This window comes from Gobio gobio (genome assembly GCF_949357685.1).
Source record: "Gobio gobio genome assembly, chromosome: 23".
Lineage (NCBI taxonomy): Eukaryota > Metazoa > Chordata > Actinopteri > Cypriniformes > Gobionidae > Gobio > Gobio gobio.
Window position 1 is genome coordinate 25,944,153 of NC_137119.1, and position 111,387 is coordinate 26,055,539.

The following is a 111,387-nucleotide window of genomic DNA, read 5'->3' on the forward strand; positions in this document are numbered from 1 at the left end:
AAGCATTTGTGTAAGAAAAAATATACATATTTAAAACTTTACAAACTGTAATCTCTAACTTCCGCTAACTGTCATACGCGCATTCACGAGAGACTGGCATTCCAGCGTATGATGTAGGACGCAGGCGTAGCATAAGATTTTCGGTGATGAACGTGGAAGCGCAGAGAATATAGCAAAACAAAACTTGGTTCTCACGAGAACTAGCATAGGGCTACTCACCAGAACGTCATACGCTGGAACGCCAGTCTCTCATGATCGTGCATACGAGTTATAAAGCTTGGATTCCCTGGATATTTTTTAATTAAAACTCAGATTTTATTCATCTGAAAGAAGAATGTCATATTGCCTACACCTAGGATGACTTGAGGGTGAGTAAATCATGGGCTAAATTTCCTTTTTGGGTGAACTACCCCTTTAACTCAGTCTGTGCATATCGTTCAACAGTGTTCGGCAGCAGCCGACTACTAATAACAAACTGTAAGAACAGCTCCTTTATTACCTCGCTAATGAGAAATGTCTTGTAGCTTTTAAGTTGCTCAACTGTTTTACAGATAAAACCGTCAGAGCAGCACTGACCATGTTTCTGTGCGAGGGTGTGTGTGTGTGTGTGTGTGTGTGTGTGTGTGTGTGTATAATCTATGCGTTCAAGCATTCAACAGCCTGTAGTATAATGGAAATTAAACTAAATAATCAAACTTTGTTTACCTAAAACAAAACTTGTTGTTATTTACATCTACATAAACTGTTTTACATAATGATTGATTTCTTGTTTTTTAAAAGTTTCCCTCCAGGATCATTAGAATTCGGAGTAAGTGTGAAGCACACACATTCATTTATCTTCCATGGAGCTGAGTGTCAAGATTATATCAGCTTGAAAACAAGCTCAGCTTGTTGACCTTAGAATAAAGTAAATTAGTGAGGAAGGCGGTGCATGCAGCCACCATCCTTATGCTGCGTTCCAGGCAGGTTTTTGAGCCCGTAAGTTACAACTTCAAATCACGACTCACGACTTTGTAGCGTTCCAGGCAAAGTCACGCCAAACTGCCTGAGCGCAAGGAATTGTGTGGTAGCTAGATGTAAACAAAGCATGGCGGACCGTATGGGGCTTATCCTCATTCACAATCATTTATATCGCCAAAGGTGCTTACTTGCTTATTTGAGGGGAAATGGAGGAGAAAAAAATGGTGCCTATGGCAAGAGAAGCTGTTATACCTTTTATTTAACGTTATTTGTATATTTGTTTCATAAAGACTGCATCCTTATGGGGCTGTCATTGTTGTTTTGCGGGCTATATGACGTCAGAGCTCGTAACTGGGAGTACATCAATCTAGTACGAGTTCACGGGTGGGAAGTCACGAGTTTGACTGCCGTTCCAGTGCACTTTCACGGGTAGAAGGATGGAAAAATACGGGTTACGGGTTGCTTGGAACGCGGCATTAAATACAGCTTACCAACACTGTTAAAAACAAAGGTTCTTCATTGGCATGGTTACATGAAGAACTTTTAACATTTCCATTGCACAAAAAGATATTTAACCTCCTAAGACCCAGGGGCAAAAAAGTTTTTTGAATTTAGGATTTTTTTTTAATGGGGGTTGGGGGGGGGGGTTATACTTTATTATATGTTATGCTATGTCCTCATAAGTGGCCCACAGGATTTAATTACATGAAATGACAAAAACAATGGGATTTTTTTTCATTCAACCAATTTTTAGGTTTCAAGATTTTTTTTAACCAAACTTTGTTTAAAGATGATTCTCAACTATTATGAAAGATATAACGGAATTAATTGATATACCATACATATGGGTTTTCCCATTCAATGCAATGTATCTATACACTGTATCTAATTTGCATATTAATGTCTTCTTTGAGCAACATATAATGAAAAAAGAAGTGTAATAATGTGAGTAATAGTTGGCAACATTTGTCATAATAATATCTAATATTTTATAGGAATATTGAAATGTAATTTCTTTCCCTATTCACTTGTTGTGACGCCTAAAATTCCTCATAAACATGCTACAGAGGACAATGCCCTGTTTTGTAACAGAAAGTCATATTTTGATTAGAAACCCCATAACATTTTCCTGAGATGTTGATTTATAACAACCAATTTGAAAATTAGTTAGATTTAAATAATTACAAAATATTATCATTTTCCATAAGAGTGCTAAATTTGACCATTCAGTCGTTTGTAAAGACGAAGGAGAAGTTGTTGTCCTGGTGAAACCTCAAAACAAATGGTATCTCTGAAAAGCCCTGAATTTGCTCTTTACAGGACATCCAGACTTAAAAGCTTGACATGTATGGTCTCAGAAAAATTCACTACAATATAATGTCCTCGTACGTGGACAGTGGCACCCAGGAGGTTAAAGTGGGAAAAGGATCTTTAAATTATTCAAATGTTTTTCACAGTTAGAGAAAAAAAAGATTCTTTTAAAGTTCCTCTATAACATTTTTTTTTTATATTCTCTTTCATGCAGTGTGTGCTATAACTGTTTGTGAATATAAACGTTCTGCAAAGTTGTAAAGTCAAAAGTGCAGGATAAATAAAGTTATTGTCTCCCAAAAGAAAGAATCGACTCTGAACCGCCTATACGAGTCAGACTCGTTTGTAAATCGCATCTCACTGCGTGACAGTTCTACGTCACTAGAAAAAACATTTGTGTAATACCCCGCCTGTACTATGCTGTACAATGTCCGAAAAACTTGAAACATGCCCTGAAAGATGGGTCAGTACCAGTTTATTCTTGCTCCTAAGAATCACTGTGAGTATGAATAACTATTGATGTATATATTTTCTATTGAGTGTTCAAAAAATGTAGTTTTGTGTTTTATATTGTGTACGTTTTTGGCTAACTCACGTTATTTGAAAATACTGAAATGCTTCTGCTAAGCAGCTGTGGGTCACTATTACCTAAAACTGTCTATTAAAGCAGATCGTCTGTCGTTCTCACCTGGAGTAATATTTGTTCTACAAACGTTTATGTTACATCAGTCATTCACGTTAGTGCTCTGCTATGTGCTGATATTGATACATTTAATACAGTTCCCGCAGGTTTACTGCAATAAATTAGAAATATACACATCAGTTTGTTGATGGGACATAAACTTGTTAATGCTGATGGTGAGGAATTACAGTTGAAACATCTCATAATGTACCTCAAAATGAGTAGCGTATCACTGAGAAACATCCTGCTCGAGTCATCCTTGCGATGAAGGTTCGGGTTGAATAACTAGTTCTTCCAATGTTTCATCATCGGACTCGCACTCGGATTGATATGGTAAAATCGACGCCATCTTTACAGTGTGTACAATCGCTGAGCTTTCGGAAGTGGTGCTGAAATTTATGGTAATAGCGTTTTGTTTGCGACATGCGCTGTAAGCGGTAGACCAATCACAACAGACTTGGCCGTCTGGCCAATCAGAGCAGAGTAGCTTGTGGAAAGGAGGGATTTATGCTGCCTTCACGTGCTATCGGAAATTGGATAATTCGAAAGTGAGCCAAGATCGCTACGATCACTAAAATGCTGTTGCTGTTATCCAATCGGAAATTGGATAATTCCGACTTCTGAAGTCGTGATTACGAGCTCATTGCAGGCCCGGTTCTACCGGGGTGCTAAGCACCCTCAAACGCAAAGTTGATACTGTAATAATATTGGCGAAACAGATTTGCACATTTGTGTCTGAGCTCTGGAGAGCGTCACATGCATGAGTAATGTAGCCAATCACAGATAGTGGTTGATCTCTCGAACGCGATGAACTGACAAAGCAACAGCATTTTAGTGATCGTAGCGATCTTGGCTCACTTTCGAGGCTACAGTCATTCATTGAATAAAACTATTGTTGCTAAGAGGACCGACATTGCACGCAGCAAAGATTCGGAAGTGACATCTAAAAATAAATGCCACTCTGCACACGACAGAAATATCCTCCTGAGACCCAGAATAGAGGTTTTGCCTCTGTAGGGGACATTATATTTAGCAAATTTCTCTGACAACATACACAGTTTTAAGTCTGGATATTCTTATGAAATATGAGAAATTCTTATGAAAATATTATTACCCATGAATAAAGTATTATTACCTAAAAATCCCATTGTTTGTCTATTCATGTCTTTTAATTTTCTCAATAAATGGGTTCTGGTGTCCTCTACAGAGCAGAGGATATAGCATTTAACATAGGAATTTTAAAAAATACAAGTATTTAAATTAGTTTTTTATACTCTCCAAACAATGTAATGACCTGGGAAATTTTTTTCTGGTTCTCAGGAAGATGCAATGTAAAGGCAGACTAATAGATGAATAGACAATTTGTAGCAAAATATTTTTGAAATTCCAATTATTGGTAAATAATGATACATTTCTCACTGTACACTGCTATGGCGGATATGCACTTTACTAGAGCACCCTCAGTAATTTCAGAAGCACCCTCAGTGATTTGATTCTGGAACCGGGCCTGGCTCATTGCATTCAAGTTTCAGAATGTTAGGTTGTTCATGTGCAATTTTTACCTCGGAAACTTGTATTTACAATAATTCCGATAGCACGTGAAGGCAGCATTAGAGAGACTGATTCATCCAACGAGTCATTTGAAAATCATTGAAAAATGTGGTGATGTGCAATGTATATTATGAGAAAATGAAAGTGTTTTATGACCTTTGATGTATGTAAACCTGCAGGAGACATCCAAAACTAAATTAGAAACCTTTAAAATAAAATAATAGGGACACTTTAAGAACTGTCCACTGAAAGGTTCTTTGGGGAATCAAAAATGGTTCTTCTAAGGCATTGCTGTGAAAATAATCTTTTAGAACCTTCATTTTTAGAAGTGAAGATTCATTTCAAATTTGAAAGATGTTACATCGTTTGGAAAACAGTTGATAAGAGCAGGAAGCTGAGGTGATGCCAACTATATATCCAAGATAAAACAAAAAGCAAGCAACAAATCTATCACAGTCCTCCAAGGTTATGTTTAAACTCAGACCAGAATATCCACCGTTTCTTATATCATACAGCTCAATTACATGCTGATAATGTGACTCAAGTGGCACGGATACATTTAAAACAACAATTAACAACTAACACATATTTTCCATTGCATCCAGCTGCTTTCCATCAAGTGTGAAATATCCTCCAACATGCATGTCAGCCTGAAATCCCATTTTTGCTCAAATAAATAGCAGCAGGGATGTCTTCTAAAGGATGCTTTTAGCTGATGTTTGGTACATTTAATTGGAGAATCAGTACCAAAATGTCTTTTCATTCAACTTTGTGACATGGTGAGAGTGGCAGACCAGCAGGCTTTATCAGTGATTCAAGAGGGTGCTAAAAGTGCAGGTAAGAGGCTTTTGTGAACACTGAAGTATATGATTTACACTGTCGGTGAATGCTTCGGTTACGATTGCCATGTGTATCATAGCTGAACCAGAACGGTACAACATTTTGGTTTTCCAAAGTGGCTCATTTTTCCCTTAATATGGAAATGTGCTAATCTCATGACTTCACAGTATAGATAGATAGATAGATAGATAGATAGATAGATAGATAGATAGATAGATAGATAGATAGATAGATAGATAGATAGATAGATAGATAGATAGATAGATAGATAGATAGATAGATAGATATTTCTAGAATCACAGTAGCCTAGCTACTTTACTACAATACTAACTACAACAATAATAATTAAATTAACATCATAAAAGCTATTTGAACAAAGAAATAAATACTAATTAAGATTCACAGCAAAAAAGTTCCTGTGGGAACCCATTTGAGTGCATTAAATAGCCTATTCACTGATAGTGCGGGGGATTGGTGCAAGTGAATGCGTAAAAATCAATAAAACAGACGAGTATAGGTGAGAAACTAAAATCATGACCTCGCGTGGATCAAGATTGTGAAATATTAAAGCCTAAATGATTTTCAAATTTAATCAAATTCAAGTCATTTTCTACTTGAAGAGGACTAAGTTACTGCCCATCTGTACAGGTGCGCTCACCCCTCAGGGAGGTTAAGTGGTAGACTATGCTAGGCTATTTTAAGATGCATTATCTTTAAACAATAAATAAATAAAAGGCACGTGTATCTGCCATGCTATAGACATTACAAATTATTTGCTTAAGTCAACATTATCATGCCTTTATCAAGTAAAAGATGCTACACGGCTCCTTCACTCGTCCCAAGCGCTCACTGCTGCATTTGGTGTCTTGAATCATCATCCAACTTCTCGGTGGTTTTCTAGTCAGATTTATGTTTTTGTTTGGTTTTTACTAAATATGCGAGGACAATAACGTTATATCCCTTTACAAATGATAACGGTCATTGTTTTAAAAGCATTTAAAATAGCCTATGTAAACATGCCAACGGTAGGCTAACGTTACCTCATTCTGACTGTAATGAAGCAACAACCAACTGTATGCTATCAAATAGCCCACAAAAACACAGAAACAAATACTTACCGGAGAAAACAAGCAGCTCAACGTTAAAACCAATAAAACCAATTTTGAGGCGTCCATCGCAGATGCTTTTTCTTCCGTCAATGTTCGATTACCATTAAAAAAAAAACTTTAGGCTACGATCCGTTAAAGTTTGTCCTGCTTTCTTACAAGCGTGTAAAATAAAGTCAATCAAACGTTAGCTGTCTCATCGGACACGGTGTTGGCAGATGAGTAAAACATAAGTTCAGAAGAGGGGACATCATAAGAGCCGTGAGTGAGCAGTCCTCCGGGTGAGTGGCTCATTTCGCCGCTCGAGCTGCTGACAGTTCAGCGACCAATGAGCGAATCACAGTCAGAGGACGAGAGGAGCTTCACTACTTGCGAGATATTGACAACACACTCAAGACTGCATCACTCTTGCTCGTCATCAGCTTACGAATGTCTTTGTTGCGTTAGTGCGAAAGCAATAGATGAAATTTCAAGGTCTAGCCTAGCCTGCTTGAAATTGTGAACACTGGCTGCAGAAAATGATTCATGTGTGAGCTTTGGTCTCTGCTTTCAAATGAATGGCCAACATGTTATCACAAAGCAATCAGCAAATATTTTACCTGAAAATGATGCACATTGGATAGACACATGCTTTCTTTGTTATTAGCAGACACATCTCACCCAAAGTAACTTTATAAATAAAATGTATTTATTATTTGTATTCATTATTAATAGTATAATAATTGCTGAAGCAACCTGGTTCAGTGCCATTCTGGGAACTGGTTGAATGGGTATGTCGTCTGAGAAATATTTAGAGACAAAATAACTTAATTAAAACACTGATAGAATCCATTTTTCTAAATACATTATGTAAGTGCAGCGATTAATATATTGTTATATTCCATTTCACACAGTGATGATCACAGTGTGATGTAAATAGACTCTTTACTTCCAAATCAAAAATTACTGAAATTAATTCAAGTGAGCTTTTATAATTAACCAGAATGAATTCTGGATGAATTATGTCAATTACAAAAAAGTAACACAATCAAACTAAATTCGCACGAATCCTCATATATATATATATATATATATATATATATATATATATATATATATATATATATATATATATATATATATATATATATATATATATATATATATATATATATATATATCAAAGCTAATGTGTTAGAAGCAGGAAAAATGGGCAAGCATATGGATTTGAGTGAATTTGATATGGGCCTAATTGTGATGGCTAGATGACTGGGTCAGAGCATCTCTAAAACTGCAGCTCTTGTGGGGTGTTCCCGGTCTGCAGTGGTCAGTCAAAGGAAGTATCTGGTCCAAGGAGGGAACAATCGTGAACCGGCGACAGGGTCAGGGGTGGCCAAGGCATATTGATGGACGCGGGGAGCGAAGGCTGGCCCGTGGGGTCCGATCAAACCAATGAGTTACTGTAGTTCAAATTGCTCAAGAAGTTAATGCTGGTTCTGATAGAAAGGTGTCCGAATACACAGTGCATTCATTAACAACATGTATTCTTATTTCTGTGCCATAGTTATTATATTGATTAATAATAGATAGTTAGCTAATCTGTGTGCTTTGTATATGTGCAATTCTGAAATGCATAACATGTACAAATCAATTTAAATTGTAATGTAGATGCATTTTCTGTGAAGCTGCTTTGAAACGATATGTATCGTGAAAAGCGCTATACAAATAAATTTGAATTGAATCGCAGTTTGTTGTGTATGGGGCTGCATAGTCGCAGACCAGTTATACCCCTTTTCCACCAAGGCAGTGCTAGAGCTAATTCAGAGCCAGAGCTAGTCCCGGTTCATAGTTGGTTCGACTGAGGAGCCTTCTAAGAACCGGTTTGCTTTTCCACGGGCTGAGAGCCACAACAGAGCCATGTCTTACGTCACTGTATACGTCTCATCTCTCTCAGCAACGCTAGCGAGGCAGCGGCAATGTTGCCAAGTATGTGGTTTTGCCGCGGGCTGTTTTTTCATGTCCGCGGGATGAAGCGACCCCAATTATGTGATATTTAGCCCCGGGAATGCGAATTTTAGTGCCAAAAAACACATATTTTACCCCCAAATGTGATTTTACTGGGGAATCCCCCCCCTGGAACGCGATTGGGCTTGTTTTGAGTAGCAATTGGGCGGGTTTGTTGTGAAAACCTGGCCACCCTGGGCAGCGAGAAACACAAACACACCAGGCTTGTTCGAGATGCATCGTCACTGCGCAAACTGATCCACGTATGATATAAAAAAATCGCATGAGTGAATCAAAAGTATAAGGAGTCATGTGCTCTCGCTGGACTCGTTATCATACGGCGATTGGTCTCTGCACAGCACCGCTGCGAACAAGCCTTCCATCAACAATGCAAACGTTGCGTTACTATTGATTCACATGGCTTTACAATCCTACATCGGCATCAAAACACAACGAAAACACAGCAAATCCAACGCATTCATGTAGGTCGCCGTAATTTGTATAGACGGAGATTACAAACGAACAGCAGCTGTTAGCTCCATTAGCTGCCATTTCAAAAATGGTGGATCTAAAGTTTGTGTTCGTCTTGTTGACCCCGCCCCCAGCGCCTGACGTAATCGGTTCTTACTTCTAGCCCTATTCTAGCCCAGCAATGTTTTGGTGCTACTTAAGAACCACTTTTCCTGGCTCGGAGCCGGGGCTTTGTGTGTGGAAACACAAAGAACCGATTTGAAACTAGGCTCTGGCTCCGATCTAGCTCTGGCTCTGCTTTGGTGGAAAAGGGTAATTAGGGTACCCTGACCCCTGTCCACCGGAGAAAGCGTTGAGCATCAGAACTGGACCACAGAGCAATGCAAGAAGGTGGCCCGGTCTGATGAATCACGTTTTCTTTTACATCACATGGAAGGCCGGGTGCGTGTGCATCGCTTACCTGGGGAACAAATGGCACCAGGATGCACTATGCGAAGAAGGCAAGCCGGCGGAGGCAGTGTGATGCTTTGGGCAATGATCTGCTGGGAAACCTTGGGTCCTGCCATCCATGTGGATGTTACTTTGACATGTACCACCTAAGTATTGTTGCAGACCATGTACACTCTTTCATGGAAACCGTATTCCCTGATGGCTGTGGCCTCTTTCAGCAGGATATAATGTTATGCCTGTTCGGTGTTGTAAATATTTATTATTTACTGGCAGTGCTCAAGTGTTCCTCAATGAAATTAAGCTGAAATAAGAACGGTTTAGAGACAAGAATATCTTTCGTCTGTGTTCATGTGAGCCTGAATGCAGCATGTCTTGTGATAAATAAGCTAATTTCTGTGTCTCAGAGCAGATCTCATTCTAATAATTTTCCATTTAATCTAACTAAATCACATTTAGGGGAAAAATACTCTCTGTAATATCTGTGTTGACACTGCTGAGGTTCAGCCGCCCCTCTTTTGAATGGTCAGTGATTGATATGCTTTCTCTCCCATGCATGCAAATAATGAGAAACTGCCATTCTGTGCATGCAACGTTTACACTGAAGCTTATTATGCATGTGTGACATCTCATCAAACAGAATTTGTTGATCTATAGGGGTCGCGAACCACACTTGGCTCATTGACAAAAATCATGCGGATCACTATAGGTCTATTTACCAACAAATGATCGATAAAAAAAAGACATCACTAGAGATCAGCTTTCTGCAGAAAAAGCAGCCATCACAATTCCTTTGCTGTATTGAATTTAATGAAAAGTTATTATTGAGCTACTGTTGCACAATGCAATAATTTATAACTTTTCCCGAGCACTTTAATGGATAATATACAGACATGGCACATTTTAAAGTTTATATGCAAGATACATACTCACTCTAGGGTTTTAAGATGTTAAGGTCACTTAAAAAAAGAGAAGCAAATGAGAATCGTAATTACATAACCATTCAAGGGTTGGGTGGGTCATTGAGAGCAGGTGTATTCTTATGCAGATTTTTACCTTTGGATAACATTGTATTCATATCTGACGTCAAATAGAAAATTATTTTTAGAGCATAATCTTCTCTTTCTATTGAAAACCCTTGACATTCACTTTTTCAGTAAATGCAAATATTGGTCCTGGCACTGCTCTCATGGGTTTCATTTTTCTTGTTGTAAAGAAGGAATCGCTATTTACAAACAAACATGGCGACAACACTTCTGGGTGGCACACCATCAATACCAATAAAGACCCTTTGTTTTAAACAGTTTGGATGGATGGATGGATGGATGGATGGATGGTTGGTTGGTTGGTTCAAAATGGGCTGTGCCATAGAAAAAACATTTTCAGTTCTCCAAAGAACCTTTAAAGGTCCCGTTCTTCGTGTTTTTTTGAAGCTTTGATTGTGTTTACAGTGTGCAATATAACATGTGTTCATGTTTCGCGTGTAAAAAAACACAGTATTTTTCACACAATGTACTTATCTGTGTACCGCTGTTTCCACTGTCCTAAAAACGGCTGGTGATTTCCTCTTTCTATGAAGTCCCTCCTTCAGAAATACGTAATGAGTTCTGATTGTGCAAGCGCTTACCGTGTTGTAATTCGACCACAGCTTAGCGCACGTGAAAGCGGTTCCTGTGTTATGATTCGACAGCAGCTTAGCGCACGTTGGAAAGGTCACGCCTCTTAACGGAGAGATGTATGCGTTCAATAATCTCTACAGCGTCCCTGGGAAAGCCAAACAAAGGTGATTTGACTCCTGGATGAAAATAACAGCGTCTCGATGACATGGCGATAAACACACTCAACGCAACAGTTCCTTTTCTCCACGCGACACGTCCGCTTCTCCACGTGGGACAGCAACAAGACCGCACCCCCTTTTTCGCGTTTCTTTGTGGGCGGAGGTTAGTCTGTTCTACTGCTCTACTGACGTAATTAAAGAAGGAAGTACCAGGATGTAGTCCAAGCCAGCCGTTCGCTGTAGGCTTTGAAAGGGAACTTCTGTTAAATAAAATATCTCGCTTGGCATTGAACTTTGAGCTTTATAATTTTACAGGTATTATTTATGCTCTAACAGCAACATTACACACTAACTAAAGTTTGAACAATGGGATCATGCGGAATGGGACCTTTAAGTCAACAGTTCTTAAAATAACCTTTTTTTGTGTGAAGAACATTCTAAAAATCTAAAGAGCACTTTTCCACTTTTCCAGTTATAAAGAACCTTTTATTAAAGGTTCTTCATGGAACCATCAATGGCAATAAAGACCCTTTATTTTAAAGAGTGTGGATGGATGGATGGATGGATGGTTGGTTCCAAATGGGCAGTGCCATAGAAAAACATTTTCAGTTCTCCAAAGAACCTTTCAGTCAACAGTTCTTAAAATAACTTTTTTTTGTGTGTGAAGAACATTCTAAAAATCTAAAGAACACTTTTCCACTATAAAGAACCTTTTGTTAAAGGTTCTTCATGGAACCATCAATGGCAATAAAGACCCCATGTTTTAAAGAGTGTGGATGGATGGATGGATGGATGGATGGATGGATGAAAGGATGGAGGGGTGGATGGAAGGATGAATGGATGGATAGATGGGTGGATGATGGAAGGATGGACGGGTGGATGGATGGAAGGAAGGATGGATGGGTGGATGGGTGGATGGGTGGATGGATGGATGGAAGGATGGATAGATAGATAGATGGATGGACTCAAGTTAACTCCCGAGTTTGGTGGTTGTAGTGTTAAAGCTCTAGGAGGAGTTTGAGTTGAAAAATTAATCTTCTGTTTCGAATGATTGATTCAAAGTTTCTATCAAACTTATCAAGTCATATGATTTGAGTTTCAAACTTTGGTTGTTCCCCACAGATCATTAGAATTGCACCACTGCTCATATAACCACTAAAAATTGCTCGGACCCGGAAGCGTGATTTGCTGTTTTATGTCACAGTCATTTCATCTATTCCTATCGTTCAGGAGACGAACTAATGAAAGGGTGAGGTATGATAAAAGCACTCAGTCAAATTGGCATTTATCGATGAATTATAACTCACAGGGCTCACGCTAAAGATAGATTAGTCTGGCTTATATCCCCTTGCATCAGTTTCCCATGCAGAGCTCCTCAAACTTAATAGCCATGAATCCTAAAAAAAGATGTGTCAATCAGCATAGGGTCTTGAAAGTTCAAATACTGGAAAGGGAAGACTTCGCAGTTTATTTGACAAGCCCTTTCACAATTATGACAAAAATGTGGGTACAAGATTACTTCCTGCCAAGTTCCTGTTTGCCACATTCCACAACCAATCAATGAAACCGGTTCAGATAAAGCTCCTTTGAGGCTGAGGAAAGTGTGGGGATTTTGAGGTGCCAGACGTATTTTTCTGCATCACTGTTATTCACTGAAAATGAACGTCTGTTTCCTTGGAGAGCGAGTCTGTTTAAATCCTCATGGATATGTCATTAGTGAGCAGATTTCAAGGCTTCAGTTAAAAGCAGGAGGTTTGCTACTCAAGCTTTCACATGTTTCTATTGGGCGTAAGCTGTATGTGAGGAAGAAAAAGTGCCATTCCGTAATTAACAAAGTTTGTTGTGTGCTGGCAGAACCTCATTACTCATTGCTGTGTAAAATCACTCTTGTAAATGGCTTGTAATTATGTAGTAGGCTCCAACATGCTGCTTGGTTTTAACAATCACTTAATTGTTAAAGATTATTATGCGTCAACTCTACGATCCTGGCTGCGGTAATCAGTGATGAACAAAAACTCCTTCACTAGTGTTGTAAACTGACTGAAAGCAGAGAACTATTTTTCACATGGTCTTGTATAGTCTAAATTGTCATTTAGTCATGTATTTCTTTAGACAAAAGCATTGGATGGATTTTGTGGAAGAACTGTGTATGTTTCTGATTTCACAGTACATTATTATGCACAAAATAAAATTGGTAAACACAGATTAGGATTTGTGTGCAAATGATTAAGAAGAGTCCCTGAATGCGACAGCGTAATGTGTAATAAATAATTTGAATTAGATCTAACCCAAAAATCAATTGCAAAGTGTATAAAAATAACTTACTAAAATCAATTTCTATTACTGGAACACAGCAGTCTTGCTCCCTCGCATATTAGCTGACTAACATTAGACAAGTTAATAGGTATATGGTCGTATATGGCAACTGAAAATGACTGCGCCATTGACCAACAAAAACCTGGGCCCGTATTCATAAAGAATCTTAATGCAAAGAGTAGCTCCTAGTGACAAAATTCTAAGAAAATTCTTAGAAATGTGGGCGTTTACTCTTAAAATTAACTAAAAAATCCTAGTAAAGAAAAAAGTAATTCAGAAAGCTTCTTAACCCTTAAAAGAGGTCTTAAGGTCAAATTTGTTAGGAGCACGGACGAGGACTTTTAAGAGGCTTAAGAGTTTCTTTAGCAGCGGAGAAAATGGCAGAAAGACGAAGAGGGAGAAGAAATGTGTTGCAGACAATGGATGACAGTGACTTAATAAGACGCTATAGATTAGATCGTGCAGGGATCATGTTTGTTGCATTAAACCCAACTTTCAAACCACCAATTAAATAGACATGCCAGCAATCAGTGTAATTGGAAAGAGTGGAACAATGTTTATAATTCTAAGCCAATCAAATACCTTATAGGAAATTAACAGCATGGTAAATAATAAAAGGATTTATATACACTGAAAAAAATTATTTGTTGAATTTATTAAAAAATGTTATTGTAAGTGGTCGCAATCAATTTATTTTATCTCAATTTAAACAAAAACACATGCAATTCCCATAAAACTAATTCATTTTTTCAAATTAAAATCAAAAAACTACATTTAAATGATTTAAACGAGCACTAATTGATTATGCTTAATTTAATTTTTCAGTGTACATATATATAATGTGTGTGTGTGTGTGAGTGAGAGAGAACGGTAAAATAGGACAATTTGCGCTTGTAAATTCAAAGTGAAGGCTTAGAATAGACCCTATACTTAAAAGCGCTTATTTTTTCCCCTTTTTGGACAACCAACCAATCACAGTCTTCAAAAGACTGTGTCATACGTAGCAACGGGGTCAGCCCCGCCTCTTCACTAAGATAAAAGTTTTTGTATTTTCCTTGCTCAGAGTTGCTCTCAGATCGGTCCCGAATAGCTCTTGCTAAGACTTCTATGTAAAAGTTTTTAAGCTAAATTAGGAGTTTTCTGAGAGGACTCTTAGAATCTTTATGAATACGGGCCCTGGTCTTAAAGGGGCTATATGCAACTTTTTCCCCAAAATAAACGTAACAATAGCCTTTTTATTTTACCATTTATGACTCAAACATCTCCTGATGAGCATACTGACACCTTGTCCGCTCACAGTGGGTGCACCTATAAGCCTGTATCCTATTTTTCCTATTTTCTGGCGGGTCGTCTTTTCCCGCGCTGTCTGCGGATGTGACGTCACCACCGCTGCGAGAGCGAGCAGAAAATGAGAGCAGTTCTGTTTTTTGGCCACAGGTGTCAGTCGCGAGTTTAAATTTCAGAAAAACGCACATAGCCCCTTTCAGTCAATAGACCAGTATTTTTTGCGCTATTAAAGGGTGCTTTAGTAATATGCGCCTATAGGCGGGGGCACAATGCGCATACACTCTGCTTATGGTGTTTTCACACTTGGGTCCTCTTTAAAAGAACTGAACTCAGACTCCTTTAATACCCCTTTTCCACCAAAGCAGAGCTAGAGCTAGATCGGAGCCAGAGCCTAGTTTCAAATCGGTTCTTTGTGTTTCCACACCCAAAGCCCCAGCTCCGAGCCAGGAAAAGTGGTTCTTAAGTAGCACCAAAACACTGCTAGGCTAGAACAGGGCTAGAAGTAAGAACCGATTACGTCAGGCGCTGGGGGCGGGGTCAACAAGACCAACACAAACTTGAGATCCGCCATTTTTGAAATAGCAGCTAATGGAGCTAACAGCTGCTGCTTGTTTGTAATCTCTGTCTATACAAATTACGGCGAACTGCATGAATGCGTTGGATTCGCTGTGTTTTCGTTGTGTTTTGATGCCGATGTAGGATCGTAAAGCCATGTGAATCAACAGTAATGCAACGTTTGCTTTGTTGATGGAAGGCTTGTTCGCAGCGGTGCTGTGCAGAGACCGATCGCCGTATGATAACGAGTCCAGCGAGAGCATATGACTCCTTATGCTTTTGATTCACTCATGCGTTTTTTTTTTATATATATCATACGTGGATCGGTCTGCGCAGCGCCGATGTGTGTGTGTTTCCCGCTGCCCAGGGTTGCCAGGTTTTCACAACAAATCCCGCCCAATTGCTTCTCAAAACAAGCCCAATCGCGTTCCAGGGGGGGATTCAAAATTCGGACATGAAAAAACAGCCCGCGGCAAAACCACAGACTTGGCAACACTGCCGCTGCCTCGCTAGCGTTGCTGAGAAAGATGAGACGTATACAGTGACGTAAGACATGGCTCTGTTGTGGCTTCTCAGCATGTGGAAAAGCAAACGGTTCTTAGAAGGCTCCTTAGTCGAACCAACTATGAACTGGGACTAGCTTTGGCTCTGAATTAGCTCTAGCACTGCCTTGGTGGAAAAGGGGTATCAGTGGACCAAGAGGTGAACCAAGTGAAAAAGGACCCAGTTCTCTTCATGTTCACACGCTCCCTGTACCTGAAAGAGGACTCAGATCCTTTTTTTGGTCCACTTTAGTAGGAATGTGGGCTCAGACCCCTTTGTGTTCATAGTTTCGTTAGTTCATAGTTTTTTTTTTTAACAAAAGCAATGACCGAAACATTACAGTACTAAACTTACAACAGACTTAACTCTGCACTTCCATTGCATTACTTCTAATACACAGTTTAACGTATTTAGGCAATACTGTTCTAACTGTCACATAACTCACAGCATAACCATGGCAAGATACATTGCATGTACAAACTTTTCATTGCAACTCATATTCCTTCAACCACACTGGCGATCTACACTCTCTACTACTCCTCCTAGGATTGAATGTCATTTGTGCCAGCGAGTTCTCATTCTGAGTAGTAACAGGGCCCGTAAAGCGAGTTAGTTTGGAAGCATTCCATTTCTTCTTGTCACTTAGCACGAAGGTACTCTTCCCTATTTGCTGCTCAATGTTCAGGGGTGGTGAGAACTTTGAAACTCCCTTCTTCACATGCACAGATTGTTTCACTCTCACCAAGTCTCCTGGTTTGAAAATGTGGTTCCTGGCACCACGTCTTTTGTCAGTGTACATTTTGCTCTTGAGCTGTTTGGCACTCACAGTATCTTTTACCTGACCACATTTGTCACTTTTGGGGCCAACAGGAAAGATATTCAGCTTTGTACGCATTCTGCGATGGTGAAGAAGTTCAGAAGGGGAAACACCCGTAGTACTGTGTGGAGTAGCTCTGTAGCTTTGCAAGAACTCAGTCACTGCATGTTTCCATGGTTTCCCCATTTGTTCCGCTGAAAGGATGCATTCTTTCAAGACTCTATTCCAACGCTCCACAGCGACATTGCACTGTGGATAGTACACGCTACTACGTATGTGACGTATTCCCCTCTCCTTTAAGAAAGCTGCAAACATACTGGAGATGAATTGAGGCCCATTGCCAGTTACAATACACTGTGGATTTCCCTCTCTACTGCAAACCGATTGGAGGAATGATGTGACCACCTCAGCAGTAACATTTGGAGAAAACGCCACCTCAGGCCACTTACTGCGGTAATCCACCAGAGAGATGGCAAAATGGCAGTCAGAAGGTCCTCTCTCAAAAGGTCCAACTATATCGATCCCTAGTTTCTGCCATGGTTCGGAAAGCAGACTGACAGGCTGAAGAGGAGCAGGGCTGTTTTAGCTGATTTATCATTCAATTGGCATGTCAAGCAGGAGGAAACAGCAGACTGCACTTGAACATCCATTTGAGGCCACCAGAATAATTTGCGCAGCCTCTGTTTAGTTTGGACTATTCCTTGGTGTGTCTCATGTGCCAGATTTATCAGCTTACAGAGCAAAGTAGACGGAACGATAACACGATGTTCGCCTCTCATCACCTGCACACCATCAACACACAGTTCATCTCGAATGCGAAAGAAAGGCACCAGAACAGGATCCAGGTCACAGCCTTTTTTCGGCCAGCCCTGCCAGATTCGCAACCGCAGCCGGGTTAACTCAGGACAGGATGTAGGCAATCCAGTAACAAAAGCAACCATTTCTGGATCCACAGCACCATCATTTTCTGTCGGCAGTGGCAGTCTGGATAAGCAATCCGAAGCACAATTAAGACGTCCAGGGCGGTAGATCACATCATAAGTGTAGCAAAGCAAGCGTGCTGACCACCGGGCGACCCGCATACCAGCCCGGCCAATGCCTTTGGTTGCCAATAGTGTAGTGAGTGCACTATGATCAGTTCTAAGAGTAAAGTGTCGACCCCATAAATACGGCCGCCACTTTTCTACAGCCCAGACACAAGCTAACGCTTCCTTCTCGACGGTAGAATATTTCCTTTCGGCCGCTGTCAGGGTTCTAGAAGCGAACGCTACAGTTCTCTCAACCTTGTCTGGGTGTATTTGTGTCAAAACCGTCCAATCCATAGTCAGAGGCGTCAGTCGAAACTATGGTAGAAAGGGACGGGTCGAACAACGCAAGCCCTGTGTTTCCAGAAAGCAGTTCTATCAACTCTTTGAAGCTGCGATCAGCAGAAACAGTCCATTCAAACTTGGTATCTGACGCATCTCTCAAGAACGCACGCAATGGCTCAGCAACAGAAGCAAAATTAGGCAAGAATTTGCCGTACCACGAAATCAGTCCCAAGAACGAGCGTAAAGAAGCAACATCTTGCGGTGCAGGGGCCTCGATGATTGCAGACTTGTGCTCCTAATCTGGAAAAATTCCATGTTTGGAAACCACATGGCCAAGGAATTTTAGGGACAACTGGCTGAACGTACACTTCTCCCAGTTCAGTTGATGTCCTGCATCTGACAAGCGCTGCATGACTGAGCGTAGCGTCACATCATGACTTTCCTGAGTAGCGCCATACACAATAATATCGTCCAGGTAGTTCCTTACTCCTTGTATGCCTTTCAGGATGGTTTCCATCATCTTTTGAAATGCAGATGGCGCGAAAGCAAGGCCATATGGAACCCGGCAGTATCTGAAGAGGCCATCATGCGTAATAAAAGCTGTGATGTCCCGGCACTCCTCATGTAAGGTAAGCTGATGGTAAGCAGCCGCTAAATCAATTGTAGTGAACACTGATGCGCCTCGAAGTTCACTCAAAAGTTCATCTATATGCGGCAGAGGATGGCTGTCAACAATCAGGGCCTTATTAGGCTCACGCAGATCAACACAGAGCCGTATTTTACCTCATTTCTTCGCAGTGACAACAATAGGCGAAATTGATTTTCTCAATTATGCCTCTTTGCAATAATGAGTCCAGATCTGCAGAAACAGATTGTCGGACAGAGTATGGAAGTCGACGAAGCTTTTGCCGTATTGGGGTAGCATCAGGTTTGACTGTAGGCTTATGAATGAAGCCTTTCACACAGCCCACAGAAGCCTCTGGAGCACGAATGGTTTCACCAACAACTGCGTGTAGTTCGTCAGGTGCAGTAACAGTACCAAAGTGAAAAGAACAGTTCAATGCTCGAAATAAGTCCATACCCATCAAAGAAGAGCCCCCTTTCACAATGTAAAGACAAGCAGGGGTTACTTTATCATTCAGAGAGACATTTTGCATTTTAACATCCAAGAACTGGAATACTTTCTTTTTAAATACGTGACCAGTTTCACTTTAGGAGCAGTAAGTGAACAGTCCAAAAAATGTCTTTTGTACACAGCCTCAGGCATAATTGACACTGAAGAGCCAGTGTCCACGACTAATTCAGTCTCAACCGAAACACCGCTTGGCGTTGTAACATGAACACTGCATAAAAGTTTGTCCGCAGAAGTATTCACAGCATCAGTCAAAAGAACAACAACATCAGGGCCCACTTCCCTAACATCCTTGGAAGAACGGCAAACTTTAGAAAAATGTCCAATCTTACCACAAGTAAGGCATTTGGCCCGGGCGGCTGGGCAATCGGCAGCGTTAGCCAGATGAGTTTTAGCTCCGCATCGGTAACGCGCGATTCGCTCTCCGTGTAGTGTCAGCCACAGGTTTTGCCCCCTCAGAATGTGTCGCACGATTCTTCCTATGGCTAAAGGATTTAGAGGCTACAGCATGAACTGAACTTTGTGCATTGAGCATGTCCGAATTCGAGAGTGCTTGTTCTACTTGACACGCAATAGTAATAGCAGAGTCCAGAGTCAGCATTGGTTCCAGCAGGAGTCTGTCTCGCACTGCTGGGGCATATGATCGTTCGACCAGCTGATCTCGCAGCATTTCACTCTCCATATCAGCATAAGCACATGATGAAGCTAATTCCCGCAGAGCAGACAGGAACTGTGGAATAGTCTCGTCCGCACGCTGCGAACGCTGGCGAAAGTGGTGTCGAGCGACCACAACATTCACCTTCGGAGTAAAATGATCCTCCAGCGCTTTCATTGCCTGTTCAAATGTAGTTCCAGTATTAGGCAACGTGTAGAACAGCCGCTGGCCTTCAGTACCCAAGCTGTGTAATACAGCACGTTTCCTGGCATCAGGCCACGAGCCTCCTGTAGCATTAATAGCAAGCAAGTAATTCTCAAACATTTTCCGCCAGGTAACAAAAGGAATCGCAGGCTCTCCATTGCAGGGCAGAAAAGGCACAGGCGGAGGCATGGCACCCATCGTCGCCAATTTGTTGTGTTTGTATACTTTTTTTTAAATGAGATTGCTACAAATGCTGTTGAATTAAGTTGTTTATCTTTTTACACATCTATTTTTATTTTTTGCAGAAGGCAATAACATCAGCATACAAAAAAATAAAAAATACAATAAAATAATAAAAAAGATGCAAATTAAATGACTGCTTTAAAATTTCCAGGTAAAGTAGGTATGCCTAAAACAGCACTCAAGTAAAAAATTGAATCATCACATGAAAAAATAAAATTGCATAGCTATTCTTCACTGTACTCGGCTGATTCTTACATTAGGCTAGTAATGCAGATTTTTACATTCACTTAAGACAAAACCACCTGTTTATGAAACTTGTGTGTTTTTGACACTTTAAAATAAATGCAAAAAAAGACGCTAAAGATGCCATTTAGTACACGCGCTGTGACAGCTGGCTTCTGTGCACGCGCTTTAGGTGTGTGCGCTCATAACACCATTTTAAACTGTCAAGGCACGCAGCGCGCACAGTTCGGAAGCTGTTGAAATTGCAATAAACAAGTATAAATTGTGAACGAATAATTTGTAGAGATTTGCCAGAAGAAGCAGCCATGAGGAACAGCCGATTTGTACAGCAGCATCTGATGACCAAACTATTTGCAAACAGAAAAATCCAATCCAGCACCATCCAATAGTTGTATTTTCTGTTTTCTTTCATTCATCTCTTTTGTCACAGGAATTCAAGCAAAGAAATTAGTCAAACAATGGCCATAAAGCTCCCATCAAACACACCTCACACCTTTAAACAAAATTAGAACGCTTACACATGAGAAAAAAAATGCAGAGGCAACGAAATACAACAGAACTGCCACTATAGCAGAACTTTCAGCCTGTCTACTTATAGAAGAGGTTTTATTTGTAGTAAGCACACAATTAGAGCTTGGTGGGCAATCAAGTAACCATAATAATATGTGGTTGTTTATAGAATGGGGTTGAGGAATGAGGAGCCACACAGGAGACACTATAAACCATGCGAAACAGGGTGCTTTGAAAAACACGACAACCTCGCACTTCACAGCACGGTACTAAATATCCTTGACGGCGTAATGGACATTCAGGGGTGAATAGATATTTTTAGAACCCAAATGTGCACTAAACATTACTCGGCACAGTAAGTGTTGCATAGCAGGAATATTAAGACTGTGAATGTGAGACATTTCGTAATATATTAGGTCTACTCTTGGAGAAATATGCTCTTAATTCTACTAAAGCCACAGTCATTTGGTTCTCTTTAACCTTTTCTCAAATTTTAAATAAGTAGCAATAGCCTTTTCTTCCCTATAGGATGTTATATGGGACGTACACCGATCAGGCATAACATTGTGTTGTATAATATTGTATTGGGCCCCCTTTTGCTGCCAAAACAGCCCTGACCCATCAAGGCATGGACTCCACTAGACCCCTGAAGGTGTGCTGTGGTATCGGGCACCAAGATGTTAGCAGCAGATCCTTTAAATCCTGTAAGTTGCGAGGTAGGGCCTCCATGGACCTCAAAGCACCTCGTTGTTGTGCTCCTCAAACCATTCCTGAACCATTTTTGCTTTGTGGTAGGGCGCATTATCCTGCTGAAAGAGGCCACAGCCATCAGAGAATACTGTTCCCATGAAAGGGTGTACAGGGTGTGCAACAATGATTAGATAGGTGGTACGTCATCCACATGGATGGCAGAACCCAAGGTTTCCCATGCAGAACATTGCCCAAAGCATCACACTGCCTCTGCCGGCTTGCCTTCTTCCCATAGTGCATCCTGGTGCCATGTGTTCCCTAGGTAAGCGACTAACACGCACCCGGCCATCCACAAAAACATGATTCATCAGACCAGGCCACCTTCTTCCATTGCTCCGTCATCCAGTTCTGATGCTCACATGCCCACTATTGGCACTTTCAGCGGTGGACAGGGGTCAGCATGGGCTGACTGGACCTGACTGGTCTGCGGCTATGCAGCCCCATACGCAACAAACTGCGATGCACTGTGTATTCTGACACCTTTCTTCAGCATTTTCTTGAGCAATTTGTAGCTACAGTAGCTCGTCTGTTTGATCGGACCACACGGGCCAGCCTTCGCTCCCCATGCAGGGCTCCAGACTGCGACTAAAACGGTCGCATTTGCAACCAAAATTATTCATTTGCGAGTGATTTTTTGCTGAGATCGCCACTTTTGACCATATAAATGTACATGTTATGATTAAAAATTGTGCGCCTTTTTACCTTTTTTCTCGTTTTTAATTTTAGTTTAGTTTTTGATATCCTACTGATATGGATTCTTATTCTCAATCAGTGATGCCAGTAACGAATTACTTAGTAACACGTTACTCTAATCGGACTACTTTTTTTCAGTAACAAGTAATCTAACGCGTTACTATTTCCAAACCAGTAAAGAGATTAAAGTAACTTATCCAAGTCACTGTGCGTTACTATTTTTTTAATTTTCCTTAGTACCTCTTGCGTCTCGGGGAGAGTATTTATGTTAAGTGAAGTCAAGAAAGATCTTTATTAAATATTTTATTAAAACATGTTTTTTGAAATATTTTTTCATTTAAACTTAAAATGTCAGGCGATACATTGTTGACGTTACTGTTAAAAATGCACTTCCAATAAAGTGAGTGTTGGCAAAAACGGTTGTCATTTTTATGTTGAGGCGGCAGGGGTGTTAATATGTAACTAATAAAGTAACTTGTAATCTAACTTAGTTACTTTTAAAATCAAGTAATCTGTAAAGTAACTAAGTTACTTTTTAAAGGAGTAATCAGCAATCAGTAATCAGATTACTTTTTCAAAGTAACTGTGCAACACTGTTCTTAATATATTATAATCTTTGCAGCCATCCATAATCGCAGGAAAATTTTAAAGGGATAGTTCACCCAAAAATGAAAATTAGCCCATGATTTACTCACCCTCAAGTCATCTGAGGTGTATATGACATTCTTCTTTCAGACGAATCAAATCTGAGTTATATTAAAAATGTTCTGGCTAATCCAAGCATTATAATAGCAGTAATAGTTGCTCTGTTTTTGAAGTCTATAAAAAATGCATCTGTCCGTCAAATAACGTGCTCCACGCGGCTCCGGGGTTTTAATAAAGGCCTTCTGAAGCGAATCGATGCATTTGTGTAAAAAAATATCCATATTTAATTTTTTTCTAGGTCAAAATGCATGCAAAATTCCGGCGCGATCATAGATATATACATAGATTCCTCATTAGTGCCTGCGCGGATCGGTTGAATGAGGCATCTACGTATATATATATATTTGATCTCGCCAGTATTTTGACCTTATTCGCCGGAAGTTATGGTGCTGGAAATACTAGATGGCATTCATCTGATAAGAGGTAAAAAAAATAACATAAATACTGTTCGGTTTCTCGCAGAAACCGATCGTTTGGTGTCTCAAGACATCAATGTGTCGCCACAAGCCACATGGTTTAATAAGGATTCGTACGTCTATGTGTTTTTACTCTCATTGCTCTCATACTCTAAAATATCCCCATTGACATGCATTATACTACTATCACACTGCAACGGTTGGAGTTAAAAATCTTCATTTGTGTTCTACTGAAGAAACAATGACTCCTACATCTTGGATGTCCTGGGGGTAAGCAGATAAACATACACATTTCATTTTTGGGTGAACTATCCCTTTAAGCTGTCACCTTTAATATGTCACTTTTAACTTGTTTGTTAATTTTAGTTAACAATTAACAAACTTTTTGCCACTTTTTAATGTGGCCTGACGAATCGCTTAATCAGCATTTTGATCTTGGAAAGAGCTTGTATGAAACAGCTTTAGAACATGTCATGTAATGTCAAATATACATCAGAAAAGCCATTCAATGCTCATAAACTTGTTAGTCAGCTAGAAAAACAACTAGGCTATAGAGAAGGCCATTTTACATGTTGTACAAGAATGGAAGGAGCTAAAAATGAAATTCAACACCGCACATATAATTATATGTGAAAAATTAAAACGCGTTTATTCTTTTGTAGCACTTAAATAATTTGGCGCCTAACTTTTTTCCTTAGGAGCCAATGGCTCCTTAATTAATTTTTTTGTCTGGAGCCTTGCCACGTGCATCAATGAGCCTTGTTTGATGAGCCACCACTGTTCCTTCTTTGGACCACTTTTGATAGATACTGACCACTGCAGACCGGGAACACCCCACAAGAGCTGCAGTTTTGGAGATGCTCTGACCCAGTCGTCTAGCCATCACAATTTGGCCCATGTCAAACTCGCTCAAATCCTTACACTTGCCCATTCTTTCTGCTTCTAACATATCAACTTGCGCCGGGAGGGGAAGTTATTTTGATTAAAGATTATGGGGCACATACATTTTAAAAACATAATTATGTAAATGGATAAATCATTTATAATAAATCCTGCAATATTCCATAAAAAAATTTGATTTCATGGTGACTTTCAAGATTTTAGACTTTAAAGTCAACATGAAATGGCATTTGCAGCCCAATTTACTTCTGTAATCTACATTTCCATGTGAAACAGTATTTTCAATGAGATAAATATGTAGAGCAGAAAAGAAAAAGCTGCTGTCAGTTGAAAATAAAAATCGTTTCAGAGTCAAAGAAGCCATATACTTCTTATTTATGCAGACATTTCTTGCAAATGGTGATGTATTGTGGGAATATAGTGTGGGAAAAGTGGTTAAGGTTATTCTTACCTTGCATGAAACCTTTTGTTGATATGACAAACATGAATATTAACCAGGTGTGCAAACACACCTGTGAATTTTGTTATTTGATATCAATCCAAAGCAGATGTATGGGCTATCTCATGCAAGGATCGTGATTCAGAATAGATTTCGTCCTGGTTTGAGGTCATCTGGTGACACATCAGTCTAGGGATGTGACGGTGAGGAAATTTTCCCACCGGTTAATTGATGTGTGACAACACCGGTAATACCGGTATCACCGGCGGAGGCTTTTAAATCACTAATTCTATCTAACCGAAAGTAACATGCACACGACCGCTCTGAACTGAAAACGCGCCAGTGCGCACACACAGTGAATGACCGCTCGTCTGTAAATGCGCGCTCTGTGAGGCCATGGGCGCGTCTCAATCAGTTCCCTAGTTCAGTAGTCAGGGCACTGATCAAGCATTGATCAGTCTATGATTGAGATGCACGCCATGAATGCACACTGTTAGTTCGTCCGTAAAGCCTCGTTTATACTCGACGCGCCCGCACGAGCGCGAGGGTGCGCGCGGCAAAAATAAATCCGCGCAGCAGCGTAGCGCGGAGGCTCGCGCTGCGGAGCCAGGCGAAAGTAAACAATGCGCGCTCTGTGCGGCCGTGCACATTTTACTTTCGGTTTTTAATTAGCGCCAATTCGGCTGCGGGTTGCTTGAATTGTGGGTTCATTAGCCTATTATTTTTAATGAAAAACACAACAACAAAACAAATGACAAACTCCCTTAAATAGGCGCTTTTACGTTTCGCTTTGAAACCAAATCTTCCGCGATCATCTCTGTCAGCTCCTCACTCTTAAATCTGATGAATGACTCCTGCCGCTGCCGAGACTCACGGTCGGATCCTGCTTTATTAAGCAGACACGTTCAGTTTTTATTTGTATTGTCTGTTCTCTAACTGAAGTAAATTATTTTATTACTATAAAAAAAAAATCAAAAAGACGGTGGGCGGTGCCACGGTGGGCAAGTGATGTAACCGGTGTGGAGTCTGGACACCGGTAACACCGGCAACACCGACTATCGTAGCAAGCCTACATCAGTCCTTTTTTGAAGTGATGGATGAGGTCAGAAGTGAGAATGATTTTATTCCATGTTGAGACTGTGACACCAAGGGAAGGATAAGGCAGTGTTAACAATCTCCTGAACCTTTCCCAAGAAACGACTAGTGATCTCTGGAATTCAGATGCCTCTATTTGATTTCTATACAAAAAAAAAAAACATAAAAGATCTCTAGGCTATTATTTGACTTTGAAGTTTCTGTTAAATCATGCATTGTGGATTGCAGTCATTTATCATCCATCTATTCACTTCCCAGCATCACTTCGGAATAAAAGTGGCGTCTGCTTTTGACTTTTAAAAAAAAGCGACAGATCCTCCCAGAGGTCATTATCCTGCCTGCATGTGAGCAGGACCCCATAGTTGGCGTACTGCAGCTTATTGAGCTTTTCAAGGGTACAGGGACAGCACGGTCACAGACTACACTCTTAAACAGCCTATTTATATGAGGCTAATTAAACTACAAAGCCCTGAAGCAGACACAACCTTTATTTCTCTCCTCTGTGTGTAACAAGTATGTTAAGGGTTAGAGCGACTGTGTCAGGACCCACCCCCATTAATATTCTACCACCTGGTGTTGGGATCCCAGGGCACATGATACTGCTCCCTCTTCTTCATTTTTTCCATTTCTAAAGTGTAAATTTGGCAGGAAGCAAGTGCAATCAAGTACAAATTGTTTGCCAACATGCCCAAAGAAACTCAATTACAGTGTGTTATTAACTCACAAGCTTCCGTAATCTAAAAATACAAAGTGTAACCTCAGCACACAGAATGCTGTAAATCTAATAGGCCACTTTAATATATATATATTTATTTATTATTATTATTATTATTATTTTTTTTTTTTTTAAATAACTATACTGTTGTTGACCAGAAAGCCAGTGCCCTTGGAGCCACATTCATGACTCTTTGAACTGAGAAAGGGACAGTGTAAAGCTGCGATACTGGCAGCAAGACTTAAAAGATTTACTAAGACCCAATAAATCTTAAAAGCCTTCAATCCTGGAAGGCCTGCTATCGACTGAGTGACTACTCCAAGATGACAGGCAGTAGTTTTTGAGGAATTTTGATTTTGATAACATGTTGGGCTCTTAATGCTAAATGTCAGTGCTCTTTAAACAGCTTTACTGGCATGAGATCACACACTTGCGGTAGAACAATTTTTATATCCAGCTAAAATTCTGGAGGTTAGGCTGTGGATTAACCAGAAACTTCAGCCCACTCTGTAAAAAAATATTGTTGGTTTAAAGGGATAGTTCACCCAAAAATTTAAATTAGCCCATAATTTACTCACCCTCAAGTCATCCTATAGGTGTATATGACATTCTTCTTTCAGACGAATAAAATCGTAATTATATTACAAAAGTCCAAGCTAATCCAAGCATTAGAATTAGATTTATAGTTGCTCTGTTTTTGAAGTCCATAAAAAGGGAATCTGCCCGTGAAATAACATGCTCCACGTGGCTCTGGGGTGTTAATAAAGGCCTTCTGAAGCGAATCGATGCGTTTGTGTAAGAAAAATATCCATATTTAAAACTTTATAAAGTAAACTTTCGGCCGACCGCCTTCCCTGTTCAATATATGGAAAAATTGTTGAAAGGTCCTCTGCCGATCGAAAGACTAACGCGACCAGGTCCGCTCGTTATGACGTCATGTACGCATCTTGAGTTTCACTTTCAACATTCAACACTTTTCCACAGAAGGCGGTCGGCCGAAAGTTTACTTGATAAAGTTTTAAATATGGATATTTTTCTTACACAAACGCATCGATTAGCTTCAGAAGGCCTTTATTAACACCCCGGAGCCGCGTGGAGCACGTTATTTGACGGACAGATGCACTTTTTATGGACTTCAAAAACAGAGCAACTATAAATCCAATTCTAATGCTTGGATTAGCCTGGACTTTTGTAATATAATTTTATTCGTCTGAAAGAAGAATGTCATATACACCTAGGATGACTTGAGGGTGAGTAAATTATGGGCTAATTTTCATTTTTGGGTGAACTATCCATTTAATTAAAAAATTTAAGTAACCTGGTTGGTTGTTCATTGAAATTAAAATTTTGAGTTTATACAATCAAAGAATTTGGTTTAATCAACATAAACTCAAAACATTATGTTATCTGAATATCACAAATTATCTAAGTTGGTTTGAGAAAAGAGAAAATGTTGTGAAAAAATTTAATATTTTGTATGCTTTATTTTGGGATTTAAGGAAATTACTAAAAATACTAAAAGTTTTGTCAGAGGAACAAATGCGTTTCCTTTCTTTACTAAGAGATTATTTACTTTGTGTTGAATTTTTCAGTAAATTTGGTAACACTTTATTTTGATGGTCCCTTTTGAACATTCTGTTGACTATAAGTAACTTTGCAACTCCACGTCAACTAACTCTCATTAGAGTATTAGTACTGTCTAATATCTGCTAAACTTTATTTTGATGGTCACCCAGCAGACATTCTGACTATAAGTAACTTTGCAAGTAAGCTACATGTCGACTTATTCTAACCCTACCAGTCTACTAATACACTACTAACACTAATAATGAGAGTTAGTAGACATGTAGGTGCAACGTTCAACAGAATGTTCAAAAGGGACCATCAAAATAAAGTGAAACCGCAAGCCCTTCTTCATTCTAACAATGCGAGCCTGAAGCAAAATTTACAATTCCAATGAGAAGCATTTTGAACTGTTCAACGCTGCTATTGTTAATAGCTGCTGTTGAACATAAATGCATGCTTCCCTGTTCCTGATAACACCCAGACTCAAGTACAAAATAGATGCTAAAAAAATAAAAGCTCTAACCATGCATTGCAAAAAAGTCTACAATTTCACACTGGTATACCAAGAAACGCTGAAGAAGATATTCATTAATCTGAATTATCAAGAATGAGGTCAGACCCTCTCATCGAGCGACTCTCATTTGTCAATTCCTGTATTTGTAGGGAAATCGCTAGGAAAATATATAAAAGGGAGAAACAAATCTGATGAGAAAAACTAGAATCATTTCAGTGCTGATTAGGCCTGTGCCTCGGTATGTGAATATGACACATATCTTGTCTGAACACGACTGAGAGGGTTGACACGCTGTGAGATACATTGTGCATTTCCTGTTCTTTAAAGAAATTTCACGTAGACCTCACATTGAGTCAAAGTAAACTCAATTAGCCTTAGAACACACTGTTTCTCTAAAGAAAATGTTATTTTTCTGTTTTATTCAATAAGAGGATGTTTTCATAAAGGAGTGTGCAGAAAATTGATTAAGACAAGTAGATAAAAGAACAATGACATGATTCAGCTTGTTCAGTAAAACGAATCCCCACTAAAAGCCCCATTTGACTGAAGCATACAATGGCTTTATACCCATTCCAGCTCTGACTATGAACAGTTAGCCCCTCCAGGCTAAATAAAGTCATTTGAAGAGTCATTTGCTACACTAAAATGAAATCACTGCTGTCTAAGGGAACAAGAGACTTGACAAGAAGAAAGATTTCACATGCTTTTTGACATTAGGCCTTTGGCTCTGTAAACTCTATATGAGTACTATTCTCTAAGGAATACAAAATCATTCGGCTGTTGACTTTGATGATTATTTTTAACTTCCAAACAAATGCATATTTTTGAGTAAAAAGGCAGTCTTTGCATCATTTACTCACCGGCATGTCATTGCAAACCCGTACAACAAAAGAATTGTTTCTATACAATGAAAGTCAATGGGGTCTAATCAATGTTGTTTTGGACCCCATTGACTTTCATTGTATAGAAAAAAATTCTATAATAAAAGGCCTTCTGAAGTGAATCGATGGGTTTTTGTAAGAATAATATCCTTATTTAACACGTATTTAACAGGCTAAAGTAGGTCTTTTCTTAGTTTTTTACTATGCATTTGAACATATTTGGTAGTTTTTGAGGCTGTGTTTGACTTCATTGGGGTGAAGACAATGACAAAAATGTTTCGTGACAATCCCATCATGTGCTCCCTCGATTGATATTAAGGAATTCATTATCATTTCATATGCAATGACATTCAGTTTACTCAGTTTAGACATATGAGAAAAGACGCAGAATTTGGCATTATACCATTCATGAATAAAAACAGGCAACTTCCACAACTTATATAAATGTAAATAGAACAAAACGTAAAAGCTCAAAAAAAACTATCTATGTTTACGTTACACTATGGACAAAATACATACATTTAATTTCTCATTGCTCATAACCAATCAATCACTTTTTATCTCTCGCTGCAGACCTGGCGCGTTATTTAAATACAATTTCAATTTCACTCGGGACAGAAATCAGCATATAAATGAAAGACCAAAATGTCTGTGGGATCAAAAGGTTGAACATCAACATGCGTGCATTATAACTTCCACGGAACAGGCACCTGATTCTGTCATGTGTTCCCTTTGAGTTTGGAAGGATAAAAATATTTCTACTCTCTCATATTTGACCCCCCCGAGGTTTTGATGCTGCAGGAAAATTTACATTAAATCTGACTCATACTAATATCTTTCGCCAGGAGAAGCTTTTAAGGAGATTAGAGATTTGAAAGAAGAACGAATTCCATCAAGTTGTCAAAAGTTTCTCCACTTGTATTAAACCCTTTTATTAGGTCAAACAGACTCTGGATTTATAGATACAATCTGACACAATATGAACATGACAATCCAAATTAGCTTCTTGATATTTGCCAGGACACTTTAATCTTACTCTCAGGAATAAATAAAGCAGCATTGAAGTGTCCTTGTGTCTGTCTTTGCTCACTATTATCAGAGATTGTGCCAAGCTCTTACACTGCCAGCACGAAAGAGTCACTAACCCAGTACTGCTTTCTTTTGCAGCTTGACTCCACAGGGACCCCACGAGAGTCAATTATAGTATAGCCTCCGAAATTTACTAGTCACTTAGTATTCTTGCAAAGCCTGGAAAGGATGATTCATGCCAGGGTCAGTCATCTTTTGCACTAAAAGCAAACTCTCTATGGCTTTAAATATTAAACAAGATAGCTTAGTCCAACATGAAATTCTGTCATTATTGCAGAACACAAAAGTAGATATTTTGAAGTATGTTTATGAAACCATTTTAGGTTACACTTTAGTTTGATGGTCCCCTTTAGACATTCTGCTGACTATAATAAGCAACATTGTACCTACAGTGTACATGTCAACTAATTATAGTATTTCACGAGTTTGTGTGCCCATATAATCTTCGTGAAAGTGGTAAACAGATTTGGCTTGCTCTCTGCTATAGAAGGGCTCGGAGAGGATATTCTACCCGAGCTCCGATTGCCCCCCTATAACAGGCAAAATTGTACAAAAGGAGGAACAGGGGAGGAGGAGAGATGCTTGAGAAACTAAAAATGGGAAGAGGTAAGCTGGTTTTACACCTTGGTATTAATTGGAAGGTTAGATGGGCGTACTCCTCCCGAAATTACGTTTAATAACTTCACTAGTTGAGTATTAGCAAAGTCCCTTCAAGACAAGTCATTTCACTCGGCGGCCATCTTTGAAACGCCTCTTGGGCAGGCATGCAAGTGCAGCTCTTCTTTGAATCCAAAACTGTTCGCTGAGCTTATGTTTAATTTTCATTTTTGAAATTGTGATATTGAATGTACAATATGTTTATATTGTACATTTTCTTCAAATTCATTATAAAATTGTTAAATGTTATTTTTCTAATACTGCTAAATATTGATTAATTGGTTATTTGTGCTTTATGATAAAAAAGAGTTACGTGCAGTTACGAGTTACGTGCTTCATAGACCCTTTTCACATTTCCGGGTTTCTCAGAGCGGAAGTCATCATTGGGTTAAATATTATAGCTGTGAATGAGAGAATGCATTAAAATTTAGTTTGTGTGCCCATTTGCTCCAATAGCAAAAGAAAAACGCCACAATAGTAATTTCACAACTTTCAAAAAGAGGGAAAAAATAGAGTGAGATTGATAACAGCAGTGAAAAAAGAGAAATATGTAAATTTTTACCATCACTCCCATAGACGCTGTATTAGAAACACCCTCACAGCAGCAGTAACTTGTTTTTTGTAATTTGATGCAAAAGTAATAAAACACAAAGTATTAGTGTTATAAATGTACATATATATATTAAAAAAAAAACATTGCAGGATTTACGATATTGATGACTGTTAAAACGCATCATCACAGTCTGTGAAAAGGGTCTATTCATAGTAAATACACTGTCAAGGAAGTCATCGCAGCAGCGCTCTTCTTTCATTTATCTTTTACTTCTTTTCAGGTAACTTAACTGCAAAACACGCTTCACTTTTGAGTATAAACTATATTTAATGCGAAACCGATGTGTTGTATGTTTTGAAAGCAGTTTGTTTTACTGTATTAATGTGTGTCATGAGTTTAGCATGTCTGAGCACATGGTTAGCATGGGTGCCTCTCAATTAGCGCGATAGCCCGCTAGACATGATAAATGGTCATTATATATATATATATATAAGAGTTCATGATGTTGTTTCAGATTTATGTAATATCTTAAACTTACATTTGTTTAATTTAACCCCTTCATGTCTGTTAACTCTGAGTTGTGTTACGTTTGGCTGAGTGAATTCCTTATGGTATTAAATACATCAGATACGATGGATTAAACCATGTTTAGATATGAGCATGTAGTTAATATTCCAGCAGCATTGCTGTATCATCAATTTCATATTTCATTGTCAAGGGTAAATAGAATGTTGTATATCGTTTCAGTACTTATGTGTACATTTTGGAAATCGTATTCTTTGTGTAAAGAAAATGAGATTTGAGTGTCACTGGGACATTTGCAAATACCACACGTCTTTTTTGGGTCTATAGCATGTGAACTATAGAGAGTGTTTGTTAAATAGCCTGTATTTTCATATTTCTTCTTGTGTGGTGGAAAATGTTTGAAGTCACTTATGTTTACAGCCAGTCATTACTGTGAAAAAAGTGATACATGTGTTGATACTAGTACTGTGACGACCTTAACATTAGGCTTCTGTAAACCCTAGATCTTCTGTAAACCACATTAGATCTGTAAACCCTCGCTTCCAAAATGAATCTCCCACCATATTTAGTTCAAAATCTTAAATGGCATAGGTCTGTATATGTTTCTTTACAGTTAGTCTTTGTGTAATTTGCGGTGTATATGTTAATGATAATGCAACGGAGAGAGAGAGTTTGTGAATGAGACGTTAATGCTTGCTGTAATTATTTTTTTGGAGTGAAAAGGAAAGCAATAAACTTCATAAACCATCAGTAAAGTTTGGCCATCAATCGGAGGGGGTCCGCTACATTCAGTCAATTGTGCATACTAGCAAAGTTACTTATAGTCAGTAGAATGTCTGTTGGGGGAGCTTTAAAATAAAGCAGATATTAAGTAGACAGTCTATACTCTACTTTACAATTCTTCTTTACAGTCTTAACATTTAAAGTCAATAGGGTCCAAAACAACATTAGACCCCGTTGACTGTCATTCTATGGACATTTTTTCATCATATCTGTTTTTGGGTTCCACATAAGAAATTCATGAGGACATAAGCGAGAGTAAATGATGACAGAATATTAATTTTTTGGCTGATCTAGACCTTTAAATGTGGTGGAGGGTCTCAGAATCAGTTTTCAATGTGGGGGACATGGTTTATTATAGTATTTACAAATGGATTAATCTCCAGGAAATTGTGGATGTTCGACATTGTGTAAGCATGTTTTCCAGCATTTCTGCAGCTGTTCCTCAGACTATTTACGGTAGTATATCTCAGGTTATTGCAGGGACAGCACAGCCCCATAAACAGAGGTGGTCTTTATGTGCTCTCCTCAAGCTGTATAACATCCCCTGCAGGAAAGCACAAAAAAAAAAAAGATGTGATTTCCGCCGAATCACAAGAATGCATGCACATGAATCACCTGTTTGAAGGTCACATGTATCCAGCACTTGTGTTTATTAAATAGCACCATCTACGTTCCTTGGCCTCCATTTGATTCACGTGGTCCTTGGCAGAGAGAATGTCTGTTGTGCTCATCCACTATTGGCATCTAAGCGCTGATCAGTATTTCAAGGCAGTCCCTCCGAAATTAATTTATAGTGTCAAATAAATGATAAAACTAATGAATGACTTAGATCACACTATTAGTTGCCATCTTCATCAAAGGAAAAATAAGGGACACTCTAAGCTTCTTTATGACATATTCTATCTAAGAATCAAGTAAAGCAATTGTGGCAGGTGATCATTTACCACACTGTAAACAGAAATAAAATGCTACACAGTAAGCCTGCAGCTATGATGTGCTAAAATGCATTTTAAATCCCATCACTTTCTGATGTATGACTTCATTGCGCCTGTTGTAATGCCATACTTAAGTGTCACAGACTATTACACGCATGTCAATTTAGCTTCTGCTTAGGCAAATTATAACAAGGTGTACATAAATATTTCAGGAAGAAAAGAATCACAGTTTGAAATACCTAGGGCAAGATTTACTAACAGCTTGTGCCAACGCAAACCCTCTTTTGGCGTAAAAAAAAAAAAAAATTGCAGATAAAAAGCTGCTTTGAAACAATGTGTATTGTGAAAAGCGCTATACAAATAAATTTGAATTGAATTTGAATTTACTAAAGACACAGTGAAAAATTAGCGCTGAAAAGGCGTGGGCACTTTTTGCAGTTGACCTGATTGCATATGCATTTGTAGGAGTTTCCCTTTCAGACACAAAATTTATGGGAGGAGAGTATATAAATGAATTATGCAAGACAATTTACTAAGGTTTATGCTAGTTAATTTACTGGTATTTGTGCCATTATTTGGCGCCCAAAAAAGCATGTCTTAAACCAGACACTAATTTGCGCTGCTCTTGGTATTGCGTTGGTCATTATAGAAATTATCCGGTTGCGTCTGTGTTCTTTAATCACTTGCTCATCGCCAGTAGATAATGTGCAGACCATTACACTCCTTACATCTGCGCTTTTATGGGATTGCGCTTGCACTATGTATTTTACATATTTTAATTACTGTAATGCCAAGCCAGCAGAGGGAGCCATCAACAGAGTACTGACTGAGCGCTCCCTCTGCTGCTTCTACATTTACTTCCTGTTTGGGACTACTTAAGCTGTGACCATGTGCTTTCACATCGTGAAGTATTGCCAGTTAATCCTGCCTTACCAAGCGTTTTTCCTGATATTCTGATTGTCTGCATGTGTATGATTCTGCCTTGTTCTCTGACCATTGATTTTACGGATTTCCCTTTCTGGATTGTTTGCTTGTGTGGACTGATCTCAAGGTTTGACTTCTCTGTCTGGTTTCTCTCTAACGTCTCTTGGATTATCCCTTGGATTGTCGAAAGATCGGACTGCTTTGCTGTTATCAACCCTCTGCCTGTTTTCACGTGTCTGTTGTTTGATATTTGCAATAAACTTCCGCAGATGGATTCTAATGCCGCATCAGCGTCCTCATTACAGAATACTTCGCCTACCATGAATCCAGCGGAGATTTCCAACTTACAAGCTGCATTTGCTTACCAAAGCGAGGTTCTGAAGAATTATCAGGAACAACTTGCAAAGCTACAATCAATCAACGAACACCTGACGCACTACGTACGATCTCTTCCTCCTCCCACGCCTTCAACGGTAAGCTTTGCTCTTCCTAATAAGTTTGATGGCTCTGCTGAACAATGCAAGGGATTCATTCGACAAGTAAAGCTATATTTTTAGTTCCAACAAGATCGATTTGAATCAGAGGAGAGGAGATGTGCATTTCTCATGACTTTGCTTATGGGAAAAGCCCTCGATTGGGCTTCAGCGGTGTGGGATAGCGATACACAACTCAAGAAATCCACTGAGTATTTTTTGCATCAACTTCAAGAAGTTTTCGAATATCCCGCAGGGGGCAAGGACATTTCAACACAGCTTATTAATGCAAAACAAGGTAACCACACCGCAGCTGATTATGCTATTGAGTTTCGCACACTGGCAGCTCAGAGTGGATGGAATGATATCTCTCTTAAAGCTACCTTTTACAACAGTCTCAATGTTGGTCAGCAAACTGAACTCGCCTGTCGTAGAGAGGATTTATCATTTTCAGAACTTGTTAATCTCACCATCAAGATCGACAATCTCATGAGACAGACTCCCAAGCAACGTACTAACAGAACAGTTTATAATGATTCCCCTATCAGCCATCTCACAGTTGAAAAATCATCTGTTGAACCCATGCAACTTAACATTTCTCGATTGACGGAGGAGGAACGAGCAAGACGTCGACAAAATCATCTGTGCTTCTACTGCGGTGAACCAGGCCATCGCAGTATCGGTTGCCCACTCAAGGCCAAGTCTTCAACAGGGGTAAATATTCACAATTTCTCTGTCCTTAAAAATAAGTCGCTTACACTACCCGTCACCATAAGAACTGATACTCTGTCTCTCGATCTCACAGCGCTGATTGACTCTGGAGCAGCTCTGAATATCATCAACAAGGACATAATTCAGAGGTATAATATTCCTACCCAACCATGCATTCCATCCATTCAGATCAAAGCTATCGACGACACTCTCATCAATCAAGGTATCCAATGTCAAACAAAAACCTTGAAACTTCAAACCGGTTTGTTCCATCAAGAAAACATCACGTTGTATGTCGTTGATTCACCCAAATACGAAGTCATCTTAGGATTTCCTTGGCTCACCATCCACGATCCTTCCATTTCCTGGTTCCAAGGGGAGTTAACTCAATGGTCTCCATTCTGTTTGATGAACTGCCTTTCAATTCAGCCACAACCATGTCTCACCACAAGCATTGAGAGTCCCGAAACCCAGGTAAAAGTATCCATCCCCAGTCAATATCAAGATTTGTCTGAAGTTTTCAGCAAGACTAAGGCCACACAACTTCCTCCACATCGTCCATGGGATTGCGCCATTGATTTGCTTCCCAATGCCATGCCTCCCAAAAGCAGAGTTTACCCATTGTCCAGGATTGAGGATCAAGCTATGGAGGAATACATTGAGGAGGCTTTAGACTCTGGGTTCATTCGTCCATCCACATCCCCTGCAGCTGCCGGGTTCTTCTTCGTGAGTAAAAAGGATGGTGGTTTAAGACCCTGCATAGACTGCCGTGGACTAAACAATGTCACAGTAAAATTCCGCTATCCCTTGCCTTTGGTACCTCCGGCTCTGGAACAACTACGGGAGGGCACCATTTACACCAAACTAGACCTACGAAGCGCATACAATCTCATCAGGATCAAAGAAGGTGATGAATGGAAGACTGCATTTCTCAACACTAGGGGGCACTTCGAGTACCAGGTAATGCCCTATGGGTTAGCCAACGCCCCAGCTGTCTTTCAGTCCTTTATAAATGAAATTTTCAAGGACTTCATGAACAAATTTGTTATTGCCTACATCGACGACATTTTGGTTTATTCCAAGACAGAGACTGAACATGTTACTCATATGCGTGCAGTATTATCCCGTCTACTGGAGAACCAACTCTATGTCAAAACTGAGAAATGTGAGTTCCATGTCCATCAGACATCTTTTCTCGGCTATCAAGTCAGTCACCAGGGAGTGAGGATGGACTCAACCAAGGTTCAAGCAGTCACGGATTGGCCTCAACATTCTACCATTAAGGAGCTTCAGAGATTTCTAGGCTTTGCCAACTTCTACCGCCGTTTCATCAGAGATTATAGCACTATAGCCTCTCCACTCACCTCACTCTTGAAAGGCAAACCCAAAAAACTCGGTTGGAATGAAGAAGCAAGTCATGCTTTTGCCACCCTCAAGTCAAGTTTCACCTCAGCTCCAATCCTGAAACATCCTGATCCTGATCTGCCATTTGTCTTGGAAGTGGATGCATCAGACTGCGGAATAGGAGCCGTTCTCTCCCAACGTCATGGGCAACCAGGCAAGCTTCATCCATGTGCATTTTACTCCAGAAAACTCACAAGTGCAGAAAAGAACTACGATGTTGGTAATAAGGAATTATTATCCATGAAAGCAGCCATTGAAGATTGGAGACATTGGTTGGAGGGTGCTCGCTACCCATTCCAAGTCATCACCGACCACAAGAACCTTGAGTATATCAAGGGAGCAAAAAGACTTAATCCTCGCCAAGCTCGATGGGCCCTCTTCTTCACTCGTTTTGATTTCACCGTTACTTCTCGACCAGGCAGCAAGAACAGTAAGGCAGACGCACTCTCCCGTAAGCATGACTCTCCTATAGAGGATTTCAAACCCAAAACCATTCTACCACCCACTGTCATTCTGGCTCCAGTCTCATGGGACATCATGGAAGAAATTCAACGCAGACAAGAACAAGATCCGCCACCACCACAATGCCCACCAAACAAACAATATGTACCCCAAGACATGCGTCACCAAGTACTCCAATGGGTTCATGCATCCATCAGCTCAGGACATCCAGGTATATCACGCACCCTACATCTGTTAAACTCATTTTGGTGGCCTTCAATGACCAAAGATACAACCATCTTCATCAAATCCTGTCAGATCTGTGCTCAATCCAAGACCCCCAAGGAATTACCCTCAGGCCTACTTCAACCATTACCCATCCCACAACGACCATGGTCTCATCTCTCTATTGACTTCATCACTGACCTGCCACCATCCGACGGATTCACAACCATTCTAGTCATCATCGACAGATTCTCAAAGTCATGCCGGTTAATTCCATTAAAGGGATTACCTACAGCCATGGAAACGGCTTTAGCTCTCTTCAACCATGTATTCCGCATCTATGGCTTACCTGAGGACATTGTCAGTGACAGAGGAACACAATTCACTTCCCAAGTCTGGAAAACGTTCTGCAAACAATTGGATATTAACGTTAGCCTCACGTCTGGATACCATCCTCAGAGCAACGGCCAGGTGGAGAGACTCAACCAGGAGATTGGCCGTTATCTACGAACCTATTGTAGTAGGGAACAACATAGGTGGTCAGAGTTTCTTCCCTGGGCAGAATATGCCCAAAATTCACTCTCTCATGCATCTACAGGCCTCACCCCCTTTCAGTGTGTCCTGGGGTATCAGCCCCCTATGTTCCCGTGGTCGGGTGAACCTTCCTCGGTTCCGGCAGTTGACGACTGGATTAAATGTAGTGAGAGGGTGTGGGACAGTGCTCATGTGCATCTTCAACGGGCTGTAAGGAATCAGGAGATCCAGGCCAACAGACGCCGACGTCCACACCCTCCCTACGAACCTGGACAGCGGGTCTGGCTCTACGAGGGACATCAAGCTGCGGCTGCCCAGCAGGAAGCTCAGCCCAACGTAGTACGTAGGCCCTTTCAAAATTCTCAGACGAATTAATGAGGTAACGTACCAGCTGGAGCTTCCTGCTAACTACCGTATCTCTCCCTCTTTCCATGTGTCCCTTCTCAAACCGGTCCACCCGGAGGCTGACCCTGGCCAGATGACCCCAGAACCACCGCCACCCCTGGATGTAGGTGGTATGCCCGCCTACCAGGTAAAGGAGTTACTGGACTCTCGGCGTAGAGGGGGTCAGCTCCAATATCTGGTGGACTGGGAGGGCTATGGACCTGAGGAGAGGTCATGGGTGGCCGCCAACGACATACTGGATCCATCGCTTACGGAGGAGTTCCATCGAGCCAGACCTGACCGTCCAGCACCCCGACCGCGGGGACGTCCTCGCCGAGCTCCAGGAGTCGCTCCTAGAGGGAGGGGTTCTGTAATGCCAAGCCAGCAGAGGGAGCCATCACCCGAGTACTGACTGAGCGCTCCCTCTGCTGCTTCTACATTTACTTCCTGTTTGGGACTACTTAAGCTGTGACCATGTGCTTTCACATCGCGAAGTATTGCCAGTTAATCCTGCCTTACCAAGCGTTTTTCCTGATATTCTGATTGTCTGCATGTGTATGATTCTGCCTTGTTCTCTGACCATTGATTTTACGGATTTCCCTTTCTGGATTGTTTGCTTGTGTGGACTGATCTCAAGGTTTGACTTCTCTGTCTGGTTTCTCTCTAACGTCTCTTGGATTATCCCTTGGATTGTCGAAAGATCGGACTGCTTTGCTGTTATCGACCCTCTGCCTGTTTTCACGTGTCTGTTGTTTGATATTTGCAATAAACTTCCGCAGATGGATTCTAATGCCGCATCAGCGTCCTCATTACAATTACAAATTTGGTGAAAAATGCGAACCAATGAAATGCTCAAGCAAATGAATGTCTTTGTTATTTGACCATTTCCAAAAATACAAAACCAAAACAAAAGTGCAGCATCTGTGTAATAATGACAGCCAATGTTAGTGCCTGCAAATGGCTTAAAAGGTTGAGTTCCACATGCATTTTGCCACTTGTTTACAGTCTAATGTGTAATTTTTAACATTGTATGTGAAACTAATTCAAATGCAGTTGCCTCATCTAATTATGGGACAAATCCTAAATTGATTTAATACAGAATGCAATTCTGTTTACTTAGTTTTATTCTGTATTATTACAGGATGGTTCTGTATTATACAGGATGGCAACTCTGCTGTGTACAGAAGTGTGTCAACAGAAGAAGCAGGAAAATGTCACAAAAATGGCTCCAGTTATAGTGCATTCTCTGGAGAAGCATCAACCCATACACATTTCTAAGTTTAATAATTAATAATCAAGCATAAGGAGACCCCTCTCTCTGTATGTGTATACACACACACACACACATCCACACACACACACACACACAGACATATATATATGACAGCATCGCATATAGGCTACAAAAGTCTTTGAGCTAATAGGGGGAGGGTCATAGACCAAACAGCTATAAATGGCTGGAGGAAAAATAGGACTTACATGTTCCAAAGAGCACAGTCCCTGAGCCAAGCCCCAAATCAGAGCAATCACTCAAGTTAGCTGTCAAAGCGTCTAAAAGATTAAGAGAGATACAAACCTGTATCTGCCGTCCAGGCTGACAGCACCTGATAAGGAACATATGTGACATATGGACTAATATCAAACTGAATTGACCAATAAAGCACCACCATGTCCATAGCTCTCAAATCTTCCATTACATTTGCTTATATTCAAATAGAAGGTTTCAAGTCATGTCACAATAGGTTTGAAGACATACACGCCAAATCTTACTGTGTCTTGTAACTATATTCAATCAATTCAGCTGAATATTTATCAATTAACAAATGCATAATCTAAAATGTAATGTTTGCATAAGAATTGGAGGAATAATGAATTAAAATGGCTTCAAAAAATATGAATATGAGTCTGATATGGCACTTCATATAGTCTTTTTGACCTGTTTGATCTCGACAGCCCCTGGACACCATTCACTTTAATTGTGTGAAAAGAGTGTAAAGATTCTATCTAACATCTCATTTTAAGTTTGACATAAGAAAGAATGTCATACGTGTTGGAACGACATGAGCATGAATAAAATTGTGGGGTGAACTACTGTATTCCTAACTTTCTGAATAACATCTGTGTAAACCAATGTTTAAATCAACATATTGCATGCAAACAGATGAGAAGCTACATTCAATTTAAATTATTCGTATATCTTTGTCTCAAAAAAAAAAGAACACCCAAATGTTTTTGTTATTCTAAAACGGAGCTCTGTTCCTGATCAGGAAGATCTCATGCAGAGTAAACGTTTGGCAGGATTGGAGTGAAAAGATAAAATGAATATATCTGGGAAAACATTCTTTCATTTCCATGCAGCTTGTCTGCTATTTTTGCTTATCTCTCTTTTTGCCTCCTCTCCTTTGAAATCTCATGACATCACAGATGGCATTAGAGGCATGTCTTGATATCACAAACCCAGATGCCATGCAAGCCCCTTTCTGAAAAGGTGGTGTGTTGATATCACTGACTGTTTACTAGATAACATCTGCAGCAGCTAAAATTACTCTAGCCATCAAATGGTTCCCCTGTTGTATTTATAGATTTAGCCTCCTCCAGCTCCTTCTGATGAACAAATGTTCAAAAGTCTCCACGGTGATAAAATAGCAACTTGCACAATAAGCACTGTGGGTTATGAGGATGTGTACTTCATATTAATGTATCTCAGGTGCATTGTGAACTACCTGCGTCATGTGTGCCATATTGGGACCAGGTTTATCTCTTTGGCCTTATTAAGCCAAAATAAAGTCTGGAATCATCTATTTTTTTCCAGTTCAAAGCACTTTCCTTGTTACTGTAAATGTAAAAATGTTTAATATACAAGCGCACTTTCTTGTGTTGAACGCAATTGGTAGTGCGTAACGGTCACTTGTCACATTGTGCATGCACATACACATACACGCAACACCTCAGGCCACACAAAACGGCAGTAGTAAATGGCCATCTGAGGCCTGAAAGTCTTACGTGTTAGACAGTTACTTTTATCACTTTCAGAGATTCTGTTTTAAAGCCTCATGGCTCTTGTTCAACACTAAAACCGTCCCTGTGCCACACACTGGTTAAAAATGTCGCTGTGTTATTGATGATATCCCTGAAGCTTTTACATTAATTGGCTAGTTTACGACAGCAGTGAGAGGGGAACGGTGGCCGTTCTGTCCAGAAGTCTGGAAAGCTCCCAGATCGAACATTGCATTAAACCAGGGCACTCTGCCAAGAAGCCCAGTTAAGCATCTCTGACATGAATTCAACCGCTTTGCACTGAAAGTATCAAAACACTTTAGAATATAAACTAAATGTACTTAAAAAATAAATAACAAAATACTTAAAAAAAACACTTTGCTAATGAAGACTGCACAGTTGCCAATGTGGATAGGAGTTTCCATAAATCAAGAATATGAGTGTCTTGATTCCCAGCAGAGTACAACTTGTTCCTCACTAATACTATTAAATAATTTCATGAAACAACCTATGTAGCCTACTGAAGGTATCAACGTCGATAAAGCATTGATTGTCGGAGACTATAACATTCACAACATTCCCTTCGGGGTCAAGCAAAATGCCACTAGACCCATACATCGTTTTAATCATACACTAGATTTAAAGCCACAATGTGTACTTTTTCACAGAGGTCGCTTATTCATAACTAAGACGATGCTGTGAATGAGCGTGGGATCATGGGAGTTGTTGTCTTCAGCTCCACAGCCGATGGACTCGGGCAGAAGTCATGTTCATGGATGAGCTAACGTATTAAAGTTTTATTACAGGGTTTCCACGGGGTCTTAAAAAATCTAAATTTTCACAATCTAAATTTTAGACCTTAAAAAGTCTTACATTCGCTTATGTAATGAGTTCTAGGTCTTAAAGGGACAGTTCACCCAAAAATGAAAATTAGCCCATGATTTACACACCTTAAGTCATCCGAGGTGTATATGACATTTTTCTTTCAGACGAATAAAATCTGAGTTATATTAAAAATGTTCTGGCTAATCCAAGCATTATAATCGCAGAAATAGTTGCTCGGTTTTTGAAGTCCATAAAAAATGCATCTGTCTGTCAAATAACGTGCTCCACCCGGCTCCGGGGTGTTAATAAAGGCCTTCTGAAGCGAATCGATGGGTTTGTGTAAGAAAAATATCCATATTTAAAAATGTATTTTATTTTTTTCTATGGCTATGCATCAGCCATCCCCGCGCCATCACTTCCGGCGAATAAGGTCAAAATACATGCAAAATACCGCCGCGATCATAGATATACATAGGTTCCTCATTAGTGCCTGTGCGGATCTGTCGAATGAGGCATCTACGTATATATATATCTTTGATCGGGCTAGTATTTTGACCTTATTCGCCGGAAGTTATGGCGCTGGAAACATGACATTCGTCTGATAAGAGGTAAAAAATAAATAGGTAACATAAATACTGTTCGGTTTCTCGCAGAAACTGATCGTTTCGTGTCTTAAGACATCAATGTGTCGCCACGAGCCGCATGGTTTAATAAGGATTCGTATGTCTATGTGTTTTTACTCTCATTGCTCTCATACTCTAAAATATCCCCATTGACATGCATTATACGACTATCACACTGCAACGGTTGGAGTTAAAGGTCCCATGGCATGAAATTTTCATTTTATGAGGTATTTCAACATTAATATGAGTTCCCCTAGCCTGAATATTGTCCCCAAGTGGATAGAAATGTTGATCTGTGTAAAACCGAGTTCTGGTTGTCTTTCTCTGCCTTTGAGAAAATGACAGGCCAGACGAGCCAATCCTGAAGTCTCCTGGTTTGACGTCCAAGCAGGAACAGTTACCTCCCTTTCCTCCGCCCAGAGAATCTAGCACGCCCATGCAAACGCTATATTATTGTCCTCGGCTTGTGAACGAGTGAACGCTGGCAGTTTCTCAGTGTTTGGATGTACAAATGAAAACAGAAGTCTTTTTTCAGTTCCTTCTGATCTGTGATCAGTGATTTCTTATGTGTAGCTAATTATTTATTATTCGTGCACACACTGCGGCTTCTATCTCCCGACAGAACGGTGTTTTCGTGTTTTCTATCTTGTGAGTCAGTGTTTTTGTACGTCCTCGTCGCGTCTATCTGTTCTTAAATGTGCATACAGTCGGGAGTTTCTGCTCAAAATTGGCAGAGCCACATCTTTAGAGATAAACCTCACGCACGCCGAAGCTCAGCCTTCAACATCCCCGACCCCCAGTACTGCATCTGGCCCACAGCGGAGGCACCAAATGCAGCGTGAGATTAAGCAGAAGGGGGGTAAGCGTGAGGGTATCCGGCTAGGCTAGCCAGCTTTCCCCACAATAAACTGGATTACATTCGATTACTGCTGTTGTGTCTTTGTTTGCGCTGTGTAAGTTACTCAATGCGCGTCACTGACGCTTTTCATATGATTGGAACATATCTAGAAATAATGCTTTAATCAAACTTACTAACTCGTTCATCTCGCTGTAATGGTACATTGCATGTGTTACAAAGTTGGTAATAATGATGAAGACGGACTCGGTGTGACTGGGACTCGTGTTTATTCAGAACTCTCAGATACAAACACAATAAACTCGCACTGACAGACAGCGCTCTCACAACTCAGTAGTTACTATAAATAACTTTGTTAGCAATCGCTCCGTCTCCGTGATGTCCGGTTCGCGAACGAATCATTCTTTTGAATCGGTTCTTTTTAGTGAACCGAACCAGTTCACCAAATCGGACTGAATCGTTCTAAACGGTTCGCGTCTCGAGTCAGCGCTGATCCATAATTTACTAAAGTTACTAACTTTCTGACATGAGTGACAGCCCCTCCGACTAGAAATAAACTAATAACCTGAAGTATATTCTAGTAACTACAACAGTTCACCCTGAACTGAGACATGCTGAGAGAACTGATGAGAAGTGAACTCAGGTCCATCCGTCTCTCTGGCAGCAGCTCGTGCGTCATAGACCTCGTTAAACCACGCCCCCTCCGCTCATATCAAATGCAAAGATGTCAGCCAATCACAACAGTGGGCGTTTTTACTGAAGTCTCACAGCAGACACGCCTCTTGAAACAGGGCCTTCAGCCACAGGGCAAACAGCAGAATAGACAAAATGCCTTTTATTTCTAAATTATGACATTTTATGATGTAAAAATCATACTAACAATATAAGTACACCTCAGGAAACACTATAAAATAATAGAAAAATGCCATGCCATGGGACCTTTAAAAATCTTCATTTGTGTTCTACTGAAGAAACAAAGACACCTACATCTTGGATGCCCTGGGGGTAAGCAAATAAACATAAAAATTTCGTTTTTGGGTGAACTATCCCTTTAAATCATTTTAAACAGGTCTTAATTAGGGGAATGCACGAATATTCAAACTGTAATTAATATTTGAAAAATAAAAATACTATTCAAATTTTTTTGTGCAAATCTGTAATGGAAACGCAGCTACTGACAAGCAACGCATTGACGCGGCCCGTGTCCTGGTTCAAATTGCTGATTTCTCTGGATTTAAACATTACTGGAAACTTTTAAGATAATGTAAGTACACAAGTCAACAAAATATATTACATTGTTCAAGTGTTTTTTTTGTGTGTGGATATTTTGATCTAAAAATCTTACATATTGTGCCTTTAATCATATCACATGGAACCTGTCCTACTGATCCAGATATTCTACCGCAAAGTGATGTGAATGATCACTCCCTTTTAATGTGCATATTGTGTACTGCTGATATTTGCCATATTGCGCCGTATTGTCAACTAGGTAGAACAATTATCCCAACCACTATAGATAGATTCACAAATAACCTGCCTGATCCGTCTCAGCTGCTCAGTATATATAAAACACACAAAAGAACTTGTGGTAATGACAGGCAGTTTGGGCACCATTACATCTAGTACATTAAAAACTGTTGCACCGATCAGACAAAAAAAAGGTTTGAGGGAAAAGTAGAATCTGTTGGCTTTAGAATCGCATGGAAAGACAGCATGTCATAAATCATGTTATAAAAAGCAGCCAGGGCTGAGCATTTCTGCAAACTCAAATTAGCGAATTGTTAACGTAGTAAAATATGTGGCTTATGCAGATTTTAGTGGCAAGAAAACAGGCATGTAAACACTTTAATCACATTAAGTAGACCAAAGTGTGCATGTGCTTGTGACATTGCAAAAATTGTAAACATAGCAGTAAAGAAGGCATATCATTTTCGGGGTGCTGAAGAGTTCATGTTGACAACGTTGCGCAACATTAATTAATTGGAGTACACTGATGGTCGAAAACTTCAAAATGAAGACATTTTAGGTGCGTCACCCCAAAAAAACAATACATCCATTGGAAAGTTTTTTTATAGGTAGTGTAAGCAATGCATTCACACAATTTCAAAGAGGCTAGCAAAAGAGTGGTGCAGGTATGACATCACTTTGTAGGCCAGAACGCAGAAGCGAGATAGCATTTTAGCACTTCTGGTTTCATCGTCCCGAACTCAATGTTTTTTTTTATGGGATTTTAATGGGAATGGCTGAAATAAGATTTGAGGTAAACACAAGCAGAAAACACTATCATGTTTCATTCTACGACATAAAATACATTAGTATTAACCCACCTGTAATTTTTTTAAGCTGTTACGTGTCTTGTAAAAGGCGGTTGCTAACAAGTGGCTAAATGGGATGACAGGCTGTCGAGGAGATTAAACGTCATCACGCCGAACAGGTAAACTCAGCCCACCTTTACAGCCTCATTGTGCTAATAAACTAGTAAATAACTGGTGACGTTGAAGTTGAGCGACATGGTGTAGTCCGTTTTTAACCTACCTTCAGTGTTGGGGGTAATGCATTACAAGTAACTTGAGTTACGTAAAAATATTACTTTTTCCAAGTAACTAGTAAAGTAACGCATTACTTTTCAAATTTACAACAACATATCGGAGTTACTTTTCCAAAAAAGTAACGCAAGTTACTTTTCCACATTCATTTGACTGCCAGCTCTCCTGCCCCCATAAATAAGTGCAGAGGCGTTTGAAGGCGTTCAATGTCACATCAATAAACATGATGTTTATTGTAGTTCCAGACTAAATGTGAGTATTTATTTATCTCACTTGCACAATAAAGATTCCGTACTCCTCAAAATAAAATAAATAAAATAAATAAAATCAGTCAAATGTAAAATCAGATTACTATGCAAACCTGTTAAATAAAACAACTATTTTTATGCATAATCTACCTTTATATTTAATTTACCAATGTCTTGCTGCTGACCTTTGATGATGAAAATTACTAGATTTTTTGTTTTTAATGGTAAAAAATCCTGCATCCTATTCTACCATTATCCAGAATGGCAGCACAGCAGAGCTGCGCCCTCTACTGTTCATGCGTGAATTAGCATTTTTACCTCAGCCTGGGGCTTATTATTTCCATTTTGGTATGAAGAGGTCTTTACCGTTGCTCAAAAATATAACTTTTTTTGTTATAAACAAAAACAAAGACAAGCCCAGCCCAGGTGATAAAAAGTAGCGCAAAAGTAACGTAACGCATTACTTTTCTTAAAAAGTAACTAAGTAACTCAATTAGTTACTTTTTCAGGGAGTAACGCAATATTGTAACTTCAAAGTAACTTTCAAAGTAACTTTCCCCAACACTGCCTACCTTTAGCTTTTTACTTCTGGCGACTGCATTTAGGCTTTAAAATTAATCAAATCTGTGTTCATCTGTGATATTTATCTTGATAGACAAAACGTGTAAGTGTCATAAACTTTTGTTGATCGCAGAGCTTGTTTTTTTGCGATAATCCGAAAACCTAAGGGAAAATCCTATTGGGTTTTTACCGGTTAGCCAACAAATTGGCTCTACAAAGAGCCTACAAAATACCTGCACCACTCTATAGCAAGCTAACTTTGAAAGCATGAGGTCCCTCCCTTCCTTCAGAGCGTCTCCAAAGCCACACCTCCTTCATGAGACGTCATGAGACAAAAGACGGCGTCAAATTACCTCATGTTCTCAAGTACATATGTTCTGATTATAATTTTGACATATAAAGAGTTGTAACTGTTGCTCATTTTAAATGTTTGTTCATAGTGATGCCCACTTGTGTATTACCGCCCCTCTATTTTTTCCAAACTGAGGGACAAATCAATTATTTTCATTAAGTTGCACTCTGAATGAACAATACTTTAAGGGAAAGGCAAGCAAGGCCAGCAATACCTAAAGTCTGACTGCATGGTTTAAATATCATAAACCGTGTACATCAGTCAGTCTGTGACTTCCTTTTTCAAGCAATGTTCATTATAATATCCTTGGCTGAACTTTTCAGATGTCTTGGGCAACTTGTTAATTAAATGTAGGGCTGCAATAACCCATGATAGTGACACTCATGTCACCGCTACATGTCATTTATTTTCAAAGCACCTATAAATGGTGACTTTTTTTTACAAGGTTTTTTGTAAATGAGGTGCTATAATTATCAATGTGTGGGAACTGGTAATATCTCAGCACAAAGAGCAGTTTGCATTCGGATGAATCATGTGTCATAATTCCCTGTAGCAATATCGCACATAAGGGAAATGAAAGTCTGACTCGGAGATGTTCACTATTAATAATGCAAAAATCCTCCGTTAATTAATGCCTCAGACTGTCAACTTGCCATGTCGAGTCAAAAGCAGCCATGCAACCTCAGACGACTGAAGCCTTTCTCAGAACCTTCTAGCATCTGGAAATGAGCTGCTTGGGTGTTATGAAAATAACGCTAAACAGGTTGCAGTAAAATATTAAAAATCATTTCTGAAAATTACTGTTAAAGAGTTTTTTTATTGAAAAAATTATACTTTTATTCAGCAAGGATGCGTTAAAAATTACTTTTATAATGTTACAAAAAAATAACATTTCAAACAAATGCCTTTTATTCATCAAAGAATCCTGAAAAAACGTATCATGATTTCCACAAAAAATATTAAGCAACACAACATTGAGCAAATTAGCATATTAGAATGATTTCTGAAGAATATTGACTCTGGAGCTCCTGACAAACAGTTTTGGTGGAAATGTTTGGTGCGCATTTAATTCTGCAGTGAGTTGGGAGATGTTTTTTGGATACAATCTGGGTTTGTACCTGGACATCCCTTTCAGAGAACTTCCTCTCGCGGTCAACTACGTCCTACGTGGTGGTATGCCGACATTACCCTCTCGATACACCACAAAGACTTGCTGTCCTGGTCACATATGACCAAGATGTGCTCAATTAAATTACTGGATCACTGAAAATCACTGAGTTTAATTTTTGAGTTTAGTTTTTGGCCTGATCACAAACAGAGAAGCAGAATCGGGTTAAAGAGTTAGAATGAAAATTTCCTCCTATCAGGGTTACGAATACTTGTAGATGCTCAGTGTGATTGTGATAAACTCCAGATTTTAACATCATCTAACTGCATGACGAAAATTACGTTAATGACGCAGCTTCACGTACTTCTGTACTTTATTTGCATTAATTGCTTTAAATTATTTTAACACGTTAAGGACTTTAAATTAATCGCATGCGTTAACGCGTTAACGTTGACAGCATTTATATGTATATATATATATATTAGTGCTGTCTAATAGGTAGGAAATATACAGAAATTTAATAAAGTTATCAAACAGTCTGCAAATAATAAATTAGCTCAAATTTTCTCTGTTACCTTTGTTCTTTGATTTACATTAATGACAGACATCAAAGCAACTGTTTTATTAGGTTGCTGTGACTTTAAGATCTGCCGCCCATGACGCGGATCTGAAGCGCTGTATCTCATTGGATGCGTCCGAAAACCTAGGCAGCTGGCTCGTTGCCTCGCTGCCATATCAGACAATGGCTTGTAAGAGAGCGTTTGTGTATGAAGGCACCTCACAAAACAAATTTCGGACAGACTTCTTTGGCAGTGTAACCGTTTAATGATCTGCAGCAAAATAGAGAGAGCTTTGGTGAGAACTAACCAAATATTTAATTACTACATTAGTCATTTCTCGCTAGAAATGACATCAGAAGTAGAAAATGTTGGTAAAAAACGTACATTTACACACAAACTGACCAGCAAACGCAACTTTCGGACGCCATCTTTTTTTCCCAGCTCAACTGTTACAGAGTGGAAAGCACAGGATTCTGGGATATCAAAGGCAGCGAAGGATACAAATATGCTGCCTTCAAAACTCCATCAGATGAAGGTATCTCAGGAGACAGGAAGTGAAGTGAACATTAGATTCGGACATGCCTTGGTCCCTTCCTGCCTTGAAATGTGTCCTCCGAAGGCAGCATTTTCCAGGTTTCGGACGCAGCCATTTTTCTCACAACTCTTCAAAGTTAATTTAAGACATTTTTTAACTCATTTAAGTATGCTCTTATGAGAATACTCTACAAAACAGGTATTTTACGTAATTCTGTGTGTTATTATCCGTTCAAGCGCAAAAGAGAGCTCGATTCAGGTGTGTTTTCTGTCCGTTGTGTGTCAGGACATTCACAGACAGCGCATTCTCTTTTGTCTTGTCGCACTTAAATGGTTTAAAAGCATCTGCATGAATAAGAGTGTGATAATGTAACGCTAGCCCAAGGATGACAGAAAAAAGGGATGCCGCGTTAATTACACTAAATAATGCATTTAAACTGAAAAAATTAATCATGCTATAACGCTGACGGACTCATTTTGACAGCACTAATATATATCCTATAACCCGCCGGGTTTCTGTCTTTCTGCAAAATTTACCAGACATAAAAGGTCAGATTGCTGAAGCACAGAGAAAGACGTGATGGCATTTATGCATCTCTACGCTACTGCCACCTGCCCACAAAATTCCCATGCTGCCACGCAGAAGGGGATTAGCTATACCTGCTGACTAGGATTATGTATATGAAAACAAACACAGACCTAAACATAGCATAAACAGTTTTCAATATTAGCACCACGCTTATCAAAGAGTAAATCTAAGAATCAAACGCACACAAACAAAGGCAACATAGGCTGTTTAAGTCTCAACAGCCTCACCCCATATGTGGTGCGGGATCGCACCTTCTGTCATTCACCCTGTGGGTGGTTGTACATCAGTGCTGGTCACGTGCGTGACAGAGCCATTGAAGCAGGAAAGTGGCTGTCTGTCATCATTTTTCTCAGCATCTCAGCCTGAGGATTCAAAACCAGAGTAAGAGAATAGCATATTCCAACCCTCAATTGAAACCAAAGAGATATCACATATAAGAATTGAAATTCACTGTCAGTCAGAGAAGCTGTAAGCGTGATTATAGCAGTGACACAAGTGTATATCTAGGGCAGAAACAGCAGGCAGAAAATAATGCAAGTGAAGGGAGGATGTTAGCAACCGTTTGGCTTTTAACAAAGCATGTGTAACAAGGTAGGCTCTGAGGACAGAGAGGGTAAACAGCGCAGGCAAGGATGAGGGACAGCTGGGGTTCCTTATAGCAATAAGCTAACGAAACTGCTAATTGCTAAGTAGTATGCATTCTCTTTAAAAATGAGCCCAGACTTTTGAACGGTAGTGTATTTCATGCAAGATTTGTTTATTTAATAAAAAAATGTAGCTAATTATCGTGATATATTGTTCAAGCTATTTAAAAGAGATTTTCTTAAAGGGATAGTTCAGCCAAAAATGAAAAGTCGGTCAACATTAGCATATCCTAATGTCATTTCAAAATTGTACGACTGACTTTCATCTGCGGAATACAAAATAAGTTATTCATACTATGTGGGCTTTAATGTTGTTTTTGACTCCACTGACTTTCATTGACAGTTGAAACATTCAAAATATCTTCTTTTATGAAACCAGCAACATGCATTAAGAAACTAAATAGGCTTGATTTTCATGAATAGTTTCATGCTGAAATCAATTGATTGAGGAGTGGGCCACAGCTGGCTAGTGGATCTTTTTTTCTTCCTTAATTTCCTTCTCTTTTTTTTAAGGCCAGGTTTAGCTTCAGCCCAAGCAGTTTGGATAACCACCTCTGTTTGGTGAAGAGAGGATCATTATTGCAGCTTTTGTAATCTGCCCAGTTTGATGTCTGTATTATTGACTGTGAACACGTGATCATTTCTCATTCTCTGGGTGTCTAAGGAGTTGAATGATGCTGTGCACAATCATGATATGCAGTGAATTACACATGTGTGCATGTAGCTCAGTAATTGACTTTGTTTCCGATAAAAAGAGGGTAGGCTGTCTCTTGCCGGCTGGCCCAGGTTTTTAAATGAATTTTAAAAAAATTCTACAGAATCTACAGAGTCTACAGAATAAAAAACAAAAACATTCTGCTTACAACCTTGGAGGGACCTTTCAGCTCTAGGCTGAAATTGAGGGGTGTAGTTTGTGCATCACCATAGGGTGCAACAATTGTATCGACAAGGACAAGGCTCATGTCCACTTTGGTCCAACTGCAACTAACAGCAATAGAAAATCAATTGTCATCCTACAATACAAAGTTCAGCATCCATTCGTGAAGTATCCAGTGGCCTCAAATATAAAACAGAAACAATATGGAAAGCGGAAGTTTGTAATTAGATATATGAGCCGTTAAATTATCTCAATACCTTGGCTGACAAGAAAACATGACATTTATGGAGCAGTTTTCAAATGGGCTGGGCAATGAACTGGAAGTTTTTACCGCACCTCACGTGATATATTGTTAACAATGCAAAACTGGTCTCTTGGAGATAATGAGTATAACTGGGAAGCAAAAAAGACTTTCATAGTAAAGCTCTGAACTTTTGCTGATTCTTAGATAGGCCTACAGCTACATACCAAAGTCTGTCATAAATAACGTGAAGGGACTACCCAACAAAAATATGTTCTAAGAGCATTTTGTTATAATGTTCATTTTAAGTTATGAAAACATTATTTCTGAATGTTCTTTGAACGTTAAACACGTCCAGTTTTTTACGTTTTAAAAACGTTTTTCTTAATGCGACCGTTATGTTGTATCAGTTAGCAAATATTATGAGATAATTTTGAATGTTCTTTGGACATTCTGAAACAAGTAGGCTGGTAGCATTTTAAAAATGACAAGTCCAACTAAAATAAACTTCCATGAACAAATGTAGCCTATAAATCTTTTTATGCTAACGTTTTGAGAACATTATCAAAGACCAGATAACTTTGAACGAACCTTCCATAATCTTTGAGAGAACCTTACCAGAACGTTTTAGCTGGGTAAAGCCAGATTACAGTCGTGTCGCTAGGTTAAAGGACCGTTCACACCAAAAACTATAGGCATAACCACTGATCTATATAAATGACATGTCATAGTGGGCATAACTAAAGATAACAGCGGAGATATCGTTCTGTTTATTCTAAGCGTGTGCTGTCATGTAAAATGCTCAAGCTCTCCAATTGTGTGATATACAGCCAGAATTGTGTGTATAAAGTCAGAATTGTGTGTATAAAGTCAGAATTATGTGTACAAAGTCCAAAAAAAAAAAGAGAAAAAATGGAAAAGGGGAAAATGTTTTGCCTTTTTGACAATGACTTGTGTTTATAAATAGCCCCGTTCCTTTTTTTTTTTTTTTTTTTTTTTTTGTTCTGTTGTTTTCTGTTTAGTTATTCACTTTTGTATTTTGACTACATTTTGGTATGTGTATACTCTCTTTCCCCTACGAGAGTTTTGTATTTTGCTGTTTTTTGTCAAATAAAATACAAAAAAAAAAAAAAAATGCTCAAGCTCGTTAGAGCAGAATGAAGATATTTTGTTGTAGCCTATGTTATTCATTGATAATTAAAAAAAGTTAACGAAGAATAAAACATAATTATAAAAAAAAGTTTTGATGGTCCCTTTTGAACATTATGTTGACTATAAGTACCTTTGCAAATTTGTCCGCCCAAAAGACAACTGACTATAACTTTGTGAGTACATGTCTACTTAATCTAACCCTACCAGTCTACTAATACTCTAATGAGAGTTAGTAGACGTGTAGGTGCAATGTTACTTATAAGCTCTGTTTACACCTGGTATTAAATAAGATGCATTTTGGTTGATCGGATCACGAGTGGATATCATTAAATACAGGTGTAAACAGGGCCTAAAACGTTGTGTGCTTGTCCACTTTCGACCCCTTCCAGAGGTATTTCCAGAGGAACCACAAAAGACCGCTTGTTCTCCACCTACTGACCAAAGTGTGAAGCTTGTGGAAAGCGTACTAACCATGTGGGATTTCAACGTGGGCTGAAGACCCAAGTTTGTTTTTAAGATGAAAAACGTACCAACCTCAAAGTCCTCTCACCATGCCTGATTTCTAACACTCTCTCACAGCGTTCGCCGTGGTCTTAGCAGAAATGAAAGCTGATGCCGTCATCTCCGGGCGCGTTCATGTAATTCATGTGAGCTTATTTCGTCCATTATCGAAAGATCTGGAAAAAAAACACATACACTGGAAAAAAAAACACAATTTGAAAAAAGTTGAAAAGACTGATTTTGTTTGGTTGGTTCAGCAAAAATCCACACTGTAAAAATCTTGTACAACAAAAAAAAATCTTAGTACTAATTTCCCCTAGCTTTTTCTTGTTGACTCAACTTTTGTAAATAACAGTTATACAAACTGAAAATAAGTTGTCTGTGACACAAAGAAAATGTTTAGTTGAGTCAACTTGACATTATTTGTTTTCTGGAGAGATGCAACAATCTGTAACAAATCTTTTGTAGTTGAGCCAATTCAACATTTTGTGTCTATTGGAAACAGAAGTTCTTATTAAGAATGAACAGGTTCAGATGTAGATTTTTTTTATTGAAAATGTTTGGTCACTTTTGGTGATGAGCGTTTCCTTTAGTCGGGCAGTTAGACTCTTGCCATTTTATGTGAGCTTGTGGTTTTTGTAACGGTATTTAACAAAACACATACTTTGTTGCAAAGAAAACCGTTACCAATGATCAGGTGATCTAGATAACAGCATTATAAAGGGGAGTAGTTGACTACTATATTCGTGATTGAAAGTGATTATTTATGAATTATATATTATGTTTACCAACAAAAGTTTTATGCAGCAGATCAGTCATTCTGAATTTTGATTTTTAAAATACATTGTGGGAGCTTTCTTTAGAATCAGCATATGAATCTCAACAATGGTGACATGTTTCATGCCACAATGCATACTGGGAGCTAGCCTGGGAAAAACCCAGACAACTTCCGGCAAATTTAGATTTGCTCTGCAAGTTACTACTGAGAATGGTCTGGTTTTAACCAGGCTAGCTGGGAGCCATAAGTTTAATACTTTGTTGGCTCCCAGCATGCATTGCGGCATGAAGCATGTCACCATTGTCGAGATTCATATGCTGATTCTTGATGTCTGTGTGTGGCAAAACACTTTTTTCCCCCCTGTAATGTATTTTAAATTCAGAATGTCTGAGCTGCTGCAACAAAGTTTTGCTGGTAAATTATTGGACAGAAAAATAATATTTATTTATTAGAGTTTATGAGGCTGAAAACTTGATCATCTTGGTTTCTTTCTCAGCAACAAATTATGCGTTTTGCTGTTACAAAGGCCACAAACCCACACAAACAGTCAAACTGCACAACCAAAGGAAACAATTCTTCAGAACTTCTGTTTCCGAAGGACAACATTTCTTGAATTGGCTCAACTACAAAAGATTTGTTACAGAATAGTTGCATATCTCCAGAAAACGAATAATGTCAAGTTGACACAACTAAAAAAAAAAATTATGTCACAGACAACTTATTTTCAGTTCGTATAACTGTTATTTACAAAAGTTGAGTCCACAAAAAAAATAGGGCGAATTGGTACTAAGATTTTTTGTTGTTGTACAACCTTACATTTTTTTACTGTGTACATTTACCCGCCCATAGACACTTCCCTCGAAGAAATCAGGACAGAAGTGGTCAAGAGATGGATCAAAACACCAGGTTTAAACGGGAATGTGTCTCCCTCATCTACTTGTGATCCGATTGACCAAAACACAACTTAATACCAAGTGAAGAGGGCCATAGTCAACAGAATGTGTTAAAGGGACTATCAAAATAAAGTGAAACCAAAAAGTCCTATATTTTATTGTTCACAGAGATCAGTGTGATATGTGGGATCTTTCAACAATTGTATCATCCTCCTTTATTGGGTTTACACAGTCTATCATCCTTCAGAATAAAATCATAATAGCCCCATCAAAGTCTTAATTTGCTGTTATTTCAATATGACACTTTTTTTTACTTTTTTTTTGTGACAAGCCTTTGCGAATTGATTATGTGAAAGAATGTCACAAGCAGACCACAAGGTCATTTTCTGCAAATGCAGAACTTTTCAGACCGCTGACCATATTCGAAACATGAACACTGTTCTGTCACACAGGAAGAATGTGTCTAGTTTTGTCATATCTAAATGTTGCTGTGGTTTTGTGAAGTCTTAAGCTTCCTGGAAAAAGAGCAGAGAGATAAACTTGACATTGCTCTAAATACAGGTATGCAAACAAACACAAGCACGGTCTAAAACCACACTTCCTCTTGAATCTCATTCACCGTTTTTAATGCATTGCTCTGCAATTCAATGCAATTCAAAATTACAATTCAAATCAGCAAAATTACATTTTTGGTAAAAATTTTCCCCCTTAAAAAAAAAAAAAAAAAAATCAGCTGCAGCACAAAGAGCATAGATCAACATTCATCTGGGTAACAGATTCGTCTTGCTAAGTGTCTGACACTGGGAATGTCCTTGATTTGTTCAATGCTGCCAAGACTGCCGTCGAGTTCTAAGCGACCGCTTTAGTAAAAGAGACGCATTGTTTAGCTGATTTGATTTTAATGGGTTTAGTTAAAGCTAGCAGATGTTTGCAGCACCAAGTAAAGATTTGTTAACAATGGAAGGAAGTTACATTATACTCTGGATATCCTTTGATAACGTTTGGTGCCAGAATGTTGCTGTTCATAAAACCATCACACAACGATTAGGAGCTTCATAAATTCGTTAAAAAAAAAATAAAAATAAATAAAAAAACGTTCCCCAAAGAAACGTTAAAATTGTAGCTAACACAATAAAACTATGCAAAACGCTCATCTAATGACCCCTTTATTCATATTTGTCAGGATTTTAGCCAAAGTTCTACTTTTTTTGGAAATGTTCTTTGGGGAGCTGTGATTCGTCCTCCTCCACATTTATAATTCACCCCGAGTTTACGACTCGGTTGCCCCATGTCTGGTACCCTTTTAGAGCTTCTCTCTATCCTGAACCACATCCTTTATCTATCTGCACTCAGATTCACTTAGCACCACAAATGTGAGAGCACAGTAATCAATGTTACCAAGCGAGGAAAAGGGTTGCAGCGTTTCAGTGCATTAAGCTTAGAGTGCCTCCACAAGCTTATGAAACTACCGAAAACTCACCAGCTTTGAGTTGTTTTCCCCTTTCAGCCCATGGCTAGTTGTGTTTGATATGAATTTCAGAGTTCCTCGGGACCTTAATTAAATTTAGACTGTGAATACATGCGGTAAAGACCAACCCAAGAGGATCCTCAGGAAAACCCTCACTCCAGATTATAATTTTAATCAATATTTTGCACATTGAAGTACTGCACCTATTAATACATCATTCAGCTACCCTTGTGGGTCTCTATGCATGACCTTTACAATGACGCAGACATAACAGATGTACGCATCAACAGCTGGATACAAACGTGGCATTTTTCAGTTAGCCAGACACAACCTTGAATTAGAAATATGGAAAGTTATTCCATTTAACACTTCTAATCATTTAAGAAGGGCTTGGTTTGGCAGTTTTGCTCTCTTGACATCAATAAGCTCACTGATGGGGTTTTCCAGGCATATACTCATTAATCTGAGCAAAAATGATTCCCTTAAACCAGAATGACTGGATCCACACAGGTGGACTTGCACGATAAAGATAATGAATTACTGATGCTACTGTTATTTCAGCATAATTCTCAGTGAAAGACTGGATATTGAAGGATTCACTGTGGTTAAAGTGTAACACATCTGAATGGTTTAGTGGTTAACAGAAACTTTTCCAACCTTGGCTAAAGGTTTGATTGGATTAAGTAATCCTGAATTTACTGGAATTTGTGGTAAACAAACCATTTCTCTTTTTAGGCACACAATGAAAGAGACTTTTGTGTCCATTGGAGAAGGACGGAGGCATCTTAACTAGAACCATATGGCTGGTAAAAGCAAGAATAACGTATTATCTTTATAAACCAAAAGTCTTTGTGTTATCAGTATCGCATTTGTGTAAAATATTGCTAGTGGTGCGTCATGGCCAAGGGATACGCTTGTTTAAAGCATCATGATTTGTTATGAGAAGCTGTTCTAAGGCATTTCATCTCATATTTTTCTACTGCATGTCTGAGGTTAAAAACATGTTGCATAATTAAACGATAAAAAATCTCCAGGGCCCGTAGCTCAGTTACAAAATTCTAGGAAAATTCTTAGAAAGGTGGGCGTTTCCTCTTAAAATTAAAGAAAAAATCCTTGTAAAGAAAGTAATTCAGAAAGCATCTTAAGAGGTCTTAAGGTACAAAATTGTTAGGAGTAGGCCTACGGACGATGACTTTTAAGAGGGTTGAGAGTTTTTTAGCAGTGGAGAACATGGACGAAAACAGAAGAGGGAGAAGAAATGAGTGATTTCATAAGACACTACACATTAGATCGTGCAGGGATCATGTTTGTGACCAATCTTATTAGAGACACGCTAACATCTCCGACAGAGTACAGAATTGCAATAGCGCCAGAAATGGAAGTAATCACTACATTAACACATTTGGCAACTGGAAAAATCCAACTATGCAGCAGTGATTTGGGTCTTTCACAACCTTCTGTAAGCAAAGTGATCACATAAGCAATTTCAGAAGCTTATTGTGTCGCTGTCCATTTCCTATCAAATAGGCTACATTAAAGGGTTACTTCAGTGATTTAACATTAAGCTTTGTATCAGTAGAAACCCGGTAGTATATTAGAATTATGGTACTTTCCCCCCTCATGTCCCCATGAGACAAGAGAATTATGCATTTTATTTCTGGAAAAAAAATCCCCCGATGACGCAAATATTGTCATTTTGCGTCATCTGAGGATTTTTGGCCCGAGGCTAGACTACAGGAGCTAGTTCCGCATGTTTAGAACCCGCCCACAGGGGAGGGATCTCACTCACAGAATGTAAATGCGCACGCCAGCTGCCGCTCGGGCATTCATAACGGAGCGGTACGGAGCAAAGTGAGTGTTTCAACTTTTCAATGAATTCCTATGAAAGTTTAGCTTCCATATGCGATCTGAAAACTGCGTTTCTGCCGTGCCTTTCGTTCGGCTCACTAACACTTTATAGAAAACACACATTCAATTTTTAATTGTGGTGTCTATTCTCTAACTGAACGAAATTATTTTATACTATCAAAACGACAGTGGGGGCGGTGCTGCGGTGGGCAAGAGATGTATCCAGTAGGCGTGGCTTTGGGAGTAGCCTCCTTGGACAGCGAAGCAAATGCATTCTGGGAGTTGTTGTCTTTCATCCACATGATGAGACAAAATTACATTTTCTGTCTTTTATCAGTCTAGAAGGCACCAAATTCAAAAATAATTTCACATTTCTACAACATAAATGACAGTTTAAATACACATTCATCTTCCCAGCGCTGAAGTGCCCCTTTAAGTAGCTACCTACAACATTAACAGCATTCTTGGACAACCAACCAGTCTTCAAAAGACTGTCAAACAGAACAACGGGGTCACTCCCGTAACAATGGCACGACTCTTCACCAAGATAAAGGTTTTTGTATTTTCCTCGCTCAGAGTTGCTCTCAGATCGGTCCTGGATCACTCTTAAGCTAAGACTCCTACGTAGAAGTTTTTAAGGTAAATTATAGGAACTTTTTGAGAGGATTCTTAGAAGCTTTAAGAATACGGGCACAAGTCTTTACAAAAATGGTTTAGAGTGACCAGGTGGATAAATTGTCTTGTTAGAGACAAAAATGAGGATAAAGTCTTAAGAATATGTCTATAAACATAATTTTAATTAAAAAAAGGAAACGTCTGATAACTATTGGTATCTATTTTGCTTCTTTCAAATAAAATTTAGCTTTATAAAAAAAAAAAAACTTTTCGAGTGATGTGGCGGCATTTGCAGGTCATTGCTCTTTCAGAATTGATGGAACATGAACAGAATGATGAGCTTTCAAACAGCAACATTCAAACAAACATGTTTCTTACAGGTCTATACATAAATACATTCCCAAACTGGGGAGAGGAAGAGTTCATATCAATATTACAAGCACAAATGCAGTGAAATCACACATGAGATTACACTGATGGAAACTGTAAGTGAGGTGGTTATTAATAAATTGAAGGACAGATTTCACTTTTTCACATGTACATCAAATAAACAGCACTACTTCTGGGAATAAAAACGAGGCAAAGTTGGACATGCACAGCAATATAATATAGTAAAGGATCTGCTGACCCCTGCTGACCACCCAACAAATTTGTTCTCAAAAACTAGAATTGCATTCAGAGAGGAAACAACAAGAGAAGACCACGGTTTTGAAAAGCTTTTTACATCATAGCATCATAAAATCATCTCTAGGGTTGACATTTTCTTAAAGCTATTTACACAAAAAGTAACTAGCATTTATGAGCTTTGCCAGACAACTATAAGTGTATGACTTTTTGAAACAAAAGCATCTGCAATTTTATCTTTAAAAAAAATGATGCAGCTGAATATTTCAAAGAAATCATGTCAATCAGCTCGGCGTATCATTGGACTGTGTCCTGTGGTAAATCAGCACTGCAGGTTCCTGACACAGGTTGTGGATGCTATACGCTTGTCCTGTAACACAAAAATAAAATACAATTTAGGAAATCAAGAACACATTAATAATTAGTATTTATTAATACGCTTTCACTCACCAGAGGGTATCATAAACACTTCTCCAGAATTGTAGACTGACTTTACACCATCAATATCAACACGCACACAACTTGAGATGATGCTGTATACCTTATTAAAGAGAAACACAGTAAGGTTGAAATGTTATATAATGTAAATGTAATGTAAACATGAATAAATTACAGAGCGAGCTTGTGTAGAATGACAACATTTTCTAGAATTATTTATAAAACTGGGCAAAACAAGAAACTGTCATGTAATCTTCTCAACTTGTTTTTACAATTATAATTCAAACAGCTACAAGACACTGTTATGGTTATGCAATTAAAAAAGAGACTTTCTACTCACATAAACCATATCATCCACCTGTGAGGGTTTCTTCATGAACGACCCTAGCAGAATCTTTCCGTGCGAGAAAGAGCCGCTCTGGAGGTCAACCGTGTGACCCATTGCTCGGCCTCCATGGGAGTACCAGTGGAAGTCATCAGGACTAATAACTCGTCCGTCTAGAAGGGAAACAGCACATGAAGAAAAAAAATGTAATTGAAAAGAAGCAAAAATTCATGCTGCAAAATGTGTATGTCTTTGTATTTGATACAAACAACCGCCCCCAATATGATTCCCCAACCCCAATGTGTCCATCTCACATCCTGGGCTTTTATGTTTCATGTGATAAGCATTAAATGTGCTTTGCACCGAACCTCACAGCGAAGACCAATTATCTGTGTGGTGCACTGCATGACACATTTGAATCCTACTGAGAATTGTGTGGTTTAATGCACTGTGGAGGAAGTCAAACATCTCCAACAGCTGGACAGTGTTCACATATCAACACCCTTTTTATTGACAATTTATCATGGTTTTACTGTGATAACACCAACAGTAGTAATTCTTATTTTGTCATTTCATGTTAAATATCTATTGGTGAAAGATACTTCGGTAGTAGTTATAGTTTCTAAATGCGTTTATAAATACTAGAGCTGAATACGGTTGAAACCATACTTGCATCAATGGACTGATCTATGGTTATGCTCATGCCATTTCAAAAGTCAACATGAAATCAAAATTTGTTTTTGTATTGTAAAAAATCATAAGGAAAGTACACAAAAGTATTAGGGGCTTTAAAGTCTGGAGTCCCATGAATTATGGACCAAGCTATAATTTTTCCTCATCTGTTCTGTTTTAATGCTACATGTATGAAAAACCCCTGCTGACCACTAGATATTCCAAGAGAAGATTTAAATCATTAATAAGCTTGATAAAAGGAAAACAATGTTAAGTGGTAGGAAACAAATATTTTCATTGGAAGCACATTCCCAACTCAGTGAAGGGGTCCATGGGTATAAGATAAGTCCCATATAAACATTTCAAAAAGCTTCTGATGTTTTGATAATCAAAAATAACTCTCAAACAAAATGCAAGTATGTTAATTATTGATCGTAATTAGCGAACTTGCATGTGTGGATGAACGTCTACTAACACAAAGTTTACAGGTTCAGGCCCAAGTAAGGGGGAACTCATGTCCTGTCACTTTTGTGCTCATGAATACGTCATTCAACACAAGCTGTTCCTGTAACATGGCTACACCTGATATAAAGTATTGCTTGTTGTTTTATTTGTGATTGTACATGTAATTACTTTTCGAGGCTGGGGGCCACAAGTGAGAGAACCACGCATGTAGGTTGTCCCAGTCCTCATTTTCCAGGACAACAGGCTTCAATGGAGGCCCACAGAGATCACAGTGCGCCAACACCCGTGGAGCCTGTCGCACATGGGGTGTCAACCTAGACGACGGCAAAACTGAAAAAAGAAAAGGAGTTACAGTTACAAATTGTGTTAAAGCACTTCAATTTCCCTGATAAGTGTAAACACATAGTTCTGTGGAAATATTTAGAGGCACACAGAGTAACATTGACTCAACCGGTCGTGCGAGTTTGAACACTTGGAAGTGTTTGATAAACCTATTTTTGCAATTCCACTTAATGGCACAGGAATGACACTGCAGATATACAAATATATTGCTCATGAATTCTCACCGATGTCATCATCCTCTTCATCATGTTGCTGAAGCTCAAGCATTGATGACGGCCCACTTCTGAAAGCAACGTCACTACACAAAAAAGCAAAAACATTTTAAACAGTGACTATATCTGCAGATCTACATCTTTATTATTTACACTCAGGTGTAAATATAATTTGTGTAGGCTTTTATAAATCAACTTACACATCAGATAAAGTGTTGGGTCCACTGGATATTCGGACACTCATCTTCTTTCTGGTCCCTGGCGGGTCCACGGTAACACCACTGGTGAAGCCAAAGGAGGCGCGTCCGTTTCCCTGCAGCTGATCGTCACTTTGGGCCACAGTCTCACTTGAGTGATCTGACTGGTCCTCAAGAGAGTGAAGAAGGTTTCTGCGTCCCTGTTTTCTGCTCCTTTGTCCACTTTTGACCATATTTTCAGGTTTTTCAGTTGCAAAAATGGCATTCATTGAGGCTAAAGAGCGTTTAATTGACTTTGGCGTGTTGATTATGTTTCTTTTTATGTTCCTGGTGTGATTTTTAGTTTTTTGCAATTTCGTTGAATTTGCCTCCTTATTACATGCACCACGAAGAGGAGTGTTCGATAGTTTGGACTTTTGTGGAGGACTGTGAGGAGGTGGAAGCTCATCAGCTGGTTCCTGAGACTGCTGTGCCTCCCACCAATTGGAAGGAGCTTTTCTTTGTCTTTTCTGTGGAAAGTTGTCTGATGCAGAACTCTCTGGTCTTCTAAGAGAAGAGGAAGGTGGTTTCTGTGCAGAGCCAATGTCTCTTGAGTAAACCAAGTCAAACACTCTCTTCTCACCTGTTTTATTTATCGGAGGAAAAGGTAAGTACAAAAACTTCAATCATTCAAAGTAAAATCTGTTTGGGAATGAGTTTACCTGTTAGGACGTTGCGCTTTTTGTGAGGACTGCAGAATTCTGGACTGATCTCCACTGCATTCTCATTCGGACAAGCTCCCACTTCCTCTCCTGACACTTGAGCTGGTGATGCCACTTGAGGTAGAGTGGCTGCCGATTTTGGTTTCCTTCGACCACCAGTCTTCTTAGCCGTCTTCTGCTCAGCTCCAGTATCATGTCCATTGCCACCTGCGATCAACTTTTTGACATCATGCAACACATTGTGAGTCTTCGGTTTCTTCTGATTCCCCTGGGCAGGCCTGAGAGAATCAACAGCAGCTGCTTGCATCGTTGACGCTTTTGTCCTGGCTTTCAACTCTTGTGACGTATCAAACACCTCCTTTGGCTGAAGCTCTGTGGTACTTTCATTTGGGCTAGTGAGCCACCATGATCCTGGAGGTTTTCTTTTCCTCTTGATAAACAGAGGACTTTCTGACGAAAAGTCAGACACAATTGTTGGTGGATCCTTTGGTTTTGGTTCCTGCCTCTGTTTTTCTTTTCTCTTCTGTTTTTTGCCTGGATCCATGGTATCTTCCTTGGTGGAAGATTGTTTACTTACAGCTACAATGTAAAAATAAAACAGAAAAGATTGTAGGTTAAGCAACACAGGACTGGTGGTATGCCTAATTTGTGAGTCTCGAGTGTTAGACTCCCATCTTACCAAAATGCCAATTCTGCTTTGTAATTATCAATGCACAGCATATCTAAGCAAAAGCCAGAGGAACTTACCTTTTCTTTGTTCCTCCTCTTGCTCATTGAGGGCAGGTGGAGGTTCATGCTCTTGCTCATCACAGGAAGGATTTTTCTGTTCCAACTCTATTTGTTGTTTAGAAGTTCGTTTCTTTGTCTTAGAGACAGTTTCCTCCTTTTTGCTGTTCCTTCTATTTTTGTTGGATTTCACTGACTTTGTGGAGTGCAGAGCTGCTGCAGCAGTGATTTTATTGGATTCCTTCTTCGCATTTGACCCTGGCCTCTCCTGTTTAGATGATTTTGAGGATTTCTTAGTGGTTTTAGTGGGAACTGGGATTTCTTGGCTGCCACCTGCATCCGCTGCATCGGTTTCATCTTTGTCAGAAAGTTCAGCAGGCTCAGGTTCTTTGCTGTTTGCCCGTTTCTGTCCTGTAACCATCACACAAAGCAATATGACAGAGATGTAAACTTCTTTCAATATATCACAATCTTCCATAATTTCGTTTTAGTTCATTTTTGAGAGAAGTTTCTTGTTTTACCAGTTTTTATAATGTAGCGAGAAAGTGTTAATTTATATGATGAATAGCCTATAATAAATCAGGAAACTAGATAAGGTGAAATAAACCATGTGTACGGGTTTGCGTTTGTAGGTAAAAGTGCAATAATTCTGATGAAATGCAAAAATACATTTCTCAAATGACAACAATCGTTGTGATTATAATTTGAGCAAAATAATAATTATTATCAGTTTATACATTATGCAGCATGAAGAAAATATGACAAATTTCATTGACTTAAAGGAACACGCCAACTTTTTGGGACTTTAGCTTATTCAACGTATCCCCCAGAGTTATACAAGTCCATACACACCATTCTCATCTCCGTGCGTGCCATAACTCTGTCTGACGCACCCACCGCTAGCCTAGCTTAGCACAAAGACTGGAGGTAAACGGCTCCAGGTAGCCTACTGCTCAATAAGTGACTAAATGACGCCAACATTTTCCTATTTACATGTTGTGATGTGTATAGTTACATTGTGTACTAAGACAGATGGAAAATTAAAAGTTGTGATTTTCTGGACCGATATGGCTAGGAACTATTCTCTCATTCCTGCGTAATAATCAAGGAACTTTGTGCCATGAGTGCAGCGGCGCAATGATATTACACAGCGCCTGAAAATAGTCCCCAGCACGCTCTCTATGCAAGCAGGTTGTCAAGGTTATGTTGATGGAAGTTAGCCTATTTTCAGGCGCTGTGTAATATCATTGCGCCACCGCTGCACCCATGGTATGGCAAAGTTCCTTGATTATTACGCAGGAATAGTTCCTAGCCATATCGGTCTAGAAAATCTAAATTTTTCCATCTGTCTTAGTACACGATGTAACTATACACATCACAACATGTAAATAGGAAAATGTTGGCGTTATTTTGTCACTTATTGAGTAGTAGGCTAGCTGGAGCCGTTTACCTCCAGTCTTTGTGCTAAGCTAGGCTAGCGGTGGGTGCGTCAGACAGTTATGGCACGCACGGAGATGAGAATGGCATGTATGGACTTATCTAACTCTGGGGGATACGGTAAATAAGCTAAAGTCCCAAAAGGTTGGCGTGTTCCTTTAAACTAGACTAAAATGCCCAGAATTTTTGTCAACTAAAACCTGACTGAACAAAAACAGGACAAGGTAGAATGAATATTATAAAATCTATATTTGACAGAGCACTAAGACTAAATAAAAAAAAGTGTACAAAATGAACACTGCAATGATAAAGTATACTGCATTTTTATACATCATAAATCTAAGATTTGGTAAACGTGTGATTTACCTGCTTGTACTTCTTTGTGTGCCTGTACAGTTTGAGAAGAGGTCTGATCACAACCCCGGTCCTCCAGCGCTTCGGTTACAGGGTCTGCTCCATCCTCTACACCATCATGAGTCACAGAGTCTTTGCCACTCTTTTTTGAAGTTTTTCCACGTTTTCCTTTCGGTTTTTGCTTACTAGACTCAATTTGTGCTTTGCTTTTTTTTTCATCCGCCCCACGCTGATTAGTCGCCTCTGCTTCACTCGGCGAGAGCTGATCTGTGGAGTGCGGCTCTGTAAGAACATTCTCCTTTGCAGTGTCTGCTGGGACAGGTTTTTTGTTCCTGCTGGCCTCTGCCTTGCGAGGGATGATGAAAAGAACAGGGGCCTCATCGTCCAGGATCATGAAGTCCTCCTCTAAATCTACAGGTGGAGGAGCTGGAACTGCTGCTCGTTTCCTGGAACTTATCAATGGAAAATTGTTACAAAAAAGTCACAATGGCACATTTGGTTTAAGTTCAGAACATCACATTTAAACTCACCATGGGGATTTAGGCATCATGGCTTTTTTAAGCTTCTGCTGGAAAGACGATCCTTTACCTGGATCCTCCATCACTTGATTTCTGCATTGCTCTGCTTCCCGAAGTTTTGGTTCTTCCTTCATTTCTGGAGGTGAAGACTGGGTGGCTTGCTCTGACATTTTAGTGTTTTTTGCAAGCTTCATGCTAAAAAAATGTATTTTAGGTTAGATTTTCTATTATTATAATAAAAGATGCAGATGTACAACACTGTTGTTACACATTAACAACTGACCTTGAAGAGGAACCTGCATTTGATTTAGCAGCTTTTCTAAACTCAAGCCTTTCTGGTGGTGATGCCAGAGACCCGCTATCCCTTTCGGAGCAGTGAAAATAAGGGAAGAGTTAGATAGTGAAACAAAAACAAACAATACCAGCTATCAGCCTCTTTTTATTCTTACCCATAAAGAGATTCCTTCACTGCTTCTGACTGCTGAATGCAGGTCACCTTGCTTAAGTCTCCACCAATGGGCTCCTCATCCTCAACTCCAAAGAGAAGAGGATCCGCCACATGTCTGACTCCATCCACAGATTCATCCCTCTCTGTTGCCAAAGCAATAGGGCTGGATGTCTTTATGGGAGCAATTTCTTTAAAAGGACTCTCTTTGTTAGGAATGAAAGAAATATGACAGTTAATACAGGTGCCTAAAAGGTGATGAAATTCACAGAAAAAATTTACAAAAACAAGCTCTATTACAGGGATCAAAAGTAAAGATTTTTTCTGCTTGCCCGGCCAGGAATACATTTCATTTTATTATTTAATATATACATTCTAAATGGCCAAAAATAATGTTTCTTATTATAGCCACAATATGTAATTTTGTGCCGCTAGAGGTCGTTTATTCAAAACAAAGACGTAGCTTGTTGACGTCTTGATTTCGCAGAGCTTTTATTACGCTGCAGACAACCGATTCCGCTTTTTCCGGTCATGCGTATGTGGGGTAACGCACCGCTCTTTTATCATATTAGATACATTTCAGTGTGTTGAAAGTTATATTATAATGCTACTCTCCGAGTTGATTTGAAGGCTACTATGAGACACTTGCAAACTGCAGTAAGCTAGATCAATATTAGTCATGGTAAAACAGTACTCGCGGTAAAATCAAGAAAACATGATTTAAACAATGAGACTAACTGTGTTGAACTATATAACAATGATTAGTTTTCTGTGGATGAATGTATCCAAACAGTTGCTCACCTGTCCAATAAAACACAGAATATATTAAAGCGTCTTTAATGTTTCCATGGTTTCTACAAAATAAAACCGGAAATCGAGGGTAACATGGGTATGATGTCATTGATAGGTGATGCACAGACACGGTCCGTGTCCTGGTTAAAATTGAAATATCTGGATTTAAACATTCTTGGAAACATTTGGGATAATGTAAGTACGCAGGTCTAGTGGTTTTTGGATATTTTAATCAAAAAAATCTTACATATTGCGCCGTCAAACGTTTTTTACAAACAAAAATGTGTTTAATCTTTTTTTATCAAATTTTAAGCTTTTTTAAAGAAAATCTGCAATAATAGCCAGAAATTATACAGTCATGATAATACAATTGATAAGAGATTGTTGTGGATGTAGGGTTACCTCTATCAATTATTTCATCCTCTTGAATGCCATTTTCTTGGATCAAAAAATCCTTGTGTACCTGACAATCAGAGTGATCTGATTAACAAAAAACATCCCATAGTGGCAATGAGAACAAACTGATTTCTGATGATTCACTCTGTGTACCCGTTTAGATGATGCCTTCATCTCCTCTGGATCGCATGAGCTTTTCTTTTGACTATTTACACCAGTGCTTTTGGGCAAGGGCGAAAGCAGAGGCAAACCCGGCTCAGAGTCAGCATCTACCAATAACAACAACATGGAATATAGTTTCACACAATGAATGAATGGCATGAAACAATGACGATGAAATGGAGATTTTTAGCAATGTGGTGAATGTAAGAATATAAGTACCAACGTTATCGAAGAGAGTGTCAATGTCAGGCAGGGCAAAGACATCACTTTGTTTAGATTGGGCTCTGAAAATCAGCAGAAACATTAAATGAAATGTACATCTTACTTGAGCTAGTTAAGATATTAACTTCCGATACAGCTGTTTTGAAAGTGACGCATTACTTACATGTCCTGTTTTTGATAGTAATGCAGCTTCTTTTTGGCTCTGACCTGAAATAATGGATTCAAACTTAAATAAAAATACATAAATAAATAACATATAGAACACATACATTATAGAATTCACACATCTATATCTATCTATCTAATAATAATACCGTTCAAAAGAGTAGGGTTTTTGAAAGAAGCCTCTTATGCTCACCAAGGCATTGCATTTATTTGATTAAAAATATTTGTGATATTTGAATGCCAATAAATATTTGCCATATTTGTGCATTATTACAATTTAAAAAAGTTATTTATTCCTGTGATGGCAAAGCTGAATTAGGTGCTTAAGAAAATTTCTTATTATTGTCAATGTTGACAACAGTTGTTTAGGGGAAACCGTGAGTCCTCAAGAATAGCAAATATAAACTTTTGTAGCAATGTGAAGATGTTTACTGTCACTTTTGATCAATTTAATGCACCCTAGCTGAAAAAGGATTTTTTTAATCATACTGACCCTAGACTTTTGAACGGTAAGTTAATACAGTATATATATAAACAGATATTTATATCAGTCTGAACTGTCACTTCACATCTACTTTCGTTTCGTAGACATTGGCCTTGTCTCAATACTTAGTGTACTGCTTACTTAGAGAGAATTATGAGCGCCTATGATGCTCAAAGATGCTGTCTAGGTAGGGAGCTCACTGGCTTTTAAAACACAGGCACTGACACTGCGCCACAGACGGTTGCTGCTACAAACAACAGTGATTATGTTCTTTAAGTCCACCGGTAGCTACTGACCTGCGACATCGTGTTGAGGACCACCCCGGCTTGTGAAGCTCATAAACCCCCGCCAGTGAATCTCATAAACCCGCAGATAGTCCGGTTCTTCGTTTCACTATCAACATGACTGGTAGCTGACCGCCATTCGCCGATTACAGTTCTTCTTTGTTAACACAATTTGAAAGTTTCGATGGTAATGTATTCCTGTTACATTTACGATAGCTTTACGTTCAAAACAACAGAGAAGGGAATTAATAAAATGTTAATATCCGCATTAAGATCTTTCTGAGTCCGTCGCTGTATTTAGCCCACAACAACAACACAAATTGTCCCGCTCAATTTTCTTCCTGTGCGGGAGGAAGACACACAGTGAAATGCTGCCACCTAGTGCCATGGAGTATCTCACAGCTACGCTACAACGCAATGTCTGTACATTTTGTCAAAAAGATATTGAATCTCAGGAACATCTTTTTTATAATTGTACGATTGTTAAGTCATTTTGGAACAAATTGTATGAGTGGTTGGAGACAAAAAATATAATACCTGCCTTTGACTATCATATTGTTAAATTTGGTGTCTTTTTGGACAACAAAGACATTGAATTTTTGTGTAATAATATGATGATTGTAGCCAAATTTTACCTACACAAATGTAGATTTGCTAAAGTTTTTCCATGTTTTGAGGCATTTAAAAATTACTTTAAATTTTTATTTAAATCCTTAAAACAACTAAAAATGAGAAATGCCTTAAAGCTCTCTAAATTACTGTCAGTATATATGGATTACCCCCCCCCCCCCCCCCCCGAAATTTTTATTTATTCTGTTATAACTTGCTTTTCATGTTTGTTAGGTTTTTATTTATTTCATTTTATTTACTTATTTTTTATTATGTAATATGTTACTAGTATTTTGTTTACATTATGCTGCTTGGTTTTATTGTTGATGTATATCATTGATAATATGTTAATGCCTGTTTGTTTTTTGAAATGGATTCAATAAAAAAAAAAAATAAAAAAAAACTATGGCTACAACATGTCATCTAGGATAAGGGGGAACCAATAAACGATCAAGGGAAGAGGATGCCTTAATTATTTACAATAAATTAACAATTTTATTATTTTACAAAATAACAAATAAACGTATCCTTCCTTTTGCTTCCTAGACTTTTAATAATAATAATAATAACACAAAATTTAAAGGGGGCAAAACACACAGTTTCAGCCAATCTCATTTAAATCTTGAGTACCTATAGAGTAGTATTGCATCCTTCATATCTCCGAAGACTCTTTAGTTTTATCTTATACTATACAGGGGCCTTTGGATACTCGATTCTGATTGGCTGACGAACGTCCTAAACTGCGCAATTATTTTCAGGGTAATGCACGGCAAAAGTAGTTCCAATTATATATACAGACAGTATATTATTATTAGTCAGTTATTCCTTATATTTATAAAAGACAGATACGCTGTACCGATTCTTTCCCGAGAACAGCCGAACTCGTGGAGGTGTGCAGTGGGAGGAGCTAAAGAGACACGAGCACACACACACACACAATATGCCTACATCATGGCATTATTCCTGGATAACTTTCGATTCACTATACGCTTGTGTTGTTTACATAAGATGCACTTGCGCGCCGATTGCCAACAAAACCCAGACATTTGATGCAGTTTCACTCACCTGCCTGCGGTTTCGACTCGCGACCGGGAACAAACAAATACTTGCAGAACTTTGTTGCTGCTCCGGAAAAACAAACTGCATCCACTGTTTCCTTAAAGCTGCGTTATTTGGGAAGCTGAACGAGGTTATCTTTCCCTCACAATAAGAAACACACTTAGCGCTCATCCGGGAAAAGTGCCCATACAAGGAATTTAGCTCTTTATGATGTCATACAGTGCCATACTCGAAAAAAGCTTTCGGAAACTTATTTGAATCCTGAAGGAGTAGAGGAGAGAATATTCCTTCAATCAGGAATGAGCTAGAGTGATGATATTCATACTATAGATATGCTCATATAGCCCCTCTAACTTTCTGGAAGAAAGAAGCCACATGTGACCATTCCTTCTGCAAAAAAATATTTTTTTAAAGTAAAAAAGTAATTTTTTTCATGCTCAGAGTTTTTGTCATACTGTCTAAACTGTTTGCGTGAAGCATTATAATGTTATGGCATTTTAATCAGTGTTTTCTTAGCTTCTAAAAGACATAGCTACTGAAGCTAGCATAGCGAGTTTTATCATGGCTGTCAGTGTAGGGACATGACAACAATGAATGTAAGCTATATAACCAATATTGTTTAAGTTAATTGAACTTAGTGAAGACCCTACCCTGTCTGTGTACAAATAAAATAAAGAAATTGCAATATTATGTTAAAGGAATTATTTTTATTACATTTGAATGAATGTTGCAACCATGCCCTTTTATGGGGTCTGTTGCAACATTTGACTTTGTCTATTCAAGTATAAATTGTATGTATATTATCATATGTACGCAAGTTACAGCGGTGTAAGTGGGTAGCTGACAGATTTGGGTTTAAGGTATTACATTTTTGGCTTTCCTATAAAAACAGTCTCTGAGAAACTGAAGAAAATGCAAAAAGTGTTGCAACCGTCCCCACTCTCCTCTATATTTGGCACAGAAATACGCCGTCATACGTCCAACTCATTTTGTGAAATTTTGGCCATGTTTAGCATGAGAATCAAAATCTCTAACAGTGTAAATAAGTCAGACCCCCCCACATGGTAAATGTAATAAAGATAGAAGATCATACTTTTAAGACATGAAAAAATATCTGTTTTTTATATTATTTTTTTATTCATCAACAATATCGATATTTTTATACAGACATCACCTGTAAGCACTTGCGTTATTAGACAATACACTTGCAACTGTTCTCACATAGAACAATACTCAATTCATTCATTTGACATGTGATATAACAATATTGTGAAAACTCAGTCTTCAATCACCACACCAGCCTCTTGACTTCTCCTCTAAAACTTTACTGATTCTAGTGAGTTTTATGATTTTATTGCTGTAGAAAAATTGTACATAACAGTGCTCAGCTCATGGTCACAGTACAGATGTTCAGCTACACCCCCTGCCCTGATAAGAGCCATTCATTTTGTGTAACTCAGTTACACAAGCTTTGCAGTACATAAACAATGTACACATTTGAACAATTAAAAAAATAAATACCATTAATAAAAAAGCATATTGTAGGATGATTACAAATATAAAATAAAATTATATGAACAGTTCGATTTAACTGAAGAACTTCTTTTGCTTTTCAGCAATTTCCATCTGTGACACGTCCTCGTCTACATTCATCCCAGTGTAGATAGGATGTTTAATATGCCTCCATATAACCAGCAACACTTTGATGGCAAATAGTGTACAAGCCAACCCCAGTAGAACAGCTGTGGATTACAACACACAATATTGATGTCATGAAATACACTACAGATTAAGAACATAACAACAAAACCATTATGATGTCCAGTGTTTGTTATGGCTCACCTATATAAATGCCATTGCGACTTGGATCCGCAGAGTTAAAGTTCTTTGTCATGTTTCCGCTCAAAGCCACAATGACAACAGGGAAGACTGTCAGAATGTACCGCAGGTGCTTTTCAAACACAAAGTTCTCAACAATAAACCTGTAAAAATCATTACGCATTAATCTCAAGATTACCATCTTTCATTTATTTAACATAGTAGTTTCAAGGTCTTACCAAGAAATAGCTTCGCCCAAAAGAATTGAGAGAGAGATGGTTGCTGCATCTGATTGGGTCATTCCAGCATCATATCTCAGCACAACAGTGAAGTTGATCAAGGTGGCAATAGTCGTCCACGTTGTGTATAATGCAATGCCATTTTGAACCTGCAAGGTTGAAGATGCAACATTAAAAAATGCATCAAGGTTGTGATGCTGTTGAGTAATATTTCAATGATATCTCACCAATATCCGAATGCACCAGAGGTCTACTTTGTGATATTTGTTTAACCAGGCTCCATGTTGTTTGAGGGCATGACAGGTGAAGAAGATCATCACGTAGTTTGTAAAGGCAATCAAGGCAAGGAAAATGAATGAAGCAATCATCACCCTTTAAATAAATGCAAAGAATGTATTTACAAAAGAATTATAATGAGACAAAGATATGTAATTATGAATAAAATATAAATATTCTATACATAATATGATTAATCGCATCCAAAATAAAAGTTTGTTTACATAATACAGTATATGTGTGTGTACTGTGTACAATTATTATGTATATATATATAAATACACACATGCATATATATTTAAGAAATGTATTGTATATATACTTATATAATTTTTACATTAACATTCTTTTCTTAAATATATACATGCATGTGTGTGTGTATTTATATATATACCGGTATTCATAATAATGCACAGTATACACATATATATTATGTAAACACAAACTTTTATTTTGGATGCCATTAATCGTGCATCGATTTGACAGCACTATATATATATATATATATATATATATATAGTTTGGAAACATTACAATCATTTAATGTTTTTGAAATAAATCTATTGTGAAATATTACTATTTAAAATAACAGTTTTCTATTTTAATACATTTTAAAATGCAATGTATTTCTGTGAAATCTTTTTTTTATATATATTTTGTTTAATTTTATTTGTGAAAACGTAATGAAAATGCCAAATTGAGTTTTAAGTGTTGTGTTTTTCCATTATATTTAAAACCTTTTCCTCATATTTTCATAAAAAAACAATGATCATAAAAAAATCATTAAAAAAAATATATAGTTTGGAAATATTACAATTATTTAATGTTTTTGAAATAAATCTCTTGTCAAAAATTACTATTTAAAATAACTGTTTTCTATTTTAATACATTATAAAATGCTATTTATTCCTGTGAAATCTTTTTTTTTAATACACATTTTTTTTTTTTTTGTGAAAACGCAATGAAAATGCCAAATTGAGTTTTAACAGTGTTTTGTTTTTCCATTACATCTAAAACCTTTTCTTCATATTTTCATAAAGAACAATGATCATAAAAAAAATCATAAAAAACAAATATCCCCTCCGGGCATGACTGTTTAAATATATCAACATATCAGAATTTCCCTTACTCTCTGTCCCACAGAAGAAGCCAGCCTATATTCAGCAGCATGTTTATAATCCAGGTGATGAAGAATCCATACGGCAATATAGCAGGACTGCAGTACATTGGACCATAAACAGTCCTGTGATAACAATATACATAAATCTCATGAACGTCAGCATATTATTACATACCAATTTATTTTTTATCATTTGATTCTCAAAGTGCATACCTCCTGCAGGTAGTGGAGAGGATGTAAGCATGCATGAGGGACAGCCAGGTGTAGATGACACCCCAGATTGAGAAGGTCCATCCCGAGGGAGTGATTTCGGTATTGTACTTATTTGATATTGCACTAGTGGTGTTCCGATAAGGACCTGCGGATGAATAAAACAACATTGTAGCAATATATTAGGCCAAAATGTACTTTTGCACCTACACTGTAAACAAAAATATTGTTGGTTTAACTTAAGATAGCCCTCCAGTTAGGCCAAAAAGATTTGTCTGTAAGGGTACTGTTTAAACGCACAGTTACCTGACAAATATTTTTAAAGTAAACCCGACTCTCCATTTTCTTCCACTCCAGATAGCGGTTATACTATATATATGTTTTATTTTATTCACTTACGAATATTTTAATTCCATTTCTGTGTAAAGCACTTTGAATTGCCACTTTGTATGAAATGTGCTATACAAATAAACTTGCCTTGCCTTGCCTTGCCTTAAAAAAGTAAGTAACCTGTTTGCCTTAACATTTTGAATTCAGTGAGATTGGTTTAATAAATAGAAACTCGAAATATCAACCTATCTGAACCACATTAATTATTTAAGTTGATTTGAAAAAAGTTAAAAAGTGATAACCAATCATGAAAACCATTTTTTACAGTGTATAATTCGTTTAGAAACAGCATTCAGCTTATCTGCAGTACATACCTTTTCCTGGTCCAGCAAGTGCATTGAATATGATGCAGATTATGTATATGACAACAGAAAGCACTATGAGTGCTAAACGGGCAATGCTGTGATCTCCCATTGTGAGCTGAAATAAAAAGAATATTCAACTTGTTATCTGAAAATATTTAACAAAGCGCACTTAGAAGCACTACTAAACATTATTACTAACCTATTGACTATATAAACATAAATGCACTAAAATCATATCTTACCTAGCAGCTGAAAACAATCCCAGAGTCAGAAACCAAGCGTAAACGAGAGAAGGAAGTTAACATAACACCCAGAGGACTGAAGAACACAAATACTACACCCGTGGGAGTCGGACTGGTTTTATAAGAGTGCAGGTTGTGTAACAATATGAGTACACGTGCCCGTGTACGAGTATGACATAAAATACATGCGTACAATTGCTGTCAAGGCAACCATTTTTTTTTCATTGCATAAATTTCTGATGGTCACGATAAAGCCTTACACAACTAAGTGACCTTCACTTTGCACACTCTGAAGAAACAAAAATATCAGTAATAGATGGAAGAAGGTTTTTGTATTTCTCTAAGTTTTTTTTTCTTTTTTAGTTTCTGAAGTAAAAACAACTTTTAGTACTTGTAATACATGTTCTTTAGACATTTTGTATGGTTTAGTCATTAACCATGTGTTATAATGTCTTAGTAAAGGGAGCTGGGGGGATGAATGGACACATGGATGCACACATGATGATGAATAAATGATTGATAGGCAAAAACGGGCAAACTGCATAACAAATTCTCCAGACAAATTTGAAGGATATCTATTATGAAGATATGAGTTGAAGGAGTGATGTTGCCATTTCTATACATTTTAACAAGACCTGTTCACAATCATGCTCAAAATGTTTTGAAAGTCTTTTTTTTTCATATGTTTGGGTTCAGCTTGAACATTTGCTGATAACCTTAAAAACCTTGATTTACTGGTTTGTGTGTTTGGTTTCATTCAAATGTACTGAACATTGTTAACAATGTTAAGTTAACAATGAGTTAGATCTTTAAGGGCAACCTCTTTGCATATCGAGTTTCAGCTTTTGATCGTGTTCTTTACCAAACCAAATTCAAAATAGTCATAAGCAAGAAATAATAAAATTACATTAAATTATCTTGTGAAATAAGGTAGAAACAAAAATGGGGTAAATTCAATTCAGGATTAGTGGGGCATTTTCCTCCCTGTCATTTCAAAGGCAAATTTGTCCCAATTTACCTGAATTCAGTTTTTCAGTAGACGTGTCAGTAGGCTAGTCTCCTGCTCTGGACTCACCTGGGTTTGAAGTTTATGTAAGTCAACTACTGACTTTTCGTTATTTTCACTGTTAAAATAATTATTTCAATTAAAAATAATCGTTTACCGTGTAAATATTTCTTAGCAGTGTACCTATCCACGCCCTGACTAGTTACATCATGTGAGGTAATACGAGGTTCAAACCACTTAACGGGGGCGATGAAATTTGAACAGAGATACAGTACCATAAAGAATATCAATATTTTATGTTTAAAGTTAAATAATAATTATCAAGTTTAGCCATATATGTAAGCACAACAGCAGAGCAGCTACCAGGTCTTTCTCATACACTACTAAGTTACATCCCTCTTTAGTCTATTCCACAAAAATGGCCTGTTCCAATGTCTCGTGATAACCAGGAAGTAAACTTTCAAGTCAGTGAATGTGAGCAGACTTTCCCGAGTATTTTTGTATTAACCTAACCTGTATTTAAAATGCCTTTACTTTGTGGCGGAACATCCGAGGCGAAAGATGCCAATGAAGAGGTGCAGAAAATATGTGATGAGGTTGGTAATTTTACATTGCGGAAAAACAGAAATAGCGAAGTGATGTGTCATATAGCCTACAACATTCACTGACAAGTTAACTCCCGTTTTTCCTCAGATGAAGTCTCATGCGGAGGATAAAGCTGGGCGAAAGTTTGACGTTTTCACCGCCAAATCTTTTAAAACGCAAGTTGTTGCGGGAAGAAATTACTTCATCAAGGTAGGAAAAAATACTTGTGTGATTTTATGAATGAACTTATAGGGGAACCCTGTTAATGTAATGAATGTGTACGTTTAAAAGCAAGCCTCATAACGCTTACAGTACTTAACTATAATCGTTTTAAATGCACTTTTCTAAATGATCTGTTTTAGGTGCATGTAGGTGAGGAAGACTATATTCATCTGCGTGTCTATAAAACCCTGCCCCATGCTGGAGAAAAACTGGAGCTGCACAGCATTCAGACATCCAAGGCTCATCACGATGCCATTGAATACTTCTGAAGCAAACCTCCAGAAAGATCAAATCGTCATGAATATTACCCAAAATATCCCAATCCCTCTGTTACCATTTTATACAGTAAATGTTTACATTAACATCTGGAGATGAAACATGTTGACTTGTATATGTGATGACCTTAACATGGATGAACGTGTATTTATTGGCTAGTGGGTAAACACTACCTGCAGTATAACTCATTGGGAATGAAGTAATCCTTTAAATACATTGTTTTTGGTATAGCTGTACAATAACAGTTAATTTTCCCTCGCTTACACTAAAAACAATTAACTGACATCTAGTTATTCATGCCGATAGTTTGGTCTTCACATTTTTGGCTTTGTACTTAGTGATACTGATGCAGTAAATAGTAATTTTGTACTTGACTGCCTACAATGTATTGTATTTACATAAAATGCATTGATGGAAAGTTGTTAATGTTTTTTTTTGTGTGTGCATATACTTTCGTTGTTCAAGTTATGAGTGATAGGGAGTCTAATAAAAATATTTAGATGACATTTTTTTAGAAGATTTTAGATTGAAATAATAAGTCTAAATTAAAAAGATTTAATGTAGCTGAATAGAATCTAAATATTAGATTTAAAATATTTTAGATTTAAAATAAAACGATTATAAATCAAATAAATGTAACGAAAACATTTAGATTTCATAATGATTAAAAATATAATCTGATATATCTGAATAACTAGTCTAAATAAGTTGATAAATTATAATGTAACTGAATAGAAACTAAATAATCAGATTCAAAAGATTTGATTTAAATTAAAATAAATCTGATTTTAAATTATAAATAAATATTAAATATAATAAAACTGAATAGAAACTAGTTATTTAAATAAATAAAATACATTTTTTAAATTATTTTAGTCTAAATAAATAAATAGACTTAATGCAGCAATGGAACTGAAGAGAAACTAAATATCCAAATAATATTTTGACAAATTTATAATATTTTTCAAAGTATAAATTGGGCCTTTATACAAGAACCGGCCTTTTAAATTTTAGGATGGGTGTCCCTTGCACGAGGATCATCATGTGAGGGAGCCTGTGGGGTCTAAGAAACTGAAAACCCCTGCTTTAAACTTTGACACAAGTGGCCATGTCAACATCTGAGAACAGATCAAGAATCTTATCTTCTCGTCAAACGAACATTCTTTGCTGTGTTGTAAAGCAAATAACAGACAACAGTTCAGCAATTGGAAAACATTTCATTTTTAATAAAATCTTTTGTACAATATTTATACAAAAAGGTTTACAGGACTTGGGCAACATTAGTGTTCCTTCACTGTAGAAACACAAAGCCATAGACAGCACACTGGTGGAGGAGGGTTTGTGGGATGAGTTACAAGGACGTTTGGGCTCAATGTCCCGACTCAGCTCCAGGTGTTGTCCTCAGAACACTGTGTGGTTCATATTGACAGTGGAACTATCATTCACTTGATCTTGGGAGGGGTGTAGTGAATTCGGCACCTTTCATTGAAAACCTAGAGGGGAAAATGTCATCAGTGACAAATGTTTCTGAATGTAAACAGCTCATATTTAATAAAATCAATAGAAGACACTCAAAAACTCACCTTCAGACTCCGGTCATTGACCACCTCTTCAACATTTAGCTCGGACTGCATGATTTTTAACTGTAGGCAAATTGAGAAGATTTTGATTTCAGACATTTGTGAACAGACTTCAAGAATGTTATTTTAGTTTTACTATAGTATTATTAATATTTTGAATTAGCATTTTGTTATTTTAGTTCATTTGAATTTTTTGTTATGTGCTGTTTTCATTTTATTCTTTTTCTTTTTTTAAATACTGCTATTTAGGTTTAAATTGTTTTTATTTCAGTTTTAGCTCATTTTAGTTTTTATTTCCCCTTAATTTTAGCGCTTCAATTTAAACTTTCTGTTTATTGTCGAGGCAACATTTCTAACTTTCGTTTAGTTTAAGTTTTTTAATATTTATATTTTATTTCAATTAATAGAAATGTTAATGTTAGTTTTACTTAATGATAATAACTCCTTTTGTATTATATACTGCCATTCAAAAGTTTCATCAGTGTTTTTAGAAGTCTCTAATGCTTAGCAAGGCTCTTATTTGATAACAAATACAACAAAAAACAGTAATAGTGAAATATTATTTAAATGTGAAATCACTTTATTTTATTTTATTATAATTTATTTCTGTGATGCGAAGCAGAATTTTCAGCATCGTTATTACTCCAGTCTTTAGTGTCATGATCCTTCAGAAATCATTCTGATATGATTTGCTGCTCAAGAAACATATGATTAATATCCATGTTGAAAGCAGTTGTGTAAAACATATTTTTCCGGATTCTTTGATGAATAGAAAGTTCAAAAGAACAGTATTTATCTGAAATAGAAAGCTTTTGCAACATTGTACAACCATTCAAAAGTTTTGGGTCAGTAAGAATGTTTTATTTGTTTGTTTGTTTTTTGGGGGAAGAACTTAAAGAAATTAATACATTTATTCAGCAAGGATGTATTAAATTGATGAAGTGTGAGAGTAAAGACATTTATAATGTTAGAAAAGATTTTATTTAAAATTAATGCTGTTCTTTTGAACTTTCTATTCATCAGATAATCATTTACACAACTGTTTTAATCATAATCATAAATGTTTCTTGAGCATCAAATCAACATATTAGAATGATTTCTGAAAGATCATGTGACACTAAAGACTGGAGTAATGATGCTGAAAATTCAGCTTTCAGCGATTTTAAAATATAAAAAGAAAACGGTTATTTTACATTTGAATAATATTTCATTTTTCTGTGTATTTTTAATAAAATAAATGCAGCCTTGGTGAGCATTAGAGACTTCTTATAAAAACATAAAAAATCTTACAGATCAAAAACATTTGAACGGCATTGTATAAAAGGGAACATTGACCCATTGTGCAATATAATAATATTGCCATGGATTTGAGAAACACTTCTTCAAGTCTTCAGATTCACGTGTTCCACGTATTGTCTGTTATATATGTAAGTTGGCAACCTCTAGTCTTATTATGACATTGCTTTGGTTATGAGTTAACAAATTAAACTACATAACAATAGAGTACATGAGACTACACCCCCTGGTGGCAGACAACGGTACTACCTTAGTTTGTTCTTTCCTGAGTTGCTTGATAATTGACACGTTGTCACTATCGTTTGCCCTCTTTTCACGTAACTGCCCGACAACAGCAGAGGTATCTGTAATACATGATTTTATTGCCTTATCTCTGGAAAGATGGGCTTCCATGAGCTGAAAGACAGACAGTAAAGGAAAACGGCTTGTTAATTAACACATTACATACTATAGTACACTAAAATAAGTCACACATCAAGTACATAATTAGGGGGATCTTTAACAATCATTTTAGATTATATAAAAGCGCTTTGATACATACCGATTCATAAAGTTCTTTGCAGGTCTGTGTGGCGTCCACTTTGCCTGAAAAGGACACAGTGGGCACAGTGGTATTAAGGGCATGGACAATTCTGTCATCAATGGTGCGCATCCCTTTTATTACTTCCTAGAGGACATAAGGAGAGATATAAAAACAGCAGACTAAGACCTCCGTTCATCTTCGGAACAGAAATGAAGATATTTTAGTTGAAATCTGATGGCTCTGAAAGGCCTCCATTGGCACAATGCACGGTTCACTCTCAAGACCCTTAAAAGGTACTAAAGACGTCGTTACAAAGTCCATCTCACTACAGTGGTTCTACAATAACTCTATGAATCAGCGAGAATAGTTTTTGTGCGCAAAAAAACCCTAAATAACGACTTATATAGTGATGATGATTTCAAAACACAGCATCATGAAGCTTCGAAGCGTTATGAATCAGTGAGTAGAATGAGCAGTTTGGATCGCCAAATTTCAGCAGTTTGGCGGTTTGACACGCGATCTGAATCATGATTCGACTCACTGATTCATAACGCTTCGAAGCTTCATGAGGCCGTGTTTTGAAATCGTCATCACTATACAAGTCGTTATTTTGGGTTTTTTTGCGCACAAAAACTATTCTCGCCGATTCATAAAGTTATTGTAGAACCACTGTAGTGAGATGGACTTTGTAACGACGTCTTTAAAGGTCCCATGGCATGAAATTTTCATTTTATGAGGTTTTTCAACATTAATATGAGTTCCCCTAGCCTGAATATTGTCCCCAAGTGGATAGAAATGTTGATCGGTGTAAACCCGAGTTCTGGCTGTCTTTCTCTGCCTTTGAGAAAATGACAGGCCAGACTAGCCAATCCTGAAGTCTCCTGGTTTGACGTCCAAGCAGGAACGGTTACCTCCCTTTCCTCCGCCCAGAGAATCTGGCACACCCATGCAAACTCTGGCAGTTTCTCAGTGTTTGGATGTACAAATGAAAACAGAAGTCTTTTTTCAGTTCCTTCTGATCTGTGATCAGTGATTTCTTATGTGTAGCTAATTATTTATTATTCGTGCACACACTGCGGCTTCTCTCTCCCGACAGAACGGTGTTTTTTATCTTGTGAGTCAGTGTTTTTGTACGTCCTCGTTGCGTCTATCGGTTCTAAAATGTGCATACAGTCGTTTCTGCTCAACATTAGCAGAGTTACATCCTTAGAGATAAACCTCACACACGCCGAAGCTCGGGCTGCACTGGCCCGGCCTTCAACATCCCCGACCCCCAGTACTGCATCTGGCCCACAGCGGAGGCACCACACGCGGCGTGAGATTAAGCAGAAGGAGGGTAAGCGTGAGCATATCCGGGCTAGGCAGCCTAGCTCCACAATAAACTGGATTACATTCGATTACTGCGCTGTTGTGTCTTTGTTTGCGCTGTGTACTCAATGCGAGTGAACGCTGGCAGTGACGGTTTTCATATGATAGGAAAATATCTAAAAAATAATGCTATTATCAACACTTACTCGTAACTCGTTCATCTCGACAGCTGTAATGGTACTTTGCATGTGTTACAAAGATGGTAATAATGATGAAGACGGACTCGGTGTGACTGGGACTCGTGTTTATTCAGAAACTCTCAGATACAAACACAATAAACTCGCGCTGACAGCGCTCTCATAACTCAGTAGTTACTATAAATAACTTTGTTAGCAATCGCTGAGCTCAGTCTCTGGTACATTAGTGATGTCCGGTTCGCGAACGATCTTTCTTTTGAACCGGTTCTTTTTAGTGAACTGAATCAGTTCACCAAATCGGACTGAATCGTTCTAAACGGTTCGCGTCTCCAGTCAGCGCTGATCCATAATTTACTAAAGTTACTAACTTTCTGACATGAGTGACAGTCCCTCCGACTAGAAATAGACTAATAACCTGAAGTATATGCTGTAACTACAACAGTTCAGACATGCTCAGAACTGATGTGAAGTGAACTCAGGTCCATCCGTCTCTCTGGCAGCAGCTCGTGCCTGCTCGTGCCTCGTAGACCTCGTTAAACCACGCCCCCTCCGCTCATTTCGAATGCAAAGATGTCAGCCAATCACAACAGTGGGCGGTTTTACTGAAGTCTCACAGCAATATGTCATTTTTCGTCGCTTATTCTAAACAAAGGTGTAGCTTGATGACGTCTTTATTTCACTGAGCTTTTATTATGCCACAGTTGCAGCTTCTGCTTTTTCCGATCATGCATATGTGTGGTAACACAGTGCTGTTTTATCATATTAGATACATTAGTTTAACTGTGTTGAACTAAATAACAATAATTAGTTTTTTTGTTGATGAATATATCCAAACAGTTGCTCACCTGTCTAATAAAACACATAATATATTAAAGTGTCTTTGGTGTTTCCATGGTTTCAACAAAATAAAACCCTCGAAAACCGAGGGTAACACGGTAATGATGTCATTAGGCGACACACGGACACGGTCCAGGTCCTGGTTAAAATTGCTTATTTCGCTACATTTAAACATTCATGGAAACATCTGTGATAATTTAAGTACACAAGTCAAAATATACAGGACTGTTCTTACATATTGTGCCTTTAACTAAGGGAACACCTGAATTACCACAGACATAATTAAATTAATAGAAATAAATCCCAAAAATGAAATGAAATAATTAATAAGAGGTTATTAAAATGATTCAAAAAGAGAAGTGTCAAAACACCTAAAATTACACTTTTCCATCAAATAAAATCCTGATGTTAGAAAAGTTTATGAATCTATGATGTCAACTATCCGTATATTTCACATACATATGTACTTAATAGCTTTAATAAAAATCTTTTAATTTCTGTATATTGTTTTGTGTATAAATGATTTGTCATTTAATGCATACAGTTATAATTTTAAAAAAAAAGCAGTGTCATGTTTGCTCTGCTGCTCATTAAACCACACGACTGCGTGCATCAGACCAACGAGGATCAGACATTTGAACAACATGATCGTAAATATCATCAACAACCGTGCTCATAAAAATCCTGCTCATGTGCGCTTAGGAATCCTGCCTACTTTTATCCTGACCATTGTCGAGTTCGCTGGTTTTACCTGAAACATTGAAAAGTCCTCACAGTTCAGAACTCCACCGGGCGCCGCCATACTGGACTGAAAAGGTCCTGCGCGCCGATGGTGTCCAAATACTGCCTGAATTGTACTTACTACAAAAACCGTCGTCGTTGACACTAACTAAATAATGTTACAGATCATTACTGAGTATTGTTCATACTAATGTAAGCCAATTCGACAGATATTATATTTTGTAAATATTTATCGAGATAAACATGATCAGGATTAAACATGAGTGTGTAAAATACACATGTGCTTTATTCGAAATATTATGAAGAACTTCAAATACTGTGCATATTACCTTATTTAACTATGCTATTTACAATTACGTATTACGACATGCGTATGTCCTCAACAGGCGCTCATATGTGCTGTTTTGACTGTCCAGGGTCCTTCAGTGTTTCAACAGCTGCGCTCTTCTACGAACTAGTACTCGAACTGACATTCAGGTAGAGGAACTAAACCTGGCATTGGCACGTTGACAGGCTTTCATGGATTAAATATTGTCCTTTTTCTTTCATTATATTTTTCTTCAGAACTCATGATCTTCAACATGATCGGCGGGCCTCGCACTGCCTTTGGCACTTTAATAGGTCAGTATTTTCCATTTGACTCATGCCGCATGTGATAAGTGTTGTCACTGGGCACAGTGGGCATTCTTAAAAACTAGTATCCATTATCCGCACAAAGCTAAGCAGTGAACATATGATTATAAACTCTCATAAACGGTTATGACGTAGTTGAATTTTTTTTTGACTCTGCCATGATTGGATTCATGAGGTTATTTAAGGTTATTGCATAGGTTTCATCACTTTCAAATGATGTTTTATCTAATACGTGAAAAGAGTCACACCTCTTGTGAATTGACTTGTTAGGATTTTACAACTCTATCTGACCTCTCTTACAGAAATGTACTATATTATATTTTCCCAGCAAAATAAAACATCAATTATTACGGAATTCTTGTTTTACTCATAAATCGTTATATAATATTAATATCTTAAAATATATAAATTATGAATATTATTCAAATAATTATTAGTATCAGTCATGGTAACTTGTTATTGCTTTGTATGTCATCAAACGAAAACACTCTTATCTGATCTCTTACAAAAATATACCACTTACAAAATAAATGTACAAAATACAACACTAAATGTACAAAAAAATAATAATAATAATAAATTATTATAAATTATTAGCTCAGATTCAGTTTAATAGAGGATAACCCCTTGAGATGGAACATCTCGTTTTCGAAGGGGTCTTCAAAATAACATCAAACAATTACACACTCACACATACTAAAGCTCTTCGACACAATCAACCACCCCAACCAGTCCCCCCTCTGTCCACAGCATATTCAAATAAACAGTATATAATAATATCAAAATATTACAGGAGATAACCGTATTTGATGAAGCCACCAAAACAAACAGATATAATATATATATATATATATATATATATATAACCTAAATATACATACATATACAAGAAGATAAATACATAAAAAATAAATAATAATAATAAAAAAAAAAATATATATATATATATATATATATATATATATATATATATAATTGTGTGTGTGTGTGTGTGTATATGCTATATAGCTGTGGTAATTTGGTATGTAATGAAAAAAAGAATGACATGAAAGATTATGAAAGCTTGTTTGAAGAGGATCCCAAATTCCCAATAAATAACAGTTTTACTGTAATTGGAAGTTTTGGCAGAAACTATAGTTGCTATGGTGAGTCTGAATATAGTTTGAATATAGTAAATATAGAAAGAAAATATATTCTCATTTTTGAGCATAGTTTGTACATTTAACTTTAGCCAAGGTAATGTTTTTATGTAAGTTTATTTCTAACAAATGTGAAATGTTAAATAAAATGATTAAAATGGCTGTTAAAATTAGAAATCAGATTCTTAAAAGCTCCTAAATGGCTGCTCAAATGATGCGGCAGTTTACTTTCCTCATTTCAGGAACAAAACAAAAAAAGTTTTGGACTTATAATCAATGGAAATGTAACAGGAAATAACACATTTGTGTTGTATAAACATCATCATACATCATCATGGCAGCCTTAAAGGGACAGTTCAGCTAAAATTGTCTTTATGTGTTCCACTGAGGAACGAAAGTCATACAGTCATAAAGATGATGACAGAATTTACATTTCAGACTGAAATATCCCTTTAATGGTCCCTTTCCTTCCATAGGGCAGTTGCGGAGAGGTGTGATGAACGCGGGGAGAAGAAGACTGTGCAACAAGCCTCAAGAAGGGGCATCCACACCCCACCAGGTCCCAGAACCGGGTCAGTACTCTAAATATCCATTCACTTCTACCTGCCTGCATTAGAAGTAATGGCATACCATGACACAGCACTCGCCATGACACAGCACTTACGTCATTCATGCATATAGCACACAAAAGTGGAATTACAGTGTAGTAGAGCAAGATGAGTTCCTGTTCTGGCTGTTCTACAAGGATGAGATTATACTAGAGGGAATTTTATCTTTTTCCAAACAGACCAGCTTCTCCTCACTAACACCTTGTTTCTCATCTCTCGTTGCTGCCTTTAGCTCAGCGGCTTGGGTTTAAAGTACCAGGCTACCGCCCAACAGATTGGGATAAGAAGATGCTGATGTGGGCCGGGCGATTCAAAACCGCAGAGCAGATTCCAGAGTTTGTGTCGTAAGTGGGCCCCCAGTTTCAGGCATGCTACTGAACGTGTAGTTGGTTTATGAGGTCATGTGCCAGCTTATTGGTGGAACACAAGAGCTGTCTGCTGTAAGGTCCAAATGAGATTTACTCCCAGTGTAATGACAGGTAATTAGTGTAATTCGTGGTATCTGGAGGGAGTTCAGAGTGGGCTCTGTTTGTGATGGTCAGACGCAAAACAGAACAGGCACGTCCTTGGTGACCCTCCATACATACAGTTGCTTTTTGATAGGGATGGGTAAAAACAAAAAATGTAACAATTAATCGTGATATACATTTTTTTGATCCCAAGATCAATCTTTTTTAGTGTACAACTATTTTCAGGAGCTTTGTGAAAATGAAGGCCTGTTCACACCAAGAACAATAACTAATACAGTTAGTGGACGATAGCGCTCTGTTTATTATAAGTGTGCACTACAGTGATGTAATCTGCTTCTTTACATGATTGGCTTTAACATTCATCTGCAGGGGAATAAAAAAAAACAATTTGATTCCAACAATATCGTTCCTCTGTTGAGGTGTGGACTCAGCCAAAGACTTTATATATAGGAAGACGGTGCACTCCGATTATTTATGAATGGGAGAAAGTGCAATGCTCAATATGGCAAATAAGCCCCACCTTCTAAATGAAAGAGCCAATCGTTGATTAGTAAAGTCATCGCGTCACTGCAGCTGTCGCTCCGGTTGCTGTAGAAACAGGCAGTATTCTGAGACGTGCGTTGATTCGAGCGTTTAGAAACCAAATTTATGAGACAGTTGTTCATTGGTGATTTCAAATATGAAATTTAATCATAAGTTTGACAGTTTTGGAGAATTTATTGTTTCCCCATTCAAAGAGACAGGAGCTGCATGCCCGAGAGGCGTTTTGACTCTGCTATTCTCATAGAACTAGAACAATTATTAGAATTTTATGTTATAGTTATCTTTATAGATATCGTAGTTGGTGTGAACTGTTCTGGTATCGTTCTGCTGAACTTACTCACTTCTAGCTTCCTACCAATTATTTATGTTGAAATTTAGATTGTCGATACACCAGTTAATATTTACAACACTGTGTGTATGCTGCATAAAAATATGGGTCAAATATAGGTGAATATGCAAATTCACTCTTTGCCAGTAGGTGGCATTTGTGGAACAGCAGAATTATTTAAAGTTACATAAAGCACTGCTGCACTTATAAAAACTAAGGGCCCTATTTTATCGATCTAAGCGCATGGTCTAAAGCGCACGGTGCAAGTGCACTTAGAGCGTGTCGGAAACCACTTTTTCTAGTTTTATTGACAGGGAAAATGGCGCATTGTCTTTAAGGGTTGTCCCTATTCTCTTAATGAGTCATGGGTGTGTTTTGGGCGTAACGTGTAATTAACCAATCAGGGTCTTATCTCTGATTCCTTTTAAAAGCCAGTTGCGCTTGCACCATGGCGAATTCGCTATTTACATGGTGGAATTAGTGAGTGGAAAGACTGAACGCTTCTCCAGAGAGGAATCCTTGTTTTTGTGCTGTTTCGCGTCTCTGTGTGTGTAATAAGCAGTGTACGCGCGTTGTGCACCCGCCTATAGGCGCATATTACTAACAGGCCATTTAAATAACAAAATAATACTGGTCTATTGACCAGGTTTTTGTTGGTCAATGGCACAGTTGGTCGTTTTCAGTTGCCTCATAATAGCAACACGCCAACAATGCGCCTGAACACACCTCGTTTTCAGACCAGCACGCCCATGGGCGCACAAATGGGCGCAAATGCATTTGCTATTTGCTAACAAAGCAGAAGTGCGCATTAACGTCTCATTCACAAACTCTCTCCGTTGCATTATCATTAACATGCACAGCAAATTATACAATACACTCACAGGAAACAAACATATACAGACCGTATGCACTGTGATATGCATATGACCGTATATTTTCGGGGGTGCTAATAAACTGTAAACTTTGTATCTGAAAACAACTCCGATAAACTGCTAGCTCTCCCTTTCACTACCCGTAGACTAAAATACCCATCAAAATAGGAGACAGATAATGTAGACCTTAAACATATCTAAACTCACAGAAATATCAAAAATATATATAAAAACAAATCAGACGATAAATCACAATAAAGTCTGTGACACTCCTTTAATCGAAACTTAATATGAGTATCACAACCATAAAATACTCTCAGGATACCTGGAGTTTTACCATTTTTGTAGCATAAACACTAACAAACCGATGAGCCCATTGGCTCATCTGCATTCGAGGGGCGGGGCTTACCGATAGGTCAATTGAGTGCAGCAGAGGCATTTTCTTTCCTGGTTCGGTTGACACGCCCCATAATCACAGCCCAAAGGAGCAGTATCAGACTCCTATTCTGACTAGAATCTGAGTATGACGACGTCAGGCTAGCAAACTCCCATAATTATTGGGCACCCATTTGGACCCTCTCCAGTGTAAGCCCCTGGGCTTCAGCCCATGGAAGCCTGTGCGTTGTGCACCCCTGGTTCTTAGCGAGCTACTCGTAAAAACAAACATGCACGCAAGCAATGTAGCTTGATTCAAAAACAATTGGATCATGGACGGGTTCTTTTTTAGAGAATCCAAAACATACGAGACCAGTGAAGCATGATTCAAAAATAAATTATTCTTATGAACTAGTTGTTTTTAGTGAATCAAAAAACATACCAAAACCTGGAAACTGCTGCCTTCGGAGGACACATTTCAAGGTAGGAAGGCATCAAGGCACGTCCAAATCCAATGTTAGCTTCACTTCCTGTCTCCTGAGATACCTTCATCTGATGGAGTTTTGAAGGCAGCATATATGTATCCTTCACTGCCTTTGATATCCCACAATCCTGTGCTTTCCATTCTGTGACAGGTGAGCTGGGAAAAAAGATTGGCATCCGAAAGTTGCGTTTGCTGGTCAGTTTGTGTGTAAATGTACGTTTTTTTTTTTACCAACATTTTCCACTTCTAATGTAATTTCTAGCAAGAAATTACTATAATTAAATATTTGGTTAGCTTTCACCAAAGCTCTATTTTGCTGTAGCTCATTAAACGTCTGTCCGAAATTAGTTTCGTGAGGTGCCTTCATACACAAACGCTGTCTTACAAGTCATTGTCTGATAAGGCAGCGAGGCAACGAGCCAGCTGCCTAGGTTTCCGGACGGAGCCACAGTGTAGGCCGATTCAATTCCCAAAATGAATTATTACTTTTTTTTTAATGATTCGTTCAAAAAGAAAAGGTACTGTTTTGTGTGTGTGTGTGTGTGTGTGTGTGTATTAACATTCGAATCAAATTAGAAAATCTGTCGAAATGCCCTGCCCTAATCTTTACAATGTTTTCCTCTGTAAAAACACAGCATTATACAGTAGGACTTCACTTGTTTAAACATATCTTTGTGGAGGTACTATTTTATGCTAATGCTTATACTTATACTGTGTTTTCAGTTTTGAGATGATTGATGCTGCCAGGAACAGAGTGCGTGTGAAGGCCTGCTATGTCATGATTGCACTTACCATCCTGGCGTGCCTCGGTACGGTTATCTCTGGCAAACAGGTAATCAAACAGTGTGCTGCGTATAAATGAAAAGCCATCTTGGATTGTGTAATATATGGCTATCAAATCCTAACCGATGTCTTCTATGACAGGCGGTAAGTCGGCATGACAATTTGACCTCTCGTAACATGGAGAAGAAGGCTCGGTGGAGAGAGGAAGCACTGAAGGAGAAGGAGGCCGCTGCACTTGCAGAGAAAGCTCAGTGATATGCATCCATTCGAGCTCCCAAATCATTCATCAACCAATTTTCAAATAACAAATGCCACACCCCATAGGAACTCTGGTGGAGGTGGTACAATGTTCCTCCACGACTTTTAGAGTAGTGTATAAAATAAAGATGTGAGATTTCTGTATATATTCAGAAAAAATAAAATAATGTTCCACTGTTGTTGTTGTGAACACTTTTGTTTTTGTAGCTAATATTAAATAGTAATAATGCCAAAATTACACCAATAACATGACATAAAGGTAAAGATATACATGTTTTTCTATTCAGAATAATGTAACAGTATTTTATTTGATAATTTAATATTAAATTATTTTTTCATACTGTACATTATAATGTTGTAATGCCTAAATTAAATTTGTAGCATCTAATAAACTGATTTATTTGCTCCATTTTTAAATGAATTTATTTTAAGTGTTTATTCAGTCAAAATAGAATAATCTTATCAGGCATGACAAGAATCTAATTATCAGCTTGATGGCATCAAACAGTATAGTGTGGCACTAGCAACACCAAGGTCACCATTTTAATATTGGTGCATCCCTACATTGTCTCCTAAAGCTGATGATTATTGTTTTTGGTTTGGTTAAAATAACCAATAAGAAGAATAATAGCGGCTTGTTAATCATTTTGCTCACAGTATCCCTAAATTATATAGAAAAAAGATTAGCGCATGGTCAAAAAGTAGGTTGAGAGTATGAAAAACATTAGCTAAAAGGAAAACCTGATTATGAATTTGGGTGATGGTTGGTGTATGTTGCGCTCTTAAATACAAATTATAAGCGACTCAAACACAGAGCTTGCAGAGTAGCATTTACTGTGACTAAAAACGAAAAAGCGGCGCGTGTTTTGCAAATACAGACGGTCACATTTTCCGGTGTTCTTCTCCGACCCCAGTACGTCTCGTGCTTTTATTTATTATGGGCAGCATATATGCTGTAAATGCGACCGGGTTCCCCTCTGTCCCAAACACATATGCATAATAACATGCAGTGTATATAGGTAGTTTACATGATTAAAGTAACATTAAAGTTAAGATATGCTTCTAGCTTTAATCATTTAAATGTGTCTTTGAAGATTGGGCAAAAACTTCTGGCAGCTTTAGTCGTTGTTTATGCACATGTAGGCTATATCTTCAAAATAGACGACTAGTTATACATTAAAACTATGCTGAAAGTGCATTCTCGTTTACTATTGACACAAATCAATAAGTAAATCATACTCAACTATTATAGTAAACAGCTTTTCCTAATTAGGCAACCGTTGCGATTTGATGATCGCACTAAGCCAACACAGTCTCCTAACCATGCGATGTTAAAATTCATAAAGTTGCCGCCAAATTTATCAGTATCCATATTGGATTTTCCTGTTGAAGCCAATTCATGCATTGAATGTATTAGAAAATGTAACATTTTGTAGTTTAAGGCCATTTCGCGATTTCATCATACAGCAACCAGGCACCAACCCAATAACTTTTTCCTCAGATTTAAGCAAGTTTTTTCCGCGTGGGTCAAAAAACAAGGGAATTCGTATAAATGCAGAAAAATCACATCCCTGGTATAATGACTGGCCCTTTCGTGAATGAAGCAATGATGAATGAGTCTCCTGGAGTACCCACACATTTCTAATTAAATCACTTGACCACTGAGCTTCATGAAACAGCATTTATGCAAATGGCGTAACAGAGAACAGTTACACAATCTCAATACAACAGCAGTATTGAACAAAGAGCTGGTCATCTCGGGAAGAATCAACATCGAAATAAGAAAAACAAAGTAAACAATAATATCTTGAGCTAATACCCAGTAAATTTTATGTTTAAACTTATTGATACATTTTTAGTCTTCTTTAAAGTCCATTTGTTTGTCATGTTCCACCTCCATTTTTTTAAATGAGGATTATGGCACCTTCGGTATTAAGAGATTTTAACGCTCACAAAAATACAAGAAGATAAAACAGAAAACCAAACAGTACTGAACAACTTTCTGCTCTGTATTTTGTCTTATATAGTTCTAGTCACATATGTTGTGTCTAAATGTGTGCATTCACCATGATTAGACATTAATATTAAAGTTTGTCTCACAAACGTCGGGAAGCTAAAGCCTTTCAGCTCATTTTTCAACAGCTTGTTAAAATATGGTGGAAGCTTTGAAGGGGTAGAGTTTTCTCAGCACTCTTAAATACTTAGTGTTATCTGTAAATACATCCCATAATGCAGATACGCACAATTCCTCTTCACCTTGATATCCTGAGAAGCGCTTCGGGGGCCTAAAACTGACTACAGAGGTTCGAGTCTAAACAAAGGGTCTGTTCTGAACGTAAAGTGCTGATGATGATGATGATGCTCGTGTGAAATTGTCCTCTTGAAATATCAAATGGTTTTAATGCACAGGATACAGGACCTGTCTTTTTGTCTGTCCAGCAGTCTCAGTGAGCAGGAAGACTCCAACTCCCAGAATTCCAAAGGTGCAAGTGTGTAACCCTAAAAGGAGAGGCGGACCCTGTACAGTTCAGTCATTGTCGGAATGCACGTTCAATGCGTGTCAAAAAGCAAAAGACCATCTGACTGGCACTGTCAGTCAGAAAGCCCGGACCCCTCGGTCCGTCTTTAAGTTGTCTGGGTCAAATGGGAAAAGTGCCTTGCCTTCAGCAGATGTCCTTCCTTGACCGTCATTTTTCTTTTTTTGGGAGGGAGGAAGGGAGGGGGGATTTTGGAGACATGCAAACACAGTCACACGGTCAGTCCAGTGTTTTACAATAGATGAAAAGTCAATATTGCAGTCACGTCACACAAGCTGTGCTTTCCCAGCTTCCATCAACTCATCGCTGGGTGCAGTTTTCCTGAATCGGGACTGATGGGATACATGTGCTTTGAAGGGCTAAATGAAAGTTTAATGAAGGAAGTGGGATATTTAAGTCGCATGTAAAAGTCTACTGGTCACATTTTCTGCATGTCGCCATCGTTCCGGACCGGGCCAATGACATCAGGGAAGTAGGACAAGAGGGAGGAAATGGGTTGACCGGCAACACACGCTCTTGTATAACACACTCTAATTGAAATGTTCATTTGTTAAATCCTTCGCTCTGTTGGGTCAGTGGGGCGTCTCTCACCCTACAGGGTGGATTGCTTGGAGAATAAGGGAGTGAGTGGAAATGTTAAAGTTGGAAACCCTCCATGGGAGCCTCACACTGCTGGAAAAGGAACTGCTGCTGCTGGAGGTCAACAGCAGGTGCCAGAGCCGGATCTTCATCATCTGTGCTGAAGTAGCGCTCGATCAGGTCAAAAGCCTTTTGGTAGATCTCCTGGTTCTCATGACCCTGTAGGAACTCCAGTTTGTCCAACCCTGATGGAAAGCAATAGAAAAATATTAAGCTTAAATTTGATTATAGATTGCTTTTTTTTTTGTTAATTAAAATGTATTTGTCATTTATATTTACAAGTACAAAAAATAAAACAAAATTCATTCAAACCTTCTATATAATAATATGAACATCAAATTTGACAAACAAACAAATATGAAACTCCTTGTGAAAATCTGACCTCCTGAAAAGATTAACACTATATTAAGCTGTGCTTCACATTAAAAAGGATTTATTGTTGAAAGGTTGGGATTTAATGAAGCATCTGAAGACCCACCCCAGAGAACCAATTACAGCCATTTGATCAGTTAAGGACAAAAAAAGTTTTTTTTTTCCCCTCCCCATTCAATAGGACGATACAACAACAACAAATTATTCTTGAAAATTATTGAAAATTATTTGAATTATACAAATTAAATTAACATATATTACTATTGTAATAATATATTACTATAAAATAAAATAAAAATGTATTTATTAATTATTAATGATGCTGATAAAATTTTTATTTTACATAACCACAGTAAAATTACAATACTAATATTCATTAAACTAAAGAACTTTATTTATTTATTTCTGCAGGGAAACCTTAAAGCCCAAAGTACTTGTACAGTACTTGATGTCAATTTCAATCATCAGCTTAGTAAGCCTGTAGCCTGGCTCCGCCCTCCTACATACTTCCGCTTAATTTTCATATTCCTTCAGTACTCCGTCTGGGATTGCGGTATATTCTCTGGTTTTCTCCCGTCAAATTTTAACCGGTCCAATCAGCCAACAGAGGCAGTGGCTGAGAACGATGACGTTGATGTTGTGCTAGTTTGAGATGACGTACGTCATGACCAAACGTTAGCGATTGGTTATGGCAGATCCAGAGTGGATCTGGGCAGATCCAATTCATAGTTTTCACGTGTCGTCACGCTTATAGGAACGCCCACCTGGAGGGCAAAACGAGGCTCTCCTCCATTGCCTGCTAGTTATTTTTACCAGGTTTGTAGTCAGTATTAATGCGGTAAGACAGTGGTATTAAAATACCAAATTCAATATACACCTTATTGATGTTGCATACTTTGTAGAGGAAAGCAGACGAACACAGAATATCAGTGCAAAACAAGGTTTGTCGTTAGGTGTTTTCCCCATCGAAACCCATTATAAAGAAAACGCGTTGCGTTCATATTCTTGCCTCATCTACTCGCCTGTATATAGTATGCATCATCAAAAAGGTGTAAACTGAATTTGATCTTTTAATATCAGTTTTAGTACATAACGGCACTTTAAGGGTGGGTTGCACTAAGGATTTAGCCTTTCGTCAGTTCACCCTCCGTCTGGGTGAACTGTCAGTCTGGCCTAATGGTTAGAGAGTCGGACTTGTAACTGGAAGGTTGCGGGTTCGAGTCTCAGGTCCGGCAGGAATTGTCGGTGGGGGGAGTGAATACCAGCGCTCTCCTCCACCCTCAATACCACGACTGAGGTGAGACTTGAGCAAGGCACCGAAACCCCAACTGCTCCCCGGGCGCCGCAGCAATATGGCTGTTCACGGTGTGTGTGTTCACTACTGTGTGTGTGCACTTGGATGGGTTAAATGCAGCGCACAAATTCCAAGTTTGGGTCACCATACTTGGCCACACGTCACTTCACTGTCTGCTGCTTGATCAGCTCTATAATGTTTTACTGCGTAATTAATCTGTGTTTAAAATGAAGTGGTGCAACGACTCGATTTAAAATAAAACCCATATCAACAAATCCTTTAAACTTTGCTTAATTTAATCCCTATTGGTGCAGCTCACCCTATAGTGTTTTTCACGTTAAGCGTTTTAAAAACGTCCCGCTATTTTCAGTGATTGAAATACTGCAGCAGGTGCTGTATGTATATGGATCATAAGTACCCAAAACGTGCATCTTGTTCACATATTTTTGTTTTAAGATGGAAATTTGACAGGCTTGTGCTGTAGTTCTATGGCGGTTTTGCTCTCCAAGGCTCCGCGACAGTCACGTGACTGAAAACTATGGATAGTTTGAAACTTCAACAGAGTACCCGCCTTCAAGGAAGTTAACGCTTGTCAATGGAGAGTGACCAGACTCTCAGTACAAATGAAATGTACCCGAGTCTGGTAGGACCAGGCTAAGTAAGCCTGTACAATAGACGCATGCAGCCAGATATACGTGAAAACTGAAGTATACTTTGGGGTTAAAGCTTCTGTTTTGCTGACAACAGATTTAAAAAAATGATTCTTATTACAAATCAAGGAAGATAGTTGGCCAGGTTATAAGCAACCCAAACTCACAGTGCTTGCAGAGATGTTAGTGTGGAGCAGCATTTACTACAAATTGAGCCGCTCAGAGACCATTTGTTTTCCTTGATTTTCACATTTCACGTAGGTGGTAAGTTTTCCAGGTGAGAATATATGGAAATCCATATAAATAAAATCACATCCAAAGTGTGACGGCTAACATACCATATGCCTCCTCAATGAGCGCGCAGTAGGGGTTGATTCCTCCTCCTCGTTTAGCCTCCAGCTCACCCAGTCGTAGGATGTTCTCCAAGCCATTTAGGGCCACCTGTACGATCTTTGAATCCATCAGCGTCAGGAGGTCACATAAGGGCTTGATGCAACCAAGCTCAACAAGATGCCTAAAGAGAAGATCAAAGCATTAGAATACATAGCCATCTTGGTTGCTGATGCAGGAAGTGATCTGATCACAAATGACAGTTAAGACCAGGTTTAAGAAGTGATCTATCTCACCTGATCTGCTCAGCAGAACCGCCAGATGTGGCGTTTGTGATGGCCCACGCCGCCTCCTTCCTTGTGCGGAACTCAGCCACTTGCAGAATACTTATCAACGGGGGGAGCAAATCTGCATCCATCACCATCTACATGTCACAAAGATCAAAAGGAAGAGTGTGAGAGAGAAAAAGACACTCAAACTGAAGTTTGAACTTTTTAAACATGCATGTACCTGTATTTGTGCACGATTCCCAGCTGTGATATTGGAGATGGTCCAACATGCTTCTTTTTTAATGGACTCTTTCGGGCTACTCAGCAGGTGAAGAAGACTTTGCAGGGCAGAACAGTTAAGAATCACCTGTTCATGAGAAAACAAAATGACAAGTTACATCCGAAGTATGTATGAGCTACAACATTACAGCAGAGGTAATATCAGCTACGATTATATTGTAATTGTCGTTTTAACGATGACGAAGCTGACATTAACACCTTAAGAGTGCATGCTCTCACTGCATGATGTACCCTAGTTGAACGCAGGTAGAACACCCCAATATTTAATATATGTGGACAAAAAATGCCCCTGTGTGAGTTTGTGTCTTATATATCTGGTTACGTCAAACCTGTAACCCAAGCCGTTCACACAGAATGCATTTTCAGCACTGCTTTTCAAGGAAAACATGCTCTAGACCAGGGGTCGGGAACTTTTTTTGACCAAAGAGCCATTTTTTTTCCCTTTTTGGTTAAATTTTTTCAAAAGAGCCACAGTTAAAAAGTAATATATTATTATATTACTGTGTACGCACACAGTCCTTACTTCTACAGTGTATACATGAATACTCGACTTGGCATTTTCATGTGCTTATTTGTCTGTTTAAATGTGCAACTAAAGACACATTCTAGCTCTTTTCGTTCTCATTCATTCATGTTTCGTTATTAAAATCTTCAAACAGTATAGTCATCATATCATAAATATGACATTATAGGACATAAAAAATCTCCACAGCTCCATGGGTTAAATGTTTCAAAATGTCTCTTTGCACAGCAAAGCACCAGTTTCAATAAAAGGATATGTTAAAGTTTATATAGCCTACTTTTGCATTTTCGCTGCTGTTCTAAAAATGGCTTTCGTCATTATCTCAAGTCACGCAGATGCTTGAATCCGAGAGCAGGAGCTGTAGGTTTACCACAGAAAAGAACACGCACTTTGGCATGTACAACTTCAATATTATTATTATCATAAACTTTTCATTAATTTCGGTAGGCTGTACAACAAGGAATTGTAATTGGCTGCATTTTCTGCAGAGAGTGGATCTCTGTTGATGTGTCTTTTTTTAATCGATCATTTGCAAAAGGGTGAGAGACCTGACGAGCCACATGACTTTTGTCAAGGATCATAGGTTTCCGACCGCTGTTCTAGACGGGCAACTTTGACTGTTGCACTCATGTCTCGCACAAGAAAGGCACATGTTTAAAGCCACAGGGAAATTGTTGTGAGTCTCCGAGCAACACACGGTGGAGATTAGTTCCTGAGTAAATCAGCGTTTTTGAACAAATTCATAAAAGGCGTCACTTGCTTCATTCCTGAATGAATCGGTTGAAGAAATTACTCAAATTACTTAATTTTAGCTTCATATTTAAAATATTGAATTACATTTTTTTAAGTCATATTTCAATATTCTAAAATAATAATACATTACATAACATTAATTGCATAGCATTATTTATGCAATTGTAACTGCAATGTAAAGACATTCAAATGCTTTAGATGGAGCTTTTGTGCTATTCTGCAGTGCAAACATGGATTTGTTGATACTGATTTAATTTGATTGGTAAAAGCCTATAGCGTCTTATTACTCTAAATTAATTTATTGATTAAATACAACCCCAAATCAGAAAAAGTTGGGACAGTATGGAAAACGCAAAAAAAAAAAAAAAAAAAGTATTTTCTAAATTTACTTTGACTTGTATTTCATTGCAGACAATATGAACACAAAATATTTTATGTTTTGTCTGGTCAACTTCATGTCATTTGTAAATATGCATCCTTTCCTGTCATTCAGACCTGCAACACATTTCAAAAAAAGTTGGGACAGGAGCAATTTAGGGCTAGTAATGAGGTAAAATGGTTAAATAATGATGTGATTTGAAACAGGTGATGTCAACAGGTGATTGTAATTATGATTTGGTACAAAAGCAGCATCCAAGAAAGGTCTAATACTTTAGGAGCAAAGATGGGCCGAGGATCGCCAGTTTGCCAACAAATACGTGAGAAAATTATTGAAATGTTTAAAAACAATGTTCCTCAAAGAAAGATAGGAAGAGATTTGGATATTTCACATTCAACAGTGCATAACATAATTAAAAGATTCAAGGAATCTGGAGGAATTTCAGTGCGTAAAGGACAAGGGCGCAAGCCTAAGCTGAACAACGGTGATCTCCGATCCCTCAGGCGGCACTGCATCAAGAATCGTCATTCATCTATAAGGGATATCACCACATGGGCTCAGGACTACTTTGGCAAACCTTTGTCAAGTACCACAATACGTAGTTACATCCACAAATGCCAGTTAAAACTGTACTGTGCCAAAAGGAAGTCCTATGTTAACAGTGTCCAGAAGCGCCGTCGACTTCTCTGGGCTCGGAGGCATCTGGGATGGACCATCACACAGTGGAAACGTGTACTGTGGTCAGATGAATCAGTATTTGAAGTATTTTTTGGGAGGAATGGACGCCGTGTGCTCCGGACCAAAGAAGAAAAGGATCACCCAGACTGTTACCAGCAACAAGTCCAAAAGCCAGGGTCTGTCATGGTATGGGGTTGTGTCAGTGCCCTTGGCAAAGGTAGCTTGCACTTCTGTGATTAATGCTGAAAAGTACATAGAGATTTTGGAGCATAATATGCTGCCTTCAAGAAGACATCTTTTCCAGGGACGTCCATGCATATTTCAACAAGACAATGCAAAACCACATTCTGCACACATTACAAAGTCCTGGCTGCGGAGGAAGAGGGTACGGGTACTTGACTGTCCTGCCTGCAGTCCCGACCTGTCTCCAATAGAGAATGTGTGGCGCATTTTGAAGCGCAAAATGTGACAACGAAGACCCCGTACTGTTGCCCACCTTAAGACTTGTTTGCAGGAAGAATGGGACAAAATTACACCTGAAACACTTCATCACTGGGTGTCTTCAGTCCCTAAACGTCTTTTAAGTGTTGTGAAAAGGAATGGCAACATTACAAAGTGGTAAATGCTTTACTGTCCCAACTTTTTTTGAAATGTGTTGCAGGTCTGAATGACAGGAAAGGATGCATATTTACAAATGACATGAAGTTGACCAGACAAAACATGAAATATTTTTTGTTCATATTGTCTGCAATGAAATCCAAGTCAAAGTAAATTTAGAAGTCACTTCTTTTTTTTGTGTGTTTTCCATACTGTCCCAACTTTTTCTGATTTGGGGTTGTATAAGAATTTGATGATGCATACATCTAATGAAGTTAGAAATAACTGCACAAATAAAGGTAAAAATGCTCCTAGGAATCAGCTAAGGTTCCAGCACAAAAACACAGCAAAATATTGTCTTATTATTATCAACAAAATACCAGAAAATATTGACATCATTTGACGTCACTATCACACACTATTAAGCAGAGGACATCTAAAAAAAAAGCGCAATTATTTCACCTGAGTCTGTAGGTCGTCTCCTGTGACTATGTTCCCCACGGCTCTTAGAGCAGGGGACACCACCTTATATTCTGCATGTCTGAAACACATGAGAACAAGACCTCAGAAAACAGTTACTCAAAGAATTTTAAGTATTGCCAAAAAAAGAGAAAAAAGAAGAGAAGCCGTCTTAAAAGCCTAAGCCGGTGGTTCTCAACCCGGAGGGGCTGGGGCCCAATGTAAACTTCCAGGGGACCTCAAAATGACTTGATGAATTAAAATAATACAAAACATCATTCATATCAGCTAAAACAACAACTAAAAAAACATTTTCATATTTCAAATTTTTTTTAAAGAACCAATTGTCTTGGAAACCTGGATACTGTAAATGAGGTAGCCTAATTTTCAAAGTGTGGAAAATTCATGAAAATTAATGAAATCTTATAACTCCAACATTATTATAATAAATATACATTGCTATGGTTATGCCCAGCTCTAAAATATTTTATTCTGTAGAAATTGAGTAAAAAAAAATCCATAATCCTTATCCAGTAAATCACAAAAGACTGGAAAGGTCAAGTCGACAATGGAGGGCCTTTGAATCGCAAAGGTTGAGAACCACTGACCTAAGCTATTTACTATTCTTATATTCTTTTTTTATGTCTTACAGCAGCAGCTCCACTAGTCTGCGACAGACTCCTGAGTCAATAACAGCCTGGATCTTTTCATTGGGACCGTCGGACAGATAAGAAAGAGCCCAGCATGCATCGGCCAGAATGTCAGTATCGTTCACAAAGAGCAGCCAGGACAGAACGCTGAGACACGGTGACACCTGCATTAAAAGACAAATACAACTTAGATCTCACCTTAAGTTTAAAGGTGTGTATACTCATGTGATACTCAATTACTAAGATAATATTGATTTATATTTGATTAAAATGTTAGTTCATTTTTGTTCGTAATACATTAATCCACGTCAATGTATCATAAAAGAAAATAAATGAAAAATGTTATAAAATTATAAATCAACATTAACTTAAGTAATTTAATTACGCATAATTATTAATAACTTGTTCTAGCTTGAGCAAACATGACCATGATGACACACCCACATGACATCACCGTAATGTTTAGTGGCTGCTGAAATAAAATGGAAACCTTTTTTATTTTTAATTGTTGTTTTTACGTGCTTGTTTGTCATTTAGGCTCTTTTCATCTATTATGCTCTGCTCATTTACATTTACTCATTTGGCAGATGCTTTCATTGAAAGTGACACGGGAGTGTTTTGTAGAACAACAGCAATTAATCATATAAGGAATCAACCGCACCAACTATAAATACAGGCTTCTGACTATTAATAATGTATGTGCTTTTAGTCAAAAGCTTAATTCAATGCATTGCAGAATTTTCATTTACTCCAGTCTTCATCGTCACATGATCCAAAAATAATTCTAATATGCTGATTTGATGCTCAAGGAACATTTGTTATTATTATCAATGTTGGAAAAGTATATTTTGTGATACAACATTCACAGAATCATAACATTATAATATACAGTATGAAAACAATGGATATTCATTTTGAGATTAAATTTAACAGTGTCCATTATATATGTTTTAAAAAATAACAATAATATATATTTTTAAAGCACTATACAATTTAAGGAAATAGAAGATGATTTTACCTTGGCAAAATCTGGGGGTGGGTTTTTCCCTCTGCACAAGTTAGACAGAGCCCAAACTGCATTCCTCATCATAGTCAGACGATTTTGTTTAGCCAATAACCTGCAATGAAACCTGCACTATTAGAACCATAATGATACATCATTCAACAGTATGGTTGTTCTAAAATGAATGTTTGTATGACTTACTGTACTAGAGAGGGTAGAATATTGCAGTCCAGAACATAATCTCTGCACTCAGTGCTGTCCCCCGCAATATTGCCTAAAGCCCACACCGCCTGCAACAAAGACAGTTTCAATCACATATAATTCAACAAAGTTACATCAAAATTAAATACTAGTCCTATTTTACTAGCCCCTTCATTGTAAATATGTACAGATTCTTACCTGTTCTTGTACATCCTCAAAATCAGAGCTGAGCATCTCAATGAAAATGGGCACTGCCCCAGCCTGGATGACCACACGCGTCTGGTGGGATGTTCCTGAGGCGATGTTAGTCAGAACCCACGCTGCTTCAAACTGCAAAAACAGGACGTCTGTCACAATACTGCAGAAAAACATTCACTAACGCACCATTCGAAAGCCAAGAGGATTAAATAAAGATACCGGTGAGACTCGCAGAATATACACATTCCAATAATGTGAGCGTGTGCTGGGAGAGATTCATGCCGGATGACTCACTGCTGTGACTTGGGGCCTAAGACTGGCAAGCGGTTCTTCTGGCACGACACTGCATAGTTCGTTTTAATTAGGGACGTGCACCACAACTAATTTCCATAATGGAAATTTTGTAAACGACTAGTCTACTAGTCTAAGAAACCCCCAGGAGACATAATAAGCGATGCATTTGAGGGGCTACTTAAATCTATAAATCAACCGGTCAAATCCCAAACTGAATGCTGCTAAAAAAAAATAGGTCATATGCTGTGCTTGTTTTGCATTATGATACAGCATTAACCTAAAGGTAGGGTGGGCAATTGCGAGAGGCTAGCAATAGCAAGTTAGCATTGAAAGCATGAGATCCCACCCTCCCTTCAGAGCATCTCCAAAGCCACATGACTTCAAAACACATGAACGCACACAGCAGAGTCTGCAAAGCGTCACGAGAGACGGAGTTAAATTACCACTTGTCTCAAAGCACATAACATTACAATAATAATGAACGTTAACAACTTAGAGCTTTTACTTGAATCTGCAGCAGTCAGGCGGTACATTTCAGTATTGATAGTGTTGACAGAAACACATTAATCCAAGTCTGAGGATGTGAACAGCTCTGTGTAGAACGTCACAGGTTGCCATCTCGTAATTACAGTTATGACAAGGCATGAACACCGCATAAGCTGGTTCAGGAGGAACTTTAAAAGGCGGTCGGCTGCTGTTTGTTGTGGCGCTCGGTGACTGTCTGTCTACAACTCTGCATAGCCTTAGGGAACGCGCTGATGAAGCGTGATGTCTGCGCGAGCAGGGTATAGAAATACATATGTTGACAGACAGGTAGGACATCATGCAAATGCAATGATTGGACGAAAAAAAATTTGGTCCTGAGACTTCCACTGATAATATATGTACGTTTTAATATTTAGACTACTTCTATTATTGATTACTAACAGGATGTGAAGAGAGTTTCAACCACTTTAACAAAAGTGTTTATAAAACTGTTTACCCTACCTTTAATAAACATTAGCCAATTATTTTTATTTTTTTAATTAACCGAATCAACTGTAAGTAACAAACTCAATATTATTAACAGAATTCCTAAATGAACAGTTCGTTTCTGCAACTAAGCACACAAAGACCAGAATCAAAACTATAATATTCTTCACTAATCCAATGGAGCCAACCAACCCTGTGATGTCACAGGTTGTAGTACTGCAAGATGGCGGCGCCCTTGCTACAAAAGCTATAAAAAGACCATTTTTGAGTCCAATATCTTACTACTAACTTCCTCAATAAACTCCTAATTACTGCTTATTAATAGTCAGTAAGGTTAAGGTAGTGGTTAAAGGCACAATATGTAAGATGTTTTGATTAAAATATCTAAAAGCCACTAGAACAATGTGATATATTTTGTCATCCACAGAAAACGAATGATTGTTATAGAGCTCAACACGGTTAGTCTTGATTTTTGATTTAGCGCGAGTACCATGTTTTACCATGCCTAATATTGATCTAGCGTACTGCAGTGGGCAACAGGTGTCTCATAGTGGCAGCTGAGCAGAGTAGCATTATAACATAACTTTCAAAACACTCAAATGTATGTAATGATAAAACAGTGCCCCACATATAGGGATTATGTGCTTTATAATTACTAATAAACAGCCAATATCCTAGTAATATTCATACTAATAGGGAACTAGTTAATAGTGAGAATTGGACCCTAAACTAAAGTGTTAGCCATCTTTTTTTTATTTTAAATTGTTACATTTATTGTGTTTGTTATATGATTTTTGATTAGATTGGAAATCCATTTACTAAATAATGTTAACCTGACTGACTGCTTCCTTTCCACTTTATGGGTATTGTATTCATTAGGATACTGATATAGGATCTGTTGTTGTCAAGACAGTTTTATTCATGGTTCCCCTATAAAATTTCATACCGGTATTGTCCCTCATAAATGGAAGTATAAGTATAACAAGCCTATAAACAAGCTTAATTGTTATATGCCAGTTTGACATAACCGATACACAAAGTCAAAATACTCCCCTTACAACATGCAAGGTCTGAGGTCAAATTAAAGGATTTTGATTTCCGCTGCAGATATACACTTTTCAAAATAATTACCATTTTACATTAACATGACATTCATTTGAATGTAGCCTTTATTAAAAAAGATAAAGCAAAACATAAATGTGTAAACCTAAAAATGAACATGTCAATTAGCCGCAGCAGTATTGTTTAGTTGACTAGTCTCTCAAATCCCTAATTTTACTATGATCCAGAAACAGTTTATTAGGCTCACCTGTAGCGTGCAGTTCTCTCTTCTTTTCAGGAACTCAACAAATCGGTCCACAACACCAAGGGTGGCAATGACCTCATCAATAGGGGGATTTGGCTCTAATGGAGGATTACAAAAGATGGAATTAGCATCCTTTTATCATAAGTATGATTATGTAAATGCCAGAATTTCAGTCTTTGGAGTCTTTCACCTTTAGATAAGAGTTTTCTGAAGCGCTGTGTTCCTATGAGCTGTTGTTCTGGGGAGCTGGAGAAGATCATCTGAATCATGTCCTCAGAAATAACACTTCCCTATGAAGAAGGAAGACAGAATCAATACATTTTTTCCATCAGTAAGTAAAGACTATGAATCATTATTTTTTTAACTTTCTCACTGTGATTTGGTCCATATTGTTGGCCTGTGATTCCAGGTATCCACTGTCTGACATCCCATCATCCTCCAGTGTTCCATCCTCCTCCACTGTGGCCACATTTCTGCGCTTGAACAGCTGTAAGAAAACACAAACTCTCAGCTCACTGTGCTCAATAAAAATACCAACATGTCCTAATGTTGCATTTCTTTCTTTTGGAGAGGGAAGTGGGGATTTCTTTTTTTAAACGTTCCAAAATATTCCCCTGAAGAATCAACTAGAAGTAAGCCATTTGTAGGCATATTTGCTCCAAGCTTTTAAAACATTACACATTTGTTTGAGTGTTCCCACCAGTCTGACACACCAACATTGTACAAATCATAAAACATCAATCTTTTGGATTTTGCAGCCGGCACAGTAGTTCAGATTTTACTTGTCCTGCCAATATTTTTCAATATTATTATTTTTTTAAAATAGGTTGAAAATGCAAATTGATGACTTTATCTGAGGCTGTTAATCGTAGTCTGTGTTTGTTAGTTACAGGTCTGCTTACACTAGGTCTGTCTTTAATAGTTAACAGTTTTTTGTTAAAAAATAAATTTCCCTATGGAGAAAATAAAATACTATGAAAATAGTTATGACTTCATGACTTTTTTCACTTGATTCAGTCTATTTAGTTTTGTATCAAACACAATGTGATTTTCGGTGATCGAGATCTGGCAATAACAGCACATTTTCCTCTTGGGCGAGCGATCCGCTTACAGCTTACCCAGCTCATTTTACTTGAGTAAATTTTTAGACCGGTACTTTTACTTGTACTTCAAGTAAAATGTCATTGAAGGAATACTTGAGTAGAATATTTTGTTACCCTTTCCACCTCTGCCAGCGAACCAATGAGAACACCGGACAGTGATGCCGACACATAACAACAGAGCGTAGACGCTAAAGCTGCTGTGGATCTGCATACACGGAACTACAGATTTGAAGAAAATTACCGTCGTTTGGCAAAGTTACATATGTATTACTAACATTTTATAATATCATGTAAGCTTTATGGTACACTTCATCAAGGGAATTTATAGGTGTTGACACTAATCAGCAAGTCCACAAATGGCTTGGGTATGCAGAGCATTCGCAGCTTATATGGACCGCACGCCACTGATATACACTACACAGTCAGTAACATATTTTTATTTGCTAGAAAAATATTTATATTTGTCATTATATTTTAGGTTTTCAATTTGCATCTGTAAATTATTTGTCTATAATCTAACCCCTTCAACTATAAATTCATAAACACTTTGGCTAGAAAATGATGGCAAAATATTGTTGGTTAATCATTTTTCACTGATTCTAACTGATGATACCAAATTTTTCTTGCAACTTTGACAAATTCACATGATCACATTTATGTTAAGTAACTAGACTTTGTCACAATCAGCTCAATCTCAAACAACAATTCCCGACTATAACGAAACAAATGTGTACGTTTAAAAGACAAAAACACATGTAAAAGATCAATGAATGTAAGATTTACTGAACGCAGCCAAAGACTTTATATATAGGAAGACGGTGCTCTCCGATTATTTATGAATGGGAGAAAGCGCAACGCCCAATATTGCAAATAAGCCCCGCTTTCTAAATGAAAGAGCGATCATTGATTAGTAAAGTAATCGCGTCACTGCAGCTGCCGTTAGAAGATCCGGTTGCTATAGAAACAGGCAGTGCACGTTGATTTGAGCATTTAGAAACCAAATTTATGAGACAGTTGTTGTCAGATTTCATTGGTGATTTCAAATATGGAATTTAATCGTAAGCGTGGCAAACAGTTTTGGAGAATTTGATGTTTCCCCATTCAAAGAGACAGGAGCTGCACTTGCACGGCCGAGAGGCATTTCAAAGATGGCCGCCGAGTGAAATGACTTGTCTTTAAAGTCGGCATGAAACGGAAGTTGAGATCGTCTTTTTCTCCTTATTGTGACGTATATCCGAGTGAAACGGCTTCTGAAATTAGAAAAAATGTAGGGCGAGGCTTGATTTCGTCCTTCGGGAATTGATTGGATCGTTGGAAGTTGGGCGTTGCTAACAAAATGGAGGCAGATTTGAAGTTTGCACTCAGTTGTGGAGAAAAACTCAATCTATCTCTAAAATAAATGTATTTTCTTTCTAAATCTTTTCTACATAATGTTACTGAGCATATTTCCTCACTTTTCGCTGGTTTATGATACAGATTTTACTTATTTTAAGCCTTTTATGGCTTTATTTCTGTAAAGCTTTTTTCTCAGCTCTCCCTTATAAAGGGGGCGCGCCGTAAGCGCGTTCACACGCTGCATTCCTCAGTGCGAGTCGTCACGATAAGCTGTTCGTCCGACTATATTGAGTAATTTTTACATTAAAAAAAAGCTTTTATTTCTCATATATTTCTCTCTTTTTGCCTCAAGTCCTTCTTGAAGAAGGTATTGTGTATACCGAGAAAAATGCACCTAACCACGATCAGTGACAGGTTTCTGAGAGGAGGTGCAGAAACGAGACGGGGCGATAACCCCGCCCTCGCGCCATAACACATGACCGGGGGAGAAGAGAGGTCGTTTCATGGGGGAGGGAAAGTTAACATATTTGATTAAAGATTATAAAGGTAAATGAATTTTTTAAAAAATAATGAAGTGAACAGATAAATCAGTTATAGTAAACACTACAATATTAATATAAAAATACAAATTGTAAAATTTGATTTCATGCCGCCTTTAAAGGGACTTTGACGCAGCAGAGCAAGTGACAGTTTCGTTAACTGTCCCAAAACGCTCTCAGTCCATGTTGTTATTCAAAGGCAGGTCTTGTATATACTTTCCTTTAAACAGAATAACTTAAAGATTCACACTCTCATATCTCCCATTCTCTTACTTGTTCATCTTTCTTTTGTTTGCGAAGTTGCAGGCCTTCTTCCTCCCTCCTCCTCCTCATCTCATCTGTGTTAAGTGATTTGTTTTTATAGCTTTTGAGACGTGCATTGTCCTTCCCCTGACTCATGATGTTGCCTGCTGAAAAGACACAAACAAAGCAAGATGAGCACAAGAGGAATAACCAAGACTCATTAACATAGTTGCTTGATCTCAGCTAGATGTCAGGCTTTGACAGACCTCTTCAAAAGATCATTTAATGTCACTTGTTTCCATCAGCTGTGGACAAGTACACCAATCACAAAGCCAGATAAGCATTCACATCCACCGTTTGTAACATAACTAATCTGACAGCGGCAAAAATACAGAATATTAATGCAGTCAGGGCTGTGACATACTCAAAGGTCCCTGAGCCTGTCAGTCATTTTAATGTTGGGTTTAACCAGCAAACAAGTTGTGTCAATAATATTTTATGTGTCGCATGAACAAGCCACTTGCAAATAAAATCAAGAAGATAAAGGCTCCAAAACCATAACTTAAAGGGATAGTTCACCCAAAAATTTAAATTCTGTCATCATTTACTCACCCTCAAGTTGTTCCAAACCTGTATGAGTTTCTTTGTTCTGCTGAACACAAAAGAAGATATTTTGAAGAATGTTTGTAACCAAGCAGATAGAGCAACCATTGACTACCATAGAATTTTTTCCCTAGTAAATGATGACAGAATTTTCATTTTTGGGTGAACTATCCCTTTAAAGTCGCCATGAAACAGAAGTAGCAACATCTTTTTTGCTTCCATAACTAGTCTTCTCTCAGACTAGTGGAAAGAAAACAGGCAAAATTTTGTTTTATGTTTACATTTTATCCATTTGCAGCTGCAGATTTCAATTACATATCTTTAAAGGCTATTTTCTCAAAATGAGCAAGAAATCTCCACTTAAGTAGCAAGTGCACACTTTTATTCCTATTTATAGGTTTTTAAAGAGGGGTTTGTTAAATCATTCGCCTTTATTGTATTATATAATATGTTAATCCTTTTTTCCCTGGCTGTTTTTCCTGACTGTATTATCTGATTTACGGAGTGATAAGAAATTCAAATAACATGTCAACAAAATGAAAAACTGGCTTTATCCAGTGTTCATATTCCTGTTCTGAAAATGCATGCAAATTAGCGCATATTTAATTAGACTACCTCTACTGCGTATTTAATATTTATATTTTGCATTTTTTTAAACCTAATATTTCAGACAAGTCAGAAATACAAAGCAATTGACTTAACATGCAATGGTTAACCAACTGGGGAAGTATGGTGATATCTATTATTTAACATTTTTACAATATTGAACTGTGGAGTTTTGCCTTACATGACTAGAAATAAGATAAGAAACAAAGCCAGATTGGAACAGAGCTTCTCATGGGCAGTGGCGCTTCAGCCCGCAGTGAAGGGGATCGACTGATCCAACCATCTCCACCTAAAACACCCTGCCAAACACACCAATCCAACCGTACATAGAGTCTATGAAGCGGAGACGGTCGATTCAAGTCAATAAAATGTCATTTTAGGTCCTCACGAGGTAGTGATCATCGATTGAAGAGCATGTTTGTTGCTAATATCGTCTTAACGCCAGACTCGCCTCTCCCTCCCAGATCTGCGCAGCAGCCTCTGTTAGCTCCCCTGCTAACCCACCCAATAAGGTTGTCCGACTGCTGCTTTATATTTGTGTTTTAACACTTTTATCTTTTGAGTTTATCATCATATAGGTGTAATAAAACCATTCACACAAAAACAATCCAAATTGGCGCACTGACCTGTCAAAAATGTCTCGTTTATCCCTGCGTCGTTTAAGCTGCTACTGTTCAGCCTCCGCCGGTATAGTGATACTGCGCATGTGCACTGGCAGAGGACATCGTGTGCGAAGCGCATGTGTGGTTCTCGATGTTGCCAGTTTGTGTAACGAAACGTGTTGCCATGTCCACTTTTTATAAGAAACCTGGGTCTTTTTTTGTTTCTTCTTCTTCTTTTTTTTACAGTTTTTCTCAGTCGCTTTGGTACATTTCTCGAATCATCCTTGACATTTGCAAAACAGCAAGTGCATTTCTCAAAACAATTCGTACAAATAGCAAAACACCATGGATTACCTGCAAAAGCCAGTCTCTTGCTCAAAATCCTTAGTTCATCTCTCAAAAGTAAATATCTGTGTCAATGAACATGTCAGTGCCATCAGAATGACAAGTCCTTGTGTCATTGTGTATGAATAAGACAGTCAAATTGCTTAGTCATATTGTCAATATAACGGTGTACTCTGGAGGGATGTTCTGATGGAAACTATGGCTAAAGTTTTGATGACAATTATTGTAAATTGTTGGTTACAC

The 111,387-nt window shown here is 38.1% G+C and overlaps 7 protein-coding genes across 11 annotated transcripts in view; 2 read left to right on the forward strand and 5 right to left on the reverse strand.

The window, feature by feature from the left end:
- Positions 1 to 6,789, reverse strand: part of vipr1b (vasoactive intestinal peptide receptor 1b) — a 111,116-nt gene extending 104,327 nt beyond the window's left edge. Inside the window, exon 1 of the mRNA XM_079806886.1 lies at positions 6,463 to 6,789. Within this exon, the coding sequence (XP_079663012.1) occupies positions 6,463 to 6,519 (57 nt within the window). The 5' untranslated portion in view covers positions 6,520 to 6,789. The remainder of the gene's footprint in view (positions 1 to 6,462) is intronic.
- A 52,983-nt stretch (positions 6,790 to 59,772) lies between these two features.
- LOC307119428 (uncharacterized protein) lies at positions 59,773 to 70,384 on the reverse strand. 2 transcript variants are annotated; one of them, XR_013815641.1, is made up of 17 exons: positions 70,045 to 70,384; positions 69,263 to 69,306; positions 69,097 to 69,161; positions 68,869 to 68,984; positions 68,722 to 68,782; positions 67,532 to 67,733; positions 67,366 to 67,446; positions 67,095 to 67,277; positions 66,577 to 67,016; positions 64,795 to 65,184; positions 64,048 to 64,626; positions 63,350 to 63,968; positions 63,162 to 63,235; positions 62,764 to 62,925; positions 61,474 to 61,631; positions 61,146 to 61,228; positions 59,773 to 61,065 (listed from the first exon to the last, which is right to left on the reverse strand). XR_013815641.1 is itself a non-coding variant. In XM_079805691.1 (17 exons), exons 1-17 carry the CDS (start codon positions 70,051 to 70,053, stop codon positions 60,980 to 60,982), a joined length of 3,360 nt encoding a protein of 1,119 aa, XP_079661817.1. In that variant the 5' UTR covers positions 70,054 to 70,384; the 3' UTR covers positions 60,228 to 60,979. The 2 variants fall into 2 exon arrangements, 1 of the variants encoding a protein (XP_079661817.1); XM_079805691.1 differs by having other exon boundaries at positions 60,228 to 61,065; positions 61,146 to 61,236.
- Positions 70,385 to 72,839: 2,455 nt separating this feature from the next.
- Positions 72,840 to 77,524, reverse strand: LOC307119447 (uncharacterized protein). 3 transcript variants are annotated; one of them, XM_079805720.1, is made up of 8 exons: positions 77,376 to 77,524; positions 76,068 to 76,173; positions 75,367 to 75,511; positions 75,163 to 75,276; positions 73,985 to 74,129; positions 73,758 to 73,906; positions 73,543 to 73,682; positions 72,840 to 73,442 (listed from the first exon to the last, which is right to left on the reverse strand). In XM_079805720.1, exons 2-8 carry the CDS (start codon positions 76,165 to 76,167, stop codon positions 73,288 to 73,290), a joined length of 948 nt encoding a protein of 315 aa, XP_079661846.1. In that variant the 5' UTR covers positions 76,168 to 76,173; positions 77,376 to 77,524; the 3' UTR covers positions 72,840 to 73,287. The 3 variants fall into 3 exon arrangements, with proteins under 3 accessions (XP_079661846.1, XP_079661844.1, XP_079661845.1); XM_079805718.1 differs by having other exon boundaries at positions 77,319 to 77,524; XM_079805719.1 differs by lacking the exon at positions 77,376 to 77,524 and adding an exon at positions 76,301 to 76,394.
- A 222-nt stretch (positions 77,525 to 77,746) lies between these two features.
- LOC307120035 (cystatin-B-like) lies at positions 77,747 to 78,894 on the forward strand. The gene is made up of 3 exons (XM_079806861.1): positions 77,747 to 77,902; positions 78,000 to 78,101; positions 78,254 to 78,894. The coding sequence occupies exons 1-3, from the start codon at positions 77,831 to 77,833 to the stop codon at positions 78,380 to 78,382; spliced, it is 303 nt and encodes a 100-aa protein (XP_079662987.1). The 5' UTR covers positions 77,747 to 77,830; the 3' UTR covers positions 78,383 to 78,894.
- A 695-nt stretch (positions 78,895 to 79,589) lies between these two features.
- Positions 79,590 to 84,939, reverse strand: mix23 (mitochondrial matrix import factor 23). Its single transcript, XM_079805552.1, has 5 exons — positions 84,882 to 84,939; positions 81,807 to 81,932; positions 81,515 to 81,661; positions 79,973 to 80,032; positions 79,590 to 79,882 (listed from the first exon to the last, which is right to left on the reverse strand). The coding sequence occupies exons 1-5, from the start codon at positions 84,930 to 84,932 to the stop codon at positions 79,832 to 79,834; spliced, it is 435 nt and encodes a 144-aa protein (XP_079661678.1). The 5' UTR covers positions 84,933 to 84,939; the 3' UTR covers positions 79,590 to 79,831.
- A 317-nt stretch (positions 84,940 to 85,256) lies between these two features.
- On the forward strand, positions 85,257 to 91,769 carry fam162a (family with sequence similarity 162 member A). The gene is made up of 6 exons (XM_079806018.1): positions 85,257 to 85,348; positions 85,436 to 85,492; positions 87,120 to 87,215; positions 87,484 to 87,595; positions 91,047 to 91,155; positions 91,248 to 91,769. The coding sequence occupies exons 2-6, from the start codon at positions 85,441 to 85,443 to the stop codon at positions 91,359 to 91,361; spliced, it is 483 nt and encodes a 160-aa protein (XP_079662144.1). The 5' UTR covers positions 85,257 to 85,348; positions 85,436 to 85,440; the 3' UTR covers positions 91,362 to 91,769.
- Positions 91,770 to 93,033: 1,264 nt separating this feature from the next.
- On the reverse strand, positions 93,034 to 110,938 carry kpna1 (karyopherin alpha 1 (importin alpha 5); the record flags this gene model as incomplete). Of its 2 annotated transcripts, XM_079806017.1 has the most annotated exons (15): positions 93,034 to 94,725; positions 97,195 to 97,370; positions 97,483 to 97,610; positions 97,697 to 97,822; positions 101,148 to 101,226; positions 101,795 to 101,958; positions 102,813 to 102,912; positions 102,999 to 103,087; positions 103,197 to 103,328; positions 105,772 to 105,866; positions 105,959 to 106,058; positions 106,142 to 106,255; positions 109,019 to 109,155; positions 109,601 to 109,637; positions 110,824 to 110,910. In XM_079806017.1, 13 exons carry the CDS (start codon positions 109,142 to 109,144, stop codon positions 94,538 to 94,540), a joined length of 1,617 nt encoding a protein of 538 aa, XP_079662143.1. In that variant the 3' UTR covers positions 93,034 to 94,537. The 2 variants fall into 2 exon arrangements, with proteins under 2 accessions (XP_079662143.1, XP_079662142.1); XM_079806016.1 differs by lacking the exon at positions 109,601 to 109,637 and having other exon boundaries at positions 110,824 to 110,938.
- Positions 110,939 to 111,387: the final 449 nt, after the last annotated feature.

What these genes read in the sequence shown, in the direction of transcription:
- LOC307119428 (XM_079805691.1), bottom strand. An exon ending in GGATGAAATAATTGATAGAG is followed by an intron (nt 67,734 to 68,721) that starts GTAACCCTACAT and finishes TTCCTAACAAAG; the next exon opens with AGAGTCCTTTTAAAGAAATT. An exon ending in AGAGGAGGAACAAAGAAAAG is followed by an intron (nt 64,627 to 64,794) that starts GTAAGTTCCTCT and finishes TTTACATTGTAG; the next exon opens with CTGTAAGTAAACAATCTTCC.
- LOC307119447 (XM_079805720.1), bottom strand. Translation starts at nt 76,167, where the DNA reads ATGGGAGATCACAGCATTGCCCGTTTAGCACTCATAGTGCTTTCTGTT. An exon ending in TCTGGTGCATTCGGATATTG is followed by an intron (nt 73,907 to 73,984) that starts GTGAGATATCAT and finishes TCAACCTTGCAG; the next exon opens with GTTCAAAATGGCATTGCATT. An exon ending in TCGCAATGGCATTTATATAG is followed by an intron (nt 73,443 to 73,542) that starts GTGAGCCATAAC and finishes TGTAATCCACAG; the next exon opens with CTGTTCTACTGGGGTTGGCT.
- LOC307120035 (XM_079806861.1), top strand. Translation starts at nt 77,831, where the DNA reads ATGCCTTTACTTTGTGGCGGAACATCCGAGGCGAAAGATGCCAATGAA. An exon ending in TGCAGAAAATATGTGATGAG is followed by an intron (nt 77,903 to 77,999) that starts GTTGGTAATTTT and finishes GTTTTTCCTCAG; the next exon opens with ATGAAGTCTCATGCGGAGGA. An exon ending in GAAGAAATTACTTCATCAAG is followed by an intron (nt 78,102 to 78,253) that starts GTAGGAAAAAAT and finishes GATCTGTTTTAG; the next exon opens with GTGCATGTAGGTGAGGAAGA.
- mix23 (XM_079805552.1), bottom strand. Translation starts at nt 84,932, where the DNA reads ATGGCGGCGCCCGGTGGAGTTCTGAACTGTGAGGACTTTTCAATGTTT. An exon ending in GCAAAGAACTTTATGAATCG is followed by an intron (nt 81,662 to 81,806) that starts GTATGTATCAAA and finishes TCTGTCTTTCAG; the next exon opens with CTCATGGAAGCCCATCTTTC. An exon ending in TCAGGAAAGAACAAACTAAG is followed by an intron (nt 80,033 to 81,514) that starts GTAGTACCGTTG and finishes ATTTGCCTACAG; the next exon opens with TTAAAAATCATGCAGTCCGA.
- fam162a (XM_079806018.1), top strand. Translation starts at nt 85,441, where the DNA reads ATGATCTTCAACATGATCGGCGGGCCTCGCACTGCCTTTGGCACTTTA. An exon ending in CCACCAGGTCCCAGAACCGG is followed by an intron (nt 87,216 to 87,483) that starts GTCAGTACTCTA and finishes TGCTGCCTTTAG; the next exon opens with CTCAGCGGCTTGGGTTTAAA. An exon ending in CGGTTATCTCTGGCAAACAG is followed by an intron (nt 91,156 to 91,247) that starts GTAATCAAACAG and finishes CTTCTATGACAG; the next exon opens with GCGGTAAGTCGGCATGACAA.